The sequence below is a fragment of the Ciconia boyciana genome, chromosome 2 (genome assembly GCF_034638445.1).
Source record: "Ciconia boyciana chromosome 2, ASM3463844v1, whole genome shotgun sequence".
NCBI classification, from domain to species: domain Eukaryota; kingdom Metazoa; phylum Chordata; class Aves; order Ciconiiformes; family Ciconiidae; genus Ciconia; species Ciconia boyciana.
In genome coordinates, this window is record NC_132935.1 from 55198704 (window position 1) to 55342882 (window position 144179).

Sequence of the window (144179 nt, forward strand, 5' to 3'; positions counted from 1 at the left end):
GATTTGGTTCTTACCGCGCAAACACATAGTAAAACTTCAGTTCCAAATGACTTTTCCTGCTTTCAGCACAACCTGGTGTATCTGCTATACACCTGCTGTATGCTGCAGCCTTATTTTATGGTTATATCCTTCAGACCTGTTTGTTCAGGCTAGTTTGAATTGCAGACCTCAGGGTCTACAGACTTTCTTTTCCAAACTAAATCTCTTTTTAGAGACAAATGTTTCTGTTTATCTGTGTGATATAGGCAGATGCTATATTTTCTTCTAGATCTATCATAACTCTTTCCCTGTCTGGCACTGTAGAAAAGAATATGCATTCTTTAATACCCACATTACACGTTTCCATGTCTTGAGATAACGTCTCCCTAGCAAGATGTTTCCCCCCGCATATCTGAAGCTGCACCTCCCAACTCCCACCGTCATGCCTAATTCATTTATACTTGCAGTGGGACAAAGACACAGAAAATAATATCAAATCAAAATGACAGGTTTTCCACCCAGCTGATATTTCTTTGTCACAGGGTACTTCTGGCTGCCTATGAGGAGACCTTGGAGAACATATCGTACAGCCTGTAAGGCAAATATATCCACACGCTAATCTTCTCTATTTACCCTTGTCAGTCACAGATAACTTTATCTGGCTGAAGCATGGCTTTTTAGAGCTGTGCCCCCAAACTTTACCACTTCTGTTACAAACACCAAATCCACCCTAGCAGCTGAACCCACTGAGCTTGTGCAGAACAGTGACACTGTCATCATTCAAAGTGCAAATTTCATCAACTAAGTTATTCTGTTTTGCTTGCATATCAGATGAAGATGGTAATTAACCAAGAAAATTGCCATCTAATGTTCACTGCTGAGCTTCCAGCAGTGCTGCCCTGTGTTGTATTATTAGCAGCCATTCGAGTGCTGCAGAGCAATGAAGACAGAGTCACCAAGAGTGAGATCTAGAAAGAGAAATTACTTCAGAGGCAGTCTTCTGGAAGACCTGAGAGCTGACAGTTGCCTCTCAAATGTATTTTAGGCCTAGAACAAGGTTTTGTTAAGTCTGATCTGATAGCTATCAGGGGATTTTATTTAAAATGTGATGTATAACAGTAAAGACAAAGGAGAAGTAAAGGAGCTACTCTCAATGTTCTGGTAGTCCTAGGATCTGCAAAAGCAAGATCCTGACAAGCCATGCTGTTGAACAGCATAACATACAATGTGGGCTTGTGGAGGAATCTACCCTTGAATGACAGCAGATAGCTGTTGTGAACAGGATGGGCATTTCTTTGCAAGTGAAGCAAAAATACATTCAGACACACACAATGTATTTGCAACCATTTGTGAGGTTGATGTCTCTCCTACTGCTGAACAGTAGGAAGTGCCCTTTCTCATTGGTCTTGATAGTTTTAGCCTTTATGTGAGTTGCTACAACTTTCTGGGGAAAGGTACTAACCTTCTTTTCACCTTTGCTGTGTTTGAGCTGAGGATATTCTTCTTACTGTTGAAGTCACCTATATGTGAATTTGAGAGAGCTGGCTGTTTCTGTACACCAAATGACTGAGCTTAGTCTAAAAGAAGTTCCTATTAAATATATTGAAGGAAATATTAAACTTGTTCTCCATCAGCCATGAGATTAATCATTTATACCTTAATATTTGCAATGGGATATGTTGAATTCAGGCCAACATTAGTTTCCTGATTGACTCTAGCTGGCAATAATAGTAACACACACTGCATTTGTGAACTTCTGCTCATCAGCCATAGCAGCAGGGTATGAATAGCTATGAATGATGGTAGGCATTCGTAGGGAATAGTTGTTGATAAATAGGTATAGACATGTTGCTACAGAGATCTATAATTGAAAAAAAATATTGAAAATCCTAGAGGAAAGAGTTGCATTATTTGGGTTTGAACTTCTCTTTTGGTAGCTATCATATGCACTTTTGTTCAGCTCACACAAAGATTAGTTGTCAGTCATATCCCCCAAGGGGACTGACACCCAATATATGGGTATTTATAATGTGGAAAGATCCTAGCCCTGCTCGCCATCATGGCAGGCTCTGAACAGGCCACAGATATTGGCTGACAAGTAAGTAGGCACGAGGAAAGTTTCCCTGTCACCTTGCATGGATGTGGATGCCTAGGAAAGTTTCTGTCATCAAGGTGGTAGGGATATTGTATTTGCAGGCTCAATCCAGAAGACTGGTAAGGTCAGATCTTGAGGTCTTGTGATTTGTGTCACTGTTTTCTTTTACCAGGAGAATGGCAGTAAAGCTCAGCATGAAGTGTGGTCATTACTCCTTCCTAGAGAGGAAAGACAGAGATGAAGCTGAAAGCTTTGTTAGAAGAAAGATGACAGTGGGTGATGAATGTCAAGGCTCCCATAATACATACCGTGAGAAACATTGAAGAATAGCTGGGGGAATATAGAAAGCAGAACAAGGAAAGGCAGGTTTCTTGGTTTCTCCCCACTGCAGTTCTAGATGAGTTAAGGTGTAACTGAGCAGGGAAGGCTGCAAACCAGATAGAAAAGACACCAACAGATCCAATGCTCTCAAATACCACATCTGAGGACAGAGGCTTGCCCTGTCGGAAGCAAAGCCTGCATGGGATTATGACTTCTATCCATAAGTATATTCCCAAGAGAATCAAGAGAGAAATCCTGCTATCTTTGTCTAATTTTTCCTCCCCTGGGGGAGAAACAGATGCAGAGGATGAGGCATCTGTATTAAAGTCTTAGACATAACTGTTGTCTCAAAAAATCCTTATTGCTCTCTCTGGCAGCAAAACATTGCTGGAGGCAGGAAGGATATGGGAGAGTTTTAATTGTTGGTGCCAACACAGTGCACATCAATCTTGACAAAAAACGTTCGCTTTACTGATTGATATAGAACAAGTCTACTTGCCAGCGTTGCTGAACACACAGACGTCTGCTTTGACCAAGCAAAGATTTTAAGATGGACATCATTAGCCAAGGATGTACAGCTGGAATCAGATCACTTTGGAGTCTTAGCAATAGCTGCTTTGCATTATTTCATGTAGGTACGGAGGTATTGCTAGTTTAGTGTAGAAATACTTTGAGCTTGCTCACACAAATTTGTAGTTTTATGCCTGTTTATGTAGGGGCAAATGCAAATGAGCCTACTCATGCATCATGAATCTAGGCAGCCCTTGACATTTGTGCTCATGACTGAGTCATCAGCAGTAGCTTCACTAAGACTGCAACTGGAGCTGTGCGTGCATTGGATATAGACAATCTTTCCTCTACTATCCCCCTGATATATGTTAAAAATATCATCAAATAATAAGCCAGTTGTCAGTATCTAAAGACATGATTAGAGATATGGTTTAGTACTATATACACTGAAAACATGCTTTGGAAGTTAGCAACATTATGGGGATGGCCTTTTCTATTCTTATCTCTATTCATCACGATTTTAAAGTAATAGCTTGTAATGGTGAAATATGTCTGTTTCAGATGGTGGATGGATATTCATCCATCACTATTTTTAATCTTTTTTGAGACAGCAACACTAATAATTTATGACTGCAATGAACACTAAGAGCACATCAAGCTATTTTTACAGGGTACATGCTAACAGAAGAGATATGTTCTATTGCATACATGAACATCTTTCATTACTCTTGCGGTACAAGATTTTGGCTGATTTAGCATTTTACCAAGTGTCACTTAGACAAATAGGTTGTGTTCTCTCTACATAAGTTCTGAATTAGCACTGTTCCCCATACCTCATTGTCCTAAAAAAAAAAAAGGAAGAGTTTTATAAAACCCACTTAGCTATTGATTGTTCTGTACCACCTTGAAGTACCCAGTACTGCAACACTACTCCCTTATTTTACTTGCACATATGTGGAGGTTTTCTTTTTTCCATATGATAGTTCTCTTATGAATAACCACAAGATTTTTCTAACCCTCCACCACCACCATTTTTGTCTTAAAGAAGCACAAAATTAATGCTGTAGACACAGCACAAAGTTTGACATCATAGCAAAGTCTTTTTACTGAGACTCAGTCATAAGAAGCAGCTTTCTTGATCCTGAACTATTATACCCTACCTTATCTTTCAGTCACAGCATCTTCCCCAGGCTCACAAATAAGTTCCATCATACACACTGAAATAAACACCCCTTACTTCTTTTCTGAGTTCATCTCATCTAGACCTTCCTTATATTCTTGGTCCTTGGAGGGAGGCCCAACCATCAGCCTCAGGTGAAGTTAAGCTTCCATTAGTAACTACCTCACGTGGGGGAGGACATCTGATCAGCCTCCATGCAGTCATAGGAATTGATTTTCCCACCATAACATGTGAACAATACTGCTGCTGTTGGAGGAATTTTGTTAATGCAGCTGGTAGGGGTTTTTTTTCTTTTTTCCCATCACCAGCAGTCTTTTTGTTTTGGCCAAATTAGGTTTCCTATAACAAAAAACCCTGTTCCTAATCAGTAGAGCAGTGGGTTTTGGCCTGCCGCAGCACCAGGTGGCCTTTCTGACACTGCAGGGTTAGTTGTCAATAGGAGATTAACCTACTTCACTGGAGAAACTGGGATCAGCTCTCCACGATGTACTTATATTTCTGGCCAAACGAGGACATATAATGATAACATTTGGGTAGGGAGCCAACTGGTGCTACTGTTGTCCCAACATCCATTAGCTTTAATTGCTGGAGTGATTGATGTACTTGACAACACAGATGGAACACGCAGAGTGTCAGCCAAGGTTTCCGTCATCCACAAGGCTATGGCAGAGCTTTTGCTCTGGCTGTCTCTCTTCTGCTGTCTTTTCCTCCTCCTAAAACCACTCAGACTTATATGTGAGTGCAGCATTAAATGCACTGAAGGAGAGCTTAGTGGCATGACTGAATAAATAATGCTGATGCATCATTCCAGTACAAATGCACCGACGCATATAATCAGTGAGCTGATACCTGACTTCTTCAGCCTGTGTCACAGCAGCCTGCCTCACATGGATAATATAATTGCATGGCGTTCCTAGCGTTTATGTAAGGGTCATGTGTACAAGAATGGGAGAAGACAGTCCTGTTCCTCAGCCCTCTCTCTGAGCAGATCAGATAGAAACCAGCTCCACTGGGCCCCAGTAAAGACGCCCTTTTGGTCATGGGCCACCTTTATGGGCTCAACTAAACCTGGCTGTTTATTCCAGAACAGTTTAGGTGTAAACATAGTGATGATGTTACCTCTTTATTCTCATACACCAATAAATGTCACATTTCCTGTGGGTGTTTCCACATTGCCTTTACCCTGGGGTCATCATGCGGTAACGTGAGTGACAGACCTGTTTCCACTAAATAGTGCTTCAGCTGTAAGTACGCACAAATTGGTTAAAGAGAAGCAATACTAACCTTACTTTGAACAAGTGAGACAGAAATATGGGCTGGCTGAATTCATGTTCATGGGGAAGATCACAGCAAGGCAGTGTAAAGGGAGATTGGATGCACACCATGAGATCTGAGGATTCCTACAGGAAAGTGGAGTGAAAGGAGAGGACCCTGGTGCTAAAAGAGAGTTTGGAGAGTCAGGAGGACTTAACTGAGCACAGAGAGGAGGACAGGACTCAGATAGAAAAGTGGGGTATGTGTCTAACAGAGAGGACAGGTCACAGAGAACGACAGTAGAGCACCAGTCCTGAGCCTGGAGAAGACAACCAGAGATGCTGTGGTAGCTATTGTGGGGGAAAACATGCTGGCCTGGAGTGTGAGAGAGCGGCTCTAGGTAATGCCAACAGCGTGGTCCTGGATTTGAAAGGGAGAGTTGGTGGGGGCCAGAGCAGACATTTTTAGAATGAGAGGAGCTACAGAATTAGAAAATAAAGCTGATATCATGAGGAGAAAGATCCCCTGGGATGCAATCATGAGGATGTGCTGAGGCTATCAGATGTTGAAGCAGACAAGAAAATTCTATGTCTGTGAAAAGGGCAAGTGGAAGCTGAGGATGAAGAGGACAGAAGTTGAGAGGGTGATAAAAATAATTCTGCTTTTTAAATATGCTCTCTTTGGAAGGTATGGGCAGGATCCCATGAAGAAAGTAGAGGCAACAAGGCAGCATGCAAATTGTCTGGTTGGGGCGATTTATTTAAATAGAAGAGTGGTGTTTAACATTGTTACAGAAAAGAATGTTTATTGTACTGAAGGAAAACTATCTACAGGATTTCCATCCTTCCAGTGACCGGTCAGAAAGAGGAGCAGAGAAACTAGGGCTGGGGTTTGAAAGGTCTGAAAGCAGATGAGAACCCATCGAACCTAATGGACCAGAAAACATGAAAGGGCCAAGTGTCAAAGTGAGAGAGAATGGGCTGATGCTGAAAGAGATCAGATGATGGCTGAAGAGGGAGAAAGTGGCTATTAAAAACAAATCAAAGAGAGTACTGCTTGATAAAAACAATCATGGGAAAGACACCAGTGATAAGAAGAGAAGAATGAACCAAGGCTGAAATTTGAAGAGAGATATGAAAGCAAAGAAATATGCACTTAAGGGTTGGATGTATCATCATTGTAGGAGTTGAAGTTGTTAAGGATGAGTGCAGGACTCTTCCTGCAAGACTGCAGGACAGAGAGAATTAGCAAGACTTTAAAGAAGGTTGATAGGTAGGATAGGATGTAACAGCAGAAAGAATGGAAAGAGAAGCAGCAGATGCGGTCTGCTCCAAAGCCAGGAGAGAAGTTGGAAAGGAGAGAAGATGCAGAAGAGAGGAGCCTGATAGATCAAACACAGATTGGTTAAGTTGGAGAGTATGAAAGAAGGCAAGAAGGGACAAAGAGAATTTAAATAACTGAAGTGGTGGGATAAGCCACTATTACAGGCTGTCTTCCCAGAGTTTGCAGAAGCTTCCTTGTCACAGGACCACCTTATGCAGATATTCAAGACAGTCCTTTATTTCTGTGACAGCAGGCCACATGTTGCAGTGTTTTCATGTTACATATTCACTTTTATAGATCGATATGACAAAAAATATTTGTACTGACATATTGCATCTGATTGCAGGAAAAAAATAATCTTGTGACACGTCAATCACCAGATGGCATTTTACATGGAAAAACAAAACAAAAGAATCCATTGTTTAATGCATATTCAAGGATGATTTCATAGAAATACTGTTAGAATAAATAATGTTCTGTGGGAACATGTGCCTGCGTGTGCACGCGTGTGTGTTTGTCCAGTATCTTGGAATTTAGGAGCTCTAAGGATGAGTGGTGAAACTGTCAACACTTCTGTGACTATATAACAAGATTCACGTTTGTCTAAATTGTATACGGATTGGAGGCTGGACTAAAGGAATATAAATGCCTTTAGAAGCCTTTATATGTCAAATCCATCAACTGAGTTTGGCCAGAAAGCCAATATGGCCGAGAAACAACCTCGTAAATCCATCGAGGAAGGATATCTGTGCTAGTAGCACTCTTGATTTAAGGAAGAGTGAGCACCATATTAGCTGGACTCTTCCTACTGGAAAAGGCTTTGAAGGTTTCTTAATGACTTGCTTTTGTACTTTCGGATATATTGCTTTTGTTTTTTTCTTTGCTCTGTTGTATGATTTATGATATGCCCCTTCCCTGAGCCCTTTAATGTGCTTTGTCTAATCTTGTATCTTTTACACTATAGTCACCCAGGATTATCCACCAAAGAACACATGCCCAGTACTTAAAAGCACCGTGTGCACTGTAAGGCAGGACTCGTGTGGAAACATGCCGCTCTGGGTTGTAATTCAGGCAGCTCCAAAGCTCCACACGTTCTGGGATCTGCGTTTTGCAGTTCAGATTAGTTGACATCATTGCCCGAGCTTTGGTTGTGCGCAGCAGTTGAGTCATGGTACACCTCACCACAGAAACAGATAGCAAAGATACTTGTAGAAAATGAAAAAGAAATTCCTAGTAAACTCTGGACAAAAAGAAACAAGAATAAAAGGTTCTTATTCAAGTTCTGCTCTGGAGAAAACAGAGCTGGTAGACTGTACAGATAAAAGTATAATGTGTTTAAAAATGAAAATAATTTCTAGTGTCAGTACTTTTTTCTTTTTTTCTTTTTTTCTTTTTCCCCCCTATGTCAGTGTAGTCATTCTCAAAGACAGGCCATTAATCCTGCTTACAGTGAGTGATGGTCATTTCAGCTGCAGGATTGAGGTCATTGATTTATGGAGGTTATAGCTGCATTTGGAAGCATGAGATGAAGGAAGAGAACTGACTGAGATTTTTGCATCATGTGATCGTACTGGTTTTCCTTTAAACACGGATTTTTGAAAATCTGCTCCCAAGTCTTTACAGCAGCCATTAGTTCTAGCTGAGAAGCAGGACTGATGTTGAATGGGAGACAGAAAAAAGGGTGGAGGAGGAGTCAAATGGCATAAACCAGAGTAATTTACAGTATGAACAAGGGCTAACAGTACTTCCAAGATAACAGAATAATCTGGTTTCAGTTAATGAATACAGGAGTTTGTGGAAAACATTTTTATATAAAAACTACCAGCAATTTGCCTCATTGTTTATTTAAACCTAAATCCCTATTTGAGACAGAACTGTAAGTCTTTTTAAGTGTATGACCAACTTTTTATTAGGAAGGCTGGTATTTTGTGTTGCTCTGAGGGAACCCAGAGCAACCACCCACAACCTCTTTGCTGATGTGGCGTAACACTAATGACAAAAGACAGAGCAAACCATCATTTGCAGTGTAAGACTGATATAGCCTTTGGAATCTATAGATTTAAGAAAAGTACTTTGTTTCCTCTTTCTTTAAAAAAAGCATGTGCAATGGGGTGTTTCTCATAATCATCCATTAGTCCACCCACAGGCATCTCAGAGTCCATCCATAGTACCTCAAACCACCACTATACCTTGGGATCTATACAGGACTCCAGGAGGTCCAGTTCAGCTCCTGTTGTGATAGAAAGCATTTCTTCGTGTTCATCCAGGCCCAGATCCTGTTTGAGAGAACTCTGGTCTTACTCCACTTGATGGAGAGTTTGTTTGGTGTCATTTCATTAGCACATACCCATAGAAAACATCAACACTGGAAGCCTGTAACTAGAGACAGTGGGTTCCAGGACCAAAAGAAATTGCAAAGGCACCTCAAGAGATTACATCAGTAGAGTCAACTGAAGGAGGTTCAGTACCAACAGAAAACACTTGAAAACAAGTATCTGCTCCTTTACATAATAGAGGGGAAGGGAAAGAAGAGAATCTAGCAATTGTTTTTAATCTCCTCTCATTATCCAAGTGTTACTCTTTTATGTACATCAGGAGAAAGTGGATCTAAGACTTGGGAATGGTAAATTGCCCAATTAAGGATTTTCCTTAAAGTTAACAATATAGAAGAACTGAGACCAATTTTCAAAACAGTGAACTGTAGTTTGGGACATATGTACCTTGAAAAACACCACTTTTCTTCTTACTGCTTTGTAATAGCTAAAGTCAAATGAAAATGGGGTTTCCTTTGGTATTAGTTTGAACTTTGTTCATTTTTGCAAGAGTTTTTTGTGTAGGGTCTCTGACTGTATGGTAACTAACAATATAAAAATGATGCCAGCCAGTTTGATTGAACATGTGGTTGACTGAGCAGGATTTTGTTTGGGCAATACAGTTAAGTATATAGTATGTGCTGCTGGTGTGTTCAACAAACATTAAAAAAAAAAATCATGCAACGTATCTCAGCATTGCCTCAGGCACGTCACAAACTTTTAATAGCCTAGACTAGGAAAAATGATTAAAAATTAAGGTTTGATTCCTAGCTCAGCAGAACCTGGACCATTATTACTCCTGTATAAAAAAGGGGAACACATTTCTTTACCTCACCCTTATTTCCTGTGAAGAGGGAAGATGTAAAGGTGAAGCTTGTGAATGGGCCTTGTAATCTTAACTGCCAGAACTCTTTTGGGTTAAGGCAAGAAATCTGCAGCAAGATTTGCCAGGGTGTTTGCCAAACTGAAGCTTGGACTCGATGTCCAATTTATTTGCCATGATGAACTACTTATAAGGAACTATAATTTCAGCAGATACAAACTGCTGTACAGGTGAGCCACATCAGCTCACCAGCTGCCTAAATCTGCTCTGGGAAGAAATAAGACTAAGCTGTTAAACCCTTGCTTTGATCTAATATCTGGATGTAGAGGGCCATTAAATTTTTATGTGCTTGAGCACAGAACACCATTACTTGCCATTTGTGATGGGACAGCCTTAAAAACCTTCAGAGGGATAAAGGCTAAGTGATTCCAAACAGCTTTAAAAATGCCAAGGCAATGTATTCATTCTGTTTGTACCGGTAATGGTCACAGTTGCTGTGACTGCTTGCTATGCCCATTCTTGCCTGCTGTGCAAGGCCCTGCCTGGCCATCCTGGTCCCTTACCTTGACGGTGCAGAGCAGCCCATTCTCACAGGGCTGAAGCTGTGACTCCAGGTGCAACAAGTGAGGCTGTCTCCTGTGCTGGTGTCTGCGTTGGTAATGGTGCTTTCAAGTAACGCAATATTTGATGGTTTGTTTTCTAAGCTGTTTTACGTCAAGAAGCCGGAGAAAGACCAACAATAAATGAGTAGAGACGGAGACAAAAGATGGTTGGTAGAAACAGGCAGGTGTTCTTTATTTCATGTGGCACAGCATTAGGCAGACAACCCAAGAAACAGTTTCTAACAAAAACCAAAGCTATCACTTCCAGGAACCATCCCCCAAACAAGGGTCTACTGCCAACAGTGGCACTGAGATGTCCTTGCCTGTCCACTCTCATCTCCTCATAGTTTGCATATGCTTAGGCCATACCTTAGCTGTGAGCATCCTTTCCATGGAGACTAACTTCTTACGATACAATATCTTTAGACAGCGTACATACTGTGCAGTATCAGCAAAGTACAATCTCCTCAAGCCATGCTAAAATAGAACGCTAACTCTGGAGAGAAGGCTGTGCAATCGCCTCGCGTCTCTCTGAGGTAATACAATGCTGTTTCTTAGCTGACAACATGAGGGGCACCTGAGGGAAGATCAATATGGCTTCAGAGTCTATTTTTAAACTCCTGATGCGAGACACAGGCATGCCGTCTGCGAGACACAGGGCAAGTACCTCCTCCACCCCCGGCTGCTGCCGGGCGCCGGCAGCACCAGAGAACTGAGCCTACTGTCACCAAGAGGGCTGAGAACATAGATGCTCTTGGACTAGGAGGAGGCGAGGTCAATCAAAGATCACTGCAGACCATAATCTTTGCGAAGGTCATTAGGCGAGAGGTAAGCCATGACGGTGGTAGGGGGAGTTACGTAGTTAGCACTCTGGATTAAAGGCATGAAGAATGGCTGGTGGAAGGAAGATGTTTTAGACACTAAGGGCAAAGCTTTAAAAGCCTTGGGATATTACTTTTAATTATTATCTACAGGTTATTCTCTCTATATATACTATTTTTCTTTCTAAATTAAGAAAATAAACATTTATTAACAAGTCACTGGGTCAAATCCTGCTCTCCACTGAAGCCAAATCCATTGACTTCAATGTGAGGGAGCCCTGTGTAAACAGCGATGGGCAAATTTGGCCCGTTATGTCCTGAAAAGTCTGCTTGTACCCATTTCTTTCAATCCTGCAAGGAAATACAGATTGAAGGGTGAACTAAATGTTACAAATTTCTCTTGAACTACCAGGGGAGCGTCAACGAGATGCAGCAAAGGAGCAAGAAAAAGGAACAGATAAGTAAGTACTGCTTTAAAGAGAATTTTATGCATGTTTCAGAGCAAAAGTACAAAAAGAGAGTGGATCTGGATCAAGCGCTACTGGCCTTTACTTTCTAAGCAACCACAAAATCCTTCATTTACCTTCGGTGAAATGGTACACAACCAGAGAAAGCGGAAGGAACCAAATACTCCTTTGCCTTTGCAAACATGGTTTGCCCAAAGGTGAACACTGTCATCCCTTTGGATGCTCCGCTAACTCCGACTGTCTGCACAGTGCAGTGTCAGCCGCTGAAGACAAAACATGTCTACTGTGCAGATGAGTAAGACCTGTGGCGTCTTACAAATGTAACTTAACGTTTTGAATATTAAAGAACACTAGGTGCTTTTAGACACAGAACAATACGATTTTGGATGCATTTACCACTTTTATTTCACTATGCAGAAACATACATTCACCATGTGTTGTGATGCAGCTGACAGTGTAATGGACGCTATCCCTTCAGTGGGTATTGTAGCTGGACACTAACGAGTTTTCAGTGGACGTTCTGTACAGGTTAAGGCTTGACTCTGAACTAGATAGTAAATGCTGACCAGATTCTCAAACAGATTTTTTTTTTTTTCTTTTTTTCCTCTGAGAACAAAAGGGAAATCAATAGAAAACCATCACGGTTATTTCAGATTAATAATTTTCTAATGCTGCAAACTAAGTAAAATACAGATTTTTTTTTTTTTCTCCAAAATAACTACATATAATTTACAAGGTTAGGATCTGTGAAGGGTGACTGGAAGCTGACTCTGAACAATGCTGACAAAAATCGTTAAAGTTAATATACTAAAATCATTACTACCTCATAAGGTATTCAGTCAGGTATACAAAGCACACTTTGTAAGCATTTAAATATTTTGATAAGAGTAAAGATTCATCATCGTTTATCGGGCAGTAATAAAACCAGATGAAACAAATATAAGATTCAAGTTGTTTACTGAATAAACTGTGTTATTGGCACATCTAATGTGTGGTAAAACATTATACACAGTACCTATGCAGCTTCTAGCATTTTGGGGGTAATCTTCATTTACAATATTCGTAAACAAAAGGCTTGCCACCTAACAAATTTTAATTTGTTTAGACTTTCATAAACTGTGAAAGGCATGAACTGTTTATGTGTTACATGAGATCACTGTTTATATTGTTTATGAACGTGCAGGTATAGCTGAAAACTTAGACATTTTAAGAAAATTAAAAATGCTGCTTTTCTGTAATTTTATCGTTGCTTCATGCAATATTGTTTAACTGCTGCTGATTCAGATCGCTTTCTATGGGAAGGTATCTCTGCCAGTTTCTTTATTAACGGTCAAGATCAATTCTTCTGTACTGAAATTTTCCATAGACAGATACAAGTCAGTCAGGTTGGAACTGAGACTCTGTATAGGCTCTCGTATTCCTACTGGTGTGCATGTCTGGATTCATATGCAATCTAGGTTATTCCTGCAGGAAAGAGAACCGAGTTAATTATTTGAAGCAACTACTCTCTTGCAAAAGAGATTTTGTCAATTTGTTTGTGTAACAAAAGCTATTTGAAAACGGCATCATCCCAGAATAAGCAACTTGGCCTAAATCCAAAATCCACTGACGCCAATGGAAAGAATTAGTGACATCAACAGACTTTTAAGCAAGCCACATCACATTGTCTCTGAAACACTTCGCAGAATACCACAAGAATCACAGCTACTCACTCCTCAGTGACTGGTTCCACCTTCCAAATAAATAACAGAAATTCAGTTTTCTGAATTTCAGAATTCTTTAGGGTCACTATACCCAAAAGCAGGAGAGCAAAACAGCTTCAAAAGGTGCTGTGCATCATATTCTGTTACTTACACCAAATGTTAGGGAATATATATTGTTTTAAGAATAAAATGCTGCTAACGATTTAAACAAATCAGACAAGCAGCTTTTTTTTTTTTTCCTTCTGCATACAGCATTCAAAGCAATTTGTGTAATGGTGCTGGCATTAACGGCTTTTGCAGAGCAGGTTAGTATGCGTGACATGTTTTTGTGCACAGAGTAAATATAGTAATATTAAGATGTCTGTTTAGCCAGCCACAATTGGAGAGCATGCCTTTACTGAAAAAAAGCTTGACACAAGAAAAGCTGCATTATCATCTCATCCTGATAAACAATGCTGCTTTAAAACATAAAATGTTCTTTCAAATACAAGAAAGCCAAGACATCCAAATACCGACACACTAATTCACTAGGTTTAAAAGAAAAATCAAAAGCAAGTTGGACCATATCTTTGCAAGTTAGGAATTAAAGCTTAACTTGTAACATATCTGCACGGGACAGCTGTAGGTTTTTCCCTTGGCATTTTTAAACAAAATGCACACTTTTAAGAACAAATTATTTTTGTTCTTAAATGACATAAAAGCAGACAACAGGTTTTTTGACTTCAGGCTTAGAAAATTAGACTATATCAAAGCATGGACAATGAGGACTTTCCAGAGAGCCAACAAAAGCAAATGAGTAGTTTCTCTTTCTCCAGCTGGCACCATTAAATGAAGAAAGATGTTTAGAGCTGAATGTGGTTTACATTCAAATACCAGAACTGATAACCAGCACAAATGCAGCTTGCAAATGCCAGTGAGAGAAAGCAAAGAGTTAGAGGTGAATTATGGTAGGAAAACAACCTTTGCAACATGCCAGCCCAGTAAATGCCTAGGAAAATCATCTAGTCCTCTTACCTGTGGTCAATCCTCCCCATCTTCTGGTGTGATTTCTGTCTCTTTATGTACCACTACTTTGGTCACTGACATGTCAGGGTGCTGCTCTTTGGCTTCTTTAATTGCCTGAGCCAGCGCCTATCCCAAGGAAACCACAGAAGGGCAAAAACAAAAAGGAGGTGGAACATGCATGATCAGTAGCAAGGTGGAGAGATTCATGAGATATTACACAATTTACAAATGAGGAAAATGATTAAAATATGAAATATACCATCACTGATTTAACTACTAATCCAGTTTAATTTAAGGCATGCCAGTACGGATAGTATCTTTTAAAGCAATGTTTAGAAATGTTCTCTTCAGCAGTCTTCAGGGTAGCCTTTAGCAGCTTACAGATTTTACCTGATCATGATCAATATCTGCATCTCCTGTGATGACTATTCGTTTTTCAATTCTTGTCTCTGAGATGCCTCCTTTCACAGTCTAGATGGGAGGTACAAATGCATGTCAGTAACTCACTTTAAAGAGTGCTGCTACTCATCCAGAGAATGATCAGTGCAGGAACCCAGACGTGACTGGACTGAACTATCTCAAACAGCATGCACAGAGGGGACAACCCTGAACTGCAACCAGAGCAGCTCTGAAGTTGGCCTGCTCTGAATGGACTAAGTGACCTCCAGAGGTCCTTCCAACACAGATAATTTTATGATTCTAATCAATCTGCACATGTCAGGAGAGATGTTTGTATGTAAAAAATGGCAGGTATTTATGGTAAATTCATCCCATTAAGAAAAGAGTGGACATACAGACAGCTCATATTAAGACCTAGTGAAGTCCAACTGCAGGCTTCAGAAGGACATACAGGGTGGTATGGCCTTTGCATAGCTCATCTGCTGAAGGGGGCATTTCACTGCAGAAGGTGAAATGCTGTCCTCAGTGAATATTGGTAGGAGAGCTGTCACGGCACTAAGAGGGTTTCTGCTTAGGGAGGAACTGTTATTTAGACACTGTCTTGGAACTTGGAAGACCCGACATAATTTGTCTGTGCAGCCATAAGCTTTCTGTCTGGCTGTGGGAAAGTTCCTTAGGGTACCACCCAGCAATGCAACCGCAGCGTCTGAGCTGGCTGAATGTCCTGTTATGACTACAGATTTACTATGCGTTTTCAACACTGTGCAGGGATAACAGCTTAGGACTCAAAGGCAGTATAGTCATGTCAAGGGAGCCTCGTGCTCAGGCAAATTGTTCCTTCCTGGCTACCATATGATGCCAACGTGGCTACACTGCTTCCAATTCCAGACAGTATTTGCAGCTAACTCAAGTGCCTCTGCACAGCAACGTTTTGTGCTTGCATAGACATACCCTAAGGCTTTATGACTTTCAGGACTCTTATCAAGTCCTTGGATGATAAAGTTAATGAAGCCAGTAAACCCAAAGATAGGTGAATAAAGACAGGTACCCAAAACAGACAGGATTTTGTCCGAGAATATAAGCATGTGTCCATGTTTTAAAATAAATAATAGAATTGAACTGAAAAAAACATACACCCTTGTGAAAAAAACCCTCCCTGTTTTCTGAGGACTCACTTTGGTGATATGTGTAGTGGTTGTAGTGCTGGTAGTTTCAGATGTGATAGTTTGTGCACTCATCAATACACCTGGTTCTGAGTCAGCACCACAATCCACCTAGGGAACCGAAAGAGAAAACCAGTCATCAAAAACATGCTCCTGAGCACAAGGAGGCAAGAACTGGGCTGGCTGAACTTCCCTATTTCTACAGTTCTTCATAAAGTGAGTATCTAATGGTAGGGAAACAACTACTATTAGGGTGATCATGTACCAGTAGTTCTCTCTGCATGTGGAGACTCCCCTTCCCTTCTGGAAGGACGGATGAGAAGCTGGGACTTTGACATCCATCTTTCATCAATGTTCTCAAAAGGTCCTACACCAGGACATGAGAGTCACCCTCAGGTAAGCTATACTTATGTATATACTCCTCATGCTAATATTTAATACTTGAACAGTTTAGAATAGTTTACGCTAAGGCATACACTTAAAGATGGGTGAAGAAATATGGGTTCCTTAAGGCCAGGTTAAATTAGACCCTGAGTTTTGCAGAATTTCTTACCTGAGAAGACTCGTATGTAATGGTTTTTGTTTCTGTATGGACTACTGGCACTTCCTTTGTTGAAATTTCAAGGTTTCCCCCACCAGCAGAAACACTACTGAAACTGATAGTCTCAGTCTTCACAACTGGTGACTGCGTGAACAAAAAAAAAGGAATTGGAACATTTAGTAAAGCTTCTGGATTTCTCAGAATCGGGGTTTTTTTGCTTGGGAAAAGGAGCGGGAACAACTAAAAAGTGCTCTGCATGTAAAAAAAAAGAAGATAAAATTCTCTTCATTGTAATGGTACATACATGTAGTGGTACATACATGTATATAATGCTGAAAGCATTTAGCACTATCCTGGATTTCATGAAAACAAACTTCAGAAAAGATGTAAACACTACAAGAGGCAATGGGCACAAACTGAAATACAGGAGGTTCCCTCTGAACACCAGGAAATACTTTTTCCCTGTGAGGGTGACCGAGCACCGGCACGGGTTGCCCAGGGAGGCTGTGGAGTCTCCATCCTTGGAGATATTCAGAAGCTGTTGGGACACGGTCCTGGGCAACTGGCTCTGGGTGACCCTGCTTGAGCAGGGGGGTTGGACCAGATGACCTCCAGAGGTTCCTTCCAACATCAGCCACTCTGGGATTATACATTTTCTTAAAATGACAGGGAACGAATCCTACTCAGGCTTAGTCTTCCATTCAGCTCTCAGAAAAAAAAACAAGAACAAGTTTTTTTCTAACCTCTCTGCAAAATAATTCTTGAAATTCTGCTAATGGGGCTAGGATAAGGAACCTGGGTTGTTTAAGACACAGTACACTTATTTACAATTGTACCAAGCATGGAAAAAAATGCATTTTCTGTCTTTCAGAACATGTGAACTTTGCCAATCTTGATGGACTTTCCCAAAGAGAACGCCAGCTGAATTCTTGTTATCCATTGCATAAAAAGCCACCAAATTAGGTAATTCTCTGTAGCACAGAAAGTGCTTTTAGGGAAAATATGCATGGCATTTTGCCAATACTGGAAACCAGCAACAAGCCTTGCAGGTGCCATGCAAGGAGGAAATAAGAGAAGAAACAAACTACCTGCTGTAGAGATGCAATCATAGAAACTTGGTACACTTTGCTTTCCACGAGAAGAATTAACTTAGTCCGCTACATTTACAATTCAGCACAGACATGACCAATTTAATAACGAGTTACCTCAAAATGAGGTTTTCTTTCCAAAGACTCTGAAACGTGGACTGTTGTACTCTGCTCCTCCGCTTGCTCACACGAAGCAGCAGCAGCGACTCCTTCCTGTTTGGTTAGGGCTTTCCCAGCCTCCTCCCTTTTTTCCTCCTTCAGCCCCTCAGTCCCAGCAGAGCCCTCCTTCCCTTTCACGCCAGCAGCCACCGCCGATGCTGCCTCAGCCTGGGCATCCAGCGCAAGTCCGGCCGCTTTAGCAGCATCCCCGCTCGCATGCACATTCATCCCGTGTCTCTCCTCGATAACCACAGTCTGCTGTACAACCTTCTTCACTGTATCCTGATGCGGCTGAACCGCTTGCTTCATTTCACTGGAAGTTATCTCCTGAGATGTCGTTGTGTCTATTCTCTGCAGGGAAGGAGAAAAAAACCCCTCAGCGTCAGAAGCAGACAACACTACTTGCAATAGCTCCTCAGCTTAATGTACTGTGAACATAAATAAAAAAATGGGTATTATATTTTGCCAATTTATTTCTCTCGCATTGCATGGATTTTCGCTCTCAGGACATTATCAGAATAGAAGAAATGAAAAACAAAGCAAGCATCACAATTTTTAGAAGTGAAGAGAAATGCCACAGTGTTTTTCTCATTGGTATTTTTGTGTGAGTTTTATAAAGGCAAAATACAGCACCCTGCAAAATGACCAAAATAAAGTGAAATGAGAGAAAACCTGGGGGATTTTTGTTTTTCTTTTCAGTGAAGTTTCTATTGTGGTCTATTGTAACAAAGGAAAAGGAACATCAATACATGTGTTAGTCGTACAGGTTCCGTGTTATGCATAAAAACAGGAAACAAAAGAAAAGCAAAAGTAATCGGTGTGCGGTTATAATGTTGATGGAGGGAACTGAACGGCCACCTGAGCCCAGCTATGTGAAGCAGAAGTAACCCCTCCTATGAACTCAGTCGGTTTTCTGGCAGACTCTATTAAACTGAAGATATCTGAACCATCCAAGGTTTTTTCACCGGTGGACTGTTTAGTCTAAATAGACAAAGAAATGTAGAGTCACACAGAGAAGAAAGGCAGACCCACATGCACAGACATATTAATTGCCAAAACTGGAGGCAGAGACGGAGGGAAGGGAGAGAAGGTTGCAGGGGCACGGAGAGGTTGGAAACAGGAAAAGAATGGGAAAATAAATCAGAGCAAATTCATAATGGCTGTAGTAAGCAATAGTTACGAAGCATAGTTGTTAGCGCTGGCATTTTGCTGGTTGAAGCAAACCTTTTTTTTCCTTTTATTAATAAGCCACAGCAGCAAAACTACATTTCAGTAACATGGATCTTTAAATAAACCAGAAAGGTTGAAAGCCTTATATAATGTCTGCTTCAGACTGTGGAACGGATTCAAAGTATGAGGGGAAAAAAATAAGCTGGGTTGGCTGCTGTCAACATAAAGCGAGGCAGCAAGAGAACCGAAAGGTAGGGTGGTGTGAGGGGATTGCCTAAAAGAAGTCATGCTTTAATCTTTAAACCGTGGCATGAAGTCAAAGCCACTTGTTACCACTACTTTTGACGCAGACGACTCGGTAACATAGTGAGCAGTAGCAATGGCAAATGGCTGTTCTCTGGAATATCTCCACTCAGACAGGCTCTTATCTCTCCGGGCAAATGCCCCTGCTTTTACAGCTTCACTGCCAAGGTGTTTTTCTGCTTTGCCAAGCTGCAAGCTTCCCAGTGTACCATGTAACTGCCAATCCTGGTCCGTCTTTAGTGTCTTTTTCAAACTCTCCTCTTCAGGACTTTGCAACTGAGATTCTGCTTCCTTTATGGGTGTCAGAGAGTCGGACAGCTTTCTTTTCGTGCTCTGCACGTCGGATCCCCGCCTGGCTTTCTCATCAGTGACAGGCTCAAGGATTTCATACTCGGCCACTACCGGAATGATTTTCACAGATTCTTGCACTTCCCTTTCCATTTTTTGCAAAGCTTCTACTGAAGGCTGTACTGCTTTCTCACCCTCTTTAGCTTTACTTGTCATGGTTACAATTTTCCCAGATACGGTATCATAGGACTTTCCTAGGGTGAACATTTTCTGCTTATTCTCCTCTTTAGATTGTATTTCACCTTCCAAGTCCTCAAAGCTCTGCATTAGAATGGTACTGGATTTTAATATCTCAGGTGGAAAGGCAGTTTTACTGCTCACAGTCACTACTTTGTATGCCAGATTTTTTTTCGATTCACCATCAACTACCTCAGAGGGTATTTTGTCTATAATAACCCAATCCTCAGTGCCCTATATTTGAGATATAAAAGCTAAATTAGAATATCTGAAGGTTTATCTCTACTTCAGGAGCACTAAAGTATGAAGACTTTTAAGAAATCAATGCTGCCTCTTCTGGAAGCATATAATAACTTTTACCATTGTACCTTTTAGAGTAGTTATCAAACGAATAAACAGCATCACCTTAGGCAAAGTATGATTCCTTTGTAGATTCCCTCCCCTTAGACACCCATATGATGTGGACACAAAAAGTTACTTTTGCCACACTCTTTCTGTAGTAATTTGAAGCACGGTAGCGTTTCAGTGCATCATTTAAAATGATGATTGGAATCATCCTGAGGTTAAAATTAATATATTGCAATGGTTCATAATGCTACAGGCAAAAACAAATTACAAAAATAGGGCAAATAAGCCCATTCAACTGTTCGCCCATTGTGACAAACACTCTGTCGATGAGGTTTTAGAATAGTATGCATTTGTATGTAGCTGTAGCCTGCACCAAATTTCCTTGTTTTCATTAGAATAACATCAACCCCCTTCAGCATTGTTTAAATTGAGTAGTACAACACAGTCAACGCCACACTACTATAGATACTGAACTGAACTTAATGCAGCATCTTTCTTCCTCTTCATGCAAATACACTATGTGATTTGCTTTGGCTATGCAATCAGCATCCAGTTATTTGACCGTAAGACCATAACTTCTGTATTTAACTAAGCAAATGTTGTAGTTTAAAATCGAATGAATTAAAAATAACCTCTAGGGATGATGGGATACTTTTCTGGATAATGATTTGATGAGAAGTAACCAAAGTGCCAGCAGATTCTCCTTCCTGCAGCTTCTTCTCTATCACACTTGGCTAATAGAAAAACCAATAAGAATACAAAGTTCACCATCACTCAGCATAATCTGAATTCACTTGACAGTATAAAGGAAATTAATTCTAATGACAGAAGTGCCCCATTCACCATAATGTTCTCAGTGAGGCTTATGCTGGAAATGCATGCACAACTGCAAACAACATCCATAAATAGCACCGTGCAAGTAGATTTCTAACTAGCAGAGAAATCAGTCTCTATTAGGAAGCCATAAGCTCTGGAGGGTACTCATTCCTCAGAATTTGGCCCCCAGATTACATCTCCCTCTGGAACTTATGAAATAAATAAATAAATAAAAATAAGTGGCTTGGAAAGGAAAAAAGATAATAAAATAAGAAATCATTGCCAGCCTATCAGACTGCATTTCAAGAAAGTATTATTTGTTTTTACCTGCAATTCAAGGAATGTAGTACCTCCCTTCTGCAAAAATATGAGTTTTTCTGATTTTTCTCTTTCTTCTTTGGTCTAATGTCAGGGGAATAAATGGTTTTAGTAAATGGAGGGTCAATAGTCCACTACACTTTACAATAGCCCATCATATTTCTCCACTCTACAAATTATTAATTGCATGGTAAATTAGGAAACAGAATTAAACAGAATAATTTTACAGCAAAGAAGTTTCCAATAAGAACTGAAATCAGTGTCTCTCTGCGATGAATGCAAAGCAGACACGAGCATACTGTTTGCGTAGCAGGAAAAACAGTAAATTGAATAACACCGGGTGTGGATGCAGAGTGTTTATTTCATCTTCTATTATTCATTTAACTGTGTCTGGTGCCAACTTCTGTGGCTTCCATCAATACCCTAGAACAGGTCCCTCCACCTTCGCCCTGGATTTAGCTCTTTCCTGAGTCTGCAGCCTTCCCTGTTGAAGCAGGCAGAAGGTGTGCTCTGCCAAGATTTCAGCTCTCCTTTTCTCCTTACAGGTACAAGAGGTCTCAGAGTCTTGTTCCCATGCAGGAAGCTAACCATTGCTGTATTATCCTCTATAGCGTGACACCAAAATCCTCCTCACCTTTATCCCAACTGTGCCTTCCCAATGCTGTGAGAATGAGAAGTGTATCTGTGCAACTTGACCAACTGGGACAGTTTTAAACATTGGTAAGACTCAATTTCCTAAGGTACCGTTCCTAGTGTACCATTTTAAATACGTATACTCCACATACTCAAGAAGAAAGGTACATGTTTAAAGAAAGATACAAAACTTCTAGAAACTTGAGAGAGAAAGGGAGAAACTGCTCATCTCCCTGATTGTAATGAGATGCATAACTTCTTTATTTCTAAAGTGCTGGTTTAACCCAATCCAGGTCAGACTAAACATTGTCACGGAGTTTGTTGAACGGTGGCTTTCATATTCTGCACCTATCTGGGCACCATTATGGCAGATATTTAAAACCACATTTTTCATAACTAAAGAAAAACAAAGTATTTCCCCTATTATTGTAAGAAACCAACTGGTGACTAGACAGGCTTAAAGTCAAACTGACTGAACACGCACAGGTGCCAAATGCTCGAAGCACACACTGTGAAAAGGCATATTTTCCCTTCTGTTCTTGTTTTATTATATTAAAGAGCTACAGGTAACAGTACTGAATAATTTTTTAAAGTGGATATGCTAAGTTAAACGTGTAACTTCTTTGACTAGAAGAAGCTACTACATAACACAGTTCTACGTGCTCTCTATCCTGACTGCCTCCGCATTTTTAGTAGACATCAAGGTGCTGATTTTGACCTATGCATGGCTTCATTTTTTTCCTGAAAAATTCCTCTCTCAGCAGGACATGTGAACTGAAACCATCCCACTTAGCAGGACCAAAAAGGATGGTCAGACGTTATCTACAGCAGGGGCCCCTTAGTGCCAGAAGTCACCTCAGAGTTAGGCTCCGATAGCTCATATCCACTCACATTTTTCCACAGAAATGCCTTCATTTGGATGAGATTCTATGGGACAGCTGTAGTTTACTTAGATCCATATAAGACATAGTAACTGGACATTGCTTTTGAGCAAGTCCTTTTCTTCCAGTAAGAGAAGAAGTACCAGATAAGGACAACTTTTGCCCTTTTCCTTTCCAAATGAATGGTTAAATTCGGATGTGTTTCCTCAGGGTAAAGCCTACATAACTGTGTAATGCTTTGCTACTGCTTGTGCTTTTTAATTAAAAATGGTTATTAAATTTCTAAAGTAATAAAGACACAAAATGAACCGGGTGGGGTTATAAGTTTGCTTCACCTGCACTCCTCGGATTCAGGCTCAGCTAGCCAGCCACCCCCTTTCAACAGTTCCTTACATCTTTAATATGTTAAATGCATCCTGTTTATTATACTTACGATTCTACTTTTAAGAAAGAAAACCTATATTTTCAACTACACCCAAACTAACATGGTCATAGGATCTATTATGATTCCTGAACAAGGCAGCAGGAGCAACATTAAGACTCCTCAGCGCTCTCTCCAAAAGGTAAGCTTTGGGCACCCAGTCTGCTTTTTAGGTATTTTAATACAACCTGATGGCCACTGTAATGCATGTCTGATGTCTGTATCAGCCACTGGTTAGTGGGTAGAATGTGGGAGAAGAGGAGCTGGGGCCTTTTTCTTGGCAACCTCCCTTTCCCTAAGAGGAGAAGCTGACGTGCGTTATCTGGGTGCCTCCAGGGATTCCCTTCCCCAGAGAGCTGTGGGTCTGCAATGCCAACCTCTAAGCTGGGAAAGCAGAAGACTCTTTGGAATTATACTTTCCAGCCGATTTTTGCAGAGTTCGTTACAACATTACCGCAGTGCTGAGGTGACAGAAGCAAATTTTATGACCATTTATTGGTCTGTAATGCTAAAAATACATGGTAACCATAAAGATGATTCCTGTGAGACAGAAACCAGATATCCATCCACAACAGAATAAAAAACCTAACGTTTGTGCAGACCACACAAGCATATTTCTTTTTGCTCCACTGGATTTAAACTAAGACTCTCTGCTTTTTTTGAAGATCTATGTATTTTACGGCAATGTGAATGTTACATTGTTACCTCTACATCTCATTATCTACCCACAAACTGAATAAAAGGCAGCTTTTTAATTGGCAAGGTCTTGCAAACACTTCGAGACTGCACAGCGAGCAAGATTTTTTTCACGCATGCACACTGCATGAAAATGCACATGCCTAGCAATCTGCATTGGGTCTTCAACGAAACGGTATCCAGCAGACTGCAGCAACTTCCAGTTCCCTTATGGAACTGGCCAAGCAGGTCTAATTATCATCAGTATTTCTTCCCCACCTTCAAAGGCTGAGAGAGTTCTGCCCTTTGCTCTGCATTTTCTTGTCAAGCTTGGTACCCCCATCCGTCCTGCTACACTGCTGCTCCCAACCAGTCACCACTATTTAAATTTTCTCTCCATCACCTTCCTGGTTTCTTTCACGCACGGCTGGGCTTCCTCAAGCTCACCGAACCTGTAAGGAAGCCTGCGTTTCACACCCTCAGGGAGACCCAGTTCTGCCACGCGGCTTTCAGTGAATTTCATACTCTAACTATATATATATATATACATATAAGGTATCTGCTCTTCCTTGCATGTTTGCTGCTACAGCCTGAGTGCTGAGCAAAAGGGAGCACCTGCAAGTGGGGAATGGCCTCTTACTACGGCCTCTGATCTCCTGAGAGCTATTATAAGCAGAAACGAATAGACAAATACGTAATGAAGCCTTTCAGCTCACGCTGACCTCTTCAGGCACTAGTGGTTCAATCATAGGAGCTTCCTCCTGCCTTGCTGCAAGCCGAACGGGAGATGTGGAAAGCCTCTTCTCCCACTCATTAGACACAGCCGTTTCTGTGGAGGTTTCCAAGAAGGTGCGTTTCAGCTCGCTTATATTGGTCTGATGTTTCATCAGATCTTCCTGGGTTTTGTCTAGGTCCTGGACAGTTTTAAAAGAATAGAGGAGTTTGTAATACATCCTAAGCCAACCAAATTTTAGAGCCAAAACACACAACTTGGTTAGTAAAGAGGGAAGTAACATCTCAGGGAGCCAGGGAGCACAGCACTAACACAACACTCTGTGAAAATGTGGCATTTTGAAAGATAACAGCATAGCATATCTCATACAAGTGAGTATTAAAAATACTCTTAGAGAGCTTATCCTTATCGCTGTAATTTACACCTGATAAAGAGGCTTCAAACAAACATACATATGCGCGTGGACGCACACACACATACGCGCACGCATATATATATTTATAGTACAAGTTAGAGGATTCATCATAATCTGAGAAAAAAAAATCTATTTGATTTATTAGCAGGTGGGAATACACACTTCATGCATCATAGTGCAGATTCACAGTTTACCACTAAAACTAACACACATGTACGTACATGCACTGGTATATACCAATACCAACCTCTAACATAAGATTACTATGTTTGACATACACATTTTCACCCTGTATTCGCTTAATCAGACTATTCTGAAAGAAGTGAAAAAGAAAGGGAAAGGTAAGGGACACAGTATTGAAAGGATACAAAATGCTGTTTCTACACATTTCTTCACAGAGAACCGACAATAACATGCTGAGAGAGGTGAACACCTCCAACATCAATACTTGAGCAACATCTGGGCCTTTTGTTTCTGTACCTGTGCCTTTAGATCTCCGTCCTCCTCTTGATCCGACTGCCAGCATGAGAAAGATTGGAAAACAACACCTTACCCACTTGTATGGATGAAGGCTTTACGAAAATTGGTGAGAAGAACGCGCTAGGTTAAGGTCACATTTTCTCTGTGCTAAGGGCTTAAGGAGGAGTAGACACACTGGTTGACTTTGCACGGTTCTCCTAACTCAGAGCAAGCCTCCTGTTTTCAAATTTGTTAATTGTGAACAAAGGAATATTAAACATTTTCCTTTTATAAATATAATTGGTGCGCTCCACGTTCATAGATCTCTATTGAGGGAGCAGCAGTTGGACCTTCTCACCCAGATTGCAGCTGGTTTAGGACTGAATGGCAACAGCAAATTCTTTGGAAGTCTGTAATCCCAGAGTTTAAACATCTGACATCTCTTGGGCCACAGGCAAAGCTTTGCATAAACTCACCATGGGTAAACCACCTGCAACACTTTCTACAGAATGAAGCATATTTTATTTGCTTAAAATGCTATTTCCCTAGCCTCAGACCCGTTCTTTATTTATATAATTTCATTTCATATTTAGCCTGTATATATTCTTTCAGGATCTATCTGCAGTGGTAGTCTTCTGGAATGGCATACACATCACATGCACTTCAGCTCACATTTGCAAAAGCAATGCAATAGGGACTGCCCAAGCAGCCCTGTTTCTGAGGGTTGAATTTTCAGATGGCAAGCATACCACACTTTCTGAAAATCACGCAGCCATAAGGAAAACTGAGGTTCACATAATCTTCACCCCTAAAGTAAAGATGGCAGTTAGGGAGATTATTGTGCATTTTTGATTAATAAACTGAATATTTTAAATGTCACAGTTTTAGGATTATGTTTTACTTTCTGTATGGCTCAAGGCCTGAAGCCATACAGTGCAAGAGGCACTTCAAAGCATTTTGTATTCCTGACTCGTCTCAACAGACTTTATGTTGTTGCTCCATCTGGATTCTTTTAATGCTCGTGCCACTATTTTACTGTTAATTTTTCATATATTACTAATTAGTCAAATGACCCATGGGAAAATCTTTATCTGTTGATTACTTTATAACTCAGTTCAAATCTATTCTATTTACAGCCGAGGCTGAATTGCCCTGACACGTCATACAGAGAATTTTTCCTTGACGATAACTTTAACAGTCTGAAATATTAATGAGATCCTACTGAAAACCTACAGTAGTGTTTGTGGTAAGACTGTCTTCTACCAGATGTCAGCCCAAATTCAGCTCATGTTTGCAGCTGCAACCATATTAATTATGAAAGCATTATATGCACTTCGCTGGAGGCACATAGGGTTGAATTTGCCTGCACAGTCTATATCCCATGTTGTGGACTAGAGGCTTCTCAGTGCAAAGAAAATCACAATTTTTTTACGTTCCTCCTCTGAAGACAATACCTGGACTACTGGTGGCAATAGGTGAAGATGACATGTGAAATTACATTCAAGGAAAACCTTACATATTTATAATCTGGAAATACTTTTATTCAGAAAATTTGAAAATGGCTTTTTACTGTCTCCCCCCCCCCCCCCCACCCCCCGGCTGCAGATTATAAGAGCAAACAAGCAAACTGAACCACCCAGGGCACACTCTGGCCAGCATGACCGTCCCAGGTGGGCAGCATTGGCATGGGTGACACTGCCACCACCCTGCTATCTGCACAGCACAGAGGCCTCGCAGTTTCCAAACCAAACACAGAAATCAGAGGAACCCGTAGGGAGCACTGAAAACTCAACTCGCCGAGCAAAGCTCTTGCACTCGCACGCACGCACATGCACACACACGCAGAGAGGGATCCTGAACTGCCGTAGGAGACATGCAGTTTGGCACGCAGGGTTGGGAAGAGATGAGGCAAAACGCTCTCCCCTGCCATAACTGGGTGCTGGCAACTGTACAAACCTCGGTGGCAGTGGTCTCACCATCAGCTGCAGTATCCGTCTGCTCACTGTCAGTCTATTTGGTTAGGCAAGTAACCGGGTCCCAAGAGGAAGGCAGGAATAAAGAATAAACCCAGCTCATCAGTACACGCGGCTCACACGGGGAACTGTTAAATTCAACATCCCTGTGAACCGCATTAGCATTGCTTTTCAAACCACGCACAAGTCAAAGAAGCAAAATAAAAGTGCTATATTAGTAAACAGAACAGACTCAGAGGAAGACTCGAGGCGTACTGTACACAGTATATGGCTTTACTGGAACAAATTTATAAGCCAAACAAAACATTACTGGAAAAGTGTTATTTGAATAGCAGATTTTTTTTCTTAAGAAAGCCAGGTGGCTTTAAAAAAAACTGGGAAAAAAAAGCTAATATTTTCTAAACAAACTTTTCCTCCCATGATGTTTTTTTAAAGAAAATTATTCATCAAATCTTTGTTCTAGCCAATATAGAATTATGTGGTATTTGAGTTTTTAACGGGAGGGGGAAAAGATAATTTAAAAAAAAAAAAAAGGCTACTTTAACAGTCACCTGACTTTCAGCCCCTCATTTGTACAGAAGTTGTTCTTGTCTCCACATTTATATACCATGAGGCTGTCTGCATTACCAAGGAGTTCAAATAACCATACCCCCAGCCCATCTACTGTCTGTCTGTGGAGTAATGGTAAGGCTCAGATCCCACTCGGTTCCAATAAAGAGCAGCTGATATTGTTAACGATAGTAAAAAGAAAGAAAACTGCCATTAAAAGAATAAAAAATACTTCTCATTCCATTTAAGAATATGGATGAAAGCAGGAGAAAATTAAAAGTAACTCCCCCCCAAAAAAAAACCCCCCACTTACTAGGTACAAGTGATAAAAATGAAACAAAGCACAGCATTGCACAGACTGATCTATCCCTGCTTTGCTTGACACCTTGAAGAACATTTTAGTGGTGAACGCAAGTATCGAGATTTAATAAATAGAGAGTCAAGCGTAGGTTACTACAGGCTGAGAAGAGAGTTCAAACGACTATTTTTGATGTTATGCAAGCCTATGGAAAACTAGTAAGTAAAGAAAGTGCTCCCTACTGCTCCAGATTGGCACATCCACGTTGTTTTCACCTCAGTGAAAGCTCTGGTTTTGATTAGTGATTTTTCTGTGGTCCTTAGATAATCTAAAGTAACCCAGGCAGGTAATTTAAAGCTAGGACAATACATCTCATCCTCAAATCACATCAGTATGAAACAAGAGAAAAAAGCAACCTACTAGTGGATGGAGTATCAGTCTTAACTTTTAATTTCCTACCTTCTGTCATTTTCTGACAACTCCAATATTTCATAAACCTGCTTTTTGGATATTTTTTCATTGCTTTGTTCTCTATCATTCCTTCCTTTGAATAATTTGTGTTGCTTGTATGACAGGCAGAAGAATTGGTTAGGCATTTGACAGGCATTTTGGACTATTGACAGGCATTTTGGACTATTCCACAAGTGCATGAATGCAAGTTATATGCAATTTTTCAAGTAATAACCACTCACTAGACAGACTACTTTTATTTTTAAACGAAATTGTAATGCCAAAATAGTCTACCTAGCTGGTAAAATTGCTTTCACTAAAGTGTTAGAAAATTGTTTCTTTATTAGTGAAGGATCTCACATCTTTATAACATTATAAGCAATTGTAAAGGTATGGCAATACAAAAAAAATCTATGCATTGTCACTCCTATTAAAAAAAAAATCTAGCCATTTAGTCAATAGAAATATTAGCTGCTAAGGTATGAACACAGGAGCTACTGAAATCTAAGGGGTGAGATTCTGTCTCTGCACGGACTGCCTCCAGATGCACTGCTCAAGGGAGAACGGAGCTCAGCAAGGTATGAGGTTGGTTTAAGGTACTGGTTGCAGCCTTCTGCATTACCGTGTGCAATCTCTTGTGAACTGGGGGGAAAAAAAAAGTTTCTATTTCTTTTACCATAACAGCAATGAAGTCCTAAATAAGGCATAAAATTCTCTTTACTGCAACATACATGTCTGCTAATAAGCCAATCAACAGCCATGGAGTAAAAGCAGCGTTACTGAATTACTTGAAATAAAGATCTGGGGTTACTGCAGAGCAGGGAATGGCGAATTAAGGCTCAGCAAGGCAGGTTTCCTCTGGAGTGGAGAGTAAGAAAGGCTGGGCTTAACTCCGAGACGGGCTGTAGTGCAGCTGCTGGTGGGGCTCACGGGCAGGCGAGGGATCGAGCAGGAAGGGAAGGCAGCTATCTCCTGAGATGCTGCGGCTGCACCTCCTCTAAGTTGCGATCGTAATTGCTGTGATTTGTTTTGCCAATGTAATGCAGACATGCCCGAGTTTAAAACATATTCACTTTCATGCAATATTTTGAACAAGAAATACCCCCTGGATTAGGCACAAGTCTGTGTTGTCTGCCAGGAAGCACTGCCAGAGTAATCACCCTCATAAAAGAGCGACACTAAAAAGCCTATTTTATACTTTTTAATGCTCAATATTTCCTAACTTTACTAACGAAAAGAAGTGCTCATTTCTGAAAGAGGAACAGACCAATGTATTGCATAAACACTGCCTCGTTATTGCCTCTGGAGCTGGCACTGCATTAATGCTGTTATTGCTATTAGATTAATCCAAGTGTAGAGCTAATACAAATTGAGACCTAAATGCCATCTCAAAATGAGGACACAAAATGAGACAGCAACATTTGGGATGCCTTTTATCAGAAATTGCACATTATTATTTAGTTGTTAGGCATCACAGAGCCAAAAGCATCTAAAGACAATGTTTTTACAAGATAAATTGATGGGACTTTTGGCTTTCCTTAAAAAGGAAATGAAATCCTGCACCAAGTCTTACAAAACCAACAGCGGCAGATTACACAAATGTTTAGATGTGCAAGCTGGTTTATTGAAGACAACTACTGCAACGGCATCGACAAGTGGCCAAGACGGCTTTTTACAAATGGCCAACTAGTCTGTGATTATCTGATCTGGGTCTTTTTACATACAAAGCAAAACCATATTTTTGCATTTGAAGATGAAGGGGAAAAGGAAAAATGAGGAAAAAATGGACTCATTATTTTATTCTGTCAACAAAGAATAACTAGGCACCAGCAAAAACTGAGATGCTGATACTGTGGTACTTAAACAAGCGGATTCCTTTCCTTCTTCTGGATATATTATCATCTCCACAGTTCCCAGAACAACTGTGGACTCCTCCTGCAGTTGGTTTATCTGCCTGTGATAACCCTGGTGGCTTGAGGCATCGGTTTTGGCAGTGCTAATATAACACTGCAAATGGCAAGACAGCCCACATGGCATGCTCCCCGAACAGCTGCAGAACAGCTGTCCCAATCTGACCTCTCACTGATACACTGGATTTAAGCATGGGGAAACAATTTAATCTGCAGCAGAGATGGGATCAAGGCTGAAAATCCAGATCCAGGTTTCGCTGGACCAGAAAGCCTTTTTCTGGGCTCGGGCTACAGTTGATGGCCTCTTGCAAAAAGCTGAGTCCACCTATATTTTGAACACCCTGAAGCTGGTGAGGGTGCCCATTATTATTGGACAGCTATTTATGTAAATATAATGTATATACATACACATATATATGCATGCATATATAATTATGCAGGAAAGTGTACTTAATTCCCACTATATTTAGATAACTATTCTAACCCTAGTATAAACTGATGGGGGAAGAAAAGGTCTTGGTGGGTTCAGATACAATACTTCAGAGCTGATCGGTGGCAATTTGTTTAGCGCAAGTCACTTTGCATCAGCCTACACAGTTCAAACCAAGCCACTTCCACACAGTGTTGTGCCTAACCCTGGGCCCCAAGCTGCACTCCCAACACGAGAAAAAAAATAGAAAAGAAGAAAAAAACCCAACCCCCAAACCAAAAAAAACCAAACCCACCCCTTCTAACATATCAGCACAAACAGAAATGAGGCTCTGAAAGTAGGACCACTATCGCAGCAATCTAACACTGGTTAGGACTGAAGCACTGAACACGAAAAAGAGTGTGTTCGATGCCGAGGTACACACCTCTTCCTCTGAACTGTCACTCAGGTCATTGGCAAGTGAGGCACTCAAGGAGGCCGCCTTGGGCTCCAGGTAGCAGAGGCACATAGCCAGAGGAAAGGAGAGAGTGAGGGCGTATGGCACTGAGAAAGAGGCAGACAGCAGAAAGAAAAAAATGAAGAGGAAACAAGGCACGAGGGAAGGGGAGCGGATGGGAAGGTAGTGCTGCACGCTGGCAGGCAGGAGGTTGGTTTCGGAGAGGTTAGGGAGCGACAGGTAGCCATCGTCATCCAGGAGGGAAGGAAATGACTCTGGAAGTTGCAAGGAGAAGGAAAACAGCGTTCCGCCTTTGCTGGCTTTTTGCTTATAGCCGAAAGCCATGTCTTGCTCGGCGGAGCAAACTCGCCCCTTTATGTCAGCGTCCGGCTCCGATTCGCCGTGCTTTGGAGCGCTCTCTTTGGGTGCTTCGCAACCTAATGACTTTGTTCGAGCGCTCTCCTTGCATCTCCTGCGAAGCTTTGCTGAAGATGCATGGGGGCCAGGCTGCGAGGATGGCGAGGGGTGGCGGGAGTCAGTGCCAAGCAAAGATGGCTGGTGACAGAGAAAGAGCAGCAAACAAGGCGCAAAAGCAAAAGGACAAAAAGAAAACTGTAATTAGTTAATTTTCTTCCGTGATGATAAAAAATATATATATATTTATATATAAAATTATAAACAGTATTTTAACACCACAGCTTTCCACTGAGTTAAATGGTGCATGTTGCCATGCCACACACCACAGGTATTAGTGAATCAGGGTTACAGCTTACAAAAGGCAACTTCTTGATTCGGCATTTGTCTAGTCATCTGCAGCACAGGATTGACATAAAAGCCTTCATGGCCATATGTGGAGTTTCAGGTGCTGCCAATTTCCACTTACTGTAAGACTGGCTTCAGATCATAAGGAGCTTTCAAACATGAAGTACATGGAGAGCAACAAAGAAATGAGGGGACGTATTTCTAATACCAACACTGCTTGTGACAGCGTTCCTGCAGTCAGGAGGAGACCCAGTGGGGGCCAGATGCTTCCCATCTATGCCTTGGACAACCTCAGCAGCAATAATTAAAACCCTAAAGATTTTAAAACCCTATATGCCCAAATTCCTCCATTACAACATCTAAAAAAAATGTTAGGTCCTAAATCTAAATAAAACACATTCTGGTTTGGGGGGGGCATAAATCCATACGTTGGCTGTTACCGACGGAAAAAACTGTACCAGCTCGATACCGACCCCAGCAGCCAGCTCCTCAGCATGGCTCCCACCACTGGCCTCCGCCGGGCGTCCCCACAGCCCTGCCCTCACCTCTGCCCGCTGCGAGCCAGAGCAGGCAGCGCCGGGGGGCTGGCCCCTCTCGGCCCCTCTGCTGCCCCCCACCACTACGCTGCGCCCCACCATTTCGGCAGCATGTTGAAAGAAGGGAGCTGAGGGTTTTGGCTAGGCAGATCCCCTGCTCTCTCACTGGGGAGCTGAAGGGGGGCTGACCCACACAGCCACATCTCCTTATAGTCAAACAGTGACTCTTTACCCATAGCGAAGAGGTAAAAAAGTACCAATGCTTTTGCTACAAATTTTACCACAATGTAAAGAATATTGGCTACCAACAAGCAGGATTTGTTTTGATATGCCGCTTGTAGGGCATTCAACCAGTCTTGAAGGTCATTCAAGGACAAAAAATTGGTAGGAGGAGGGAGGTGATTCAGCAGGAGAGGTGACCGTCACCTAACATGCTCCCTGCAGGCAGCCACGACTGCTCTTTAGAAGGACAACAGCCATCGCCACCAAAATACTCCAGCACAACAGACCTGCCACGATGCTGACGGATCGGACATGTTTTGGCCAAAGTCAACTAGGCGCCCTTAGCTAAAGTGGCACGCTGGCTCCATGACCAAACCCTAAGTGCTCCCTCCACCACGCATCTCCCCGAGGAGCTATAAAAGGCATTTCACTCCTGCTGCCACTCCCAGCTCCCCAGAGCAGAATGACTTCAAAGCCAAAACGGCATTTGCCTGCACAAGCTGGTGCCAAATCTGAGCCAACAAGCAGGATTTAGACACAGGTTGCACCAATGCGAGCTACTAAGCCTAATCTTTACCAGCTATATTAACAGTAGAAATGGGATTTAAGCCCAATATTTACACAGAAGAGCTCCTTCCCCTCCCCTTAATATTTTGCTTCTCTCTCTTCTCTAACCAGAACAGTTAAAAAAACCCAATCTATCAGGTCAGGCAATTTGTATTCCTGAATTAAACAACGAAAACCAAGCCTAACTTCAAACCGCTTATGAATGTCTTCTTTATGGGCTTAATGAAGTAAGCTCAAGTCAAAATTTAATGCTGATGGACTCACAGGACTTTATGTGAGCTAAATACACAGAAATTCTCTTTATATTGTAAAGGCAAAAAAGCCAAAGTAAATTTATTCTTTGCAAATACAGACTATTCACTTATTGACATCTTTGCAGTGTTAATATTTAGAATAACTTCTGGTTCTTAAATACATATGGATAAAACAAAGGAAAAATGTCTTAGCGGAGAAGTTGAGAACCTACCTATAAAATTTTTATACTCTTAAATAGGAATTTGATTTCAAATTTGTCCTGTGTTTCTTGAGACTCTATTCTCTTTACAATGAACAATGAAAGTGTTAGCAGGTTCACTGGAAGCAGGACTGAGATCTCTATAGGCTTAGAGAACTGAAGCTCTATTAGCGGGTGGTTTAAACAGAACCTACCTCTTGGGGAGGGTGCTACAAATCATTCCTTTGGCATGTTTAAGTACCATCAAAATATTGTCCTAAAATTATCTTTGACTATTTCTAGCCATATATAAGGAACATATGATCCTCAAAATGCAGCTGATCTCTCCATTGACCTAAATTAATAAACACTTGGAACAGAATTAGTTTCTATTGGATATTTTCTGCATATTTGATTTTCATCAATGTTTCTCCATGCAGAAACTAATGGAGCTTCAAGAAAAGCCCAGTTAAATTTTACAGAGATTATTTTTTAATGCTACAATTACAGTCCACACTTTCAAAAGAAAATCTTTTCTCATCTGCAATTTTCAGTATTTCAGTTTGTTTCTGATTTTTGGTACCTTAATTGCAGCTCTTTTTGAAGACTTGATCCTTTAGCTATGTAGCTCATTCTGGCCTTACACGATAAGGCTAGAAGTTCAGGTTCTAACATTTGCATGCATGACAGTTTTGTTGGTGTAAAGGTACACATCAAGGTTTTTCCTCATAAATGAAAGAGGGTAAATCTTACTTGTTTAGCAAGTGCTTTCCATAGTACACTTTTTGAATGGTATCCTAGATTCAATCTTTCATATTCTGTTTTCTTCTCCTCAATGTAAAAGAAACAGAGGACATTTTAGACCTGATCTTTTCTGATTCTACCTTATTTCTCTTCACTGTCAAGTTCTGAAATTCAGTATCTTCTCTGTCCCCGTTTGATTTACCCCATCTTAATAACTCAGTAGATATAATGCACAGCCAGGCGTGTACGTGTATGCAGTGGTGATGGGATTGGAGATGGTGAGGGATTAATCAAATTTAACAACTGAGCAGAGAATCATCAACAAAAACAGTTTTCTTCAATGCAAAACTTCAAACGAGGGAAGCAAACACTTTTGTAAGCCAGAAAAAAAAGGTTGTAATAGTATATTAATATCCAAAAGTTAATAGAGAAAAATGCTCATTGAAATACATGCAAGGAAACAGAGCGTTATGAGAAGTAAATGAGAAAAATATAGTAGTTTAAAGCACAGAGCTACATACAAGAACACAGAACTATTTTGTTGCCTTGTCAAGGAAAAAAAAAACGATGCCCATACTAAAGTCAAAATATGACTGAAGACCAAAGGAGCAAAACGTGCACTGCTAGGCTCCTTCTCCTTATGAGCTCTTGAATGCCACGTAAAAAACACTGCGCTGACTGTGAAACAGATTTCAAAAAACAGTCTGAGGCAGGAACTGACTTTTACAACATCATACGAAATGCAAAAGGACTATAAAAATATTGATTCAAGACATGTATATACACATACATACAACTGTGTATATTCTAGTTTCCTTTCATGGAACTAGGCATCTCCTCCCTTCCTAACAATCCTGCATTTCTCTGAGCGCTCTCCAGGCAGGTCAGTTTAATACAAAACCCTCAAAACTCTACCTTGGTGTCATGGCGTACTGCCGAGACCGGGGTGACCTCCTCTGCTCTTTTCTTTTTGCCCTCTTCATCATCTTTCTCTTCTTCTGCCTTTTTCTCTGGAGTCACAGTGGTTATCAAGTTGGTCTGAGAGATGCCCTTTGTTGTGGCGTACTGGCCAGTACCAACCTCTGCAGCAGACACAGAATCCTTCATGTACATTTCATGGTTTTCATTCACTGATGCTAAAAGCAAATATTTAAAGAGGGAAAGTCTGAAATAGCTTTTGCTGAGAAGCTGCATAAAATTAAAAAGCTGGGTTAGTAAAACATTTGAGATATTGCTGAAAACACAACTATGTCATGTTTCAGGAAACCAGAAGCATGTGCATACATTTAAATAAACTGTTTACTTGAAATAAAGCTTGTAGCTTTTATATGCATAAACATATATTATGGATGTGTATACACACATTACTGTAGCTAATGTGTGCATTACACAGTTGTTAAATGTTAGCAAGCCATTAAAAGTGCTACTGTAGTAAAACATCAGAAAAAATCAATGCGTTGCCACTGTTATCAGGCAGGAAACATAAGGAGAACCAGCTATGACATCAGCCATGGGGATGGAAGAGATTTTTTTGGAAATCCGTCAGAATATAACAATGCAGATCAAATGCACGGTAAGTAACGTGCTGCATTACAGGAAATGACAATATTGATGTAACACAGGCATAATATCTGACAATCAAGAAATGGGATCTTTGTATTATCAAGTATTCAAGTCTGCCAGTTAAGTGAGCTCATTATCCTAAAAAATTCTGGGAAGTGATGGCATTCAATTCAGTGGACCAAACCAGAATATTTTAGGATGTAAACGTTCAATAAGTCAGCAAACTTAAATATATAAAAATGATTTTGAAATAAACTGTAAATTTACAGATAGAATGTAATCAAAACATTAATAATATACCCAGACCCTGCTCTTAACTATTGTGTAATTAATTTCTAAGTCAATATGACTATTCAAATTTATAAAGTTACTTGCATCTGTAACAAGTGACAGGGCCGGGATAACAGTGTAACCGCGATGCAGAATGTTACAGCCACATTTGCGTTACAGTAACAACATTAGTGAAGAAATCATAAGTGTTGATTAAAAAACCTCTTTTCCTCATTTGTACTTATGCAAATTAACATCATAAAAACCTTGCAGAGTCTAACATGCTGGGGAAAAGCGTTTCAGCTATCTTGTCTCTTGGGAATGAGCTTAGGAGGCAGGCGAAAGCAAAGGGAGCAGAGGGAGACATCTTGTTTAGATGTTACAAACAAAATAATGCAGAAGGGTAATTTCTGCTTTGAGACACATGCACAGCAATCAGGTCACCAGTTGCTTGGTAACGAGCAAGAAGCACATCAGAATTAGAAGATTCCAAAATTATTAATGACAAGCAGCACCTTTAGGGGGAGAAAAGAAGGCTTGTCACTAGTACTTTTAAATCAAAGCTTCTCCCCCTCCCCACCATCAGCTATATTCATTGCAATTCATTTGTGATAGTCTGTGAGAGAATTCACCTTTTTTTTAAAACTGTAGCAATTCGGAATTTAGTCTCAGTCTTTTTTTCCACAAAAATAAACTACAACCTCCTTTTACCCAATAGCTGACAACAGTAACAGCTGATGAAGTAGCTGAGACTCTGAATCACACTCTGGTTTAACCTAAGGGAGCAGCAGAACCGTGACCTCCATGAACCACGGAGAAAGAGAGGGGGAGGAAGGACATACTATAAACCTGAGTATGTTACTCGCCTTCTCACACCTTGAAAAGTAATGTATGGAAAGAGCCTGATAGTGCTCATCTGACTAGGACACGAGGTAATCAGAAGCAAGTGTTATTACTCAATCAAGGGAAATAATTCATTTATGAATTGTAACACATACTTAAATGAAAAACCTACATAGGAAAAAAAGCCAAGTTAAACCAAAACCCAAACAGTTACTCATGCAAACCCTGAAAAAGCGTTGAAGCCTGACTTGCTCAGGCAGGCAGGTCCAGGCTGGCAGGTCCAGGTGCCCCATCCTTCCCCAAAGCGGGGAAGTGCTCTGCAGGTGTGAGGCCAAGGAGAGAGGCTCCACGAAGAGTGGGCTCCCAAGGACCTCCTCCAGGCAAACACTTTGTAAGGACCACAGCAGTATGTTTAGCACAGTATTTCTCTGCATCCTCCCCTACCCCTGCAGTGAACGTGCAGGTACTCACAGCCTCCACTCAGCCAAAGCTCGAGGAGATGAGATGACAAGTTTTATACCTAATCTAAAGCAGTGACCACCGTGATGATAACTTTTGACAAAGTCAATTTAGAGGACCTTACCCCCATCTAAGCTGCGAGACATAGTATAACGTTTACTAGAAGACCGCTCAAAGTAAGGTGCGGGACGGTCTATGAGGGCACTGGCTCTTCTCGTCTGGGCCTGCGTCCGGCCGCTGTAGCGAAACTTGGAGCCCAGCGTGAGGAACTTCTTTGGAGGTGCTTCTGGCAGCAGGAGCCTAAAACACACCAAGCAGTGCACCCATTACTCCTCCTCCTCCAAAAATCAGTCCGCTATTTCTGCAGAGGAGAGAAGACGACTGTTGGGTATCGCTCTCCATCGTAACCTGTGCCTCACGGGTCTGCGGCTAAAAGGGAATCAAAGGATGCCCCTCATACAGCATGGCAAAACTGCTTTGCTAATGCATTTGAAAAGCTGAGTTCTTCCTAACGGGTGAGAATCACTCAGTCCCTTCCTGCTTGAAAATCAGATTTATTATTTTCTAATCACCAAACCTAAAAATAAGGTGTTGCTTGTATCGGGGACCCTGATCTAGGCTGAAATACAGATATATCTCTCATACTTCAAATTTAACATGGTGCTGCTGAGGACAGGGCCAGAACAGATTTCCAGTGAATGCCGGGCAGTATTCATTCACAAGGAGGCAGACATTTTTCCAGTTAGAGCCTTCCCACCCTCTGTATTTTGGCTATGGGAGTTTGCTGAAGAAGCCATTCTCCTGCTATGGAGTTTATGCTTTAGACATCGATTTTCCATTAGAAATCAGGAAACTCCCAAAAAACGCACACTCAATTTCTTTTTAGATCTTTTGCTGCTAAGACTGCATTTCATATGAACCTACAGACAGCCTGAGCCAATAGTTTTAAGAAAGGAGAGAAATTCTTCAGTCTTCCCAAATATCTTGAGAGGGGTTTTTAAGCACTGGATGCCCTTTCACGCCCATTGAAAATCTCACCCTTTTGAGTTTCCATTGTGAAGTATCTCTTTGCTGACTATCTCAGCACAAACTAATTACAGCATTTATTCCACTATCCCAAACTTTTCTCAGGTCTTCTTAGATGTCAAAAACATAGCTGCAAAATTCCTCAGTAATATAAAAATTACAGCTACGGATTGGGTGTGCTGGGTGACCAAAGAATACACCACCGACTACTGTCTGTATTTTCATATGTAATTAAATAAAAATCTCATTTTAAAAAAAAAAAACTCTTACCCACACCCCCCAGTAACTTTCCATATAAGTTGTTCTCCCTATGCAAGCATATGTGCAGAAGTGCAGCAGAGTCCTTCGTCTCTTTAATTATAGCAGCTGATAATATCATGGCACAGATAAAGCAAAATGATTAATTGGGACCATATGGTGATTTTAAACATTCAGTATCTATCTGAAATAGTATGAATAATTTGGGTGAAACATTTCAAATTTTGAAGAAGCAGTAACCTTCCCTTGACTGCTCAGAGATACCTCGTGATCAAAAAGACAATTTGATCTGAAGGGTTCTGTCTCTGCTGACAGAATTGGTCTTTTCTGTTGTGTTTTATATCACACCTTTAGGAAAAGAAATCCACATACCTGAAAAATGTATGGTGCTCAACACACACTTTCCATAAGCGCTTTGCAGCACGATGATTTGGCAACTTAAACCCAATAGTGCTTTCAAACTGTTCAAACTAGGTACGAAAAAAGAAGAAGTATGTATTTGATGCTGTGCATCTATTTTTAAACAGTATACACAAGTTCATCTTCATTTCCTCTGTCTGTATCATCTCATTGCAAAGGTGAACATATATGCTCATGTATATAACCACATATATACATATTCTACAGACTACTGTCTGGGAAGGAAGCTGTGAGTGGTAATCAAGGCAACCTTTGAGGATCATTTTTGGGGTGAAACCCAGATAATGAACAAGAGGGTTTTGATGGTGACAGTGATGTTTTATGCCCTATAGTAACAAAGAGATCAGTTAAGACTTGGGAGACTTCTGAAAAAAACATCATTTAAGTGTTTTAACCCTGTTGTTTTAACTTCACCAGTTTAAACAACAGTGGGAAGCCTGATAATAGCCTGGAGGGGAGCAATAGTCCCCAGGGACTGAGCTGGTCTCACACAGCCTTAGATTAAAGAGATTTACAGTGAAAGAACTACAGTTAGTAAATCACAGTGTTTTTAGTGAATTTATCTCCTGGGAAGGATGAGGAAAAGACAGGTAATTGAAAAGGGTCGGCTGGGGATACTAAGAGACCTTTCTAGGTTGTGCTGCAGATTTATATATTCCAGATGCGAAAGCTGTGCCAGCTACAACCGCTGTAGCACGTTGATGGCTACATGCAGATAGCTGAGTAGGTGAAATAGTGTTGCTGTGATGGGGGAAAGGTAGGCAGAAGGGCACCTGGAAGGGAGCCTGGATCCCTACAGGGAGCTGACAAAGAGAAACAAGGCAGGAAACAGCAAAACAATAAATGATATAAGTGACACATGGGATGGTGAATCACATTATCATCAAATGTCATTTGGAAAGAGATTGCATTGATTATTTTGCATAAGGAACTATGACCTGGTCGCAGGACGCTACATACCAAGCCCAGCAGAGCTCAGTAGGACTTTAGTGGTGGAGAACTTGAGTGCAGGCATTGGGAACATCAGTGGCTATTAGTGTTTTTTAAAAAGCAAACTCAAGACTGGGAAGTTGATTACTAAAACTGTTTGCTGAGAGGCAGGAGATGTAGGTTTGTGGATTTTGGTTTAGGACTCAGGCCCTGGGGCCGGCGGGGGGCCCCAGCAGATTTCCCAGGTCACTTATGAAGCCAGCACTGGAGACATTGGCTCGGGACTCCGAACTGCCATATTGCACTAAGGGAGAAAGGCCAGTCCTCATCCAGGTGATTTCTGTCCTGGTATACAGCTCCACCCTCTAAAATGGATATGGGTTTTTCATCTATCGCAGACCGATTATTGTACCAGCACTTAAAATGGAGACACTCCTTTGCCTCTGATGATCCTGAACTCCTCCTGGGATTTTTGCTAAGATTTATCATCTTATTTCTGGGTTGGTGCACGTTCAACCCATGCGGTAGGTATTTGCTGTGCATCCGGCTGAGCCACGAGAGGGCACTCACTGTATGAGCTTTCACATCCCCTTCTCCAGAGTCAGAAGAGGAGCTCCTGTGGGCCTGGGAGGGCTAATGCGTGGAGCTACCAAAACTGCTGAATGACGGATGCTTGACTCCATTTTTATCCGTCTCCAGATTTCTACTCAGACTCCAAATTTACTAGTCTGATACACTTATAAAATTTGGTATGGCCTGTCTACGTCTCTTAGTGGGTAAGATGAATAGACACAAATTTAATATACAACATGACGGTAGATGATGAGCACTCCATGAATAAGCAATATGTTACTTAAAGTCCCAAAGTATTCATAATATGGATGAGCTCTTTACATGCAGATGGCCATATTTATTCTTTATGTTAGTTCATGGATGTAAACAGAAACACACCAAAGAAGATTTTACCTGTATTTTAAATATTTACCTAATCTTTCCTAAGAAAATCAGCACAACTTAAAAAATATAAATGGAGAGGAATGTTAAATGCTTGTAAGACGTGACAAATCAACAAATCCATGAGAACACAGGTTTTTTGAAAAAGTTCATTCACTAAAGAGTGTCAGGATGCCCTTACCTCCCCTGGTCGGATTTTGATGTAGAAGTTGTTCCTCTTGTAGGAAATTTTCAGAACCTTTGGCCAGGCAAACCTGTTTATTCTGAGTCTGTCTCGATATATTAAGAGACCACTTGCACACACTCCTAACATGATTTCCACTCCTTCAGAATCCTGGAAAAGCAAGCAATGCACTTTGTTGAATATTTCTCTCCACAGCACTAGAGATTCTTGTATAGTGTGTTTCTATCTGAGCTACGTCTTTTTAATGCATCAGCTGTAGTGACCTGATTTCTGAGAGCTACCCTACTCACTGACTGCATTCATGCAAGTAATAGTAAGGTTGGGCAGGGTGAGAGAAACTGAGCATTGCGAATGATTCCTTATATTTTAGAAAGACTCCAAATAGAGGGGGGAATTTTTAGACGTTATTAAAAGACTTATATTAACTGTATAGCAAAATTTTATTAGCATAATAAAAAAAATGTTATTAGCATAAATACCAGATTGAAAGCAAGTAGGACAGCACACAAATTTACTTCTCCCGGCATCACTCATCTCCATGACTAAGCTTTGTGAATCCTTAGATTGATTTTTCTTCTGTAGTTTGCTCGTCTTGGCTTGAGTTTGTTTGCTAGTTTCTTTAATGCTGTTGTGCCTATGCTCAGTATTTTCACTTTGAAACAACCAGCGGGCAGAAAGTTGGGCATTTGGACCAGAAAGATTCTTTTTGAAGTGTGCAACTGTGCTTGTCCTATAACCCATTTTTGACAGGGAAGCTGTAGGTTAGACACATTAGCACTATAAAAGATTTGGCCACAATCTTTATCAGAATATACCCCAAATTATGCATTTTTTTAAAGTGAGAAGTTTATACTTCTCTTTCCTTTAGAAGCCTTCAGATAGTCTTAAGCCAATCTTCACTGTTTGCTATCACCACTAGCCTGTATAATTCTGTTTTTTTTCATTTACCTAAGTACTAATACTGCTAGAGAAAAGAAGGATCCACCTTAAAGCACAGAGTTCTTTGGTAATTATTTTAAAGTAACTTAAAGTTACAGAAGTCTGACAACAGAAGCTATGAAGATGTCACCCTATGATAATCATGAAATGAATTTATCCTTGTTCTCTGGTTTTCCCGACAAGCCATCTTTTAGGCACACAGTGAAAATCTGATTACATTTTAAGATGAACACAAAGGCACGCATGGTCAGTCGTGATGAAAAGGCTATGGCACAGCTTGAAATACAAAAAAATTGTTTTAAAATCAGAGACACAACATACAGTTAGTGCCCCAAGTCAAGCCAGTGTTAGAAAACACATCAATAAAGGATGTATGTTCCAACAATGATGGTATAACCCCTTAAAGATTGATTTTTTTCTAAATAAAGCTCTCACATGCTATCATTGTGAGGTACTACAGAAGAGACAAAGTTGATTTTTTTTCAGTGGACTTCAATTTCACAGTTGCCTAAGCAAAGAGTCACATCTAAATACAGTGAATAAATTCTAAAAAAGAAAGTCTCATTGCCAGTAATCCCGCTGGCTGGCAAATGCCTGAAATGCATGCGTGCTCACATACAGCACACAGCTGCAGGTGCAAGGGGCTCCTTCTTTTGATATACTTGCTCAAAAACTTGTTGAGAAATGCCTTCTTCCCTCATCTCCACCCCTGCAGAAGACCCAAGTCCATTCACAGCTTCTTTTACTTGTCAGTGTCAGAGACTGCTTTTCAATGGGATACTACTAGTGTAAAATGAAATCCGAGTAAGAGGAGAATTTGAGTTTTTTCAGGAGCGATGCGGTTGCACAGCACAAAAAACTGTTAGCTGTAATGGCCGAGGCACAAGACACTGAGCTGCACATCCCTGCAGCTCTGCATACAAATGGGAGGCTCTATCAGAGCGGTGACAGCCCAGAGGACAAATCTGTCTACTTGAGTACATTTGTTATCGTAGCCTTGCGTTGGATAATTGAGAACTAGTTTTAACAGCAGCTGGCAAGTCCAGCATCTGTTGAATACCTAAGATACCGGGACAGCCTTAATTAATTGACATTTACATAGAGACATCTGCCACAGCGTGACTTCAAAAAGACATCCACAGAGATACTTGTCCCCTAGTCTGATACCATCAGATCTCACTGGCAGACCTAATTAAAACTAAAAATTACTTCTCATGCAGAGTCTACTTTTTCCACTTTCAGCTCAGTTTCCAAGATTACTGTTGGGTTTCTTAACCCAGACAGATCCAATTCGGTTAGCACTGCAGCTTTTTAAATCAAGAACATCACTTTAGAGAGGGATCGGCTTGTCTACCAACTTCTCTTGCTCCGAGTCTTTCCATATGAAAAACAGAAGAGTAAAATTGGGTAAATACTTTTTTTTTTTTTTTGGTGGGGGGGGTGTTATCTCAGGATATCTTAAATTTCACAGTCTTTCTCCAATATTCTGAAAAAAAATGCTTAGGCCTTAATGCCATGCTATGTTAAATTTTCAGTAATGAAGCCTGTAACATATTTAGAACAGGAACTCACTTTGCTGCTGTTTTGCAGATTTCTTGTGTTGGACGAAGGATGTTGAAAAAAAGCTACTGAGTGACATTTACCAATCCATTTCTATCTCTGCTCCTAATATGCCTCAAGATTTTGTGCCTATCTGCAAGACACAGGGAAAGCAGTGGCATGCCTCCTGGTAGAGTGCTGCCTGTTGAGCCATAGCCAGATTTTTCATTTTCAGTGAAGGCAATTAACAGAACACAAAAGATTGCCTTGAATTCTGTAACACACATACACAGCTCCTACGAAATGCCCCAGGGACACGGTTGCAGGCCCTTTCAAGATCTGAGCTGCAAATTTATCTTGGTTCTTGAAAGGATCTGCTGCAGCATAAAACCAGGCTTACAGTAATTTGACCTTTATAGAAAATGCAGCACTCTCCACAGTTCAGGATTCTTTGTTCAGCACTCATTTGCCAAGGATGCTTGCTAACCTCAGAGATGTTAAAATCCATTAGCCTTACTTTGAAGAGTGAAGAAAAAAATAGCAATTATTTCTTTTGGAAAAAAAACAACAAAACAACAAAACAACCGCCCCCCCCCCCCCCCCCCAAAGACAACCAACACAAGGCTGGTAGGTGGCTCTCCCAAGCCACAATAGGAATGACCATGTTTTATTCATAACTTAACCTGCCAATGATTAGAGGAACTACTTCATAGGAGAATGTTTCCAGCAGAATTACTACCCTACCAGTCAACTGCAACAAGCACACTTCAGAAGAGAGACAAGCTGCTGTCTCCCCATTACTATCAATCTGATTAGGTTTCCAGCACGGCTAAATAATTGCTTGAAAGTTCTCTGCAGTGTTAGAAATGATCTGCTTATCTAGTTAAGATACTATAGTTGGCCTTACTAAATTGGAAAATGTAGCTGAATGGAATGACAATTGATCACTCTCTGGACAGCTTCTAATATCCTTCCTCATTACTCTGTCCATTTAATATTTTCCCAAAGGATTTGGTTGCTTAATCAACATGAAAGGATGATGTGCAACATCTTTGAATCTATAGGCTAGGTTATGTTACAGTTACAAGATATATTTATGCTTATACCACTATAGTCACCTTTCCTCATGTTGACGCATGATGTATCCCATAAAATGCCTGCCTCAAAACAGCAAGAAAGAATAAATCAGGGAGTCCATGCAGGTTCAAGTACTATGCCACAGGAGAAAGATGACCGGTGAAAGAACTAGAGTCCATACCTTGGCATGATGGAGATCTACTCCATACATTGATAGTTTTTTGGCATTCTCCAGGAAATGCATCTCAGCCTCCGCAGGTGTCATTCCCCTGAAGAAAAGAACGAATTCCAGCATCAGTGTTAAGGAAACAAGAGTCCAAAATAAAATCCAGCACCTGGAAAACACTTTCAGCCCATCAGAACTACAGCTGTACCCCTTAGATGGCCAGGTACCTACTAGAGCCAAAGCTCTGGTGCAGATCCTGTTACCTTTCATGCTGCAAAGCTCTTCTCTAACCAAAGACACAGAGGGGCATCTCGTTCAAAAAATATTCTTATTAGGTGTACTGCAGCAGGTTTTAACATTTCCTGATGCACCAGGCTGGTACCTGAAGGCAGGCTACAGCCCACACTGATGCCCTCTGCCTACCTGTGGCTCTTGTGCAGCTCAATCACTTTATCCTCCAGCTCTTTAGTGTGATTCGGTGCAAAGCGAAATTCACTGACGTAGTCACTGCCGTACTCGTCGGGGTCGTAGTCGCCGAGCTCTGACTGCACGGTGTAGGAGCCCAGCAGGGCCAGGGTGACGAACGAGCAGGGCAGCCGACCCGACACAATGTCATCTCTCAGCTGCAAGCAGAGGTAGTACCTGCAATGGAGCACCAAGACGGCTCAGAAAGTGCTCCTCCACCGCCGTCCCCAAAGGAGCACCGCCCAAGCACTGGCAAGAGGCCTCGGTTCCTCTACTAATTTGCAGACAACTCCCAAGCCCAAAGTTTTTCAGGCGTTAATAAGGATAATAACTGTGAAAAAAACCACCTTGCCTAACTTATGGGTAGCAACGCCTAATTTATCTTTATAAAGCAGCATGGAGATCTCTTAATAAAATAGGTTATTACTTATTTTAGTGACCTAGATGGAGAATTACCCATTAAACATACCAGAATTCTATCATAAATCATTAGATATATAGCTACCCGATAATTCTTTTCTTTAAGGATAAAAAATAATTAAAAAGCTCAAATACCATTCATTAAAGGGTAGCTGAACTCCAAGCTGTTCAAAAAACGTAAGTTGTCTCTTTAGCAAACTGTTGAGCTTTCTCAAAAATACATTTAAACAGTAAATGCTGTTAAAACCATGGTGATAAACAGTGCAAGGGATCACCAGATAGAAGAAAACAGAAAAAAAGTGAAGAGTGTTGGCTTGGTGGTGAAAGCACGGAGTTCCCAGGGGAGATTTGAGGGCGACGAGGAAAAAAACAATCCTTTCTTTTGGAAGACCTCTGTTCAAGTGTGAGCTCTTGGCACACTGTCTTTCTGCGCACTGCCTAGCACAGGGAACCTCTGATCTAAGCCAAAGGCTTCATGCTACCTTAAAAGCAACAAGTAGTCCACAAATAAATGAAGGTTAAAAATATCCACAGGTTGCAAAATGTAACAGGCTAGGGAATGGTTTGCTGATGGCACAAGACTCGTCATGGCTCAGAAGTTTTCCTGCCTTATACCAAGGAGGAAACCCGGTGAGGGTTTTTTTCGGTTGTGGTTGCAATTTGAATACAAAACCAAAGAGTAGAGGTGCAGATTGCAGAGCTAAGTGACTTGGATAGCAGGGAGCAACCATTCATTACCACCGTATTCCCTATACTGTGAACATCAGTGGCTTACCTCATCAAATGACATACAAAATTTACACGCATGCTTATTCTCATTCCACTTCTTTCCTTTCATAGTTATGATTTTACATACAATAACAACTTGTTACCACTGGAAAAAATGGGCATCGGACATCTTTGTAAACATTAAAATCAACTCTCAGGAATATGTATATTGGAAAAGCTGGGTTTTAGGGTTAAATTATACAAAAGTCTTCTTAGCTCAGAGGAGAGACACCGTTCACAGTGTCTTTTCTGCCAAAGCATTGCATATTTTCCATAAACACATAAGAGAAAGGAAGCCAATGGGAATACAAAACGTTCCTTTTCTTGGATAATTAGAGTGTAAGCGCTACTACAAACAGCTTTTAAGCCCCTTCTAGAAAGGTATTTAATGTTTTAAACACCTGGTAATATCTTCAGATAGCTGGGCAGGGTCTGGAGGGTAGAATTTCACATTAAATGCAAACTGCCAAGCACCACCTGGAAAAGAACACAGATTGACTGAAAGTATACTATAAGTGCAAACAGAGATGCTCATACTGTTCAATTACCAGCAGACTTAAAAATACCCCAGCCAAGCAATTCATAAGAACAGGATATAGTATCTTTTTCCCATACATCATTCTGAAGATACTGCTTTTCCCCTCTCACAATTACAGTATTAGATCAGATTTTACAGCTCTTTTCTTATTTAGTAAGATTTCCACTGAAGCCAGGACCCTAAGGGAGCAGTAATTTATTACTAACACTAAAAAAACCCCCTCAGTCTGAAAACAATGCTCACTGGAATTAACCATCTGAAAACACAGCCTATACAAGCTTTAAAAACCAATAACCCAAAACACAGAGGCGCTGGAAACACCGCAAGCAAGAGTACGAACGGGCTCTGGAGCGGGGTGATGTGCCGAGTTCTGGCTGCCCAAACCAGCTCACAGCACCCTCTCAGAGTGCTGCCTCAGCACATAGCTCCTGTCTCCAGCAGCCATAAATTATTGTGCAGACAAAACTGCAAGGACAAACACAGAGAGCATGGCTGAAAAACAGTACATAACACTGGGCAATTCTTATTTAGTTATTTCAGTAAGTTTAGGTGACCCATGGGATGGATACTGGTTTGTGTCACTACAGTTTGTGAATTTTTTTTTGGAGAGCTAGCTTTAAATGTTGTAAAGAAAGAATATCAAGACTAAAAAAAAGAAAGAGCTGAACATAGTATGCAAATATAAAAGTTATTCTGAAAAAAGGAACAGGTTATAGCAGCACATGTCTCGAATACAAATAAAAAGCGGTAACAAACCCCCAAACCACAGCATTCTTACAAGCAACACAGTGGTTTTTCAGTAACAAGACTTTTCACCGAGGCCTCTGTTGTGGGATACACCTCTTATATATACTTCTACCACATAAATTACAGTATTTCTGCAGTCAAGAAACCAAAGTCAAAGTAATGACACTTCTGTTTTCTGAAACACATTGATGTTAAAGTACAAATCGAATTGGAAATAACCAGATCTCTCTCAGCAGTCCGTATCGGCCGTGTAATGAGGAAGTGCTCAGGAAGACTGAAAACAGGACACTTCCTTACAAACCTGGGTAGGGCTTCCCCATGATCTTCAGTTCAGGGGCACCTTGTGCCTAGGTACCTCCTAAAGAGTATGGGGTTTGAAGGTGTATCTGGTGCGCTCTCTGGTAAGATAGCTTATATGCTGGACAGGTCTGCTTGCCTGGAAGTACTGTGTGGTTGTCCTAATTGGGTGTTTGGGAGTATTTATTCAGAGACGAGAAGGAAATTTCATCCTGTGCAAAGCCCCATTCACTCCGGTCATCCACACACCCAAGAAAACAGGCTCAATGTGCGAGAAGACTTTTGACATTTACCATCAGGACTTCAGCTCTCGGTGAGACTTTTGGGCTCCTTGAGTTTAGGAACTTTTCCACTCTCTTGGGCCATAAAAACTGGTGGAACGAAGATTTGGCTGGCAGTGAGGATGGGGCGCGGTCCCACTGGGGAGTGGACTGGCCCCGAGGTGGGAGTGGAGCCTGTGGGTGACACCTGGCCCCATGACAGAGGGAAGGGGCCATGGCCCAAAACTCTATTCCTCTGGCACACACAAAATAAATCAAACCTGTAATATAGCCTATCGCATAGCATGGATGCTTTAAGATACTAGAGTAAGAGGCCTTCACCCCTTACTTACAGGGGTTTAAATAAAACCTAACACTGTGCAAGTTAGTGGGTTATAACTAATGGGGTGCAAACCAGGGGCTGCACACACAGCGACAGCCTCATTTCTCAGCCACTGGGATAAAATCCCTGTGGTCTGCAGTGGAATCACAGATATCTGAGTGCTGTACAGCTCAACCAGCATTTAGCAGGGCTATATATATGTGTTTTGGAAAGTGTCATGGATGACAGCCCTACTTTTCCACCGTTCTCCTGTTCCAAACTTCTGGGGTGAATTGTACAGAGCAAGCAAATTATTGCTGTCATCTTCTGCAAATACAACTGTCCCCCACGTCAAGTCCAGGACAAGACTTTTCTGCCCCGGTTAATCTCTCGCTGTCACAACCTTTCATTGTCTATCTCATGGCTCAGGCACATATTAAATGCATTTCAAATCAGTGCTGTGGAGCTGAGCTGCTTTACTTGCATTGACCATCAGCATAACCTGACTCATCGAGGCCTACAGCACCTTCCTCTCCAGATCCATCTTCTCAAGAGATTAAAAAAAGGCAGATTTTCATTACTTTTTATTGCAGATCGCTTACTTTTAATGAAAATAATACTGGTGGAAAGGTGTGGCTGCTCATAGTAAGCGGGGAAGTTTTCCAGCCAGTGTAAATTAACCCTTTGAATCTTGGAGAGGGAAGTGATTCATTTGCCGGGCCTGACCCAAGAAATGTGAACTACCAGACGTACTTGCTTGTGAAAGTGCAAGTGCTAGAAGAGATCATTTACAAAATGTGCAAAGAAAAAAAATCTACTGAGGCTTTCCTGCCCAAAGAAGTCACACACACAAACATTTAATCAATTTTAAAAAGTGACGGGGGAGGAAAAGGGCAGGTCAGATTTTGAGCCTGGCAGTCTTGACAAGGTTTTTGAACTTATAATGTAGCAGATGGCTAAATTTAACTACCGAGCTTTTTAAAATATTCATGTGAAGCAGAAAATTGACTGGTTCTCTATGAATTGAACGGTCATTTTAGGAGCAAAGTTCAAGCTTTTGAAACGCAGGAAGGAAAGATATTTTAGATAGAGTGCTATCTTTGCATTAGTGAAGTATTTCAGTATGGGACATGAGCAGCATTCCTGGATATGATATAAATATCAGTCACACAAAGCAATAATTTATATATGTGGCCTAGTCCCTAAGGTTACGTTGCTTAATGTCAAACTTCAGGTTTTTGCATCTCTGCAAATGTCAAGTTGTTTTCAGCAAAGCAAGTTCATGTGTTATGAGCCTCAGCAACCTCCTGCACTCATGGGGTAAAATACCTAAAAGATGCAGGTAATTCCTGTGCCAGAGACTCAGGGCAGGATGCAAAAGACGACGGTGAAATAGGCTCTGTCGCCCCGGGGGGAGCGTGCTCTCCTGGGGCAAGGCATCGAGAAGGGGGACGTGGCCCCATCCCGCCTGTCCCCTCACCCTGTGGGCAGCGGGGCCGGGGCGAGGCGCTGGGGAGAGGGGGTTGCCAAGCCCCCGGTGCTGGGAGCACCCCAGTGGGACGGGCCCTTCAACCCGAGAGCGGTGAGTTACCCCAGTGGTTTAGGAACAAGCCCAGAGGATCAGAGGGGCTGGGCAGTGATGGGCATGTGGTGCCCATGACATGTCACTTGCGTGCCGGGGAGCCCCCTCTGCCTCTCGCAACCCCACTCGGTGCCACAGGGGTCCAATGTCTTCACAAACACAGATAGCAGTTTGGAGGGAGACGCTTTTTTGTGTAGATTTTGGGGTCCAGATACACCAGAATGAAAGTTTTCCAGACCTCCTGAAATAAACACACAAACAATAACAAACTTACTTCGGATCTGCTTCTTGATTTCCTTGGCAGGGTCCAACCAATTCTGCAAAGAAAATGTTTCCTTTTTTCAGATTGAATTAGAAAACACAATAAATATTATTTTTAAAACAGCGCTATGAGTCAAAGCTAGAACACACGAAGGTCTGCCACCCCTTTCTCCTTGGAGCAGCAGTAGGCAGGGATAACACTAACTTTCAAGATGTGGCCCTGGGCAGAAGCAGAATTTTTATTAACCTTCCCAGATGCTGAAGGCTGAATAGATTGAAATAAAAAATAAAAACCCAGAAATTAGTAAAATAAATCCGCAGAAACCTTTTTCCAGAGTACCTTCTGGGAAAATTAAATTTCTAAAAGTTTGTTAAGAAGGGTTTTTGTTCGGTTGGTTGGTTGGTTTTTTTGCTCTAATCCTGGAAGGGTTCAAAGCAAGCGTGGCATAGGGGCCACCCCATTTGCAACCTGGCGTGGGCACGAGGGGCTCCCCGGAGGCAGAGGGAGCGTGGGGGGAAACCAGAGGCAGAACTGCAGCACCAGGGCTGCTCCATCCATGCCGTGCAGAGCCCGGTGACTCCAGAAGACAAAACCACTGCCGAGGAGGTAGGGAATTATCACGGCAATATGTTACTACTCCATGGATGCCAAGGAGCAGAGGAAATTCCCCTGGAGGAGGTGCACAGCAGCCTGGGGTCTCTTAGTGCTGCCGCTGCCTTGTCCTCTAACAGAATCAAATTAATATTTAAAATGTGTCACACAGCCCAGAACAAAAAGTTCACTTCCCCTAGGAAAGTTCCACTTTCTCCAAAGAAAGAGAAAAAAATGTATCAGAGAAAAAAATATACTAAAGAAATGTCAAACAAGCAGAATACAACAATCTCCCCCCAACAAAAACAACCAATTTGCAGCTGTCCAAACCCAGTCTGTGGTGCAAAACATGAGCCTGAAGAGCTCCAGCTATTGCTGAGCACGAAAGCACACTATACACCAAGAAATTAAAGATGCACCAGGATTTCTGTTTTCAAAGGTGACATGTGATGTGGGCACACATATTGCCTGGCTGGAAGTTATCTGGCAGAGGATGGAGGTGAATTGCTAAGTACTTTGATATTAAAAATATGCACGTTATTGATCAATAAATGTGGTGGCAGGCAGTATTCTTTTAGCTGTTTAGCTCTGTAAAGTAACTGTCGATCTATAAAAGTTTAGTACTTCTAAACCACTTTTTAATAATGAATACGTTCTCCTCTTTCCAGTACAGGAAAGCACACCTATCTGGAAATGCACTTAAAGATCTGCCTGACTTTCACCACAACTCAAAACTAAGCATATGCTAAAGTGTTATCTTGTACTAGCATGGACCAAGTGTCTGCATAAGTGATCTTCTGAATCAGAAACAAAATCCTTATATTTAGAAGTCTGTAAAGAAAGGGGAAAAGAGAGAAAAAAAGGACTGATTTTTTTGTATCATATATAACTGAAACAAAGGGAACCTAGAAAATAAAACTGTTGTTCTCACAAGACATAAACAGCTGAAGAAGCAGTAATAGCTCCAGCTGCATCAGGGAAGACCTTTCAGGCCATGCAAAGCACAAAATACCTTCGCCTGGTGAGCTCCACTGGGCTACAGCACATATTGCTAAAAAGTTTTGTTATTGGTTTCTTTCAAAATATTTATCTTAAAATGCCAAAACCACACAGCATATTTTAAATTATCCTTTGATACTCTCTCTTTCATCATAACATGTCCAAAAAATATATATATATCACCTGCACAGTAGATCATCTTGGACACTGTTAATACACAGCTTATTTAATACCGAAGTTGAGATGCAGACAAGCAGAACGTGATTCACTATTGCTGCCAACTGCTTCTGAAGACTTATGTCTTTAGCCAAATCAACAATAACACCAGATAAAGCAAGTCAAGACTTAAAGCCTTACTTTATCTTAGCAGTTAGCAGGAGCAGTCAATCAACACCTGCCTATCTGTATCCCAGCCACAGTATTATTAAGCTGTATTTTAGTATTATATGTTTAGTAGTGTATCTCTGAATGCAAATCTGACTTTCATCTATGGCAGTAATGAAATATATCATACTAGAAAGGGAAACAGCTATATGATTAACTTCTTTCATGTTATAAACAGGCAACACAGAGGGAAGCCAGGGAAAAACACAGGGGATGCTCTCGAGAGGTAGAGAGTTACAAAAAACAATAGCTCAAGCTATGTCTATGGAACGTGGCAAGGAAGGTAACAACTTCTGAACTGTTTGCAACTGCCTGGGGGGTGTCTCATGGAGCTCTGATGTCCACATGCCAAAGGCCAGCCACAGTTGTGTGGGTTACCTTTTGGTTTTCTGTGTCTCTGTATGTTAGCCCAAAGTAGTCTTTTTCCAAAAGGTTCAGATGCTCGCAGACTTTGTCAAATAGCACTTGACCTCTGGAACGTTTCTGTGGGAAATGAACAGGAAAAAAAAATCACGTTTGCAAAATAAAGTAATATAAGCATTAAAGTAACACCTTTTTTGTTTAATTCTCAAATCAATAACCGCAAAATTATTTACTTAAACTCATCCATCCATCTTTCAAACCTATTGATCTGGAGCTTCATAAGAATCTGCTGAATGGGGCAGATCTGCTTTCCATAAAAGTTCATGTCATCTGGCAGAGTTAAAAATAAGTCAATACATGTCATGTTTCAAGTTTCAATTAGAAGATCTCTTCTGTCTTTCAGAAGAGAAACTTCAAATGCACGCCGAGGTCGTATCTCAGCAAACTGGAGCATTCTTTGTGTGCAACAGTAGCAACAAACAACGGTACAAAATATTCCCGGTCATGGACTATGAGAGCTGTGACTGGGGGGCAATCCACTGGAGGAAAAGCCGAACATGGAGACATTTCTTGCTTCAGTAGCGATATGCACTGATTCCAGGAGCCTTTTTTGTCCAACATATGGGGAAATATAATACACGATCTACTGAAATCACTGAAAGAGCCTAGTATCTCACTGGGAACGCAGCTGGGTGAGAAAGCAGTTTTTCAGTGTCCCACTAACCTTCTTTACTGCTAACACGTTAGATGAGATATCTCACTGTCAACAGCCAAAGCCCTTAGCAGAAGCTTCGTAGTATTTCTCACATTGGACAGTAAAAATTCAGGTCATCCTAGTTCTCAGTGTTATATGTGAGATTGAGAAAAAAATCTCCAAAAAACCAAACGCAGACAGAATTGTCCTCCTTATAAGCTATGTGTGCCAACTTTGATACGCATTAATTACAATAAACAATTCAAAATTATTTGGGCCACTGTTTCATCACTGCCTGCTTCCCTAAGCAGGGGAAGGAAAAGGAAAAAATCTCAGCTAAAGGAAAAAATCTCCCCACTTTATATCAAACACATGCATACATAAATATTTTAGTTGATGTCAGCACCGCAGTTTCTTTATTTGTAGCATACACATGACATGAAGCAGACTAGAAATACGCTACTTGCTTCAAACGCAGCGCAGGAGGCTGACACAAAAGAGGAGGGAATGCCGCCTCCGAATTTACACGCCTCCGCCGCCGAAGCTGTGCCCGGACCGCGCTGCCAGCTCAGCAGCCTTGGCCGGGGGGTGGATATTTCACAATCCAAGCTGACATAGCTATGCCAACAAACCCGTGGAGCCCAACGCTGGCCTCAAACTATTTTAGAAGTGGTAAGCAAGCCAAGAGAAAAGAAAAAAAGAGAATTGATGGTTGGTGCCTAACACCCTGCAAAAACATTACGAGAGATGATGGAGGGAGTGGTGCAGCGTAGCCTCATTTATGTTAAATATGGTATTTCTACTGGGGCTCTGACAGCATATTAGAAAGGAAGCAGGGAAATATCCTCTACATTTTTATTGATGGGGAAACTGCAGAGTGTGGCTGATAGAGTCTAACAAGTGTTCTCCAGCTGAGAAAAAAACAGGCACAGAATTGCATTGCAAGCGTATTGTTGTAACTTCATTTACTGGGTCTTCCAGCATCATCTGAGCAAACAGCTCTAGGGCCTTGTTCTGCTGGTTGCATGCTTTCCACCCTGTAGTAGGAAGCATAACCATACCCCAGCTCCTTTATAATTTCAAACAAATGTGCAGTTAATTCTGCACACCTCAAACTTGGAAGTAGATAATAAGAGGTTAGTGGTTTCATACTTGATGCTCCATGGAGATGATCAGGCAGATAAAGAAGATTTCACTACTGGTGTGCAGAGGGGAACAAAGTCAGAGCCTTCAAGCCAAAATTCAAGCTATAAGCAGAAACTGCCAAAATTCAAGCTATAAGCAGAAATTGCCAAATTTCTTGCTTTTCTACTTGGTAACAAACCAAGTGGTTATACTGAACAGAGAGAAATAAGCAGATTAGCTCTATAGGATAGCTGCTTTGAGAGACACTATGCCTGCACCACTGCACCATTTACATGTATTTGAATTGTGACGCTTCGCTTCAATGTCCTCTTAATTTTAAGAGTCCAACAAGGCCAACGCAGGAGCTGTTTTCTGTGGCCAATCTGTGCAGCTACACAGATGTCAGCTTTGAGAAATAGGAGCTAGCAGCTGCAAGGTATGGTGTTTTAGTAGGGAATTGCAGGAAACAGTTGTGTGGGGCTGTGCTGTAGTAAAAACCAACCATCCCCCCAAAAAAGCAATGCTCAGGATTTCTTGTTTGGCTACACATTGCGGGTAAGTGAGAATAAGTATGGCAAGCCCGGAATAATTTGCATGGCTCGTTTTTTGTCCGTGACAAAATATGTCCTCCTTCTCCTGTAGGAAGGTGCCCAAGTTGTACTCAGGCACTTTCTACAAAATTTCTGCTGCATCAGGATACAGGAAAACCTTGCCGGTGCTGCGAGAGGGCGTCAGAAATACCATGTATAACTGACAGCCCTTCCCACAGCCCTTCACCAGACACCAGGTGTGAACTGGTGATGGCTGAGGGGAAGCCTTACCAAGACCACCTTCCTTCTCACTCTCCACAGAAACACCCATCAGTGTCCAGACAGATGAGCCTCACGTTGCAGCCTTACTGCTGTCCCTGAGCACCTCTTCCCAGGAGCAGGATTCCCATGGGAGCAGGATTTAGAGGGCTCCTGTCATTTGGGGAGTGGGGGCTGCCTGGCAATGGAGCCACTGCTGATGTCCTCCAAATCCTCGTGTACCTGCGTATATGCAGCACTGCTGCTTCATACCCACATATCATTAGCATGCACACCCTCTTTCTAAAACAACATTGCACAAAAACACAGTGAAGGAAGGCTGCTGCATTAATCCATGGGAAATTAAAAGGTTTAGTTAGGAACATATAATTAAAGCAACTGAACAGACCTCCCGTGTTCTTGTTAATTGCTTTTATTTTACTGTATGCGCAAATAAGCATGCCAGACAAGGCATGGGCATCACTGCTTTGGCAGGGAGAGAATGGGAGGAGGAGGAGTGAAAGGTCAAGTTACAAATTCATACAGCTCCTCAACCCATCCTAAACCTTTGCTTTCCACCATTTTGGGGTGACAAGTCTAAGGTGATGAAAGACTGACAGTCTGTTGATTACTATGGATCACAGGTTAATGCCAAAAATGCCAAGCAATTCTCAGCAGTCCAAAAAATGTGGATTAAAAAAAAACAAACAAAAACATCAGACTTCATGCTATAAAATACTGGCCATGTAAATGAAGAGTTTTTCTGAAAGGTAAATATGGCAAGAGTCTCCTCCAAATATTCTTAGCTATTTTTCAGGCATGAATGGGATGAAATGAAATGTGTAGGTGTGGAAAAAGAGACACTTTGCTTAAGCTTTGGGAAATCAAGACAACAGAAAGAATGCAAAACATAGATTGAACAGTGTAAATGAGTACAAAAGTCCAGGATCAAAAACTTTACACTTTTCACAGCCTGCTCCCTGCAGCTTTATAAAGGCCAGGGCTCTTGCTCGAAGCTGGAATGGGAATAAACAGCCTCCAGGCTCCTGGTCAAGCTCCCAGAGAAAGGAGCCAGCAGCAGTGAACTTGGCAAGCCTGTGCCCACCAGCAATTCCCACATGCAAGGGAGAGGAGAAACGGCCTCTCTCCTCGCCAGCTTCTCCCCCAGTTTTGGAGCTGAGCTTCTCCCTCCTAGGGAGGCCGAAGGCCACAAAAGGCTCTCCTGTCCCCTAACTGGCTTCTCCAGAAACAGTCCACGCTCAAACCCCTCCACGTTGGCTTCTTCAGACCATATCCCTCCATCCCACCCCCATGCCCTTACAAGACCACCAGACCAAGATAACATGTTGTACATCACTGACAGTGAGGAGCTCAAAAATTAAGTACTTCTACCTTAGCTCTGTCTGGATAACAAGATTATTATAAAGTCAATTACTCTCATTGGTGAACATTTGGGTACAATGTCTGGTATTGCTTAATGCAGAAAAATAATGAGAAAGTTTTCCTTTATTATGATTAAGCCCATAAGCCGTAAAGTACTTATGATAAACAAACATTATTAAAGTGAAAAAATGCAAGCCTTTGTTATAGATACACTGTCACTTCAGTCACAAAATATGTATTGTGCATTAATAAACTCACAGAATCACAGATTGGCTGAGGCTGGTGGGCACCTCTGGAGATCACCCAGTCCAACCCCTCTGCTTGTGCAGGGCCACCTAGGGAAGGTTGCTCATGATCGTGTCCACTTGGGTTTTGAATATCTCTAAGGATGGAGACTCCACAGCCTGCCTGGGCAACCTCTGCCAGCGTTTCACCCTCAAAGTAAAAATGTTTTTTCTTCCATTTAAACGGAAATTCCTGTATTTCACTTTGCATCCATTGCCTCTTTTCCTGGCACTGGGTACTGCTGAGAACAATCTGGCTCTGTCTCCTTTACTCCTCCCATCAGATACTGATACACATTGGTAAGATCCCTGAGCCATCTCTTCTCCAGGCTGAGCGGTCCCAGCTCTCTCAGCCTTTCCTCACAGGAGAGACGTCCCAGCCCCTTTCACCATCTTTGTGGCCCTTCGTTGGACTCTCTCCAGTATGTCCATGTCTCTCTTGTACTGGGGAGCCCAGAACTGGACCCAGCACTCCAGAAGTGTCTCACCAGTGCTGAGCACAGGGGAAGGATCACCTCCCTCGACCTGCTGGCAACACTGCCCGATGTGGCCCAGGATGGCACTGGCCTTCTTTGCTGCCAGGGCACATCGTTGACTCTTGTTCACCTTCTTGTCCATCAGGACCCTCAGGTAATAATAAACGCTGTATTGCAGCAATCAAGCTACCATAACCATATGTTACTGTACTGTGATAAGCAATGAAGAAAATTACATGGGAAATGAGCAACCAACAACGTAGTACAGAGATTTGACACCAACTTCCTTGTCATGCAGGTGCTAGTAAGACCCCAGGAACCCTCTTTGCTATTTAGTGTGATATAAGGAAGAGATCAGGAAGATTTCAGATATTATATACTGGACAGTGCTTCCCAGCCTGGAAGCTGGTTGGGCCAGAGGAACTTTTATCAGGATCCAGAACTGCAATCTCCAAGGGGAAAATTTTGCTTCTGTGCAAGTGTAGGCTTGGCTGCCCCGAGCCAGGAGACACCCTCTCTCAGAAACATCTCCTTCGAGCTGGTATGGCTCCCGGTTCAGCAATACTGCCCTGCCCCTGAAACACAACCATTTGCAACTGTCTGCGGGGCATTTTGGCACCTGCCTTGGTGATGCAGCCCGAGGCTCTCTTTGTATGCACCCGCACCCTGAACAACACACCTTCGCTTGCTGGGTCACCTCCAACCTACCAGACCAGCCATCTTTCCTAGCTTTATTCCAGCAGAGGTGCGCCCATGCTGAGGACCTGTCACCACTCGGGCTTCTTCCAGACTGAATCCAACCCTCTGTCTGACAAATTTCTCCCTGGAGGGGCAATGCCATACTGGGACTCTCAGCAAGGCCAAGGAACCTCTCTTCTTGGGGGGTTTCAAGGCATTGGCCAGGCAATGCCACAGCTGGCCTGACCCAGTGCTGGCCATCACCCTACTCAAATCAGGGGCTGGCCCAGCCAGCCTCCCTAGTCCCATACAACCAGCATGGCTGTGATACTGGGATCCCTGTGCACCTCCACAGACGCTAAGGAGTTAATAGGTGTATACCTGATTAAAGTGTAGAGCGTTAGTCTACTCTCATACTCTATTTTTACTCACGAGCAGATTACCTTCCTCTCACTGATAGGGAACTAGGATGAGGAGCTGAAGAGCAGAAGAGAGCCCTCTCAGCTTCCTAGAAATGAAAGCTATTGCAGCCTCCAAAGTGTCGCATTTTGGAGCGGTTCTATTTTTGCATCTGATGCTGCAGTCTCATGTGGATGCAAAACGCTGAGCAAGGGCTGGGGGAGGAAGCTGTCTGCAGCACGCAGGTATGCCCCTCCTGTTTGAAAGCAATTACAAGAGATCACATTCAGACCGAGTTTTACAGACAAGGGAAAACCCGAAGATAGAAAGAGTCCCACAGCCAAACAGCTATAAAGGGACTTATTTTTGGCACCAACACGCATCATTTCCACTGCACAGTAACTGCAAGGTCAGGGCACCCCAATGAACTGAAACTTCACCTCACTTTCTGCTCAGTCAAGGAGCACAGCAAGACTAACAAGTATCACAGCTGTGGGCCTGGATTTTAAATGGAAAGAGTTTGCACATATCTTTCTGCACAAATACATATGCAAACATGACATCGCCACTTTCCTCGGAAAAGCTGTCAAGCTGCCAGCGAACAATGACACACTAGCACCAGCCTGGCACTAAACTCTGTACAATTACTGTAATAACTCTAGCTGGGCACGATCGCTGGAAGAAGGACAAACAGATTAGTATCATGAAATCCCGGTAGGAATAATTGGACTTTAACTGATGCTGAGGTTATCTGGTTCACATTCCTAATTAGCATTTGCACTTTCCAATGGATCTTAACAATGCACTGTATAAATGTACGGGCTGGCTCTAGCCTTGCATGCAGTAATGTATTTTGGCATGTGGCTGTACTAAACTCTTCTTTTTCCCCTGTTCTTTCTGGTGGGGAAGTATTAGCTAATTTTTTCATTTGCATTGTGCATGATGAAAAAGATTCCATTTGTGTCCACATCACTGATTTTATGTCATTTTACTGTTCTGATTTAAATTGCATTTTGCAAGCTTGATCAACGCTTCAGTTTCTACACTGCACAGGCCACATGTTGGCCTCCTCTGCGCAAACACAAGGAAAACACACAGGAAAGTTATACACAGCAACAAATAACTAGCATACACATGGCGAAGTTTCTCCCTCCCCATGTTGCACCTTCTGCAATTATTCTTGCAACACAAACAAGTGTAAATGATTAGCTGGTTGTCAGGAATACTTTGCACTCGCCACAGCGAGCACTCTCTTCCCACAAATTCCCCCAACTGAGTCTCCAAGATGCTGAAATTCCAGCCTCCTGACAACACACTTTCTCATTCTTTCCTCATGAGTTACCCAGCTTACACAAAAATATGCCCAATCTCAGGAAAAAAAACCCATTACTTGCGCAAATAGTCATGACTTGCAAGTTCAAGTGTATGCAAGCTTCCAAGATCACTTTTGTACTGAGAACCCCATTTCTGGGGGAGGGATTTGACCATCACAAATATGTCATAATTTAATATGCATAGGCAAATATGTGCATAATTTAATGCACATAATATGTGCATACACAAACGTATACAAATTTATGAGTAAGTGAACATTCAGTATGTTCCACGTGCAGAGGAGCTGGTGACCATATCGCAGCCCTTCTCCATCTACGGAGAGTCAGTCAGAGGTCAGGTAAGGAGCTCGTTTTTATCTGCAAATGAAACAAAAATCTGCATACTATGACATTTCCCGTATGTTTTCTGAAAGAGTTTGAGCTGGTCAAGATACGAAGGGCTGAAATGAACAATTCTAGAAGCTAATCATTGCACTTTAGGCCAGAAAATTTCCAAATAGGGAGAATGTGGTTTTTGAACAAATCTTGGTTAGAAGATGAAAAAAAAGCAGAAGGTTTATTTTTCCCAAGGAAGATAAATGTAAGAAGACATTCCAAAGTTTAACTTCATTTCACTTGTACACATTTGTATTTTGCATTTTCAGAGGATTTGCTTTTGTGTTTTTTACACTTCTCCACAGTTTCTCTCCACGGGGAAAAGATGATGAAGGAGAACGATGACAGAGGAGAAAAGAAACCCCAAATTTCTTCATATCTATCGTTTCTCAACTTAAGTCCCCAGCAGGAAGCTAAGAGGGGAGCATCCAGGAAGAAGAATAGGATGGAGTATCTTTCCTGGAGTGTTAATTGGCAGAGAACCAGCAAGTTTTCCTCTGGTTTACTGAAGCACATCTTACAGACGACATGTATAACTTGCAGGATGAGAGCTTTTAAAAGCATAACATGACTTAATCACTGGAATTTAGGCCCCTACATTCCCTGCTGTTCTTGCTGAAAATGGCACTGGCAGTTCCAGAAACACCAACGTTTAGTTCATCTGAAACTTTAGTGCGTTAAGAGTGATGTTCTAGGCATTACACAAAACCTTTTAAAGAACATCGCTTCTGCTACTGAAGAAAAACTTTGCTGAAGTTACTGGTACAACGTTGGACACAAAAGACAGCGGTAAGATATACGAAGTGACAAAGCAAACAACAAATACCCTACTCCCCTCTCCCACACAGACAAACAGAGAAAAGTTAAAGATAAAAGAAATTAACTCATCTGGTCTTTCTACTCCAACTATTTTATGCCTCTTAAGGGAAAAATCTTGGGTTTGGCACATGCAGAGTATTATAAATGAACATTTACGAGGACACATGTATCCCTTGGATGGACATAATACTCTCATCCAGTTTGTAAACAGTTCGCCAGCATGTGTAGGAGATACTGAACAAGACCTTTCTGCCAGCCTTTCAGGTGACAAAAAAAATACAGGCAATGAAAAGAAAAGGTTCAAAGCAATTGAACCACATTCATTTTTTGGTTCTCAAAAGGAAGTACCGTTTAATCTTTTCCGTATTTCAATGGTAAACTGCATTTGGAAATGTCCCAGGCCACAATACAATCTACTGAAGAAACAATTTAGCCAAATGCGGGGAGAACTAAGAACTCAGAATTTCAGAAAGATTTAGTTGAATAAAAGCTGTGTTAAAAAGACTTTTTTTTTTCCAATGTGAGTATATTTCATATCAGGAAATGGTTTTCCTGAAAGTTGCATGCCACTACAAGCTCTCCAAATGTTCTATTTCTTTATTAACCTTTTTATGTGTGAACCTGCATATACATCCCAGTAGGTGACTAATATATTCTAATAGTTTGAAATAAAAATTTCAATAGTATTTTGCCTATCTCTGCTTTTAATTTAGAACTCTATCCTATACTGCTCTGCACATACAAATGAACACCACATAAGAAAACTTACAGTAGACTAGAAGGTATTTTGACATACAGTGACGACTGGTCATCTTCTTCCCCCCCCATCATGGTACTGCTATAATTTATCAGCTTATTGATATTGATTGTAATATAGCACACTGAAATGTGTTACCATTCCTGAAAATAACTTTTCTGACACCTATCTCCTAAGTATTTAATACAAGCATTTAGATAAATATGTAACACACTATGCTACAGTTACATACCTACAGCAAGTGTCAATGACATTGTATAACATGACATAGTTTTTATCAGGGGCAACCTTCTTTAATGCCATTTGAGCTTGCAATCCTAAAAAGCCAGCACTAATCTAAAAAAACCCAGGGGACTGCTAAATCCCAGTAAGAAGATTGGTGACCTAGTCCCGATTCTGGCATCAAACCAAATTAGGGTTTTTGCCTTCTACATCAGCAGCAGAGATCACACCTGCACTGGCATCGTACGAGCTCTAAGCGTACCGATGCGTGCGCTACACAGTTTGCGTGCTTAGGAATAAAGCGGGCACTTTGTTCACGGCAATGCAAAGCAGCAAAAAGGGGGCACCTGAGAAGCAATGACTACTCTGGAGCAAGTCTTTAGATGTGGAAGTGTAACAGCCACGGCTGCATGTGCACAACGGCTACAGAAATACCTGTCAAACGTGATGATTATCAAATGCTTGGGCATCCCGAGTGCATCAACAGAATTCATACTGTAAAAATCAAGATCTGGTAACAGCTTACAAGCACTGCTCTCCGATAAAGGAAAAAAAACAGTGGATACTATTTATCAACCAGCAGTTCAATTCTCCGCACATTGATTAGTCTCACACATTTGCTAAATCCTGATGTAAAATGATAAAATGGTATTCCACGATTTCAGAGGCTTTTCAACAGAGAAAGTACCCCCCTTGCTCAGCCTTCTTAAGAACACAGATTGTTTGGGCTTGGATTTTAACTAGACGTGCAGCTGATCCGCTGGCTTACTGCCTCCTGACTGCCCTACCGCCTCCTGCAAGACACGCTGCAGTAACTCAAGCGGGTCTCTTGGGATTCAATACAGCAGCTGAAGCCTTCCAGTGGGGGTTTTCAGTATAAATATTTTCCTTATTCTACCTATACTTGGATGAGCTCATCAAACACTCATCTCTCCTGTGTAACTGCTAAGTATGCACAAGCCTAGCACCGAGACAGCAAAGGGAACCAACTGCTACCTGTACCATAAATAGTTACTGGCATGTATCAGCAAAAATCAACCATAAATATTTTGTTTATTTTCAGCTGAAAAAAGCTCTACTGTCAACATAGTCAGATTTACAGAGTAATCTTGCCGTATGAATTTAAAAGCCACAGAGCTCTCCCTGACCTACATTGCCAGGCTGGAATGGAAAAAAAATCCAAACACATCACACAGAAGCCACAGCACAGAAAGATGCTCTTGAGACAGGAGAGGCAGCATGATGATCAGGCTTTTAGATTAGGGCTACCTTAGACAGTATCACTCCATCAATGCTGGGGTTGTCAAGAAAAGTAACGTAGCCTATTCTCAAGCTACATCCAGGTTTTATCCACTTCAGATCAAAGCCATTTCTGCCAGAGCAAGATAAACCATGAGAGACAGACCTCGCTGCCTATCAAAGCTTTGCTTTGCAAGCAGGTATTTCCTCACCACCCAGTCCCATCTCCGATTACTTTGTTCACTGTATCAACAGACAGGGATAAGAAAACATAAAAGCAGCCCAACAAACACTGCATGGGGCTCAGCTGGAAAAAAATCACGCGCATGAGGTGTTAGGATTTTATATGACAGCTAATATTTTTAGGGGATAATAATAAAGTGAACATTTACTTAGTTTTGGTCTGGAAACAGCAACTCCTAGTGTTAACGTGGGGACAGCACCTATAAAATGGGAGCAACTAGCAACAGAGTTGGAGATGAATTCAGACGGCTCAGTCAGGAGCTGGAGCAGGTAACAGGCACTTGAGTAACACAGAAACGGGGCAGGAAACATGACAAAACGCAGGGAGGCTTGGCAGAAGCGTGACCGGGGCAGCGACAAGAAAATCAGCAGCTTCTCTGGGAGGAGGGGCATGGGGTAGATGGGGGAATGGACACATTGTCCAGAAATAACAGGAGGCTTTAAAATCTGAGCATCCATTTGGGGAAGGGAAAAGGGTAAGCAAAGCCCTACATCCACTGTTTGTGATTTATATTTCAGTAGCACTTAAAAACGCGTGTGGAGGTTGGGTGCTGGCTGCACCAGGCACCCCAGTAAGAAGCAGCAGGCTCTCTGGGGTGAGGACCACCCTGTGCAATACGCCTGGAGAGGACAAACGTGGAGGGACTGATGCAGTCTCACCCTGGTGAGGCCATGAGCAAGGACGGTGACAAGGACAGGACCCCTGGAGCCAACAGACCTCTGTCTCTCTGGGGTAAAAGCCGGGTAAAAGATCATCCTCTCCTGGGCTCTTGCAAACAGATTAACCAGCAATGAGCCTTGCAGTACCCGGGTTTGAGTGTGCATGACCAAAAAATTTTTAAAAACTTCTCCAGATGGAGAACAAGCTCCTGCTGCCTGGCTCATGTCCAACTGGTGCACCAAGGGGAGGGAACCGGAGGCAACATTTCACTAGGAAGTTTTCAGCTAATCATTTATTCCTTAGAAAATGCAGTTTCAGGGCAGCTGAAAATATTTGTCAATGTAGGTCGACCTCTCTCAAGAGTTTTCACTACCATGAAAAATGGCTGGCGCCTCCAAAGTATCAAAATTAAGATTTTTGTCTGCTAAACCCATCATTTCACTGCCCAAATAATTTTCAGAAACTATTAATGAAAGGCAAGAGATAAGAGGACTAGATGCAGAAAATAGATGTGGAGAGGACACGTACAAATATTTGTCTTTTGTTATTTTAAACTTTTGGCATTTATTTTGATTGCGACCATGTCCCCCTTTGTGCCAAAAGGTGGAATTTAAAGCCCAACCTGCTGCTTACTTGGTGCGACATCTGAAGGAATGACTTGGGTTTAATTCTTGGCTCTCCTTCAGTCTCTAAAATATTTGCATATTAACTGGAGGAAATACAAGAGACCCCAGCTGTCTAATCGCTTAGGTGTGTTTTCCTACCAAGGTTATAAGAGACCTTCTCCCTGAATACCACGCAGCCCAGATGTTCCCAGCTGTGAGGAGCTGCAGGGGAGCTGGGGGAGCTGAGCCTCCCCTGCCGAGGAGGAAACGCTCCAGCCCCACAAGTGCCACATCAGCATCCTCCCTCCGCCTCGTGGCATTTCCAAAAGGCTTGGCTCAGCCTGAAGTGACTTTTTTTGATTTAGATTTCTTTAGCTTCAGTAAAATGATAATAATAATCACCACCACTAAAAGGGAGGCCAAACATTTTTATTTTTGTTTCAATTACCAAACTGAAGCAAAAAACCTTTTTCTGCTCAGCCTCACAGTTGATTATTATGAGCTGGACAACAGTGGTATCGATTTCCAGACCCTTATGCTTCTTGAATTGACAAGTATTTTAAATCATAAAAAGCTGCCTACAGTATATGGAAAAAGCAAGACAGAAGAGCTGTATATTAACTCTATTCAGCTGGAACATATTCAAGCAATACTCAGACTCCTACTGACATGTGTCAGGTAACACAGATCTTAACTGAATCCCCTGGCTAATCTAAGTCAGCCCTAATTAGTGGGTCTGGGGACAGAAAACATTCGGTGTAACAACGACGATGCATCTCAATGCAGTCACATTTACTGAAACACGTCCCGGGGAAGGAACAAAAACCTAAAACAAAGCTCTTCATATTAAATTAACTGAAATGTAAGCAATGAGTAGGTCAAAAGGAAAAGACATTTAAAAAAATTCCCTCTTGCATTCAGTAATTAGTTTCACATGTAAAGCCATTTGCAAGAGACTGTGTGGAATTCATTAAACAATTAAAACGTGCAGGGGGTAACTGAAACTGTATCCTTCACAAAGCAGAGTGCATCTTATTACAGCGGTTTCCTTCCTGACCTTAAAGCCTACCTCAAAACGGATGAGAAATTCAGTGTTATTAAACTTCCTGTGCAAAAGCAGAGCACAGGTCTGTTGCTGTGACGGGTGCTGGGGAAAGGGTTAGCTTGGTCGCTGGGTGGGGACGGGGACAGGGGGGCCATGCGTTCCCCCACTGCCATATAGAAACACAGAAGGGTTTTTCCTCCAGAGGTAGTCTTGCAAGCCAGATTTAGAAAACCAGGAAAAGAAACGCATGCAGCACTGAAGTCAGCCACCGCTGACTGGCATTGACTTCATTTCTGGCAGTGGTGGCAGAGCAGAAGTAAGTCTGCTTGTTCTCTATTCTTCAAGCCTGTCCTATGACCATCTTTAATGACTTATTTTTTTTAAGAAAGCGTCCATGTACTCTCACTTTTCTACAGGAGAAAGAAAAGTTCATGTGAAACACAACACTCCATCCTATTTGAGAATCCATTTATTTCATGCCCATTTTGTCTCCAAAAAGGGGTCTCAGCACATACTTGTGCAGGGAAGAAAGGGACCTGTTCACTTCAGTCTGCCTCTGTCCATGTTATAAACCCTAGTTTTGAATGTGTGGAAATAAAACATCACCATTTCAACTCAAGTAGGCTACTCTGAAGTCACTTGAGGGCATGGGGAAACCCAATATTACGAAAACGGGGTCTCCATCAGGGAGTCACCAGAGGTTCATCACAAAGCTATAGCAGGGGCTATCGCTGCCTACAGCATGGGACACTCAGCTACTGTCCAGGTCCCAGCAGCAGCATGACTGAGAAAACTGGGTGAAAAAACCCTCAAACACAGTGTATTTTTACCAATCCCCTCCTACCTCTGCTGACCCTCACCCACCAAGACGAAGGGACACCAGTAATGCTTTCTGCGACGCTGGCTTTCCATGTGCTTCTGCAGCCTGAGTCCTATGGCAACTCACTCTGTTTGATGTAGGGCTGTGGAGATGTCACAGACAGGCTGCCAAGGAAACATTTGTTTTCATTTACTGCTGTCCTGCACGATAAGAAAGTCTGAGCAGTAGAAGAATGAAGAAGGAGTATAAATTACCAATGGGCTTAGACAGCTGAGCCTTTGAAAATGAAATCTAATTATTTTACCATTCATTTAGACAGATTATGTTATAGCTTTCTGATCTCACTTTGTGATTAATAACATGTAAACGTTTAGAGCAGAAACGATGAATGCAAATTCCAACCTGTTTTAGGAGGACACTTCAAATTAGGCTACATATAAGGGAGAGGATGACAGCTGGTTCCACTTGCATCTTTTACTTAAAATGCAGTAGTCTAGATAACAGAAAATTGAGATGGGGCAGAGAGGGAAGAGGAGGGAAATAAATCCCAGAAATAGCGTAGTTGTACCACAGCACTTAAAACCCCCTACGTAAAGCGGGGGTTCGGTTCTTCAAACCAACAAATGCAAAGTATAGGTCTAGCTTGCTTAATAGAGGAGTCTTCAGCACCCTCTTTGCAGTGCCGATTTGGTCCCAGCTGTGGACTTGGCCGCTTCTGAAATAAAGCATTTCTGGTCCTGATGCTGGCTGGGAGAGCGCAATGAAGAGCGCAAGGAGAACCGCTCAGCATCCACCTGAGCAGACTGTGTCAACTCCTGTGACTGAGAGCCCATTAGAAACCTCCAGCTTCTTCGTGACATGGGAGAACCACATAGCCACCCTGAGGCTGTTTTTCTTTGATGGAGTATCGGGGACAATGTCAGCATACAGCAACTACTTCTGCTCCAAAAGCCACAGCTGTCCCTGGACAGGCGAAGCACCATTAGACAGCCATCCCACCTCTGAAAGGAAACACCCCTCTTAAATGAGGCCACCACTACCATCTGTAGGCTCCCGGACAAGAGCGGCAGTGGGGGTACAGATGGTAACGCTTCTGGTTTATAGTTTTGGAGGAGGATGAATGAACAGGTTGGGTTACCTACTTAACCTGGTTTTGGCTTGTAATGTCTTACTGCATGAAAGACTTTCTGGGTCAGGATAGATACAACACACAGGCAGTACCACTGTGGGGCCTCAGGAGAAAGCTTTTACCTGGCATTTGCTTAAGATCCTTTCACCGAATAGATATCACATTAAATGAACCATTGTTAACCTCAGCTTTGAAGTTACCTCTGCTACATTTTCCCCTGTAGATATATCTCATACAATATGAAAAACTCCTGGTGTCACAAATGCAAAGTACTGGATGTGAGAGAGACTGAAAGATACAGGAGAAGGCAGTGAAGATGTTCAGCATTAAATATGGAATAGGAAAGAGGGGCTTCTGAAACAAAGAACACCAAGGGGATAATGGGTTAACCAAACCCACCTCAGAAGCATCTCATTCTGTGAGTATGTGCAATTTCGGCTGTCAGGTCATTAACTGCATGAACACATAATTGATAAGCTGTAGGTTGCGCTCCACTTGAGAGCAATAAGCTCCTTTAAATTATATTAATATTTAACATATATAAAAGCATTTGTCATTTGCAAAGCACTCTATAGGGTAACTGATGGATTCTGTAATGACCCCCAACTCCCAGACTAGGGAATGCAATTCTAGAGGGACAAATATCTGGCCCACATCCAAATCAAAATTCACTGACAGAGCTATTATTCTAGCTCAGAATTAGGTTTCTAAGTTTCTTCTAGGTCCTTCTAGATCACACTGCTTTGTAGCCTTCAGTGGGTAAAAGCATGACACACAGACAGAGCTGGAAGACAGAAGCTGACAACATGGGATGACATTTCTGACTCTCATCCACCGATTGTCACATCCCTACCCTGGGCCACCATCCACACCGAAAGATGCAGTTAAGTGGGTTAAACACAAGGAATGGAAATATTAAATATTGATTGCCATGTGTTGTCCGCTCCTCTCCCCTTTCCTTTAAGGAATTAATCTTGGGGAATTTACTGACTTCCATAATTTGTTATGTCTTTCAGTATACTTTTTTAATATATTATTTTCCCCCCAGTTTAAAGGGATACTGTAAGTTCACTTGTAGGTGATCCTTAAAATATGACAGCATTTTTCTGAAATGTGACAGATTATTTCTCATGCTGCAGCACTGAGCTTCTGCAAAAAAGCCACAGGACTTTGTTGTTACCCAAAATTTCTGTAGGAGAACTTCACCTTCAGCCTCCTACATGGTTTCCTGAGATGTCTCCTGAGACAGACCCTCAGGCTCCCTGCCCTACTAACTCCCTTTGTATATACTTTTTTTCCCCAGGGAGAAAAAGCACAGTGAAAGTCACATAATTTCTCTTGGCTGGACACAGCATCCTTTTGCTGTAGCTGAACTTTATGAACATGGAAAGTGGACTCCCCTGGGGATCTGCCAAGTATTCCCATGGGCCAGAGTGGGCTGTGCCAGAGAGGTACCTGTAGTTGCACCCTCAATACACACAGTATGCTGACAATACCACCTAGGAAGGATGCAAAGTCTGGATCATCCATTTAAGGTATATAAATGCATGCGTCACTCCAGTTGCACTTGTTCCCCGAAATATCTGTGCCTTCTAAACTGCTCCCTGAAATATTTGTGCCTCCTAACCAACTTCTGTTTCAATGCACCCAATGGTCTGCTCATCATCATAGCTTTGTCATTTGAGGATTCATCCTTTTAGGAGCTCTATTCTCATCAATATTACGTTCTGCCTAGGAAGTCTAACCATCTTAGAAGCTGATAAAGTGATTATTGATGACAGTCAATACAACTTAAAAATATTTCAGCAGTGTAAGTAGAAAAAATGCATACAAAATTTATATTGGACATTATTCAAGAGCTATTCAGAACTTGCAAAGCAGAGAAATCTGACAAGCAATAAGACATGACAGCTTCTATATGATGGCATTTTGACACTTCAACTCCAGAAGAGTCCAAGTTTAGCGAAAAAGTGAAACTTCCTAAAAGAAAGTATTATTCACAGCATTTTTTGCATAAGTGGAAGTCTAACATAACAAATCTCCCCTTCTGCTCCATCTTATATTCTCATAAAGCCGAGCCTGCTAGACAAGATTTCCATAGAAATCCTATTTGGTAAAATTTGCTTGATTGTATTCCAAAAAGTGACTCACATTTTATAACCAAGTGGCAAAAGCTGAAATGAGTTTGACTCTTTCCATCAAAGCCAGTATTAGTCATTCTTTCAGTTTAATGGTTCGCATGCTATGCTTGACAGACAAAACTGGGACCGCAGGTCAAGAAATGACAATTTAATAGTCACAAAGTATGTGGCCAGATAAGCTATTGCTAGTCTGAAGGAAACGACACAGAACTTGGCCAGTGAAACTAAAAGATACTCGACAGCATGACTGCTAAGTTGCTGTAAGAGTAATAAAATCACAGCTCCTGTTTTAGCATAGAAAAATCTGGCTCAAACTGTAAAGCCACAGTTAAATAAAAATCATAAAGTTCTTCATCACCTGCCACTCTCCAAAGCGCTTAAAACAAGAATGGCTAGAGGATGCATAGGCTGAGTGCAATCTGATTGTAAAGACACCAGGATTTGGCTCCCAGTCAGAGACTGCCTTTCTCCGCCCTCTCTCCTTCTTCATGTTCCTGCAGGTTCCCCTTTCAAGCCTGCAGACTATCCCATCTCTACCTTCATATTCTTCTGTCCTCCCCAGGTGGCTTTTCTTCTCTGCTGCACCCTGTGGTTGCCCGAAGGAGGGCTGGCTTTGCTGAGCCCTCCAACACACATCCTTCCCCTCCCGGCTGCTGCTTGTGGCTTCCTGACCTAAAGCAGGCTCAGAACAGGCTGGTCCACTGTCCAAAGACTACCTCAGTGACATGGCTGGAAAGGCTGAATGGAGAAATGGGTCCACTCTCAGATGCTGAATTTGCTCATGCTCACTATGAGATAATGAATTTGCTCACACTCTTCTTCTCCACGGCCTGCTGGAGTTGAAGGCAAGGCATCCTCTTAGCATGGGTCCGCCCCGCAGGCACAGATCAGTTCCTAAGCGACAGTGCAGCAAAGACCATCCCTCCCAAAAGTAGGCTCCTGGCAAAGTCCCAGCAGAGAAGGCAAATTTCCTTACAGAAAACCACCAGCAACTTTCTGCCAGTAATGTTCAGACACAGTTATGGTTCAGAGACATCGTGGAGAAACACATAAAACCCACCACTCTCACTGCTATTTGCTCCTGACATTTCCCCTGCCTCCCCTGGGTGTCTCTCATACCGCCGCTAATCTCACGATGGTCAGAATTACTATTTGGACAGTGACTCAACGTGAGTCTTGACTCAGCAGAGTACCAAGGAAAAGAGAAGCCCTATGGGATCAAATCCTTCTTTGTTTATGGGCTTTGCTACCCATAATTCATTTTCTGCATTCTGTTGTGGCATGTGCTGACATAAAATTAATCCAAAGTCTCTGGCTGTTCCATAGACTGCTCATAATCCCTCACCCAGCTCAAATCTGTGCAACATCTTCAACCTCCAGAGAAAACAACAGAAGCATCTCTGTGTTTGGCATTGGCGAAATATCAGGCCATTCATATTTTTGCTTAAATTAGGAATCTAATTTCAAATATTTTCCTCCAGACAGGATGAAAAAAAAGAGACAAAATGTAATTTACCTCTACTTCACATGCATATTCTGATCCATCCAGGAGTGTCACTTTGCACTGCATATTTTTCGGTTTCTTGACAATCTTTAGAGGAGACTTGGAAAGTTTGCTAGACGATGATTTTTGAGAGAGCTTGTCGTCCTCTAGCTGCTGGTATTCCAGCTGTTTTGCACTCGCAGCAGCAAACTCCTGTTCTTTGTCTGTGGCCTATAAAGAGAAAGAAAGATAGGTTTTGAAGTGAGATAAACCGATCACGCAATGCAGTACACTGTGCACCCTGCACTGAAGCATTTAAGTGAGCCTGGTGTGGGGCTTGGACAAGAAAGCCCCTGATGCAGGACAGTCATCTTTATTTGAAAGATTTCCCACATTCCCCATATTCCTCCCAGCCCTCCCTTCTCACTCCAAAACGTACAGCATACCCACGAAGGAGGGGCATGCATGAAAATACCTCAGGCTTCCACTTTTTCCATAGGTACAAAATCCCACGTGGACTTGTTGGACCTGTTTTTTTGGTGTGTTAGAAATGATGAATAATCGGTAAATGTTGTGATGAATAGATATTCCTACAGTTTCCTGATATTACTTTTAAGTCCTGTACTTATTAAATTGTATGATGCTTCCATGGTGTCATACGGAATAGGAAAATACCATCAGGTTTGCACTAATTTTGCTGTCAGTAAGAAAACAGTCCCATGAATGAGGGGAAAGACCCACCCATGACACTGTGAATTCACAGGGGGATGCTGACATGCCTGGGAGAGTGAAAGGCTCCCCAGGCGCCCGAGCAAAGGGTTAAACAAACAGGATGGAAGTGAGGGGCCAAACGACTTTTATGTGCAGCTGGCTGGCTAATGGATTATAATTACGGGATGAGAGGCTGAATTTTGCTCTCCACAGATGCCTGATAAGTCCCTCAAGCTGGCGAGAAGTAGGTGCTATTTGAAAGACAAATATACTGCAGGGGAAAGGGGAGAGAAGAGCCAAGCGCAGTTACTTTTGCTTGGGTTTATCCGAGGGTCAGACCATTTGAAGAGTTACCGCGACGCAGCGCAGCCCGTGGTCCTCTCCACGGCCCTAGATGAAAGCCAGAACAGCTCTACAGCATTTCACCCTTCCTAGCAACTGCACTGTGCCGCAGTCATTACCCTTCTCATCAGTTATGCTCCTGATAGTCTCCAAACAAAACCTCAACAGGAGTGCTGTAATACCTAAGCTAAAGCTTACATGAAATAAAAAAAAAAAAAAAAAAAAGAAAAAAAGAAAAAAAAATCTTTCCGTTATCTCACTACAAGGGGAAAAAAAACCCAACTGTTTTGGCTCTGAATGATTTCAGCATAATAAGCACCAAGCATCGCTGGAAATATATTGTAAATTAATCCTCCAAGTCTGTTTCCATTCATTGTATATAATAAACCTTCATGAGAATGGAGCAAATCCATCCAAAAGCTTTAATCTGCTTTGAGACCAGAACAACCTTGCACCATATAACCAGCAACAACAGCGTACCGCTAAATCACAGGGAACTTTCCCCAAGAGATTTCATACAAACAAGCCATAAGCTTCCCCTCTGCCTTTGGGTGAATGGGGGAAAGAGGAATTTGGAATCAGCTCTGCTACCAACAGCGCCAGCTCCCGCCAAAGCCCCAGCAAACTGCAAAGAGGCAACTGCAAAGAGGGGAGGCAAGACCCATGCTCCTCCTTTCCCTGCAAGAGAGGACATAGCAAAGGTCTCCTGGGCTTCCCTGGGTGAGGAGACTAGAAGAAAGTGGGACTAGGAAGACAAAAAAGCAACACAAAAGCTGCTTTCAAAATCTGCCTCATCCCCTGAGCCGTGGATGTTCTTCCCCAGGAGTAGCCCAGTGCCAGCCGGGTCTTCCCCCATCTAGCTCCAGCACTGGAGGACTTTCTCCTTCCAGCACTTGGACACCAGCTCTGTGTCTGGACGTCAAGGTCCTCGCATACCTTGAAGGCTGGCGCGAGATGAAGGCACAGTGTATGTCAGCGGATTAGCGGTTCGCTGAGCATTTAAGGCTCATAGCGGCTGTGACGAAGGGGGAGAGTCCCCCCAGGCTCAGAGCAAAGCCTGAGGACAGCTACCCCTCTACCACAATCGTGGCCAGCTGGCAAGTGGTCCAACCTACTGCACCGAGAGCAAAACAAGACTGAAGATGTCTCCTGCTAGGGCCTCTGTGAAGAGCTGCGCTGCTGCTGATGGGCAGAGGGGCTCTCTGATGATTTACATACATTTTGTTAAAGAAACCTGCCAGGGAAGGTGCACATGCACATGTGTGGGTGCAAAAGTAATTCCAGGGCTGGAAAAAAGTGTACTGTCATACCCAGTGACTCATTAGATGTGAGAGTTAACACCCTGCCCCAACAAAAAACAGCCAACAAAAAAAACAGATGCATGGGATTAATCTTTTTCAAGAAAACAGGAAAGCTGCTTGAGAGAAAAGCCCGCCAACAACAAGGGCATCCAGCAGCCATTTAAATTTTAGAACCATCTTTAGGCTGCAAACAATTTCTGTGAATCCTGATGGATTGGTGATTATTCTCCTTCATGAAGACACGTGGTATCTCAAGACTACAGCAGATATTCGCTTATTTATAAATATTTTTTTAAAAAAATAGTATTGAGGTTATTTTGTTTGTTAAGGTTCCCATCTACATTAAGATCAAGGGAATGTGCCTAGGTTAAAATCACACAAAGGATTTTCTCTCAATTGTCTGGAGAACAAAACATGCCAAGAACTATTAGAGAAGATCCCCCAAACTATGCTGACGTGTTCAGGCACTGAGGTACTTTCAGGCTGTATTAAGCCTCTTCTTCCTAAAGAAACTTGACATCCTGGTATCTTGGGAAAAAAAAAAGTGGCCAGTGAAAAACCCATGTACTCAGTGAATTATTTGGAACTCCGCAAGCATAGTTGCATTTCCTCCTAAATTCTTCCCCAAGATACCACTGTGCTGTATGTCTGCATTATTTTCAGTGTCACGGACTCAATTCAAGTGCAGCACAAGTTGCTTCAGTTGGTTTGTGGTTTTTGAACATAAGCTGTCTCATCTCTATCTGTATTACTGTACCTTACTACGACACAGTATGTTCAACCCCTTCTGAAGCTGGACCCCCCTCTCAAAGCAAGCCCTTGAAGTCACAGGATTCAGCAATAATGATCTTTGACACTCTACAATTTCTCACTGGGGTATGAAGTGATATTACCAAGCTTGCACAATGCATGAATCCTATTGCACAACGCATGAATCCTATCTACTTATGATAGTTGCTCAGAAATGTCAGTGCCCAACCCATGCGATGCCTTCTTGCTCATTTTCAATGAGAGAGGAAGGCAGTAGTACGCAATAGTACGATTGCATTATCATACCTGATAGAAAGGGCTCAGTTCTGTAGCAACTGCTAATCTCAACATGAAGAAGCCTTTCTGTCTTCATTAAAATGTTCTTTTTTTTTATGTGTATAGAATGGCAACAAAAAGTCACCGTCATGGATCAGTAACTTAAATCTTTCTTCCCAAGGTTCTCTCATATGAACGATAGCAAAAAACATCAACTTCCTCACTGCAATTACAGATGGTAAGAGAGAGAATGATACCAATTACTCCTTCAATTCTGGGCTTTTTTAATGACACCATTGCCAATAGCTCTGTCTCTTAGTGCCGTGTTTAAGTGGTTCTTTCCTGTGATACAGAGACTTAAGCCACTACAACATACACTGGGCAGATCACTGCAGCTGGATTTGGTAGTCAGTTTACAACAGGGACTTTCGGATTCAAACTGGTAATCTCAATGGGAAGGTCTCACATACCCCTTTGCTAACCTAGTTCTTCTATCAAGGCTTCTGCAGACACCTGCCCACAGGTGATCTTTGGGAAAGGAAGGGATCACGCAGCACATGAGTGCATCTCAGGTCTCCAGACTCACACCTACGTAAACACAGATAGACAGGTTTGGTGCCTAAGGGTTTTTTTGTTGTTGTTGTGGTGGTTTCTGGGTTTGTTTTGTTTAAGATGAAAAGAAACTTGGGGCAGAAAGATTACTGAAGACGTCTGGAAGAATAAAATTAATAATACTTATGCCTAGGCCTGATAGAATTATATTTTAAATTAATGACCAGTTTTTGCAGTACCTTTCTCTTTTGGAGAAGCAGCCCTGCCTCTTTTCCCCAAACTAACTACATGCAATTTCTGATCTATTTCAGAGACCAAAATTGTCCTAACACATAATCGGTGGATGTGGGAGCAAGAGCAGAGAAGTATTTGGTGGGTGTGGAGTGAGGCTGATCAGGGTTTATCAATGCTAAAAATGGTTATCAATCAAAAAAAATAAGCAGTTCTTCTAATGGTTGCTCTTCAGTAGCAATAAACATCAGAAATCATGTCCTGCTATGTCTACCTCTTGAGATATTAGAAGTCAGACACAAGACACCTCTTTTAATTTGGTCCCAGAAACATCTGTTGTCCCAAGCATTTTGGTAATGCACCCATGAACGAGGAAGACATAAAAATACTTTGTTTGTATTTGAAATTGCTTACACCCCCATTTTTTCCCCACCAACAGCAAGTTTGGGCTGTAGCTCTGTGGACAAAAGCTTAAAACCCAAGACCACAGCCAGCCCCAAACAGCTTCTATGGGAGTACTCACGCTGATTTTAAGTAGTGCCTTACATCTGCTTGCTTCACCAGCACTGTCTCCCAACTAGGTAAAATAACAGAACCTCACTTCAAACCACTTGATTTTTTTAAAGGGTGAAGGAGAAGAGGAGTTAGACTGACTTATTCCACTCTTCAAAGTTGAATGTGATCACATGCGGGTCATAACCTTACGGAGCTAAGGGATGTGATTTGCAGGTACCTCATTAATTGTGTGTCGCTCACCCATGAAGAACAATGCCTGTTAATCTACTGACTGGAAATTATTAATGGGGAAAAAGAAAGCAGCTTCCGCAAATTTAATAAGTGCAACAATGAACCAAATGGAAAAGCATGCGATAGCTCTTCTGAAACTTGTTACGTGAAAAGTTAAAGTAATTATAATACAGTCATTTCAGAACTATGAGAAGGGACCACAGATTCTTCACGGCTCACACATCAGACAAGCAAGCATGAAATCAGTTTTCATCAGGTGTTAAAGAAGAAATGAACTCTGAAAACATTTTCAGCATCTTAAAAATTGGCACTGTTTGCTATCTAATGCAAATGCAAGATCGAAGATGTTTCCTGCTTAGGTAATAAGACTGCCCTTATATTTAAGCACTGAAGGTAGAAAGACCTGACAGGAATTTCAAAACATGCTGCATGAGAACTATTATTTTTTAAATGCAAAAGACCAACCAGTCAAGATCTACAGCATCACACCAAACAGCCTTCCATGTGTATCTGAACACATATTTCTGCTCCTAACACACCAGGCTCATTATTTCCCAGGAGCAATAAGTGGGCACGTAGCTAGTTGCATGCAGTGAGCATGCATGCACGGGCTCCCTTACCTGCTCCTTCTTCACGGGTGTGCTGTGGGCTGCCACAGCCGAGAACTGCTCGAGCGCGTTTTGATGCTCTTCGCTCAGCTGCTGCTGCTGGTCCTGCGGCTGGGTCTCCGCCGCCCCTTGCTGCGCAGGGCTCTCCTGCTGATCCTGCTCTTTATCCTTGGACTCGGAGTCCGATCCCGATTCTGTAGTCATGGTTGGTTATTCTGTAAAACAAGGTGAGCAGACCTACTGAGTACGATCTTGTAGCCGTGAATTTGTAGGCTAGGCTTACAAAATGGAGAAACATCAGGTGCAAAGTTTTAGTCTTAATATACCCGCCCTTTAAAACTAAAGTGGCTATTACTGGCCCAACAAGGATCCCTAGGAAAGCTTCAGCAGTGCAAAAGACCAGGTCGAAATGCATCTGTACTCTGAGGAAGAGCACGTTGCCATAAAATCTTATTCTGCATTACAATATACAGACATTATAGGAATTAGGTTGAAGTTACATAGAGACATACAGTTCTATATAGTTCTGAATTCATAAAAGGAGAGTAATACAGTGAGAAAAGCTCGTGTGATGGAGGGCCCTAAATCCAACACAATTCACTGCAGTTTGGGTTTCTAAACCATGTGGAAATTTTTGAAAACATTAAATCTTTTGTTCTTTACATTTAAGGCAATGGGGCTTGAACTCCTCAACACCTGCACTCCCTTTTGGAAATGGCCTCAAGTACTTTTGATGCTTCCAGGCAACATATACACTAGAAACATCTGAAGTGGGCCCACCATCAGTTCAAATGTACAACTGTCCTTAAGCACAGTTCTGTCCTTCCTGCTTGAATTCACCCAGACTTCTGTCATCTCTTTCTAAGTGCTGGAGCATCCAGAAGAAAAGATAAATACTACCATTAAGTCATTCTAAGTGTTAGATTTAAAATAAAGTAAATATGACTTTCCTTGAATGTGAAAAGGCTGTTTGAACTTAACTTTGTCCAGTACCAAATCAATATGAAAATATTAGCAATATTTATTCAAAATCTGAACTATTTCAATTAAATAGTTTCATTACAAATATGTGGTTGGCACCCAATTCTCAAACTATATAGAAGCAAACCCCAACTTTAAAAAATACTGTGATTTTGTATCAAAATAAGAATTTGAAAAAGCAGACTCTGTGCCCGTTCAGCAAATAAGAGTCTGCTCTTACGTTTGTTACTCGTACGCCCATAGTCCTCATGTCTTATCCTTGAGCATTTTGCTTTTAAGCAACTCAAAAACAAACCAGTCTGCTGCAATCTATTTCTGTTCATCATCAGGCCATGATTTCTTTAACCTGGTAACCATAGCTACTATGTAATTATAAGCAGTTCCACAGAATATACATCTGCTAATTCATCTGCTAGGAAGTCACTATCAACTCTTAACATACACTACAATGTTTACTAGTAGAAACAGGTTTATTAAAGATCACAAAAAAAGTACAGGCCTTTTTCTTCCTTTTTTTAAACTTAACTGTTTAACAAGCTACATTGCTTGACAGAAAATGTTTTAGATGAGGCCAATTACTATCTTCAAGCTCATTTATGAGTTCTGCACTTTCAAGGCTAAGTCCTCCAGTGAATACATGTCTCTGTACAACAAGCAAGTGCCCAGCATTCAGCCTGTGCTCAGTGTTAGCACTGCGTGGGAGGTCGGGGGTGCACGTTCCTACCTCCTGCATGCCAAAACAGCATGAGAGAGAAGCAGAACTAGAAAGCATATACGGCAGATTTATGCTTCAGGCCACATTTTCAAAGTACTAATGTGTGATACACTTGTTTAGGAATACGTCATAAATTTCTACACTCAAACTGGCACAGTTATATCAAAAATACCTTTTAAAATGTATTGTTTAACAAATTGTCTTTAGCATCTACAAAAAGCAATAATTAACTCATGTCTTTTCAAATGTGACAGTCAGAAAGGCATTCATCTAATCAAACTTCAGATGTCCACATCTGAGATGGTCACTTCAAATGCAGAGGAGAAACCCAGACGTTTCAGGGAGCAATTCATCTGACCTATTTTAGATGCCTGCTTTAAGCTGAGATAAATCACATACTAGTGCAACTTCGTCCGACTCGCTACGAAGGAAACCTAAACAAGTTCCTCCGATGTAGATCAAACCAACCCATCCTCCATTTTCAATTCTATTAAGCCACTCTTCTTTGTACGCTTTAAAAATTAAATTGCAGAACAAAGTTAATCTCTCAGAGTTTTGTTTTGCCCATCTGTCAGATCAACATGGAATAAACTATTCTTCATCTGATGCTATTACGGTTGCCTTGCTTTAAAAGCACCCAGCTCTTGACAAACTTCACGAGTTTTTCCCCGCACTCTCAAACCATGTTTTGTACAAGTGTATGAAGACATGAAATGCAAATTAATTAGATAATTATTCAATACAAATCAGACTACGTATTTGATTTTCTTTTCCAGAAACTATGAATTAGAAAGTAACAAAAAACTAACTTACAGCTACAAAAATCATTGATCAAACAACACCAAACAGCATAGATGACCCATACAAAGCGTAATGCATGGAAGTTGTAGTACAAAGTATTTTTTTTCCCCCTCTTGATATGAGTTAGAGTGGTGTAAATAGAAAGCAACTATCATACTTGCTGTTTGGAAGCAATCACTCCAAGTATCTTGAGGCTTTAATCTATATAGGATCAGATTGCCAGTCAATACGAATCAAAAGTCTGTCTTCCTTCAGCTGCCATCCCTGCATCTCTGGAAGCTCATTTTTGCACCATATACAGCTTCTTTCTTAATAAACATTTGTATCCTGGCTGTTCGTGAGCATGGAAACACAGCCATTTAAATTAGCCCCATAAAAACACAACTTCATGCAGCAGGAGATGAAAACAAGTTTTACTTTTCTTGCCAGTTATAATTTTGCATCTCAAGGAACAACAAATGTGGTTCTTAACTTCTTCTGGGCCACTCCCGCATGAAGCAGAGCCTTACAATATTGTGAGTTACTCTCTGGGACTGGTTTTCTCTCCAGTTACAAGAGTCCTTGCTTGCTCTAAGAGTCCTTTGTTAGAAAACTTTTTGTGCGTTATCAACTCTTTTAGCATAAGTGATTCCCTGGATACAATATTCCTGTCATTAGTCAGACAGCAGATGGATTTAATTAACCCAAGGTTACCCATTTCCAAATGTCTTCTTTATTTCCCTACGCATACTAATATGTTTAATAACAAATAGTGAGAACAAAATACTATTGATTTCACACTGTTATCTCACAGACATAAACAGAAGCAAAGCAAACACATTTTGAATCCAATTTCTTACAAACTCCTCCGATGATTATATTGTTAAGATTTAGCTCATTCCATCTAGTGCAGGTTGAAAATACCTAAATTACAAGACAGAAAACAACATTCCTCTCTCAATGCAAACCAATGGTTCCTCAGCAAACAGCTGCTTACCCAAAAGAACTTTGACAGCATTTCATTTTTTATAAATGGCACGACAATCCTCCTAGGAAGCAGTAGTTTCACTTATTGGAAGAAGTAACAGTAACCTTAAGAAAATTAACAACATAAATATTACTCTACTTTTGTTTGTACGCAGCAAACCTGACAGAATAGCTAGCAGTGTCTACGCATTTGTCAAACACATATAACTGGCTGAGAACTTCTTATTCTTATTTTATTAGTTTATTTACTATACCTGGCTATGTACCAAAATCATGACTCCTAATGCGAATTTCAGTACAGGAAGAAAGAAATCACTGCAGTTCCTTAAACTTTTTCTGTTCCCAGCACAACCCTCGTATCAAATTCCCCTTTCCAGCAAACAGAAAACAAACTAATGAAAAGAAACTAAGAGCACTACCTTATACAAATGAGGTAATACTATGCAAGCCAGATGTGCTCTTGGATAGCTAAGTTTTGGCTTACAACCCAATATTCGAAGATTCCAAAAGATTAGCTGAGTCCAAACTTAACACAGATGCTGCTAATACTGGATAGTCTAAGGCTAAAGTCAATTTGGCTACAGAATTCAATCAGAATGAAGATCAAGTCTTTTGATTAAAGGGAAAAAAAGGTGCCAAGAACTAGCTTATTTTAATCTACTACTTAAAATTTAAGTTAAAAATGTATGTACTTTCAGCAGTGTAAAGGTTTAAAATATAAGTGTTTGAGAGTGCTGCAGAAGAATAATTAAGGGAAAATAAACACTAATATACTATGAAGGTATTAAAGCACAACTTAAAAAAACTACATGGCATTTAAAAATAATTTTTATTAGATCAAATCACAGAAAATAAATCTTTTCATGCCCTTACACGATACAAAGTGAAGACATTACATATGGATTGCAAAACCTGCAAACCACTTGCGCAAAGCCTACAGCCTAAAACCTTCCAACACACCTAGCCCTTGTTACCTACAGCTACCAACATATTGCAGCTTGGGAGATTACCATTTCCATTGCCAATTACTTGCTATGGACTTAAAGCACATAATTTCCTTTTCTCCATACGGGAATGAAAATCATGTTGTCCTCTATTTATAATTCTCTGAGCAAGCAAAGCCCAGGCTATGTCACCTGGTCCCCTCCAGCAAGTGACAGTCACCATCTACTGTATATATTCATACATTCAACAAGTTATTTGACTCCTTGCCTCCCATTCTCAGAGCACAGACCTTCTGGGTTGCATCTACTGAGCAACAAAATTCACAGCTAATTGACAACAAAGTCCACAGTTTAATTAACCCAGCAGTCATTAATAAACCTTTATTTATATATAAATACATGTTAGTGAAAATATCTGCTATATTAAGCAAACGGAAATCACATTACAGAAGAAATTGCAAATTAATTCCGAATAAATTGTGATGTAATGACAAAACAAAATTGAACCAAGTATAATTAAATGAACTATACATAGCCACTAACTATTTCCTGTAATGCACAGATTAATGATTTACATTTAAATGCTTCTTTGATCTAATTAATTCTCTTTGTGGAAAGTTCTTCTTTAATTACAATAATTTCTGAAGATTTTTATAAATCATTGCAAAGGTCCAAATTTGAAAGTTATGTAACAAAATAATGATTCCATACTTCAAAAATAATGTTCCACATAACGAGAGACATATTTATCCAATAACGATGAGATGCTGATGAGAAGAGCATATGGAGAACAATATTGCTGCTATAAGCAGTAACAGAAATGTCAATATATGTTTCAAGAAAAGAATACACGCCAGAACGCCGACTTCTAAGCTTGAAATATAAACTGTTTTCATCAGACTGCTTGAAGTCTCAGCTCACTTCGTTCCAGTTGGGTTCCTTATTAGGTAAACGACCATTTTTTGTTGATCCTCTTTAATTTGGGTGAGTTTTGCTCTCACATGCAGGAGGCACCTAAGCCACAAAAGCCTGGTGCGGGGTTCCTGGGAGAGGTGAAAGGCAGGACCTCTGCTGCACTTCGCCAGGAGTTAAGACCGACTCTTTCTTTACGCATCGCCATCCTCCGGCGCCAGCAGCAACTGGAGGCCTTACAGAGGAGGCATCTCCCCAGCATCACGGTTTCTCCAGCAGATGCCGATAAGCCAAAGCGACTGCAGAGCCACAGCCTGAACAGATGTGGGTGGGGAATGACCACAAAAAGGGCAACTGGATGCCCCCCTCAACTGCACACTCCTGTTACCTCTCTCGTGCCAGCACCAGTGTAATTCTGGGGGCAGGCAGCTCAGCTGGGAGGGATGAACCTCCCCAGCATGGGGAGGGGGAAGTAGCATCCCTCCTTCAGGCATCAGTGGGCACCCCGTCTAACACGGCTGTGAGGCTCCAGCCCAGTAAGTGCAACCCTTATACCTTAACTTACAAACACACTGGCTATACTGAGAGTTTAGCACTGCACCTTAAACATACACATACAACAAAGACAGACATTAGAGCCAGCACATGGAAAAAGGCACAAAAAGAAAGTCAAAAAAGTAACAACAAGAGAGACAAGAGGAAAACCAATGGAGAGAGGTGCTAAGCATCAGGATGAGCTGCAATTGTGCCAGCACAGCACGCTGCGGGTTAAATGACTTGACAGATTTGGTGGCACAACCCATGGACCCAAGCACAGGCGCAAGAGAGAGACTTCAGGGAGGACAGGGAGGTGTTAATAAGCAAAAATTAGAAAAGGCTGGTTGGAGGTGTTGTGACACATAGCATGAGTTAAAATATTTGTTTGGCCTTCGAGGAAGGTATATGATACAGGGGTTTTTTTAAAGTTTCTTCATGAAGATGAAAGAAGGAAAAACAGAGGCAACGTCTGAGGAAGGAGTCGTGTAATCTGGAGGAGATGGAGGAGACACCTTAAAACCAACAGACACACCCTTCACAGAATCACAGAATCGTATAGGTTGGAAAAGACCTTTAAGATCATCGAGTCCAACCGTAAACCTAACACTACCAAGTCCACCGCTAAGCCATGTCCCTAAGCACCTCATCCAAATGTCTTTTAAATACGTCCAGGGATGGCGACTCAACCACTTCCCTGGGCAGCCTGTTCCAATGCTTGACCACCCTTTCAGTGAAGTAAAATTTCCTAATATCCAGTCTAAACCTCCCCTGGCACAACTTGAGGACATTTCCTGTTGTCCTATCACTTGTTACCTGGGAGAAGAGACCGACCCCCACCTCTCTACAACCTCCTTTCAGGTAGTTGTAGAGAGCGATAAGGTCTCCCCTCAGCCTCCTTTTCTCCAGGCTAAACAACCCCAGTTCCCTCAGCCGCTCCTCATCAGACTTGTGCTCCAGACCCTTCACCAGCTTCGTTGCCCTTCTCTGGACACGCAGAGGGGACAAAAAGGCAACGGCAGACTTGAATTACCCAGAAGGACCCAAACCTCCCCCGCCCCAGGCACGGGTGCACCTCTCTGGCACACCACGGAATGAAAACGCAGCTGAGTGTTTCTGGAGAGATTATCCTCCACCTAGCAAGGGTGGGGACGGGAAGCATCAGGAGCTTTTAAATGACAGAGGGGGCGGGGGGTAATATATCAAAAAGGGATTGTACACCAAAGCAGAACCAAGGACACGTGACTCAGGGATGAACATAAAAGACCAACATCAACATAAAAGGAGAAATGAAGACTAACATGCAAAGTGAGTTACAATCAGCAAGAGAGACGACAAACAAGAAGAGAGTCTCTAAATACATTAGAAGGCAAACCAGGCCTGTTACTGAACACAGGAAAGGCTGAATTATTCAGTACCTCACTTCACAGCAGCTAGCTGGGACCAGATACTCAGGGCATCTTTCACCTGACGTGCAGGATGTGCAAGCACAGGCTGGATGGAGTAAGGGAAGAACAGCCCAAACACCTGAGTAAGCCAGGTGGTTTCAAGTCAGCAGGAACCACTGGAAACATCCCTACAGTGCTTGGGGAACTACCAGCAACCATCTCTAAACCATTAACCACCGCCTTGCAGATGCCAGAGAGGCCAGGTAAGGTCTAAAAGAAATGAAAAGACCCAACACAGCACCCGATCTTCCAAAGGAAAGTGGGGACGGAAATTACAGTGTACTTTTAATACCGGAGAAGTTACTGGAGCACACTGCTAAAGGATTTCTAATCCTGTAAAAATAATGAGATCAGAGAAAAAAACAAAACAAAAACAAAACACAAACAGTCAACATGCATGTATCAAAAAGTCATGTCAAACTAGTGTAATGTCTCTCTCACTCTCTCTGACAGGGCATCTGTCCCAGCTGATAAAAAGAAAGTGGTACAGACGACAGAGCCTATCTTTAGAAAGGCTTTTAAAACAGCCCCGCATGACTTTTTCATGAGTGAACCACAGAAATAGTTTAAATGATTAAAAGAAAAAAAAAAGGAAAAAAGAAAAAAAAAAAGGTGCACAAGTGATTAAAAAAACCCAAACCCTAGACTACGAATAGTTATCAGTAGCACGATGACAGCCTGTGAGAACTTATCGATTTGAGGAATCACAGCCCTTTGAGCATCAGTGAAGGAAGGGAGAGTGCCCGAACCGTGCTCAGCATCGCACCAGGGAGGCTGGGGCACACTGCTGGCATCCTCACCAGGCTCAAAGGAGAGAAAAGCAGTCCGACAGAAAACCATATATAGGCTGAATCTGACTACATTCTCGTAAGGGTAACAGCAACAGGAGTGGGGACCTCAGAAGTGCAAAGTGATGGGGAAGCTATGGGTTAGGCAGCAGGAATGAAGCAGCATGAGGGTCTGAAGTAATGCATTAAGCAAGATGAATTTCAGTATGGGACATGATGCTGGAGCTTTTCTGCCTTCTGCAACACCAGGGAGAAGTATACAGCATATTGTATTTCAGTTTGGGATTCATCTTTTTTGAAAAATATGCATTAAAGAGTGTCAAGAAGAGAGTAGGAAGAACGATAATAGGTTTAGACAACGTGACCAGTAGAAAAAGGTTTAAGGAGCTGAATTTGTTTACCCTGGGAAAGGGAATAGAGAGAGGGGAGCTGGTAGGAGCCTTGCGATACATACAAGCTTCTTGCAGACAGAAAGTAATCAAGCATTTGCTAACAGTGGAGCAAGAACTTGATCGGCATCAAGTGGGATTTAGAGTAGATGGTATATCAACTATAACGACAGTCAAGAAGAGGTTATCTATAGCTGTGTGGAGTCATCACTGGAGACATACAGATGCAACAACAGCAGCAAAATTCCTGTTTGCAACTTTATAAAGCATAAGCAATTAAAATTTTGTTGATTTTGCTACCCCTTCCACTTCGGTTGGCAACTCTGAATTCACAAAATGCATATATTTGCTTCTGCTTCAGAGCATCTGGATGCATAGGATAACATTTTTATTTCCTGTTTACCTTTCATTTCTATGATTCAGTGAAATTACCTGGGTCTGTTCTGCTCTCTTGATGGGTGGCTTCTCACAGCAATAAACCCCAGAATCACTGCAATTTCTGTTGCCCCTCCTGCACACAAGGTTTATGAAGAGTATGACTGACCAGGTTCCCTGAAGGCACCAGATCACCTTTTGGAAGTTGTATCCCCTAGAGCACCCCAAGGCTACCCTAATTTCTGAACAGGACAAGAAAAATCAGGCCAACATAACCCGTTTGGGCTGGTTTTTTCCCGCCCTGCTGATCCAAGCAGTTTTCCCCACGGGCAGACATGGATTTACCGGAGGAAGAAGGGAACTGCATTCTCCCACCAAACTCTCTGTACAGGGCTCCAGGCACAGGGTGCAGCTGCCACTGCACCTTTCCTGCACCCAGAGTGGGGGCTGGCTCTGCCCCCTTCATCCCCCGGCGCCAGGATTCATCTCCAAAAGCAGGATCGCAGCCACTGCCCACCGCTTACGCCACGGTTCCTGCAGGCAGATCCCGTCTAAAAGAAACCGCACACACAAGCTGGCAAACGCACACATGCCTGGGAGTGCTGGGTGTAACTATAGAAGTGCACAGCGATTAAATCCAAGCCTGACAGCTATTTCATTCATTTAAAAAAAAAACAACAAAAACCACAAAACACATACACAAAACAAAAACCCCAAAACACACACACACACACAAAAACCAAAACCAAAGACAAAAAGGTAAAAGGAGGGCTCCTGAGAAACACAAGAAACTGCTTATAACCGACTTCAGCAAAGCATCTGCTCACTGAAAAGCTTTAATCCGCACAAATACAGTGATTGCAGGAAGGTAAGGGGGTGCAGAGATAACACACGAATAACTCAATAAATAAGTATGCCAAGAAACAAAAGGGAATTACAGAGGGCAGGCAGATGTGAGGAGGAGGAGAAGAAAATGAAGGAACCAGTAATGGAGACTACAGCAGCATGCCACAGATGCTGGTCATGAGAGAATTGCATAGAAACACCCTCAACTTCACCCTTTCCTCATTTCAGTTAAAAAAAAATAAAATAAATCCAGGCAAAAGAAAACACAGCAAAACTGCCCGTAGTGCTGTGCTGTGATTACAACTGATTGATAACTATTTCATTCAGCAACTAAAAAGGGAGGAAAGAGCCCTCAGTGGCACACCCTGATTTTCTGCAGACAAGTGACTTTGATTACTTGGGCTACATTTACATGAGGTTTTGACCTTTCTGAATTGCTCTGGAGCCAAACGTTCACATGGGGCCCCTTGTGCATCATTCACTATTTAAAAGTTGTATTTAATGCTACAGAGACTGAGCATGCTTCAGGCATCAGATCGTTAGAGTTCATATTCTCTGATATTGAGCAGAAGATAGAATCAATTAAAAAAAATTTAAAAAAAAAAGAGTTGCATGAGTTGCTGACACATGGCAGGTGTGCTGCATTATCACACTACCCTCAGGCCAAAATACTGTAACACCTGTGAACAATATTTTCTGTTTCATACCCTACCTAAATAGACTGTGCTCCAGTGCTCCCAAGCTGGTGACCTGCCTAACCCCACAGAAACAAGGGAATCAGATAGGCAAGGTATGGATCAGACCATCAAGCCCATCTCCTCCAATGGCTTCCTGCTCCCTCCCACCAGACATTTCTCTTTCCAGCTCAGGTGATGTAAAAGCCTACAAAGTAAAACAAAAAATGATGAACTATAATTTAAAATATCAACATGACATTTTGTGATTTCCTGGCATCTTACTAACTAGAATTCAGCAAAGAAACCAGGGTGTTTTTTTTTTTTTTTGCTTTATTTTACTGAGTGGTGCTTGACAAAGTCACAAAGGACTGCTTGCTGATTAATTAAACCCTCCCCAGCCTATTGCAAAAGCAATGTAGTATTACAATTTTTTTTTTGCTTTTGCAGTGAATGGATACTTTTCCCCCATTTTTATGGTTTTGGGGGGATTATTCTTTACATTTTTGTAGCCTTTTCTCCAATCCACTGTGATTCAGAGATGGAAAAAAGGAAGCATTTGGGGCAGAGAAGACAGAGATTTCACAGTCAGCTGGCTAATGCCTCTTCCAGCCAGCCGCTGCCATTTCCATCCTTCGCTGCTGCTCCGTCCCAGCAAGACACACGTTAGCACTGCAGCCCAGAGCTCTGCTCCCAGCCCCAGCCCCAGCCTGGGTCCACATGTGCTGCTGCCCTGAAGCATGCTGAGCTTCAGCAGGCCACAGTGTTTTCCATAAACCTGCCCAGAACTGACCCTTTTAAAAAAAATTTCAAGGGAGTCATCAATCATTTATTCTTGGAGGCAGCCGTCCGACATGGGTCATGCAAGACAGTGTGCTTGGCTTCCCCCATGGCATCCCCGACCAGTGCTCTCCATCACTAGGGAGCTGCAGGTTTTCTTGAACGCTGGATTAAAATAATTGGGAAAACTTCAAACTCAGGCAGACACAAAAGGAAGGAACAAGTCACAGGCAGCAAAAAAACCCAAGGAACCACCCCTGAATCCATACTGGGTCCTAGTTAAATAAAAGCGGCTCTGTGCGAGGAGAGCGATCGTGCTGAGGCCTGGGGCTGAAAGTGCTCCTACTTCATCTTCCTCTCCTCCCCCCCCCCAAATATCACACTAATTTTACATCCTGTTTTTCAACTTTTTAAGGAATTAAACAGGCTGATGCAGTAAGGCTACATGATGAGGCACCACAGCGTGTTTAGTCGTAATAGCTTTTGTTTTTCTGAAATGGATTATTCACTTCGTATTTAGATTTTAATCTCCTGGGCATTCACGTCAGTTTTGAACATAAAACACACCCTGCAATATCAAGTAATAGACTTTCCAGTTTGGAGCACCACATCAGGAAACCACTGGCTCCCCAAACAAATTAAAATCTTGTGAGTCTAAACAACCAAACCTGTGGCATCAGACAGCCAGCTTTCTATACTTAAACTCTTCTGGGATCCCCGTGCTCCCTAGTGCTTTAATTACCTGCTACAGATTACAAAAATACTGTTCATTTGGCACCAGCAGCTAGCCCTTGACACCCCTGCTCCAGGTTACACTGTCACTCCAAAAGCATCCTCCCAGCCCTACGCAGCGGACAGCACGCCAGACCATCAACCGGGAGAAACCGCCAGCTCCGAAAATGCAGACCAACATGTCCCCCCCAAAACTCTAGTGCACACACTAGCAGTCGGCCCTGACGCCTCAAAGCCACCAGCTGTTAAATAACGTGTTGGATGCAAACCAAGACCTACAGATGGTGTGGAAGCACGGACTTCTAGGAAGGAATCGGTCAGAGTGGAAACGCATGGACGACAAGAATATTTACGGTGGATCCAGGCATCTGCAGAGTAGAGTGATCTCACTTAAAATCACCAAGTAAGCAGGATTCTCTCTCAGCTTCAGTTACACTTTGGTAACGTGTTTTAGGGCCATTTAATTACGTGTTTTCAAAGCACAGGAAGCTCGTGCACATGTTGTCCAAATGCATACTAGTTAAGTCCTGAGGGTCCTTTGCATGATGAGCTCTACAAGGAATTAAGAGCAAGCTTTCCGTATCTTCACGTAACATCCCCATAAACCCCAAACCTTGCACCATCTGTGCAGCTACACTAAACTATGAGGATTTGAAGACCAGCATCCAATACAGCCTGACAAAGAAAATAGCTATCTTTAAAGAGGGTCAAACCCTTTTTACCTATTAAACCCTGAAATGCTATACATACAGCTATATATTAATTACACTATGTACTCCTGACCCAGTATTATACTGGATAAGGCTGTCTCTGAAGATGGATGTCACCCAGTCTGGCAACTCCTCCTCGACATGTACGACTATCTTGGACTTAAGACACATAGAAGTGACAGCAGCTCAGAGAGGACAGGAGTTGAGGCAATGGGGACAGCCAGGTGGCTTGAAGTGCCCCTGCAATACAGTGGTCAGAAAAAAATGGGGGAGGAAGGAAGAAGGGGAAGAATACGAAAGTAGAAAGTGGCAGTGATGCAGCTTAATCACAAAAATGAGAGTAAGAGGGAATGGACAAACTCTTGCTACAGAAACAGGAAGAAAAGCTCTTTGCAGCTTTTAAATCACTGGGGATTCAAAAAAGAAAGTCCGTCACGTAAATCACTGTAGGTTACTCAACAGGAATTGAGCATTTAAAAAAAAAAACACAAAAAACCCCAAAAATCTATTCTGTATCAAGTTCATAATTTGAAAGCAGAAGTGAAGGTAATTAAGCTAGATGCTGCTATTTCCTAACTCAGGGATGAATGACTTTACAACCTGAATTACTTCCTTCCCCACGTACTTTTCTTTATACATAGCTCTGCTAAATGTTTGACGGTGTGTTTTCAAGGCTACAAACCACTAATTTGGTAGCTATTAAATAATCCAAATGATCCACCTTAATTTAAGGGAGAATCCTACAATTCAGAAATAAAGTGAAAGCCTTTGATACTAAGCACACCCAACAGGTTCTGGTTTCAGACTTGTCTCATGTGCTAACAAGGCAAGCGCCCATATCAGTGAAACAGGTCCATAAACGGTGGCTTTTTCCATCCTTCCTCCTGACGTTGTGCAGGGCCCAATGCAAGACTCTCCAGGCATCTGACAAAGGACTGCTGTGCGTTGTGTCTACTGATTATTTTATGCCAATCCATTTTCTTTCAGTACCCTTCAGATCACAGCATGTAGAATTCAACTTATTTGTATTCTACATTACGTGGTAGCATGGGGGGAAAAAAAAAAAAAGGTAACTGCCTTGCTCCTTACTGGAAAGATTTGCCCAAGAAGGCATTTACAATTTCAAAGTTTAACTTATCAAACAATTTTGATATATCTTAGTGCACAATTAAACCTTCTCACAAGCTAATAAATATGCAGAAAATATAGAGTATTACTCCTTACTTCATCATAAATTGTGGTTCAACAACTAAAAATTTCTTCTAGTAGCTACGGCTGATGCTAGATAAACAACAGAGTTGCATTTCACCTCTCCTTCCCCTCTTCTGTTCACTCTGCAGTCTGTTTTCTGTGGGGACAGAAATCTCCATGCCAATATTCACATGGCCTTTACATCTGAACTAAAAAATGAATGAAGTAATCCACCCCCTCCCTGGATGTCATGAATGCCCTGGGGAAGTGGTACCCTGCAGCTGGGGTCCAACCCACTCTACTCTGTCGCCTTCACTATATGCATGTGTTTCACCACAGCTGGGGCCACAGAAACCTTACCCTTAAGAAATCATTTTTTCAAAGGTTTGCAGAGAAGCAAGAAACCAACTCATCCTTCCCCCAGCTCCAGAACAGCATTAATTATCCCTACAGCAGCAGCCACCAAAATTTTTTGAGAGATACAGCCATGCATGCGTGCCAAAAGCACCACCACCAAAACAAGCACGTGAGATATGTGCTGGATCTGAAATTAGGGGGCTCATCATTTCAAAGTGTCTTGCATACTGACATCAGTGCTTCATGGTCCCCTTCTCAGCCTCCCTTGTCTAAACTCTACCTGGTATATATTTATGTCTCCTGTTACTAAAATCCCACAATGCTGAAGTTTCCATGTTCCCCACAGGACATTTATTCCATCGATTCACTAGCCTTACTGTTTAGGAAAATTTTCCCAAATGTCTGACCTAATTCTTCCTACTTGAAATGTAGGCACGCTCCTCCTCACCCTGATGACAGTGGATGCGTAACATGGCTCTGCAGCTTGCAGACAGCTGCCGTTCGCCCCTCAGACCACTCTCGCCTCTGCCTCTTCTGGCAAGTCCTATTTTTAGTCCCCTTTCAGGCTCTTTTCTCTCTCCTCTGTTCTCTTTCCCATCAGTCCACCTCTTTCCCAAGCAATAGCATCCAAACCCTACTTTCAGCTGAAGATCAACTGTGCTTACTGGTGCTGAACCAGTAAGGTTGCAAGAAGGGCTTTATGTCTGAAAACAATACTCCTCTTTATACCTCCTGGTAGTAAAGAGTTCAATATTTTCACCATATTATGACACTTATTCAACTTAATTTTAACCTTCAATCCATTCATAATCCCACACTGTTTTCTCCAAACTCCTGCCTAAAGATCTCCCCAGTGGAAGAAAACTATCTTAACTACGTTATATTCAATAACAAGTAAGGAAAAACCCCATCTACTAGGTAGATATTATTTGGGTTTTTTTTTCATTTTATATTTTAAAAGTTCCTTCTCTTGTGCTGAGTATCGCTCAAACAAGTATTTATTAATGTACGAGATGTAGTTTCAGTGAGAGAATGCACATGATTTATATTAGAACAACTCTGGCTCCCTGTATCCAAAGTACACTCACGCCATGATACAATAGGCATATTTATTAAAATATTAGGGATTACCAATTGGAAACATTTCCAATTTCACTTATAGCTTCCATTCACTGCTGAAATACCCACTCCAGAAACAGTCACCTTAGCCCTTGGCAGGTGTTAGGGGCATTAGCAATTTGGCTGGGCAGACCCCTCAGCACATTTTCTGTAGCGGTTTCACAGGAGCCGACAACATCTTCCAAAAAACGCAGGAACTCTACATTCTCATCCGCTTTCAAGAGCCTCAGGGACATTAAGGTGACCCGAGTGGCAGTGCTGGCAGTGTCGTAACTGATTAATAAATTGGGAGCAAGCTCACATCTGCTAGGAAAGGAAAGTCTAGTCTACCCCATTTTATGGTCTCCAGCCGAGTCAAGCACATTAAAATATGTATCACTTCTGTCTACCTGTCACTTCTTGTAATATGCTTAGGTGAACCCATGGCTGCAAGCCAGAACCCAAACTGTTTCAACACAAACAGTGCTTTTGGGGAAAAGTTATTTGAAACAGAAGTGTCAGGTCCCTTTTGGTTTTCTAGCAAATGTTTGCCACAACCCTTACTGAACCAAAAGTTAAATGGTGAGGAAAGACTGCAATTTCAGGTTAATCTGGGCATCTTAATACACCCATGAAGTGAACTACATGCTATGCCTCGCCAATGAAAAATGGAAAAATCAGAAGACTGACTGAGGCTGATTCCTTTAACCTGTATTTTAAGAACAGTTTTGATATTGGTTTCTTAAGAGGGAAAAAACCCCCAACCTACGTTACACCACGAAGGAGAACATCTACTCTTCTTATTACTGGTATTGACGCTAAACATGCCATGGGGACACGATGGCAAGGAATGGGCTGACAGGCCAATACAGGATACCATTTCATTCAAATCACTTGCTAGACAATGGCTGGCATTCAGAGGACTGAAAACTTGCAGAGAAGCTAGTTCAAGCTGGCTTAAGTAGATGCAAGTGTGGACTTGGATGTTTAGGAGTTCTTAAGAAGAAAAGCAGCTTGCAATATTTCAGGGTGGGGTTCTGAGACTTTTTTTTTTTGTCTAATCCATTAGTACTAAATAAGACCAGAAACATGGCAGGGTCCTTTGTACCCAGAACTGCATCTAAGCCTCAGGATTACAGCTGTAATTAATGGGTTTTCCAAGCTGGGGAGGAAAAGAATCAACTGGGGAAAAAACCTAAACCAAAACCACCCAAAAAACCCCAGCAGCCTGCAGACTGACCAAGTTAAGGATTTCTTCTCTTGCTCACACATACACACTCACATGCAAGCATACAATGAAGGGCACAGCTCCCAAAACACACATACTTGAGGCTCTTCCCTGTTTCACGCCATTTGTAATCCTTTACAATCTTGTAAAAGCGTGCTGCCTTCAGGAAGATGAAGGTTCTTTTTATTTCTTATTATTTCATCCACAGTTCAGCATGTTGCTTGACCTACGCTGACACAACCTTAAGTAAAACAGGTTCAAGTATGCAGTTTCACCATCCCTAAAGTGAGCCGTATTTTATTAGGGTTTTTTCTTTTTTCTCTCCCTCCGCTCACACTTCAGAGGAGAGGAAATGCCTGCTGTGAATTCTTGTCCAGCATTTTAAATACCACACGAAGAGCTTTCTTTCCATTGCCAGAGAGCTTCCCAAGGACCGTAAGCCTCCAAGAGAGAGAGGTGTAAGTACCTTTGTCCTTCCCCAGCAAGCGGGAAGGAGTTGGGCTAGAAAGGGAGCCAGCAGCCCCTGCGTGCCACGGCACTCACCCAGCGCTGGGTGCTGCCCCAGCCCCCTCCACCCACGCTCATGCGAGCGAGGGCAGAAATACCATCAGCGGGATAACCAGCCACTTCACTGCCAACGAGCTCCAGTTGTAACCAAAATCCACAAGTACCCAAAAGCTAGCAATTTTTGGTATGAAGATCACAGTTATTTTTCAAGGAGCCGGCTGTACTACCCTATATACTGCAGCCATACATTCGTTATGGCCGGTCATATTGAATTATGTGCAGAAAGGCTGAATTACTACCTTTTTGCAACAACCTTGGTGTTGTAACACCCAGAAGTCTCATACGGGACAGTTTTGTAGCTTATTAAACTAGACACATTTTTGTGTTCTACAAGCTTTTAATTGTCAAGGAAGATCATGTACAGCTATAAATCTGTGAAACATATTACAAGTAATGCCACACGTTCAAATTAGTTTGATTTGATGGAGAAGATGATTCCCTTAGTTTATTCCTTTAATGCTCAGGCCAGCATACCACGCTGCCACAGCAGTCTGTAAGGTACAGCACATCTATTACTGCAGCTGAATAAAATGCAATCTTAAAACTCACATCCAACAGGGATAAATCCAAACTTCTCCTTTGGTAGGCTACCCTTCGACATAAGAATAGAAACTCCACCAAGTCACTATTGCATGTCTGTTGTAAACACTTCAAAACAAAAATGCTGGAATTTTTTTTGTTTTGAGGGTTGATTTTTGGTTAGTTTTGGGTGTTTACAGTTTTTTGTTGTTGTTGTTTTGGCCTTTTTTTTCTTTCCCCGCCCCCCCCCAAAAGATGGCTCTTGCTATCATTCTTTCTGCTCTCAAAGAATGACCTCTGGTTACTGTGGTGTGTTAAAAAGCAGATTCATTAAGTCATGTATGCACCTAGCAAGCTTAAGGCTGGCACACATCCCTCACAACTCCTCCTCATTCAAAAAAAATTTATATAGTTAAAAACCTGTGCAATACAAGGAAAAAAAAAAAGGTGCTATTTTCAGACCAGACTGAATGTACTTGAATGAAAAAAAAACCCTAAACTCAGTTCTGAGAAAAGTGACAGAAAAGGAAGACTAATTCAGCCTTAGCATTGTATTGGCTATAACTGCTCTAGCAATCTGCACCATTGCTAATCTCAGCCCCAGTGCCCGATATATACAACAGGACTTACAGATACCTTAAGCAGATGCAGAACTATTTCCCAACCTTCCAACACTTTTAAAGCCAAAAGGATCTGGAATTTTCCTTCAAACTACCGGTGCAGGTTTGCAACATGAGCTACAGTGTGCTTACAAACCCTACGCTCGGTGGCATGGGTTTTCTAACTCATTTTAATTTGCAGGTCTCGGCAGGCGGAGGCAGCGTGCTGTTTGGGCCCAGAGTAAAGCCAGCGCAAAGCACGTTGATGTCAGGTCCTCAGCCTCAAACATTTCATTTTACGAACCTCCTTCTCCCAGGCCAACGCCCCTTGCCTAACACGGACGCATGCTTCTCTCAGGGTTTATATTTATCCCTGGACCAGGTGCCATTTTCCAGCAGCGAACACAAGCTCACCCGTGCTGAGGGCTCTGAAACAAAGGCAGGAATTTTTCCCCCCTCTACACGCACCTCTCTGTGTGCACGAGCCGTTAAAATGTTTTCATACGAACCAGGTTCATGTGTCAAGGAACAAGTGACCTGGAGTTTTTGAATGTTCAAAGCCAGCATATGTTTGGCCCTACACTTTATTTATGTTCTATGTGTACTTTGCCTCCCCGAAGCCTACAGCAAACAGCTGTCATTAACATTCACCCCTTCTGCTAACACTTTCCTTAATCCCTAACTGACTTTCCAGCCTATAATTAAACTTTCCAGCTGCTGCACTCAGAGATGGCACCAATATCCATCATTTGTTTCTAAGTAGTCCCTAAAAAGCTCTTTTTCCAATTTCCAAGACCATGGGCTAGGACCAAAGCCTCTTATACTTACATGTTTTAGGCTAAAAACCTTCCATTCACTTACAAATGGTCCCATCTTTTACTAGAGAAATTAAATGGCCAGCTAGTATTATCTTAATAATTAAACTAATGCATTTTTATAGTGCCAATAGGTGGAGTGCAAAGGCTTGAATACCGATGGATAAAAACTGCAAGTGCTTCCACATTTTGCACAGAAAATACACTGGAAAGAACTGTATAACCACCATCACTTACAAAGCCCAAAGTTTAAACAGCAGCTCTGCAATGAAAGAATTAGGATTTGGAAAGACGTTATGAATAAATGTGATGAAAAAACAAACATCTTACTTGAGATCGCAACAGTAAATTGGGGTTAGCACTTCAATCCTGAAAATCTGTTTTTCACATTCACGTAAATCATTACATGAAGGGTAGAGATGGCTGGCAACATTTTTGTCTGATGCTGTTGTTACAGTGTTCAAGAGGACTTGATATTGTATTAGAAAATTACTGGCTTCACAGCTGAAAAGGGAAGGGAGAAGATGTCTGAAGCAAACACTGTATTTTTGGGTAACACGACATAACACGACACTGGGGCACAGCGAACAGAGCAGGTCGGGACAGGGTAACACCCGGTGCACACACGCCATGGGCTTCAGGAGAACAACGATCCACAAGCCCTGCAGATCCAGGACAAGAAAACCTCACCAGATAGCCACAAACTCATGTTACTTTTGTGATCCCCAAATGTCTGGGACACCTGCTGAGCCTCTGAGACCACAAAGCTCGCCCACCCCAAACCTGAAGGCTGGATAACCACGCACGGCATCCTCAATCCCAGAGCTCCGCAACTCCGTGTGCCGCAAAAAAGGAGCCAACATCTCCAAATATTATCTGTTACAGAGTAGGGCAACATTTGCTCGACTGCCGAAGCGCTATCATTACAAACAGCAAGCGGGCTCCATTCACAACATGACTGGCGAGCGTCCACCAGCAATCCCGACGGCCCACCGGCCCGCAGCAATCACGTCGCTTGCTGATGAAGACACAGGGATATTCAGGGCCAGCCACCCCCGTGTCTCCTCTTAACGTGTTTAGGAGTCGGAGTGTGCTTTGGCTTTGCCAGTTGCCTCACGTGGCAGAGATAAATTGAGTGCTTAGATCCAGCCTTCACGTTTCTGAAACTGCAGGCTGGTTTCACCGGGGATGAAGGCTGCAGCCTTGCTGAAAGTTATCTGCTATTTAAACAAAGTGGGGACACCCTTAGGAAAGGAATGCATTCATTTTCAATTTTATCCCGCTATTTGAGGCTAACAATCTAACCTTAAGGTTTTCATGTTGCAAAATATTTCAATAACTGGGCAGGATTTATCAGCTACTGTAAGACTATTTTGGTAGGCTACCAGAAGACAAACCATTCAGGTTTTGTCAAGTCTAAAAGCATCGCTGCTCAGCAAAGAAATCATACCAGACAGGTGCAAAAATTCAAAGCTTGGACAGCTATGGCTTGTTCTGAGCAGCAAGGCAAGAAAGGTCAACATTTTAAGTGGCAATTAATACACTTTCAGTTTTATCTAAACTATAGGTGAAACTTTCCTCCCTCCTTACATTAAACATATCATTTTAAAAGGTGAATTTTTAAGAGTGCACGACACGCTTAAGCTTCAAATATGTATGCTTCGAGAGGTTAGGAGAACGTGAAAACAGTGTTTCATTGAAAACTGTTTGTCATTTTTAATCACAGGGTAACTCTACAAGAGGTGTGACTGATGCAATTTAAGTTTTCACCTGACAAATTGAATTATTAATCTTCACGGCGTACAACAAAGGATCAAGCGGAGCAGTCAGTCAGTTACCAGCCCCAGGAGCTATGACAGAACACCCCTGAGATGGGGAAGCAGCGTCTTGCAGCACCCTGGCATGAAGCACTTCTCCCTGCAGGCGCTGCAGCCAGGACAGCCCCGGACCCCTGTCCTTGCCCCCACTGCTACCTCCTAGCTTCGGTTTCCCGAAGCAGGAAAGGACCTCGGGCAGCCCCACCGATAAGAAACGCTGCAGTTCGCAAGGAAGGCGACAGCGAAACAAAGTTGAGGGCTTTATCTGCGCCTCGGGAAGAGCGGTTCGTTCTGTACTGGCAGCTCTGGCAGGGAGGACCAAGGAGCTTGAGGAGCTTTTCACTCACGCCTGAATGAAAGCCTTACCTATTACCAGTCACTGCTTCATTTCCCTATGGAAGGGAATAAATACTCCCAGCTCCCACTAAGTTTTCAAGGAGTTGCCTTTTTCTAACAGAGTACACTTGTCATGATGCCTTGCCACCCCAATTCTGGAAGATACCATGCATTTTGCAGAGCTGTCATCTCAAGTGATGTTAAATATTACTCTTGGGTACTAATTTTGTATCTCTCTGATATTACCGATTCCTTATTATGTGTCCAACCAGAGTTCAGAAAGAAACAAAGTTCTAAAAATTTCCACAGAGTAACTTAAAATGAGGTTTCCATACACCACAATTTCAGAATACTAGGTTAAACTAGAGTAGGGTATACAAGGTCTTAAAACGAAGGCCAAATGCAACCAGAAAGCAGGATTCCTTGCTTGAGAATCTCAAAACGTTGGGCTTAAATGTGCCACTAGTCAAAGAGTGACTTCTGCTCAGCCCAATTCTCAAACTAGTATGTTTTTAAGTAGGAAATAATCCCATTCATCATGTAAACACTTATTCAGACTCTTGTTAATGTTTGTGCTATCCCTTCTGAATTTCTGGACAGTTTCTTTCAGGCTCAGCAGCCAACATTTAATTAAGAAATATTTAACCACTAGTATTTTTTAAACAACGGCATATAAGCAGAAATAATTGCTTATTACATCTACTTTACAAAATCAAAATACAGCCAGTGGAAACCAGATACAAAACACCCTCCTTCAGCTGAACTACTTCTGTTTAGAAAATGAACAGACAATGCATTTCCTTGGCCGAGACCTTGATTTGTTTGCCAAGTCCCATCCTGCAGCGATTTTTCTTCTTACAACAACATCCCAGGCGCAGAGGGCACTATCAAGGAAGCAGACTCACAGTTCAGCAGGTTAGGAACAACGATAGCCCTGGCGTGCCTTAAGGTAGCAAAGCGTTTTTAGTAAACTATGTAATGTAGTAAATATATCTGTTTTATCCCTTTATAACTGCTTGGAAGCTAGAGAATGACAGATATCCTCTTAGTGCTATTTGTATCTTTATAACATGATGGCTTGTTGCTGCATCATCTACTGCATGCCAGCACTTTTTTACTAAAAAAAAAAAAAAAAAAAGTACAGCAAGATTTCTTACACATCTATGGAGATATTAAACACTTGCATCTATTTCCACAAACGGGTTAGAAGAAGGAAGCGTAACTACACTGTCTGCATTCTTCAAAGCAACATCACAGGATCAGAAGGTCAGGGGGCATCTTTTTTCATACCAGCTACCTTGCTTTTAGACAGAAGAAACACCAGCATGAGTTAGAAAGGAGTGCTTCAGATGATGGAATATGCAGGACACAGGCAAACAGCAAAACAAAGTGCAATAACGAAACTGCTACTGTGGTGAGGTGAGGTAATTCAGAACAACAAGGGATGGGGAAAACACAATGATCATGTCTGCACAGCAGGTAGGCAAAAACAAAGTTGGAGCTGAAGAGGGACGAAGTCCAAAACCAGGCAGAGAGTTTAGTTTAACACAGACACTCCTGTCACAGAAGCTGCTGGTATCCTTCTGGCCAGTGTAACACAGCAACTACAACTGCCTTGACACTGTGGGTAACCCCAAACCCACGCCACTTGCCCTATACTGGCAAGAGACATTTTATGTCTGTTCCTATAGCACAGCAGTGGGAAGTCGGTAAAAATTTAAAAAGAAGGAACTTCTTTTTATTCGTCAGCTCTCCATCCTTAATTCATCACTGTCCCCTCGGGCTGAGAAAAGGACTGGCTTTACTGCTCTGCATTACCATGTTAGTAGAGAAGCTGCAAAGTACAATATTCATGGTTTATATATGATGTGAGTGTAAGAAAAATAGTTTTGGGTTCACACAATGAAGAATAAGTCAAGAAATCCGTGTCATACCATTAGCAAAGGAGGACAAAACACTTTCAAACTTTAAACGTGAAATTGTGGATGGCTTCATTTGGCTTTGCAAGAACCGTGGTCAGTGGGTACAGATTAGAAATAGTAACCTGAACACCAACACTTTCAGGAGAAAGGCAGGCTTTTCAAGTAACTTTAGCGATATCAGTATTTCACCATCACAATAATTAATTGTCTGGCATATTTAGTTATGTGCAAATGCAAGTAGGTACAAGGTTTACGCAGACGGAAAGCCTAGTTGAATATATTTAAATATACTGATGAAGGAGGTGGGCGCTGTCTTTTCTCCCCAACTTGGACAGCCGGTGGGGGCGGAAGCATTGTCTGCTGGCTCTTCTTTGCCAGCCCATTACAGGCGGAAAGGGATTCCCAAGATTGGAATAAACCATGACAAATCAACTATTTTCTAGTTTTTGAGGATGCCATTAAATAGGGCAGCATGAGAAGTAGTTGGGTGTGGTGGTTATCTTTTTTACTTTTTCCAAGATATCTACTACAGCACATTAATATATTAGTTATTGTCATTGTATGTACATGCATAATCTACATACAGCATTAGCGGCATTGAGGGCAGCACTGAACACATAATGTAAACCCGTGTCAACACCAGATCTAAACCGGACCAGAGCCTGTCCACTACCTCCGTTTGCTGGAGTGGAGAATTACCCACACTTAGCTCGCTACCCCTGCAAGTAAGTGATCAAACCCTGACAGTGTGCCGGCACAGTATGAAAGGACCCTCCTAATTGCCATGCCTCAAATTCCAGCTCTAAGCCTCCTAAGAGAAAGTCTGCAAAACTCTTTAATAAATCATAGAAATCAGAGATGGAAATCAGGTCATCTTGCCTGCGCCTCCTATCCGCACCGCGAGTTTGCCACCTATACAGTGCTGCTGAGTGCTCTGTCTCGGCAACTCCTAAATGATTCAAGTGCTGAGGTTTCTCCTGATTCCCCAGGCAGGCTGTTACACAGCCCAGTGAACCTCGCCGTCCGTCCCACCTACCAGCCTCGTCCTGTCCACCTCAGTTTTGCCTCTGTCCCCTTTTGTTCTGTTCTTATCTATAGCTCCCTCCAACTCCCCCAAAATCTGGTCTTGATGCTACCACAACCACCATCCAGCAAAAATTGTTGCTCAGGAAACGTTCTTCTGCCTCTCCTGTAATCCCACTGTAGTGTGCTGCTATTTTTAGGAGAAAAAGGAGGTGGTAAGGGAATGAAAGGCTGCCAGCTTCAGCTGTACAAGAATAATGCTCCAGTACGTGGAAACTACATTACAGTGTTTTCCTTTAAGCACATATAATTAACCAAAACTTTCAGTCTTCTGGAATGATCCAAAAGAGAGAGACAAAAGAAATGGTAAAGACAAATTCCGAGGCAAAAAACCCACCATCTCACTTGACCTTTCAACCCCGCAGCTGGGCCTCTCCTTCCAGGATTGTTCTCAAGATTTTATACCGGCATTTGCCCAGCGACCCGCACGGTTAAACCAGCAACATACCACCATAATAAAGTGATCAATTAAGAAACCTGCTTACAACAAGAGGCAACCATGCCTTGCACCAGCCCCTCTAGTGGGAGCGAGACCTGTGTTTTACTCCGGCTTTGAGAGAAGGCAACGTGCTGACCTCCGACAGGGCAGCTGCCCATCACCCTCCCCAACCCCGGCCAACGCCAGTGCCAGATGCCCCATGTAAAGGGCTCTGTGCAACCAGTGCCTGGACTACCAAGACCATCTGGCTAAACCAAAACTACCCTGCTTTCCAGAGAGCACGCTTTATACCTTGCCCACCACCTTTACCTCTATCAAACGTCATATTTACTGATACGTAAGGTTAAGAACTGCTACTAGGAACAAACCAGAGGTACTAGGTTTCTTGCTGCAAATAGCTCCCATAGGCAAGCGGCAATATTTCTCTCTGTATAGATGTATATGTCCGTATCCTGACTCCAGCGCAGCTGTGGGGCACCCGCAGCAATCACATTGTGCTGGAGAGCAGAGGGCTCAGCACTGCCTGCCCCAACCCTTGCTCTGCAACAGCAGTAATTTAATTGAAAGAAAACAGCGATGAATTCAGCAGACCTGGTGAAGTAATCATCTCCAGGGTCCTTAGACAGATTACAGCTTCCTGACCTAAGCTGCAATTTGGTAGGGTCAGATTTTGATACCTCTATCTAAACCGAATTGAGCCTTGCTTCACAGACAGGCTTACCGATTTCTGTGGGAAGACTGGCAGATAAAGATACTCCCCAATGCGAGTCAGGGTGCAAGAACAGGTCTCTCAGTTAGCATAAACATATGTTTCCTAGGTCTGGAAGAGCTTTTTTTTTCCCTCTTCACAGCCTGTTTGCATTTGCTGGCTTATTAAACAAGATTTTATTTGCAGCCAGTATGTCCTAGGAAACCAGGAGGTGTTACACATAATTGCCCTCACATTCATAAGGAGTAAACAAGGTAACCTCTACCACCAGGGATTCCTCCTGCTCCACCGCCACCAGCAATGTCATGCTCCCTGGCTGCCGGGAGCGGTGTCACCTCCTGCCACCCAGGAAAGGCTGCTGGAACACCCCGGCATGTGGCTGCCGCCCAGGATTTACTCACCTCCTCCGCTCCTCCAGGGAGGTGGAGAGCGCTGAGGCTGAGCCGCTGCAAGGCGTGAAGCTCTGAGGATGAGGAACACGGAGGGATAATCCGAAATTGGGAGGAGGGGAAGAAGGGCAGGTGCTCGGCCACCTGCCTGGCTGATGGGAAGGATGGACAGTGCCAGAGGCTCCGCTCCAGCAGGGACCCTGCCAGGGAGCCCAAGGGAAGGGGTACCCAGCCAGTGACCGTAGCTGGGGGAAGGGGACGTGCGGTGGGAATGACAGGCAAGAGCCTGGCTGGGGGAGCAGGACACAACTAAAGAGAACAGCAAAACCACAGGCGTAAGCCTGAGGCTTGCTCTGCTCCCATGAGCATCCCATCGCCCATCAACAGGGCTCCACCCAAGAGCCTGCCATGGTCAGCTGTTCCCACCTCAAATATATTCCCCCACTTGCTACCTGCAGCTCATCTGGGATCAAAACCCAGCCCCTGCTTTAGGAAAAAGGCTGCAGTAAAAGCCAAGCGATAGACGCACGCTATGCTTTGGTAGTTCAGTTTTTAACATAGACTGAAAACAGAAACATCAACCATTCTCCATTCCACGCAGGAGCTTTCTTCTCTCACCTATAACTCATTAGAGCAGTGCTATGACTTTTCCCTTCCATCACATTTGTCAGTAAACACAAATTTCATACAAATACATGCACATGAGCATGTATCCAAAATTGTATCCTGCTTTTTTCTCTTTCCCGCCCAAAATATTTCTTTATATTCACATATGCTTTCCATTTATTCTAGCCCTTTACCCCCCACACGCGCGCTGAATCCCCGGTTTCCACATTCTTCTTTAACCCTCTAAACCATAAAGACTTTTCTCAGTGGGATCAAACATCTGGTGGGTGATCCTCATGCAGATTTCAGTACTTCTTTTGTTTCTCAGCTTGCCAACAGATCAGTTTTGATAGGTAATGAAGCCACTGAAAGGGATTCTCTGTCTGTGGCACACAAAGTATTTCCAAGACCTATAAAGGAAAGGGTAAAAATTGAAAGGGTCTATGTAAAAAGAGGGGGTTTTTTCCCCCCTTTTTTTACTTCTCTGTACTTTTTAAACTTTTATTTATGTATTACCCTTTCATAAACTGTGTCCCATAGGGTGCAAATAGATTCCTAAGTGATTTAGAAGATTATTATAATTTCCTTTTTGCTTTTATCCACTTTATTCAAGAACAACCAACTCTGCTGATACAGTCAAAGACCAAGTAAAAAGTAAAGATTTCATTTTCCTCCAGGGACAAAAAGCTGACAATTACTCAAATTGCATTCTATCAATTACTCAGGAAGGGTGTAGGAGATATGGAGTTTGCTGTCTATACAGCACATTGTCTCAGATTAAGTCAGTTGTCCCAAATACTGACCCATTTCTGCTTTTCCACAGATATTTAGTCCTCGGCAATCCTCCCGAGTTTCCTCTGCACCGATGCTTATGGTGACAACGATTGAGACTGGCAGGCGCAGGCGCAAAGGGCCCACAGGATTTCTCCTACTGAAGCCAAGATAAATGCTTACACTTTTCTTCTCCACTACCTGTGCTGTTCGTTTTAAGAAACTTGAGATCTTTCCAAAGAAAACAAGCATTTCTCTTTGGGTGTGTCTAGGCAGCTAATGCAAGAGGAAGTGCTATATGTCCTTATACACATTTACACTTGGACCATTCCCCAGCCATTAAAAATGGCTAATACTAGAGATTAAAAATTAAGAGAAACATGCTATAAAACCTAGCTAATCCATCATCTTTTCAGTAGGTCATCTCTTTTAAAGGCTTCCTTTACAGTACTGATTCAAACTGCTTAGCGATGCTTATTTAAGTCTAGTTCTAGGTAACACTCTTTTATATACTTTATAACTACTGTACCAGATAAAAACAGTTCATCATGATCCTTTGGAATAAACACGTTTTCAGCTTAATTTTCAGCTTAGTTGACAGCAATCATATTTTTCAGTTATACACATGCATTTATTTTCACTTGATTAGAGAGAAATTATGACTGAACAAGCACTTTGAAAATTCAAATTCTGCAGTCATAACGTATTTCCAGTTAAAAATGTGATGAATAACATGCTAAAACACAATATCCCAGGGCCATGCTATACACACTGAAAAAACACAATCCTGCAGACTCACAACAGCCCTCCCTGCATGGACCAACCCTTTGTTTTCAAAGCCCAACATACATCAAACACGCACTGAACGTACACAGATTCTCACCCAAGGATGTATTTTGATGTGATAAAGTCACATAGTTATTAATACTTTCATGTTGAAAATGCTGTAGCTCGAGAGATAAAGCTGATGCTTCAGCTCTTGAGAAACAAGTATTCTTTTATAACCGCTTATAAATGGTTTGATGTTTTCCCTGAGACAACAAGCAGTCATTTACTGGTACATAAGATTTCCATGAAACAAGTCTGAATGTCACCCACCGTGAATAACACATTTAACAAATTTCAAGAACTTTCTGTTAACTCAAGATCATGCCTGCAATACAAAGAAGTGACATTTTACATAAGTAAAAAAACAGCCATGAATAGCCCCCAAGGAATTCACAACCATTGCACCAAACAACAAATCTAACAAACACAGGTGCAAGCATGCTGCTGTGGGTCAAACCTACCATCAGTGCCCATATTATCTATAAAAACCCTCCCAGCCTTCAAAGAAAAACCTGTGAACAGTATTTTTTTTTTTTCCAAAGACTAAATATTCAGCAGGTTTCCACTACAGACAAAAAAAGACCTCACCCTGAAAAACCTGTGAACAGTAATTTTTTTTTTTTTCTCAAAGACTAAATATTCAGCAGGTTTCCACTACACACAAAAAAAGACCTCACCCTGTTTAATTCAAAAATTACATAAGTTGTAGCTTCACCTTCACTTGCTCCTTCTCGGAAGAGAGAATAAAACCCCAACTAAAATTAGACCTCTTCAGCTTTGCTGCAGTTCCCCAGCAGACAGACACAGCCCTACCCTGCGAGGAGCCGCCAAGGCGGAGGCGCGGGGGGGGGGGCTGGGGACAGTGCCACACCCTGCGGCCCCCCCACTCCTCCTCCTCCTCCTCCCCCCCCCAAAGGCTAAACCTGCCCACCACAGAAGCAGGCTCCCATCGGATGAGCTCCTGACACGCATCCGACCAGCTCCTCGGTCATACCGGGCAGCCTTTGGGGAGAAAAGGCCATCAGCTGCATCATTAATGGAGGGATGCAACTGCGTGCAATTAGTTCAGGGAGAGGCCCGGTCTGATTAAATAAAGCCAATGTATTTTTAATGCTTCCCAATGTGTTTCATGTTCTCTGCTGCAGTGAGCAGGTCTGCAGCATGCCGACAGCTCAAGGAGCCTTCCTGCTCAAGCGCTGCCGTAAGGAATAAACTTCCAGTGGCTCTTACTCTAATGCGGTGCTCTTGGGCTCTCTTCTCCCCTTATTGCCATGCAGGTCTCATCCTCACGTTCGAGCTGAAACTTTCCAACCCAAGGAGACCAGCACAGCAGTATTCGCCTATACTACGTTATGCATGTACACACACAGGTGCAGCAAGACCCATGAATTTAACCACACCGGTGATGCAGCAGGATGATCTTGACCTTTTAATACTTTACAAAAGGACTGTTCTCCATAGATTTAGAGGAAAAGCATACACTCCATCGCAGCTGACTAAGATTTACTGGTCAAAAACTTACATATTTTGCTTATTTCCTCATTTTCTATGATATTTAGTTATACTTGTTTTCTTTATACGAATCTTTCAGCTTTCTATGGACTCAGGCAAATGCCGACAGTATTATAAGTAAGATGAAAAAAGCTGTAATTCAGATTGCCATACTGTAAAAGGACAGATGCACGTGGGACACACCTAACCCGGAGCTTTTCTTTGGCAAGCAGGCCTCCGGCTTGCAATCATTTTGACAGAAAAGACTTCAAACATCGTAGGTACTTTCCCTTCAACTTACAAGCGACATGCATGTTGAGTTGAGGAAATACTTTCCATCCCTGCCTCAAACACAAGCACACGCTGGCAAACGGCATTCGGAGCGATGGTCACCTTTACCGAACGCCTTCCTCCGCAAGCAGAGCCGCGAAAGAAATAAAAAAAAATAAAAATCAAGACACCGCAAGGCCAGACCGGCAATACTTTGCTACTTGCGATGATGACAGGAGCGCGCGTTTTCAAGCTGCTCGGTACACACGGCGAAGTTTCAACTCTGAAACCTAAAAAGACAAAAAACTGCTTCCCCCTCCCCGCACCCAGCCCCTCTCTGGTCACGCAAGTGCGAGGGGCCGCAGCCGGGACGCCGGCGGACGGGACCGCACAGCCCGCCTGCCGGCCACGCCCTCGGCTTCTCCACTTCCCTTTCCCCACAGACCTGGCCGAGCACCGCAACTTCCACGCCGCGCTCCGCGGGGCCGCGGGTGGGCAGCGCCCGGCTCGCCGCCGCTCCAGCGCACCTGGGAGCCCGCGCCGAGGCGAGGCGAGGCGAGGCAGGCAGGCGGGCGGGCGGGCGGGCGTGCGCGCCTCCCCACGCGCGATTCCTCCCGCGGGCGGCCCCGGCAGCGCGGGGCGGAGCGGAGCAGCCCCGGCCCGGCGGCTCCGACACCCGCGGGCGGCGGGGCCCCTCGGTGCCGGCCGGGGGCGGGCGGCGCGGCGCTGCCACTGCAGCGGCCCGGGGCTGCGATGTGCTCCGTACATAACCACACCCACCGCATTGCAGAAGCCACGGCCGGGGCGGGCGGGGGGGAGGGAAGGAGACAGCCAGCCCCCCCGCCGCACGGTGAGGGAGAGGAGGGAGCGGAGGGGGGGCCTGCTCCCCCTGCACCGCCCAGGCGCTGTGCCCCCCAGGTGAGCGGGGCAGCCCCCCGGCTGGGCTCGGGGTGTGCCCGGCCAAGCCAGACACCCCCGCCGCGCCTCTGCCGCCTACAGAAGTTTCCCACAAAAATGCGTATCGCCCTAAAAAAATTAAAATTGCACCCCCCCCCACACACACACAGCCCCCCTTCCCCCCGGCACGGCTGCGGCGGGAGCAGCCGTGTCCCCCGTCTCCCCCGCCGGGCCGCGGCGAGCTCCCCCCGCGGAGCCCCCGCCGCCCTCCCCGCTCTGCGGGGGGCACCGCTCGCTGCCTCCCCCGGGCATCCCGGCCTCAAGCACACAGCGCCCTCCGACCCCCTCCGCAGCTGCTAACTTAAAAATGGCTCCTAGGAACGAGGTTTTTATATATATAAATACGTATATATTAAAAAAAAAAAAGAAGGGGTGGGGGGGATGCAATCTGCCCGCGCCCTGGCGGGCATATCCTCCGCTTCCCTGCGGGGAGGACACCGCACGCAGCGGGAAGGTACCTTGGCGGGGAGCGACGGGGGCGCCCGGCGGCGGCGGTACCGGGGCGCGGGGCTGCTCCCGGCGGCGGCGGCGGCAGCGGGGCTGCTCCCGGCGGCGGCGGCCACGCGTCAGCAGCGGCAGCGCAGCCCGGCTCTGCCCAGAGCGAGCCTCCGCCGCTTCCCAGCAAATCAGGGCTGCGGAGGCTCCTCCGGAGAGAGGGAGGGAAAAAGGAAAGAAAAAAAAAAAAAAAAAAGGAGAGAGGGGAAGGGAAAAAAAACCACAGAAAAAAAAAGGGGGGGGGGGGAAGCCCACGCTGCGGAGAACGGCGAAAGCTGGATGCCGGCAGGTTTCTGGAGCCAGCCCCCCAGCCTGCTGCCGCTGTACGAGCGGGGGGCGCCGGGGGCTGCTCCCCGGGCACACAGCAGGGAGCCTCCCCCCCCTGCCCGGCACCGGGATCCCCACCTGAGCCCAGAGGGATCCGGTCGGTTTTTGGCTCAGCTACAGGAATTCTTCTGTTTAGACAGATGAGTTTAGCTGCTGCAGTTGCAACCAAACCCTAGTGATGGAGAGACTCCCTATGAACTTAAAAGCAGCAAGCTGGGTGCTGTCATGGTCTGGCTTTGATTTACCCGTGGGGTTTTTACCAGCCTTTTCGATTTTAATTTCCAGTGACAAACCACGTGCTCTTAAAATCTGGACCCTATTTCGCTCAACAGCATCACCAGAACAGAAATGAATAGAGGTCCTGCCATACATTGTCTCCCGATCCAAAAAGGGTAACGTAAAACTGAAAAAGACTTTTGAGTTTTCACTGCAATACAGACCACAACACGCCACATGTCAAAAAGCATCAAAAATTGCTAGCACACACAGAAGCCGTTTGGGAGGGGATAATCCTACTTTCACCATTTCATTTTGGTAAATACGTAGCTCCTCTTAGAGCACAGAACTGAGCTCTCTGCTAACTACACACGATACGAGCAGCTATGAGATCTGAGAGTCTGCCGCACCACGGTGCTCAGAGGCACTGCTTGTTTGCTTCTCCGAGGGACCAGAAGCAGCTGAACTTGCTCTTTTCCAGGGGAGGAATTGGCCTTGGGAGGGGTAGCGATGGCTGGCTATGGGAGAGGCACAGACCGACACACTCTCGGGCTGCACCTTCAATCCTGTTGCAACACAGTGGATAAATTAGGCTTATTCTCTCTTTAGACAGTGTATTTGGAGAGCTCCCAAAAAGGATAAGATACAAATTGTATTCAGGCCTCTGCTATGAATTGGGGGGGAAGATCTCCTTTAATTAGCAGCATCTCTGTGGGATTTAAGAAGGGAAAGAGGTTTTGACAGTAGGCAGTGGAGGTACCATTTCTCAGATCTGCAAAACTGCGCTACTCTGTATTCAATGTACAATCGTAGCAAGAAACACACACACACACCCCCCGCTCCCTCACCTGCTCTGCAGGAGTGCCATTTAGCAGATCTGGCACACGGTAACATGCACAAGGAGGAGAGAGACTGCAAAAGGAAAATGCATGCCATCAACTAAGAGAGGGCATACCTCTAGTCATGCAGCTGAAAAAGACTTGTATACTCTTCTCCACCAGGAGCTCTGGAAGTCATCATGAATCACAAGGGAATGGACTTGACATTTGAGACATACATTAGAGTTAACAAGGTTTGATTTGGAAAAAAAAAAAAGGTAAGAAAAGGACTGAGCTGGTTTGAATCAAATCGAGGCTTAAAAGCAAGCTAGGAGACTTAAGAAATATTATTTGAAAAACAGTGCAAGATTTACCAGCTCACCTTTTTGCAGCTCTTGTACTGCCTGTTACAGAGGAAGCTGTTGACACTGCTTTTAAGCAGAGATACACGGCTGGAGCATTAGCGCTTCACAGCAACACATGTTGTCCCTCAGCAGTACTGCAGGAGGATTTGCCCCCCAGTTACAATATACTCTGCGATCCCTTCCATGGATATACTGCATATGTAATAGCATCTTTCATCCGAGGATCTAGAAGGCTGTCAGCACATTGATTTAACCTCAGAACACCAAGTGGTATTAACAGGCTGCTCCTACAAGCAGGAAATCTTTGCAACAGATATGAGGTAGCTGGTACCTCTGGACTACCAATAGGGGCCTAACTTTCAGAGTTCTCAACACTCACAGTATTTTTAATTTTTTTTTTTTTTTCCATTTTCAAATGTTACTTTCTAATTCCAAAGTGGGTTAGTTGGCCAGCCTGCCCTGACTTCTGTCAGATAGGAGCTCCATGGAAGTTTAGGTTTCCATGAATCAGCAGTTTTAAAATTATTTTTAAAAATGGTTCTTCCAGTAATTTATAGCAAGCCTGAACCCATACTCTTCTCACACAGCTGGGAAACATGAATGATTCCCCCACACTTCACTGGAGTTACCCCAGTGTCCATTTATGTGAAAGGAAGCTCGGATGACAAGTCCAGGCAGCACTAGAAGAGACTCTGATCTCCCGCCTTGCTATGGGACAATAGTTTTATTTTTGCCATTTTCTCACCTTTCTGGAGGTGGTGCGTCAGGCCTGGATGTCAGGAGCAAGTGAGTTTAATGGTTCCATTTGAGTTTCTGTTTGTCTCAACGCCCAACGCATCAGGCTTGGTGCAGCCCAAGGCAGTCCTTTCTCTCCTCCATGAAACGCCCCACTGGCAGCCAGACACACAGCCCTTGCTGCCTGCCGCGGAAGAGTTTTTAACTCCTACATTCTGCTCATTTAAAAACAGCACCAGCTTGGGCGGGACGCCACACGCTCGTGGTTACCCTGAGCGCACAGCCTTTGAACCCATCACATCCTGCTGTTTTAGACACGAGCTCCCTGCGTTCCGCTACCCACACACCATCTTCTCTCCATTTTGGTGACTGCAGAAAACCTCTCCCAGCCTGCTCCTGCCAGGTCATCCCCTTTGCTCTTCCCTCATCCAGTGTGCCCCATTCTCCATCCCCACTCAGCCCCTTCCCCCCCTGCCTCCATTACCAGCATACCTCTCGGCTAGGGACCTCCCAACCCTCTATTCCTCCTTTGCCCTTTCAAGAGGTATCTCTTCAGCTTCATCCCCTCCAAAGCAGCTTCCTTCCCCTTGTGCCATATACATTCCTTGCATTTTTTTCCCAGGCCAGGATCCTCCATTTCCTACCCATGCAAGGAGCTGGATGCACACCCAAATTGCTTCTGTGCTGGTCTGGAAGCCAGGCTGCTCCCAGCACCCTATCCTTTGGGGAGGAAGGCACATAGCTATTGAGAAGCCAGGACCCAACTGTATAAGCAATAGTCAGAGTCACTCAGGAGATCGACACTAAGCTGGGGAAATGGGTAAAACAGGCAGCAAGCTCTGCCTACCATTCCCTTTTCTATCCATCCATCCATCCCTTCTAGTTTTCCGGTTTCTCCCCTTCGGTGAAAACATGCAATTTTCTTGGGAAAGCCCTGCAAGGGGAAGGATGAAGGAAAGGAGTTGCTCCTGGCATGAAAAGCCAGGGAAGAATAAAGGCAAAGACAGCCTCTGACATGAAGCAGGTAAATTAGAGGTGGAGAAGGAAAAGGTGCCACCACATACACCCCCCTTCCCCATGGGGTACCAGTCAGAGGAGGGCAGCTGTAAGGAAAATGGACCCACGCAGAATATTTGTCCACAACAAGGGCCTTTTTTTTTATAGGAGAGGGGAATGGGGAGACATGCGGTCTCTGCCAGGAAAGGATGAATAGGCAACCCTGGAAGAGCAGGGACAAGGATTATTGCCCAGCCCTGGGAACTGCTGCCTAAAACATTCTTGTGATTCCCTAATTGATTGGACATGGCATTCAAAATAGCACATTACAGAAAAGCAAGACACAAAAATGCTATCGAACTCAGCAAAAGGCCGTCTCAAGCCCAGCCAACGATGAATTAGCTGGGTACAGCACTTCGAAAAACGGCAAGTACTGTAAAAGTAGTAGCAGTATTACAGCATTATTAAGAATATATTTCTTAGCAGACAGGAGCTTGGCACTATCTGTCTAGACGGGTAGACGGGTTTGGAGTCGAACTGATTTTTTTTTTTTTTTTTTATTACCGTATCCACTTCCATTTATTAGAAGCAAACTGTTCTGCCCATGACTCATGCAGCTTAGCTTTCTGCATGGCAATGAAACAAAATTCTCATAATTAAGAGTGATCACTGTGAGACAGCAGATGAAGGTAAGATTTAGAAATCAGACCAAATCTTCTATTTCTGTCTTCCCTCACTGCAAACGTAATGCCCACAGACCTCTAATTAGCTAGTATTACCATTGCCTTCAAATATATTAGTAGTAAACATTCAGGTGAGATATCCTTTAGTGCAACTCAGTGACACAGCAGGTCAGATTTATTCTTGACACTGGTTTATTGACCTCAGTGCAGGGATTTATTTGGTCTGTCATTTGAAGTAAACCTCACTCTGCCAGGCAGTGCCAAAACCACTCCATTTTAAGACTACTGAAGGAACAATCAGTAGATTTGGCCCCAGTGCTTGTGCAACTGAAATCCTGCCTATGGAAGATTTACTGCAATTAATTCAGCACTGCCCTTTGCCACTTTCATATCTGTAGCTACTTTCTGACTGAGAGCATTAACTGGATTATCAAGCGATAATACCTCCTGCTGCTGATTATCAAGCAATAATACCTCCTGTTGCTGTTCCCCAGCCCCCATTATGAACCAAAGATAACCAAATTTTACAGATCTAAGATGCTTTGGGATGTACCTGAGGCTGTGTCCAAACCAGACAATAATTATTTTTCAGATAGAGTAATAAACTGAAGCTTTTTATCTCAGTTAACTTTTTCATTTTTATTTTGTCTATGCATAATTGTTAATATGGTTTAACTGTACTCTGATTTAATATACACTGACTATAGGCAACAGAAAATACAGAAGATATGCAACATGCAGTTAACACAAGTTTATTTTAATTTCAGTAGGGTTCCTATGCAACCTAACCATGAGGAAGGCAAGGACAACTCTCATTTGCTATTGGCAACTCTAGGACTGAGAGCTTCCGAGATGGTGACCACCTCTACCAAGGTCAACACAGGCCATTCCCCTTTACTGGGGTGCTCTCTGTTGAGTACATCTATTTCAGTCCATTAAACTCTGGCTTTCTGTCCTCATTCCCGCAGTGCATGCTGTTTTCCTCTACGTGTGGGGTGTTAAAGCAGATACTTTCCTTCTCCCTTCTCCATGCCATTGAACCTAGTCTTGCATTTTAGTTACAAAACTATCTTTACCCCTTCTACGTCTTCTTTTGATGAAGCATCTAATTCAGATGAGGATTTAAGCAGGAGTTTACTTTCAACATAAGCTAAAGTCTCACTGACTCAAAGGAGAATCAATGCACATATTTATTAAGTACTATCAGAAATAGAAATGCCATCCTGAATCATAACTGCCTTCTACAAATCTCTTTTTAAGATGCCTCTTCCTCATGACACCTATAATAAAACAATTTTCAGTAGCCAGGTTAATAGGCACAGCCCCCAACTGCTTTCATATCATTTGTCTTTGTAAGCTGCAAGATTTACCAGGGAGGGAAGGCACTTTAACAAGTGTTTGCATAGCACCCAACACAGTTCACCTCTCATCTTAATGAAGGTTAATAGCAATTCAGGGAAGCCCTAGTACAATGAATGTACATTTAAAGTACAATGAATAACTATGCTTATGCTTATCATCATACTAAAGTGTTATTAAGAAAAGGTAAGAAGTCCCACTCAAAAATGAACATATTTAACCTATATCTGTATTGTCTTACAGTCATGCACGCTAAGATGTCACAGGTTGTTTTCTTTAATGGCTAAAAGATTACTTTAGTTCCAAGGATTCCTTAGAATTACAACATTTCTGACCTGGCATGTCTAAAGAAGAATTTTAGGTTCCTTGGCTATACTTCCTGTCAAATTATCCCTCTCCATTTTTATTCTCTCAGAATGCCAGAAGACTAGAAAACCCAGATCTGATGTTTGACAATAAGTAAACTTTACTCACAGAAAGGGAAAGGGCTGGTGGTTTTAATCTACCAAATATGCTTATTGGAGAAAACAACACGAAAGCACAACCTCAAAGTATACAGTGCAATTTCTCCGTCCCTAGTTAGAGAAGTACACATTTGTTCCCAGTAGGCTGCTTCCCCTTGCTCTTACTCCTTTCCCTGCCCAGTATTTTAACAGCAGAAGTGGCTGCTCTACACAAGCCAAGGACAGGGCTCTGTGTTCAGGCTGTGCCTGGCTGCTCCAAACCCACTCGGCCAGACGTAGCCCTTGCTCCTCGCAGCCTGTCCCCGTCCCGCAGTCCGCCACGCTCTCCCAGCCAGTTAAAGGTCTGCATTACCAACAGGAGGAAAAACCCCCATCTTTCCCCCCATTTTCTGGCTGCTCCTTCCCACCTCTGTCCTGCCCCCTTCACCAAGGCACTACAAGCACTTATTAAGGCGCTGGGAAGAAGCAGGCAAACCCATCCAAATTAAAACTAAAGAGGGAGGGGAAGACAATAAATCTGATCAACTCCGCACCATGATTCCCCATGGGATCTCATCAATATGAGACTGCAAAGGGGAAGCAGTGGTGTGACATGAGAAGTGGGGATGACGGCAGAGTCACACCGCCGCCTCTTTTGGCAGCCACGCCAGCCTGTGCTGGCATCAGACTGTGGTCTTGGCCACCAGCCTTTATTTATGTCAAAGACTGCTCAAAATGATATCCCTAACCTTCAGCCCCTGCCTGACCGGGCTCCCAGGGACCAGTCCACCTCTGGCTAACAGACAGCCTCTGCGCACAGCCAGGAGCTCCTCCACCTTATGTTTGTAGCTGCCTAGACACTTTAGAAATGCATTACCTTTTAAAAACATGCTCTAATTCACTTTACAGTTTAAGTCTCACATTCAGTTGATGGGACAGTGCCAGTAAAACTGAGCTGAAGGTAGCGAGAAGAGGAGAAACCCAGCCCTTCCCTCCGCTTCGACACCTTACTCCCCCAGCAACTCACTCTCACTGTCAGTACTCATGGAGGAAAAAATCAGTGGGTACCGATCCAGGATCTTCGGGTCTTTCCCTTGGCAACAGATACTGCCACTTACAACATATACTGCCACTTACAACATATAAGGTGCCCTGTGTACACCCAGCATATGGTATCCTGGGAAAGAAAAGTAGCAGAGAGCCACACTCCACTGGTTTCTTTCTAACTGAAATGCAGCTAATTGCTAACTGGACACAAACCTGCAAAACAACCCAGGGGATCTGGGTTTGTATCTCTGAAGGGTAACCCTCTTAGTAGCACAAAAATGTTACTGTTACATGAAAAGCGAAGGAAAACCCCATCATCTTCAACTCACAGCTTTAACAAACTAAACAAATTTCACTCTTGCAAACGACAATGATATACATTTGTGTCCTAGGCACTGAAAAATATCCAAGAAAGGCATCTCAGACTCTCACCCTTTTGAAAAGCCTTTTCCACTTCGCAAATAACAAGTATCAAGAACAGCGTCTCACAGTGCAAATGTTTAATTTACCACACATCCCCTGAACTGATAATTTTAGGACCGGGTTTGCTTGGTCACCACTGGGTTGCTCCCGGTCAGCCTGTGTGCAAACATCTGTCCAGCTGCTCCCGCAGAGACGCATGCACAGCCCAAAGTTGCCAGGCAACATCCTCGATGCCTTAAGTGTCGGGCCAACTCGCCTGCTTTAAAAAAGTTAACTCGGAAAAAAGGCCAATAGGAAAGCACGAGCTTATGTAAGGACCCTGCATTTAGAAGAGGTGCTCTGCCTCTTTCCCAGAAAATTTCTGGGCGCACAATTTGTTTTTGGTAGTAAAATAAATGTAGCAATTCCCATCATCGCCTCCAAAAAAAAAAAAGGAAATAATTTGTGTGCTGGAGTTCCTAAGGTTGAAATTGAAATCTAAAAAAAGATTCAGGTTGAAAAATCAATTTGCTGGGTGACAACAGACAAAGTATACTGCCTTCCCATCCCTTACCCAAACCAAGGAACAAGCAAACATTGATTCAGCGTATCTGGGGGCCAACGCAGTGCCACTGGTGACAGTTAAAGGTAAGGACATCTCAGTGGTTACAAACAAAACATAAAAATAATGTATTTACAAAAAGCCTGTGAACCAAAGAGATCCAGGCTGCGTTCTCCCCCACATTTGAACTCATTTTGCTCAAGTGTTAGTCAAATTATTTCCAAGGTCATCTTTAATATCCCAGAGTGGCCAAACACCCACATTTTTCAAGGTTTTAATGCTAGCTCCTCTCCCAAAGCAAAGAAACAGAAAAAGTGGGACTGGAATCTCTGTTGCAAGATAAAATCATGTTAATAGCATCAGGGCTTACAACCAGCACTGGGCCTCGGTTTCCCAACTTGCCTGCAGGACTTTGATGAGACCACGGTGACTGATCACATCAGTCTGTGCTCTGGTATCTTGACCCATGAAGCTGCTTAGGAAAACTTTGCAATTGCCATTGCACCTATTAACACGTATCATGAACTATCGGTGTTCTTAACAAAAGTAACCAGAGCTCACAGTGCTTGGAATTTCTCTGACGCTCGAGGTGCCAGACAAGTGCAATAAGGTTGTAAAAAGAGTATTTTCACTTTGAGACTTGGTTTTCCCCTGACAAGACACATAACTGCAGAAACAATGAAAGCCACAAACATTTTCTCAAAGGAAAAACATGGTGGCGTTGATACTAAGCATTGCATTTACACAATACGCAGCACACAGTTGTTTCCTTTGCAATTTTAAGAAAATTCTATTATTCAGTTAGTTTGGAATAAAATATACCAAAATCCTCCAATTCTGACTGCAGTACTGAATCCATTTCTGGAGGTTTGTGCCATTTTACTGCTTTTCGTACAGCAGCTAATCTATAGTCTAAGAGTTATTTTAACAAAGAAATTAAAAAGAAACATAAGCAAGCCAGATAAATGAACTCATAAAAGAGCCTTCAGAGGGTTCGGATGACTTCAATGAGTTGCTCTTCTATGTTCTTTTCACATTTTGGGGAGAAAAGTTGGAAAGAGGAAAATCAAGCATGGGAAAGGTTGTGTTCCTAAGGTTTTATTACTGCTCCTTGCCCTCTACGCTCCGTCCTTATCACCACCAAGCCCAGCGCCCTGAATATTCCTTTAGGTATTTCTGTCAGGCAAGAGAGAGCATATGCAGTAGCTATATGGATGCTGGCAGGCAGCATTGCACATGCTGATCGTCTCTCAAAACATGCACTTTGATTAGTCAAACAGGCTACCTGCCCGCTACGGCCACACAGGGCATTTAATGGCTGAGCTCATGCCAAAGCAAACCATTTCCCTTAGAGAGGCAAGGTTTGCCTCTAGACTATTCTAGACTACCATGGCTATACCACCCCCACTACTCTTTATTTCTCTTAACCACTATGCAGGGTGGAGGTGAATGCATAATATAAAAGATGCTGTAGCAGTGTCTTGTGGTATAGAGTCTCCATGTCCTTCCCTGCACCACCCACCCTCTGCTTTGCATTAAGCATACGAAGTCCTGCTTTATTTTCCTTTTTGGGGGATTCTGCCACTCTTTGAAGGAACCTGAAAGTGATTATACAGATGAATGATGAAACCTGAGCTCTTGTTCTCATGTTCCACCCAAGCGAAAAGGCAGGAGATACAGCAGCTTATTCTTGGAGAACTCAACCCCAAGTTTCCACCACAACTGTGGCGACATATTTCTTGGGGTGCAAGACTGCCAAAACCCTTCAGACACAGCAAGATCATTTTTGTGTAGTACTCTGAAATGAGCTTCAAAGAAAAAGTGTTTTCACGTCGTCAGTAAATTCCTCACCGGCAGGTTTTGGTCCCCCCCCCCGTGTGTTTAATGAGCAGCAATTAATAATAAAAACACCTTATAATGAACATTTCTTAGAATAACATGATAAAAAGTCTACCCTTTGAGAGAAATACATTTTCTATACTCCACAAATCCCATGAAATCAAATACTCTGACATACATCCACTATTATGATTAAAGTAAGGACTTCTGAAGTTAAACTCCCCAATGATTAATTTACAAAGTAAAGCAAAGCGGAATTTTGTTTTTCTGTAACTGACTGGGATCTTGAAATGCATGTGAATTGTGAGGTCTCTTGCAAAGGCTGCATCATTAATGTGGATATTTTATTCACTTACCTTCTTCAAAGCCTCTCTAAAGCTAAAATTATGTTACACATTGTCGTTTATCAATTTTATTTAGACTAATCAAATAAAATTTTCACTTTGCAACTTCCCAGACATCACATTATGTGGCATGTCTAAAGTTTGTATAGAATTCATCAGTCAATGAACTTAGCAGAGTAGAGCAACATTCACCAGGCAATTACGACATCTGGAAAACTTGCCATAAAACAGCAGTTATCATGCATTATATACACGCGAACTGAGTTATTATGCTAAAATTACATTGCATGTTACATCTTATTTTCTTATCTTTTAGGTCCTTAGGTATTAAGGACTTCAGCTTCCGTACTGGGAGTACAGCAACTGCTCTTAACTACTTCTTGTTACATTTTTAGTGTCTGAAACCTGTGAAACACTTTCCTTGTGTAAGTGTGGTGTAGAAAAAGTCAAGTCAAGCTGATGGCTGACTTGAAATAAAAAGCAGAGTGATGGCCACTTGGAGAAGTTAGGATGCAAAGTGGTAGGGCAAGAATTCATAGTATCCCATTCAAACTTTACTAATTTGCAGTGTAAACATTTCTGATGTATAATAGGGATGAAGTAACTCTCTCTCTAAAAGAAATGTGTTTATATCACTTTTCTTGGTCAAACAAAAACTTCAAAATACACTGGCCTGCATTGCATTAGCTGAAAGAAGAAAACCACTACCAAAGATACCTCATTCAAAATTTGTCTGGGGAGTCCACACTTCAGATCATGAAAAGTTCAGTTGTATAAGCTATCTGAAAACAAAATTAAGATTTCCCGAAAGAAAAGAGTTGTTTGTTTTTCCTTATTTGCAAAAGAAAAAAAGTGATGAGAAATAGGAAAATTTTTGAAACATCTACAGCAGTTGGTTACCAAGCGTAAAACTTACTAAGTTAAGGATAAGGAATGCTTTGGGTACAATTTCCTTAGCCCACAGAAAGTAGCTATAGCTATACTTAGGCAATCCCAAGTATTTGAGAGTTTTACATATGGGGAACAACTGTACACTGTGTGCACGGAGATGACATATTTGAAGTGGAACGTGAGAGAGAAACAACAGCTGCTCGCAACTGTGCGGCTGACGTCGAGCTTGGACAAGCTCGCGGAGCACCTCCACCTTCCGGGCCACCAAGCTGGAGACCCGTAGTGGGAACTCATCTCCACAACTGCAATGCCCAACAGCAAGAGGGCTGGAGAGATGAAGAACACAGCCAGCATCTTGGGTACCCGAGCAAACACATGCCTAAACACGACTCCCGATGACACCAGGAAAGAGATCACATTGCAGGAAGCCTGCATTTTAAGTATTGGGATGTGATCAAGCTGGCTTGTTTTCAAGGACCAATAACGAATTGACCTGAGAAACCCAGGTTCTGTGGAAGAGACGAGCTTCAAATCCCTCTTAGTAGAGAGGACTAAAACCAGCCTGAACTCCTTATCACAGAAAGCGTTTTGAAGGCATTCCAATGTGGCAGTAATAGCATTTTCAACCGTATTGTATATTCTCTTCCCCAAATTTCCAATGCTCCTATACCTGTTTCTATACCAGGTTCTCTTTACATACATGTATTTTGGGAAATAAAAACTACAAGGTCTTTCTGAGAGTTTCAATTCCCCTTCTTCCTCCCATGCACATCTTTACATCTCCTGGTTTTGCTTAAGCCCCACAGCTTTGCTTAAGCCAAAGAGCAGTAAAGTAACTTGTGGAAGGGAAGCAGAGTGTTGCAACGGTCTGCTACTAGAGTAAGAAAATTAAACATGGAAAGGAAAGGTGGGATGAATCATGCTGAGTCTGTGACATTTCTTAACTGACAAAAAGATTAACTTTTGAAAAATTTTTAGTTAATAACAGCAACTCAGCATTGTATAACTCAGAATCCTCAGTGGACAACCAGTATAAACTATTTGGACCTGCTCTTATGCAGGCTTCTTATATCTCTGTAGACTATAGTCTTCTTTACTTTTCTGTAGTCTTCATTGTACTGCCATAAAGTTTACTTTCTAGCATAAAAGAAACTCCAAATAATCATGTACGTGTGAATGAGGAAAAAAAAATAGAGACATTTTGTCCAAATGTTCTTCATGACTAAGAATGCACCAACTTATTTTAACATCTATTGTTTCCTAGTAAATGATTTTAGAAGCTGTTAACCTTAAGTTATTATAAGAAATAGAAGGATTTTCATGGCCAGAGCTAGACCAAGCAGTTTGCCTAAATGAGCAGGTTTAAAATCTGATCCAAAAGCTGCACTGAACCTGAGCGCGTTGGTTGGAGGAAAGGAGGGGGCAGGCAGAAGCAGCCCTCCCTCCTCCACACCCATCTCCTAATGCATATTCTGCTCTCAGGCAGCATCCGATAATTATATCTTATTTCGCAAGATCACTTCTCTGCCTGAACAGTTGCGTTGTTTATAAAAGTAGGAATTAAAGTAGCATTATAAAATACACCAATAAGCAGCCTCTCTGCACATAGGTTATTCTTGGTAGCATCGGTGCTACTGCAATGCCTTATCTTAACACGTTCTTTTCCACTTAAGAAAACCAAACCATTGAAAAGCAACAGAGACTTTCTAAACCTCTGTTTGAAAATCTTATCACGCACTCAACAAGAGGCTGAAACAAACAGACTATCGGGAGTCCCAGAGAGTACAGCAGAGGTGAAAAAAAAATAATAGAATCAGTTATGTCTATAATATCTGCCACAGTAGTTTTACATAAACAAACATGATACTCCTCCCCTGCAACAGAACAGGTCTAATCTTGACAACTCAGTGGATGAAGTCCTGGACCATTGAAACAGATAGGAAGACTCAGTTTAATGATGCAAGGGTGTCCCCACCCCATGCGGTCTGATAGTCCTGGTGGTCAAGCAGTTGGCCCAACAAATCCAACGGAAATACAGTGTCAAAGAGAAACAGTGCATTGGCTGACTGTTCTGTTTACAAACTAGACAAAGATAATTTTAATAGCTGTCCAGTTGTATAAATATGTACTACAGAAAATTAAATTCTGACTCCATCCCCTTACTTGTGTTTTACCCAATAGTAGTAATGGTGTATTCATTAATGAATTTTTTTAAATGCTTCCATTTTTCTTTTATTTCTAAATAAATGAAAAAAGCACATTCAATAGAATCAGCTATGTTATGCCTAGTAATGAAGTAATTATTACAAAATACATACTCATCCCAAACGTATTCTAGCATATGATTACAGCCCATTTGATAATTCAATTCCAAATGCAGTCGATATTTGAAAATCACACACACCCTTGCACGGAAGAGACAGCAACTGTGTTTAATATGGGTAGTTAGTGCAATTACAATAATTTCTCATCCAAGTTATGTGAGGAAGTTGATTTTGCATGCGGCTTTCAGCGTTAGACCTGCTAGACCCCCCCCCTTTCCCCCCGCAAGCACATGAAGGTCAGCTGCTTTTAACGCCGGAAATTTAGTGAAACAGCTTGGTTTGTTATTGCATTGGAACTGGTTTTAGTCAGGGCAGCTCGCAGCTAAATGGCAGGCAGAACAAGCAAATTCAATTAAAATAGCTCTGAGGCAAAAAGGAGACGAGTGTATTAGGAAAATATAAATGGGAATTTAAATGGGTGCTACAAGAGCACAACCAGGCCATAACACAACCCTCTCTCCCTCTTTTATACCCATGCTTTTCTCTTTAACTATGAAGAACATTTTTAAATAGGGTGCTCCACTTCACAACAATACCTTATCTCGGCATACAGCGAGCAGACACAGAACAGCCAGAGTTTTCACCAATCCTGCCACACCAACCCTTTCCTGTAGAGAGGAACTTGTAAAATGCACGGCCTGGAGCATTCCTTTTTCCCAAGCTTAATTTTTGTCCCCTGCTGCAGAGAGAAGGCACACAGAGCATCCTTTCTGCAGGGCGGCGGTGGGCGGGCGTGCAGGGAGGTGGGCTGGGTGCAGGCAGGGTAAGAGCTGCCACCAGCCCCTAAGCGAAGGAGAGAGGAAAGCGGGGTGCAGCCCCTATGGCTCCAGGGCTGCTCTGCCAGGAACTTCAGAAATGAGTCTGCAAGTTAGTCAGGCCAGCAAAACCACTGACAGTATTCACAGATTCACACGAATGGCCACATAAGCCTTTTGTTTGTTTGTTTTAAATCACTGCAAGACACTGCTCCACATGTTGTCAAGGATAGCATAATGTTTTCTTGGGCTCACTCACTCACAGAGCAGTCTGGGACCTCTTCTCTAGAGCTTGTTTTATTCTAATGAGTCCTAGAGAAGAATGTCACCCATGACCTGTGCAGCTCCATGCCTCCCCAAGAGCCAGGGTCCTGTGGACTAGGGCTCATCTGTGCCTTACTTTGCAATTAATCAATCAAATTCCTTCCCTTCATCATTGCTTGTGGCACCACGTTTATCTCCCAACTGCAGAACACTATCTAGATGAGGGAGAGTCAAACGCATTTTAGTCCCACCAGATACCAGGCAGTCCTACAAGACACAGAAGAGAAGCAGGAATAAAATTAACATTTTCATTATATTCAACTACTTCTGTGTCTCTCGATGAAAGGTTTTTTTAAACTCAACCGTATATGTGTTTTCATAACATCTACATGTCTCTTCCAAAACCAGGCTTAACAAAAATTGGCTTTCAATAGGTCTCTGTTACCATAATAGCTGTGAAGTGCAGCTACATCCTTCTGCGCCAACACTGGATCAGATACCAGCACTCATCCAAATTAGTGATTTAGTTCTGTTTCTGTGACTCTTCCGAAAGTTTTAAAAAAAAAAGTAATCAAAGCAATGTTTAAGTAACACATATTATTGAAGTTCAGCCTCAAAGTATTTACTCTTCAGAACTAACTGAAAACAGGCATTTTCTGAACTAACGCTAGCCAAACAAAGTTGTTTGGGATTTTTTTTTTCTTTTTTCTTTTCTTAGCATCAAAGTAATGTGTCCTCAAGAACAAGTATTTTACTTCCTCAGAACATGCCTAAATTTTCCTTGTGGCTTGCACGATAGTCTTAATAATTAGAGAACTAATGGACTTGGGATGAAGACAGACCTCAGAGGACACCGAATGAAATATTTTCTGTCCTTAGTCCTATCTACTATTTGGGCCACCTTTTTAAAAAAAGATACATATTTTTCTCCTATTTTTTTTTTTCCATCCCCAATTTATTTAACAGGTCTAGTGATCATTTTCAGGTGTCAGTATGAAAATGAGAAAGCTTTTCTATTGATACACATAAGTAACATTATTAATTCTTTTCCCATAGCATCTCAGAACTCCAGGCAGTTATAAGAGCTAAAGCATGCTATACCCTGTACACATCAACAACAGATAACCATGGCTTTAGAGAGCCAGGATTAAGATTAGCAACAGGGCTAAAGTGAAATTATTTTGAAACTCAGAACACTTTTTGCAGTGAATCCAAGCAACTCCACATTTCTTACATGTAATTTTGTTTATGTTGTGTCTAGAGCAAGTGTAACTTGGCAGGAACGCAATACTCTGCAGACAGATATGGCAGCAGGAGAAAAGATAGCAACTCTAAAAATAAAGGCTCTAACAGTATCATAAGCAGGAGCCAAAATGCAGAAGAAATACGTATTTGCTATCAGCAGGGTGAAAGGGATGGTGGAAGCCCACACAGCAGAAAGGGCTGCTAGGCCTCTGAAAGACCATTTTTCCTTTTATTTGAGTGAACCGGACAGGGCAAAGACATTTGTGGCCCTCTCCTTTTCCAGAGATAAGGTTGAGGATGTAAACAGATTGACTTCAAAGCAACATGTCGCGAGGGCCAACTTTTACAACAGAAAATTGACAAAACTGAAATAGGAATACAATTTTATAGGTAAAATTACTCACCAGAATATATTAAATTAACATTAATATTATAGAAGTCAGTACTTAAGAAATGCCAGAATTAAGTTCCCTTCTACTGATGCACTACTTCTAACCGCCCCCCCCCTTTATTTTTTTGGCCAGGAAGGAACTGCTGCTTCATCCAGTGTAAAGGGTGAATAGTATTTAAGGAATTGAGCCATGAAGACAGAATTATCAATTTCCTCACATGCTTTCCTGTAGCGCTTAACACTGATAAACGAGCACTGCAAGAATAGCCATCAATATTGATAATCACCATCTTTCCAGCCACCATTTTACACAGGAGACTGAGCCACACACATTAAAGTCAAAAGCATCCATCAATTTGGGATGCCCAACTTGTGCCGCCCAGGAAAGAGTGCTTATATTAGTTGGTATCTTCTAGCAGAATCCCAATACTTTTCAGCTACAGCTCATCGTTTTTGCACCGCGATTCTCAAGTCTCAGCACAAACCTCAGAAGAGGGAAAATTCAGATAAAGTGACATAGCATCACTAGAGAGCTCTGGGGCAATGGATTGAACTGAACGATCAGTCAAGTCAAGCCTGCTATTTCACCACCTGCATTGCCTTGTCCCACTTATTACAGCCGTTCTGCAGAAAGTAAATGGGAGGCTGGCTGGCTTTCAAGCATACCACTGAATGAATCCTACCTGGGATAAGGCAGAGATACCACCCTCCGGTCTCTTCCTCTCACTTGTTTCTGTTCTGCTCCCTTCTTTTCCCCTCATGTTTTGATCCTTGTCATACACCCCACTCTGAGGCTTTCCTTCCATCCAGCCCTAGCCTTTCCAACTTGTTCAAATCCTCATTGAACACAAAGTTTTCATGCGGTATTTCACGCAGTATGGCCTTGCCAAAAAGCCATGCACCCTGCCAGGCTAATAGGCTTTGCCTGAAAGCACGAGAATAATAGAAATTTTGAGAAAGGACTGTCAAAATATTTGAATATAGGTAAAACAATATATTATTATCCTTTAATTCCTGAAAACAAGATTAAGATAATTTTGACTTGGGAAAAAACACACCCCTTCTCTTCCACTCCAGGTGAGGTACACACTCCTTTTGGATAAAAAGGTTAGCCTAAGTGTTTCAAATCTGGAATAATTATGGGTGGAAAAAACACTTTCCCTGAGAAACACCAGACTAGCAGTCATTCCGGCTAAAAATCAACAAAGTTTATAAAGCATAGGATTTTATTTGAATCACTGAATAATTCAGGATGGAAGTGTCCTCTGAAAGCCATCAAGACCAATCTCCTTACTGAAAGCCCGAGTTCAAAGTTAGATCAGTTGCTCAAGCATTTGTTCTGTAAAGTTTTGAGTATTTTCAAGGATGAAAAGTCTGCATACCCTCTGGGCAACCTGCATTGATATTTGACCATCCTTACTGTGAAATTTGTTTACTTACATCTAGCAGGAATTGCCCTTGCTGCCATGCACTTTTCAAGATCAGTCTGATCCATTCGTAAGATCCCCCTTTAATTTTTTTCTCCTCCAGGATAAATAAAGCCACACTTCCTTCTGCTCTTGGTCTGTCATTCTGTCATCCAGCCTCCTTGACATCTTGATGGTCCTCATTCTAAGGTTATAAATCTTTCTTCCATGGGAGCAGGACCCAAAACTGGGCACAGGACTCCAGATGAAGCCCGTCCATTGCTGAGAGAGGGGACTTTTCTTGACATGCCGTCTACGCTCTTTTTAATAAACTCTGCCTGTGGTTGGCCTTCACTGCTGACTTATGTTCAACTTGTCCACCAAAAGGACTTGCAGGTCCTTTCCTGCAGAGCTGCTACTCAGATGGCCTTCGCCCAGCCTGTGCTGTTGCTTAAGGCTTATTCCCTCCTTCTTTGCTAAGCTTCACAGGGTTCCCTCCTAGTCCACTAACACAGCTTTTTGTGGTTTTCCCTTCCTAACTCCTCAAAAATGCAATCTTTTGCATAGCACCGTAACAGTGAACAGGAATCACTTACACTTAACAAGGGAAAAAGCCTTTGGAGCCTTAAGTCACCTGGCAGGTCCACCCATCCAGAAGGGAATCCTGGCATGCCTCTTAACAGCTCATGTCCAAGCCTAGGATTGAGCCAGCTGCTGCTCAGACAGGGAGCAGATCACCATCCACTGTTTTCAAAGGCAGCCCAAGTAAGGCGGTGCAAGCTCTGCTCCTGAAGCCTTCATTCGAAAAGGTCCCCAAACCACCTTCCTGCAGAAGGAACAGGGTATGTTTCTTCCAGCATTGCTTCTGGGAACATCAACTACCCTCACGTGAAGGCACGCAAAAATCAATGCAAGGAAGTACTAAACCAGACGTGGAATAAGGAGGAACGATTGATCTTTTGGGGAATGAGGTGAAGGACGTAGAATTGATAGGTTTCTTTTTTCCCTTCCTCTGAAAAGAGCATGAAGCTGATGGATGATTTTCTGAAGGAACATATTGTTTAAAATGTTGGCAACACATCACCAACCTTTCAGGTCTACTTAATCAATTAAAATGGCTGTCTCCAAAAGAATCAAATTAATATCAGACATGAAAGATGAAGAAAAAGCAGGAAGCTGGAGAAAGGAACAGATTTAGCTGACTCATCCCTTTGAGATTCCTGTTTAATGACACTTTGCCCACAAGGGAGAAAAAGTTGTTTCCCAAGTGAAAAGTTCATGGAAGGTAAATCACTTCATCCATCACCACTGAAGCAAATTACTGATGCTAGGATGCTAATTGCCATCTAAGTTCCTATGATACTTAATTGAACTGGTAAGTGACACGGCTGGCTTTTCCCTCAGAAAGGTTAGTGTGTGGCCCCACACAAAAACAGTTGCTGGTGATCTCAGCTGGGACGTGATCACCTACCCATACCAAGGCCATTGCAGTTTTGCTGCTCCTCAGACAAAATACTTTAACCATGTGTACCTGCTTCAGCCAGCTTTGCTTCCTCCTCATCCTCTGTCCGTTCCCAAAGCATTAAAGCTCCATGTGCTACTGTCCTAGGGGTTTTTTGGTGCGACTGCACGCGATATCTAGCCCTCTGCTAGAACGATGTGAGGAAGGCTGCCCAGCCTCCCAGAAGACACTAGTAACAGCACATGAACCTCATCATCTGTGCTTGACACATGTTTCTACTGTGTAAAAAAATAAGAATTGCTGTTTGCTAGTAATTCAGCTACAGTTGTGGTTACTGGATTGGATGTCAGGGTCAAAAACTAGTTGCGAAAAACACAGATCTCAGGGTCTCCGTATGGAGCCAGATTCTCATCTGGCACAAGCTGGCAGCGCTCCCACATTGACACTCTGGCTCCCAGTCTAAATGGGCAATAAAAATGGTCTTTGCTTCATCTGCAAGGCTTGAAGTATCTTAAATTTTACAGCCACTGAATGAAACTTTACTCTGGGATTTAGAAACAAATTCTTGAACTGACTTGTTAATTTACATTTCATTAGCAGCAGGAACATTACAATTGCACCCTTTGTTATTTGAGCCTTCAATTTGATTTTGTCAAGACTGTTTCATCGTTCAATATTCTAAACCAAATGATTCTGAAAGGTTGCATAAAGAGCATAAAAAGCAGCAACAGAGTAATGACTTTCTGAGCAATCAGTGGGGGGGGGGGTAATTTTCTTTTTTTTTTTTATTATGAGATCAGATCTTTCTAAGGCTTCTCAGATCAACAAGTCCTCAATGACTTCGTATCTACCAGTATATTCTCAACCCAAAGGTGTAAACCCTGAGGAACATCACAATGCGAGAGCTTTGCACGCCTATTTTTGAGGAGCCTCAGTGAGTTGCGATTTGATATGCATCACAGCAAAAGAATTGCCAGCTGCCAGCAGAAGAGGAAAAGAACTGGAAAATAAAGTTTGAATTACTCTTGTAATTCATCAGCTAGGTATTAAGGAAAAAAAAAAAGAAAGGAAGAACGGCTGATTCAAAGCCTGTAAGGAATCATTAGGTTTAAATTTACCTGTACAGAGAATTAAATCACATCTGGAGCTTATATTACCTTTTTCCACAGAAGCAGAGCATATTCACTTGTGAAATCTTAAACAGCATGAAATGAAAGACATGTAAAATAAAAAAACCAGATTCTTATAAAAGATTTTGAAAATAACATCTTCAGGCAACATAAAAACCATGGACCTATGGAACTTATTAAAAATGTTTAACACCCTGCTTATTCACTTCCCAAAATTATTCTGCATATTCTCATATACGATCATTTTATGTTTTCGGCTGTACTTGAGAAGAGCAGGCCCGTGATAGTTTTAAGCTGTAGGTGCCCAGACTGGCTGATGAACTTCAAGACTGGAGGATTACAGTGTGCTCTGAGCGCAGCATTGGCTTGGGAAGTTTTCAGGAACAAGAAGAAAAGCAGCCACCCAATTATCATGTGCAATTTCAGATCACACCACTCATCACCAAAGATAAAGATTTTCATTAGCTGTTGGGTAGCTTCTGAGAATAACTCAAGGTAAGAGGTTTAACCTCCAAAAGCACCACGCTTAGTGAGCACCTTACCCAAGAGCTCTTTTCCCCCCCCAGTCATACGTGACACCAGAGAAGGTACTGAAGCTCCAGCCCCATGAGAGCTGCTCAGAGGCTGTGCCACACAAAACCCCTTCCATGTCTCAACTCCTTCCACCTTCAGACTGCTATCGCCGTGCTCAGGCGCTACCTGAGCATGCTGCCAAGGACACAAGGGCTATACTGGGATGCTGATTGACACTAGTTACGAACCTCCTGCAGAAGTTGGGACAAGCTTTTCTATTCGTGTACTTGCAAAGCAAATGAATGAGATTTGTGTTGAGGTGAAGCAAACTCTAAAAAAAAAAAATACAAGGGCTTATTTGTTGATATGCATTTACTCTGCCATCACTATCAGCAGTAAAAGGAAGCATTTAGGTAGAACAAAAAATAATAATAAAAGAAAAAAGATTGTGTATAGTAGACCAGTTGCAACTCCTATGAAAACCAAAAAAAAGGTCTGAAAACCTTTGCTGCCACCTCCCAGTGGGCTATGGCCTCTCCCTTAGAGGAGAAAAAAAAAAACAACAAACCCAAGCCTTAATTTCCCACTGTAGCTTGAAACTGGTACAATGCGCAGCAAAATAAGGTCCTGCTCAATGACTGAAATTCATGGCGTAATTGAAAAACCTCTGCAGGCGCCAGACAGCCCATGAGGCTCCCACCTAGTTCAGGGAGTCCTGGGGCAACCCATGGCTGGAGTTGACCCCACGCTGGTCGTCACACGAGAAGGACCTCTGCCATTTTTACAAACGTGTGTTTCTCACAAGCATCACAGCCACACATCCGAGGAAGGTTTTGGTGTCAGTGGACAAGAGGCATCTCCTGAATCCCACATCAGACGAAGCCACATAATTGCGCAAAATACAGTACATTTTAACCAAGTTAATGTTTCCAATTTACAGAGACGTCACCCATGGATGTGAAGCACAGCAGGTCCATACATCACCCCTCCCGCAGCCCGGGCGCCCGCTCTGTGGCACAGACTCCATCACTGTTACGACCCATTTCGAAGCAGCTGGTGGATAAACAAGTGGAGCATCGGCAGCACGCAGCCCCGGGTGCTGAGGGACTGCTGTGCCACTGCAGATACTTCATCTGCGGTTACTGCCACCAGAGAGCACGTCTCTGATTCATGGCAGGGAGGTCTCCCTGGGCAGCCGAAACACTCCGGTCTGGTCATCAGCACTAACTGAGGGGAGGAAAAGGGTTATTTTGAAGTAGCCTAGAAATTAAACCCAAGCCTCCTGAGAAGGAGGCTGGAGGATTATTCCACCTCACCAAAGCCATCTTTCCTGAGTGCTTCCTAACCCACAAAGTATATAAAATACATTGCCTTCTAGTATTATAAGCATGATTTAGTTCTTCTCTATGAAAAAAAAAAGAGCTCTGCCATTACTAAGAACAGAGATAACCCAACCCTACTCACCAGTGGCATCTACAGAGTGAAAAACTCAAAGCACTCCAAATTTTTACACTGTAAGGATGAAATTTAGAAGCTCAAGGTGATCCCTTTAGATATTTTCTGCCCATTCCTCTTAATGCATTTGGTAAAAACTTCACATGTATTGTACAGAGCAAGAAGTCAGTCCAGAAAAGTGTACATACAAGATGTGAATAAACCAGAAATATAACATCATCTAACTCACTATAGTGTTACACAAAGGGGGGAAATATTTGTATATAAGAAAAGAAAGTATTTTTAAAAAGTACTTGGAAAAGAACATGCAGTAATCGTGGCCAGCAGCAGAGCTCTTTCACGTTTACTTTTCTACAGAAGTCTTAATAGCAGCCTTTCAGCAAAATTCACTTTCCTATATTAATTCATGACTAATTTGAGGTATGTATAAACTTGAGAAACAAAAATAATTTAACTCTTAAAACAGACTACAGAAGAAGACCTCCACATAATTTATGTTACTACTTTTAAAGTACACTCCTCACATCTCACAATCAGTTTTTTCTTATTCTCCCACTCCCATTTCCAGAATTCACACCACCAGGGATGGAATGCGTATAATTTAACAATATCACAGAAAATACCACAGCGACATATTTCCTTTGGAAAGGAAAAAAAAAAACTAAGAAAGCACATTTAACTTTTTTCCCAAAGGATCAACAGTGCCAAGCAGCACAAGCCAGTCACCAGAGCTGTCACAGTGGTAGAGGTTTTGAGGATCTGCACTGAAACTGCAGGAATGCGAAACCTTTGCCTGTAGCCAGATGGCTGTCAAAGGGCGATTGATTACTTACTCACCCAAATTGCAGGAACAACCAATTTGGAGGTGATTGGTTTTATTTTAAATCCTGATTATGGTTCTAAACACCCATCCTTAACATCAGCCTGGTACTGCTCTAAGAGACTCATTAGGATTTGTGCTTCCATCAGACCAAAAAAAAAAAAAAAAAAAAAAATCAGTTATGCCTGTGTCTTTGCCAGGACATGGGCTAAACCCAGTATTAAACCTGAGCCTCTTGCCACCTTGACTGATACAACAGACTTCAGCACAACAGAAGTAGGAAGAAGAGAAAAGCCTTAATCTCGCTGCTGACCCACAGATACTTTTTCTCCACTCATATGTAATGACATATCCCTATATACACAGCCAGAGCACAGCGGTGGAGGATGTGACATTTTTTATTAGTCCTTAATGTTTATTTTACTATCCATCCGTGCAAAGATAGCCTCCCAGATCATACCTCATCAAATGCATAATGAGCCAAATTATTCTCTACTACCGTAAATCGGCAAAGGTCCATTGATCTCATTACAGAAGAGCAATTTACACTTGCAAAAAGGGTGGGTGACTATTTCTAAATGAGGAAAGAGAACAAAAACCCTAATCCTGGGGAGCCTAATTCAGGAACAAAATGCATTGCTGCAGATCGCTGTATTTTTTTCATCTGAACAGCTATATTTATACCAAATATTCACAGTAAAGAGTTAAATAGTTTTTAGAATAACTTACTGAGCTTTGGAGATTTTGACAACTCTCTGCAGTGTTTGCAGAGTTGAATAAAGGCAGCTTCCTTCCCCTGCAAAGCCACCAACGCCTGGGACTCGCTTGGCATTTCTAAAGCATTCCTTCCTCCATCCCTTAGCGATAATAACCAGGGACACTGACCACCAACCACCCTATTCACCATCTCCTGGCCACCATAGGTGATATCCACCAAATACAATGCAGAAACCTGAGCAATACCTCTGCTAACGTCTGGTGGACTCTGTGTGTGTTTTATAAATTAGGGGCAGGGGGAAGGAATCAGGAGGGAATAAGAGACTCTAATCTCTCTGCCATGTGTTGCCTTATACAAACTTTAAAAAAAAAAAGGGAGGAAGGAACACTTTAAAAGCTAAACATCAGTGGACCTTACTCTATGAACTGATGATTTGTTTACATTTCCTCTTGGTACGTTATCACATATGTCTTGCTACAATATAGGCTAGGTAGGAAAACTCATTTCAACATGGAATTACAGAAACTGCTTGTAAGCCAACAAATGGACAAATCAGAAAATGACTTATTTTTGCACTGTGTATTAATCACTTTCAAGCATATGAAACTAAAGGCATCATTTGTTAATTAATATAATGAAGAACTATTCCTACTGAATATGATTTATTTAGTATACATAGATGTAGTCTTATCATAGAAACTTCCAAACCAGCTCAGTAGAAGTTACTGAATTCTAGTACACAGCATGAAGTTAAAGCAAAAATATACAAAATGGTTTCAATAGGCAAAATGCAGCTTATTTGGCAGAAGTAACTTCTCACAGACAATATTTTCAAAAATTGCTTGTACAGCTGCTTTTGACTCCCATATTCAGCTCAGAAAAGGCTGAGGAGATGCTGAAGGCTGATAATTAGCTAGCAGGAATCCCTCCCAGTGGTCCTCCCAGATGGTTGTTATTAAGAGACAAGCTTGCTCTGCTGGGCAAGAGGCCACAGACATCACCCAGGATCCTATGGATCCCTAGGGACAGGATCCTGGGAAAATCAACAGCAAACTGGGATTGTTTTCTTAAATGTCTTGGCTGCTATAGTGTCCTCCCATCGACTGCTGCTGCTCTGACCACCAGGCTCTGCTGAACTCTTACCTCCTGGGAGACCCACAAAAAGGGACAGGACATCCCTCAGCTCAGTACCGAGTATAACCTATTCCAAAGGGAGAGGAATGTCCTTCTCGCAAATCTCTAGCTAATCATTAATAACTAATAATAAATCACTAGACTCAAAGCACACCATCCCAGACGGGGAAAGCATATGGAAGAAGCTGCAAAGACTGTACAGAAAAGCTGTGCAGAAAAGCTCTCTCTCTGCCCTGGGTGCAAGAGCCCAACCTCCTGCTGTTGGAAGCATTAATCAAATCCAAACATCCTGTTTGGATTTGATTAATAACTGCAAAATGCTATTCTCTCCTATGCAAGAGCCTGTTAATGTTTTATTACTTTCGTTATCAGGAGGAGGTACGTCAGTGCGTGAAGGAGCAGCAGTTGCACCCCTCCCAACCGCTGCTTCAAGGCAGGGCTCGCGGCCGAGGCATAGGACCGGAGCCAGAGGTGCCTCCCGGGACACAGCAGGGCAGGTGAGAGAAGCCCACGGATGCCCAGCAAGCCCGTAACCAGCAGCCACTGCTTTTCTCTGGGTGTCACCACAAAAGAGAGCTTTACGGAAAATAAAAAGCTCACAGGAGCCATTCCCTGAAAACTTGACAGCTATTAAAAGTCCTTTTCTGGCTATATTTTGTACAGAAGCCAGGGGAAAGGAGAACCTAGAGAAGGGCAGCAGGCAAGAATTTTCTTTTTTTGTTTAACAGAGAAAAAGAAGAACAAAACACAGAAGGGAAGAGGGCTACCCAGTATTTTATCAGCTGTCATTCTGGAAGAAATCTCCAAGTGAAAGTGGAGACAGATCAATGAGAGGGAGGGAACAAGCTGGACCATGAACCTGAGACAGCCATGGCAGGAAGAAGAGTCGAGGGAAGGATGCGCTTACGCTGGACCGGCAGAGCTGTAAGCTAAAAACATGACACTACAGGAGAAGGAGAGAATTAGTTTACCCTGAAAAGTCAAAATGGTTGTGCACTTTCTGCCAGACACATTCTGCAGCATGTTAGTGTCATTCCTCTCCTTGACTGAAATAAAACCCGGGCTATCGCCGGGCTGCCATTTAACCGTGCTTAGAAAAAACATTTCCAGAAGCCAATGGGCATAGGAGAAAGCAGCAGCACTGTGTGGGGAGGTGGAAGGGGAGGAGGTTTTCATCAGTAGTCGTGATGTGTTTATTCAATACACAAGTAGATCTTTATGTTGCTGGCCAAACTACAATTCTTACTGCACAGTGTAGTACCCCTACCATGGACAAAAAATGCATTTATCTAACAAGTTACATATGCAAAAGAAAAATAATACTTCAGCCACTGTACTTCAATGTATTCCTATTCAAGAGTTCAGAGAAATTTGATATAATGAAAAAAATATTTACAGAATAAACGTGATGGGCCAGAAACCTGAGGATTCTTTTGTGTCCAGACACAAGAACAAGTCTAACTGTGTTAAAATGAAACAATTAAAATCTCTTCCAGTAAATATGAACATTTGGAAAGTACAAATTAGTAGCTAAAAATGTTAACTTTATTGCAATGATTTCCTTCACCCCATGAGACATCATCTACATATCTAATGTTGGCATCAGACATTCATTAAGGGCAGGGAACATTTTGTAGAGGTTAAACAGCGAAAGCTGTCTCTGGTGACCACTCCAGATAGTAATAACAAGCCAGACAGCTCCACTTCTGGGATACTTTAAAGTCAATTCTCAGCCTATAACCATAAGAAGCTGCAAGGCTTTCAAAGGGAAGTTTCTCAGACCCTTTTTTTAAACTTTAAATCAGTTCAAAAGAGCCGTTCTAGTAATATATCCAAACAGAAGCAAGCTTTTTAGCACTGCTCCTGGGGTCCTGTGCCTTGGGTTTCTCAGAGCATCTCAAACTCCTTTTCGATCCCAATTAGAAAGTTTCCATGGGTCTGCAGTCTCCACTCCAGCTTCAGGAGAGCCCCAAAAATCAGAGTAGGAGGAAAATGAAATGCGCTGGTAAACACAAACCTAGCATTTAAATTAGAAAAAGAGGAATTCAAGGGAAGAATGGGAAACATGGGAAACCATCCAGCCACTTGCCCATCTGTGTAGACAGCCACCAGCCTCGTCAGCCCTGCGCCCCAGGGTGACACAGGTGACACAAAGGGGTGAAGCCGGCAGCGAGACGGGAACTGAACAGGGACGAGGCGACAGGCAGAGCCCTGCTAGAGCAAGGGGAGCACCGTAAGAGGCACCTGGGCTCCCCGAGGCACGACAGGAGGGCACGGGGGGACAGCAAGTGCTGGACGCAGCAGTGAGGTGCCAAGCACCGATGGCAAGCGGAGGTCAAGAGCAGTTAATCATTTAGAGAAGGAAGCGGGGGAGATCCAAAGGAGATATCCGTATGCGGCAGGGCGGGAAAAGGGCATCCCGAGTGTTGCAACAAGCAACACGGCAAGGCGAGGGGAGGCAAAACCACGATGGGACTTCGAGGGGGGAATACCCTGCTGGGGAGCTGCAGATGTGCTTCGGGGGAGAGACTGCATTTGTCGATAAAGGGGTTCCCAATTTCTGCCTCATTTCCTTTTTCCAGCAGTACAATAGGTGGTTCAAATATTTTTTCTTTCCTCTTTTTTTGTACCAAGCAGTAGGAATTTATTAGAAGCAACACTTTTGCAAGATGGGCTCGGGACATAACCCGACAAACAATTATAAATCTGCTTAACTTCAAGCATGTAAGGGGTCCTTTTGACATTAATGAGACTACTCACATACCCTGTCTTGAGCAAACATGGAGTGTGTGCATGAACATTGCCTAATTTGACTTTTAATTGCACCATGGCCCCTGTATCTTCTGCTTTACCCCCAGACTGTGACCCCTCTTTATGCACACACCCTTCTCCCATACACTTTATTGCCAGCAGACTTCAGGCAAAAGGGTTTTTTTTTCCTTTTTTTTTTTTTTTTTTTAAACCTGGAAATGCTGCAGCAAGCCATTTTAATAATATACAGCATAGTACCACTGTAACATCAGCCACACTAAATTTTAAAAGCAAGGCCATCAAATTCATACTATAACATATGTAAAAAGTTATTGATCAGGCTGATCTGAGATGTAGGACAGTCAAAGATTTTACACGGAACATCTCCTTTGTAAAATAAGAAGATCATTTTCTCTCAACAATAAAATGGCAGCTATTAGGACTTAATACAGTGCAGGAAAAAGTTAAGCGATTCCCCCACACAAGAAGTCTTTTTAGAACATCATCAGATATTTTAGTTTCCCTATGCTTCCCCCCCCTCTTCCAGAAAATAAAATACCAGCATATTTCAGAACTGAAGTTGAAGTCCTCATTACCAAAAATCCCCAAAGTGAGGGTTTATTTCCTATTAAAAAATAATCGGCACATTCTAATATGGCAGGTGAAATAAGCCAGACCAGGAGGCAAAAAGATACCACTCCTGCGCAGTGCTAGTACTGAACAGCTCCTGGCAGCTCTATAAATACACTCTGGTGACAATAACATCTCAAATATCTCACTCGGAGGCATGATCATTTATCAATACTGTGTTTTTCCTGCTCTGATTGAGCTAGTTTGATGTAATGACAAAACTGATCTTTAAATATTCAAAACTCCTGATTATTGCACTTTTCTGAGAAGCATACTTTTTTATTTTTTAATTTTTCCTAGTACTGATAACATTTACATTTTCCTTTGGAAGAAAAAGATTTGTCTTCATCGCTTCTGTTTGTAATTTGCTTTATTTTATCTCTTTCAACGTTGAGCACAGCAAGGAAGAAATATTTGCATGCTAATGCAAATCAAAGCATGAAAGCAATCAAATCAAACAAAAAGTAAAATCATCTCTGGAATTAATGAAACCCTTCCTCCTCTCAAATCATTAATTTAGCACTTTCTTTTCCCCACTATTGACCAGCTGCCAATTCTTCCCTTAACCAGAATTATCAAGAAAAACAAATCTTCAGAAATTCAACACCGTATTGTGCATTCTTAAAAAAGTTATAATTTTTTTTATATGTGACAACATGTACGCTTTAATTGACAAATTAAAATCATAACCCAGTTCTTCTAGAATCGAAAACTTTCAGGTAGGTGTTGTCCTTTTATAACTTCAGAGCAAAGCAGAAATTTAAGAGAGGGAGGAAAAACCATTATAAATGCTATTCTTGCATAGTCCAGTGATCTAGTTTTATATTACCATTTACACAGCAATCGGATCACAAGTAACTCCGACTAACCTCATACCTACTTTTGTAAGGAGAATAGCTGCGAACGTGCTCGGGCTTCAAGCACGAGGGACACTCACTGCAAGGGCAGGCAGTCTGGCAAAGCAAGCTATTAAAACCTGGATTACGTGTAACCTGCAAAGTGCACCATAGGCAGAGCAGTATTTTTTGGCCATTGCATTACAAAGTATTATGTCAGAAGGCATTCTTCTTGGGTTTTGTAAGAAAATGAACCTCGAATGATTTTAATGGTGGGTATTTGGCTTTAATAATGCTATTTAAGATCAGATATTAAGCTGTATAACTTGTGTCTTCAGACTGGGCAATTTCATTACTTTCTCCTTTAAAAAGTGCCTTTAATAACTAAGCTTTTAAACTGTTTTCCCCATAATAAATAAATGAAGATAAAAGGCACTTGTCAGCACCGAAGAGCTGGATCCAGTCCCACAGTGGACATTAAGGACACAGATTAGATCAAGCCAAGAAAACACTTAAAGCAAAAGTTTTCCCTATTAGCTGTAGCAGTTTTTAAATTGAGATTCAGTAATATGATTTTAATGCCAGGTGAATGAGGTTAGACAAAGAAGAAATTACATCAGCGACAACAGGCAAATTCTTACCAATGTAATGTCTACAAATTAGAACAAGCTTTCCTTAAGAAACCATTAATGTTTCTATAAACATAGAAGAAACCAAAAGCAAATCACTTCACGTCGTCGAACTTGTGAGAAGAGCTACAATACAATGATGTTTGTCATTATTTCTTATGGGCGCATTAAGAAGGAAGGATGTTAGCAGATCCAACCCTTCCTCAGGTAAAAAGATAATTTAATGATAAAAGCAACAGTTTAGGCTGTGAAATCAATCCTCTCAATCTCAGGACTGTAAAGTTGCCTTCCTGATTTCCCTTCCTCTAGTTTAAATGGATGTCCTTTTAGCAGCAAGTTTCTGGCTCATAAATTTCCAATGTCACATGCTACCGTGGCACAGACCCAACAGGTCGTGCGGCTACGCTCAAAGATGCCTAACTACCAAAGACATCAGTCCCCGCTGGACGAAGAAAGGAGTTCAAGCCAGGTAACCAAAACCAATGCAAAACTATAAGTGCCGGCTAGGTCTAGCTCCCAAACCAGCCGGCTCAAGTTTGTGTGGGGAAAAGAGAAGACAGTGAGAGAGAGGGCGAGGAGAACATAGATCTGCTGTGACATGAATGCTGTGTCCACCACACAGAGGAACGTTAGCAGCCAGGAGCAGACCGTACCATGGTCTGCCCTCCTGAGGCAAGAAATACCCATCTAAATTAAGGATCTTGTCATCTTAACACCCTTAATCTAGTTAGCTGATGTATTAGTGTATTCTCTTTCTCTCAAAATACACTGCCTAGCCCTTCAATTAGCTGATGCCAACTGCCTACCCTTAGTATTTACTTCCACAGCGCATTGTGTATCTGCTACCTCTGCCACAAAAGAAAACACTTAGGTGGCTAATAAATTATTTTATACCTCAGTTTTACTTGGAGGTAGGGAGTCCAAAATAGTCAAGTCTTCTTAATATTCTATTTCTTCTTTTTTTCCAACCTTTATTTATAGCTTTCTTTTTCTTTCAGGTTAAATAGGCCAGGACTAACTACATCTTCTTCATGACCTGCACTACTTGAAACCATGAATCATTTCTGCTCTTTTCCACTCCTTGTCTCTATTTTAGCATTTTCTTCCCCTAACAGGGCAACAGAAGCGATCAGAAAGCTCCAGACCCGATTTTCGTCTGCCAGAACCACCTTTCCAACCTCATGTTCTCAAGACTTCGCTTTCCTTTTTAATTGCTGCCATGAACTCTGCAACAGCTCTCCCAAGTACAGCAAAGCATCTCTTCTCTAGATTATCCTCAACTTCACCATTTTGCAATGCAGAGGGACTATTTGGCATTTGCTTCATCACTTTAGGCTCTTCTGTGCTCAGCAGAAGGACTTGATGGACCCGTTGTTTAAGAGCTTCCCCTGGTGCTGCCATCCCCTCGCCTGCAGTTCAGCATCACGACCAAGTCCAGCCTTTCTGAGGTTTCTCCCTCCACCATCAAACTTCACCACAAGCAATCTTGGACCGACTGGGAGGTGTTGGTGCAGCTCTGCCATGGGGCCATGCTGGGGACCAAGGACGACTCTTTGGAGACCCTCCCTCCCCTGCCAGTGCCAAACCAAACCATCTCTCTTGGCCGTGAGACACCACCACCATGATCACCAGTGGTGTTGAACGCACGCTTGCCATGTCCAAAGCCCACCTCTCGCAGATTCCATCCCATTATCTGGTGGGCGACAACAGAAACCACCTGTAAGGCCTTTGTGGTCAATTTTAGTCTCAGCTAGAAGTATGGTGAGGGTTACCATGCAAACCGGTTTGTGCGTGGTACAGTGCTTGAATTGACAACGTTGTATTATTATGCACTCCAAAAAGGAAAATACTACCTTGTCTTTTCAATCTATAGTTTTAAAAATAGGTTTTAAAGACAGAGCAGCACTTTAGATTTGGACCAAATTTAATTTTGTTTAAAGAGGAAAAAAAGGCTTTTTACAGAATGCAAGGGCAACGGAGATATATCCAAGTTTTGTTTAGAAATTGCAGTGTAACCACTGCTTCTAAATCGGTAATAAGATTAAAAAAAACAACACAAGATATCTAGTGATCTACTGGATCACCGTAAAACCCAGAGGCCTCAAGTGACACAAATTTACATTTGCTTTCATTGTCCACTCTAGGAGAACTGTATAAAGTAAATAACACAGAAAAATAAATGGGAATTAATAATCTGTTATTTAAAATTTTAAAAAAATTCAACAGATAAAGAAATAGGTTTTGCCTATAGAAGACAGTATTTAGTGTCCAGCAGGTCCACCCCAACACTACTATCTCTGAGGGGGTGAGAGACCAAGTTTACACCTATATGGGATCAGAGGTTGCCAGCTACACCAGTGTCTCAAAAGAAGAAAAAAAAAATTATGGGAGTTGTCAAGAAAGCGCGCGTACATACACATACTTAAACACCCCCACAGAACTGCTGGCTGTCTTCCTCAGCCAAGTGAAACAAGCCCAGCCCAACACGGAGAGGCTCCCGGGCCGTGCCCGGGGCTCGGCAGGGCTGTCCTGCGCCCAGCGGGGTTTTCACCACTCACATCCCACTTCCACGGGTGCCCTCTTCAGCCACCGCTCCCGACCCTTTCCGCCCATTCTGCAGACACGCAGGCGCCCCGGCACCCTGCCGCAACAGCTCCCCGTTTTCATACGGCCGAGGTAACCATCTCGCTGCTCCCTCCCGGTGCCAGATGGTTCCTATTAACTTTGTCCACGCTCAGCTCCCAAGTGTCAACTGGAAAGCCCAGACCCCAAATATTTTACAGATGAAACAATAACGGGCTCTTTGCCAAAGACACAGGACTGGATCCCAGCCCCGGCTCCGCACCGCTCCGGCGATGGGCGGAAAACAAGCCAAGAGCTGTCTTGGACGTTGGGTCGGGGATCTCCTCCACCTTTGCAAGGGGCAGGCGGCTCGGTAGCTCTCCAAGCCCCAGCCCTCAAGGTAAGTGACTGTGAGGGCAAGTCATGCAACCCTGCCGGGCCTTTGAGTCGCAGCAAAGGTCTGCAACATCCCCGTGCAGGCAGGGAGGCAGGCAGGGAGGCAGGCAGGGAGGCAGGCAGGGAGGCAGGCAGGGAGGCAGGCAGGGAGGCAGGCAGGGAGGGGTCGGTGGCTCAGGCACGCAGCCATGCTCAGCCTGGGCACAGCGCCCGCCTGCCGCCTTCCTCATCGGTCTCAAAGCGTGGCTGCAAGGTGCCGGACAGCTCATGCTAAAAGCTTGTTAAAGTGGCCTCAAATCTCCCTTTAACCAGAGGAAAACACACCACCAGACAAAACCCCACTGTACCAATAATTAAATATAGCCGTCAGATAGCCCACTGCAGATTTGCTGCCGTGCCCTCCTAACTAAACATTTCCAAGTCTCCGCTTCTTCAGTTTGGAGTGTAAAAGGTCAGTGGAGAAGGCAAATCTGTGTTCAGTCTTAAGTATTTCAACTTTCTCAGTCTGATCCATTTTCAACAAAAAAATAGAAGTTGCTTGGATGAATTAACACCACCTTGAACGTATGAAAATTTTTTCTTCTTCTTCATGCTCATCTCTGTTTCACAGCATTATTTATCATCAGGGCACTGGAAACATGAGACAATAACTATCAAATACTTTTCTATTTTAGTTTGAATTAGGTCAAAATGTGATATTCCCTTTAATAAAAAAATAAGTAGCCTCTACCAGAGGATTAAATATTACAAAAACTGAAATATTAAGAAAACACTAAAAATAAAAGGCAGAACCCTACATGCTTCTTTAGAGAAGCATTACATATTGGAAAACTATTCTGTTGACTGGATATTAATAGCCAGTACACATTTCAAAATTCATTACTTCTTAAAAGAGCTTCGCAATTAGCCTTTTAATTCTGATTTTATAGACTAACTTGCTGGTTTCTAACACACCACATCAAATAGTGTGAAAGTATATATAGGAACCAACCACAAAATATTCCAGGATCACATTATTGCCACGCTGGTTTAATTTCTTTTTAGCCGCCTGCCATCGCATAAAAGGATTATTTTAGCTTCAAGCGCATGTGCAAGACAGATGTCGTGTTTCGGGTTGCTACTCACATACTGACTGTATCAAGACACATCTCATTCTAGATAATCATCAATGAAAGCGATGCCTATCGCAGTTCCTCCTCTATGTCCTTCATCCACGCTGCAAGGGCATTCAAGAAAAGGAACTGGAGTCTAATCTTTAATTTAAACACTAGATGGAGCCCACTTCCCAAGACTGAAAAATGAAAGCTCTCCTTGCAGCAAATTCTTACCAGCCTATTGCAATATCTGGTCATGCATAAACATGACAGGACTCAAACAGCTGCAGTGACTGTTGCTACTGCAAAAATATATACTGGACAGCAACTATATCTCCGCATAAAAAGACAGGCTTTAGTACTGGGCAACTGCAAAAGAATTTATATTCCTCTACAGATACATTAGCTTGGTTTAAGAGACCCACAACACTTGGATAAACTAGGCACATACAGATTTTTAAAGTACCATATGACAAACATAATGCTGGGTTGGGAGAACTACGACTGAGTCCAATATCTCTATTTTGACAATAAGCTCTACTGATTCTGACTATACAAGAATTTTGCACACAGAAATTTATATTAAATAGGAAGAATCCTTTTTCAGTTGGTTTGAATTAGTTCTAACAAGAAAGCTCATTTGTTTGATAAAACGCCATCTCTCAAATGAAACATACCACACGTTTAACTAGAGATAAGTGAGCTTTGGTGTTAAAAATAGGATGCAACACCACCAAACCTCAGTACAACTATTCTGATGAGAAAGAAAAAAAAAAAAAAAAAAGAGTCAAGTTGCCAAGATCCAACTTGAGCAGCCTCACAGTTACTGGATAAATCCATTTATCTCAGGCTCCACCACAAACAACTGCCACTTCTGCAGTATTTGGCCACCCTCTGGACTGGCTTCACAATGCAAAGGGCAGGCAGAAATTGCAGGCAGACAACGCTTGGCCTTTCCTTAGCTTGCTGAAGGACGCGCTCGCAGGAACAGCTAAAAGCCAAGTAGACAATAAAGTTGTGCAAAGCCTCAGATGCAATTCCCAGCAATGCAATTCTGCTGACAGCTGAGCTATCGCTGATTGCTTTAACCTTTGCTCAGTCCGGGCCACTGCCTTCACCTAACTCTTTTCCGAACAAACCTATGGTAATAGCTTCATCAAGGTTAAGATAAGCACAAAGGCAGTTAGCTTTACCACAGAAGACTACCTTTTTCTCACAAACAGCTATCCGTCCTGCTCAAACAAAATTAACCAGAGTAACCCAGCTTGCCTTAGGACATTTTCTGAATTGCCTGGGAGGAGAGACAAAGGAAGTTATTACTAACCACCAACTTGGATCCTAATGGCAACTTCCAGAAGGAAAAAGACTGCCTATGAAGAGAGGTGCAAGTTTTCCCTAAAGGACCCTACTCGCTCCTTATTTCCCTGAAAGCTCTACAGAGCACATTTTCTTGGTCCCGCATCCCAGTGGATGAAAACTGGTCTTCACGGTCTCGTGGATTACTGCTGTGATGCTTTGAAACCAAGCAAAGGTCTTCAAACGCAAGATCTGCTGCTAGGAGATCATGGCGTGTACTCGCCATCACGCTGACAAGCCACCGCTCGACTCCACCGACGAGCACGCCCAGGATGATGCTCACATCTGCCCGGGCTGTTTGTCAGACCCGGCACTTGCGAGCAAACATGCTGCTGCCATAAAAACAAGGGGCTTTCCGGCTGTAGCAAGCCTACAGTCAGCTCAAGCACTAATACTTTTATTTATGAATAGCCTGTTTTAGTCCTATCACCTTATATATGTTTTCCAATATACCTGAATGGAACATGTATCTGCTCTCAGATGAGCGGATTGATTTGTGTCTTGGTTTTGTTTATTGTTTTATTTTTAATTTTTTTTTAAACAGTGGGAATAGCAAGCACCTAACTTTTCTTTTAAAAGTAACTCTGAAAATAATTTAGCATT

The 144179-nt window shown here is 42.5% G+C and overlaps 1 protein-coding gene across 10 annotated transcripts; it reads right to left on the minus strand.

The window, feature by feature from the left end:
- Window positions 1–10580: 10580 nt before the first annotated feature.
- On the minus strand, window positions 10581–108790 carry EPB41L3 (erythrocyte membrane protein band 4.1 like 3). Of its 10 annotated transcripts, XM_072852704.1 has the most exons (26): window positions 108642–108790; window positions 77609–77811; window positions 72112–72309; window positions 53394–53498; window positions 51054–51096; window positions 47435–47510; window positions 45804–46022; window positions 45396–45483; window positions 41657–41809; window positions 39544–39641; window positions 38012–38187; window positions 35668–35888; window positions 31477–32043; window positions 27399–27452; window positions 25464–25499; window positions 24558–24749; window positions 21235–21309; window positions 20724–20825; window positions 19252–19977; window positions 18604–18726; window positions 17704–18096; window positions 16511–16642; window positions 15970–16068; window positions 14786–14866; window positions 14405–14521; window positions 10581–13151 (listed from the first exon to the last, which is right to left on the minus strand). In XM_072852704.1, the coding sequence occupies exons 2-25, from the start codon at window positions 77798–77800 to the stop codon at window positions 14411–14413; spliced, it is 4260 nt and encodes a 1419-aa protein (XP_072708805.1). In that variant the 5' UTR covers window positions 77801–77811; window positions 108642–108790; the 3' UTR covers window positions 10581–13151; window positions 14405–14410. The 10 variants fall into 10 exon arrangements, with proteins under 10 accessions (XP_072708805.1, XP_072708802.1, XP_072708795.1 ...); XM_072852694.1 differs by lacking the exons at window positions 18604–18726; window positions 19252–19977; window positions 31477–32043 and having other exon boundaries at window positions 10584–13151; XM_072852696.1 differs by lacking the exons at window positions 18604–18726; window positions 19252–19977; window positions 31477–32043; window positions 108642–108790 and adding an exon at window positions 107754–107965 and having other exon boundaries at window positions 10584–13151.
- Window positions 108791–144179: the final 35389 nt, after the last annotated feature.

Coding starts and splice junctions, on each gene's coding strand:
- EPB41L3 (XM_072852704.1), bottom strand. CDS start 77,800: ATGACTACAGAATCGGGATCGGACTCCGAGTCCAAGGATAAAGAGCAG. Junction 19,978..20,723: donor GTATCCCATCATCCCTAGAG/GTTATTTTTAAT, acceptor TCTCAAATATAG/GGCACTGAGGATTGGGTTAT. Junction 16,069..16,510: donor TTACATACGAGTCTTCTCAG/GTAAGAAATTCT, acceptor TCGGTTCCCTAG/GTGGATTGTGGTGCTGACTC.